This window comes from Brachionichthys hirsutus, chromosome 3 (genome assembly GCF_040956055.1).
Source record: "Brachionichthys hirsutus isolate HB-005 chromosome 3, CSIRO-AGI_Bhir_v1, whole genome shotgun sequence".
Lineage (NCBI taxonomy): Eukaryota > Metazoa > Chordata > Actinopteri > Lophiiformes > Brachionichthyidae > Brachionichthys > Brachionichthys hirsutus.
The window spans coordinates 12,563,263-12,707,441 of NC_090899.1; the positions used below are offsets into that span (position 1 = coordinate 12,563,263).

The 144,179-nt window shown below is 42.0% G+C and overlaps 5 protein-coding genes across 10 annotated transcripts; 2 read left to right on the top strand and 3 right to left on the bottom strand.

Annotated features, from left to right (window-relative positions):
* The first annotated feature begins 1,719 nt into the window (after window positions 1-1,719).
* Window positions 1,720-42,010, top strand: LOC137917769 (zinc finger protein 236-like). The gene is made up of 32 exons (XM_068760499.1): window positions 1,720-1,771; window positions 3,994-4,133; window positions 5,330-5,494; window positions 5,573-5,751; window positions 6,616-6,743; window positions 7,673-7,845; window positions 12,334-12,456; window positions 15,874-16,047; window positions 16,559-16,736; window positions 17,038-17,310; window positions 17,851-18,054; window positions 18,212-18,344; window positions 19,861-20,121; window positions 20,235-20,449; window positions 21,192-21,293; window positions 23,396-23,538; window positions 24,088-24,191; window positions 24,486-24,637; window positions 25,057-25,233; window positions 25,515-25,845; window positions 26,812-26,915; window positions 27,320-27,763; window positions 28,831-28,976; window positions 30,663-30,894; window positions 30,985-31,158; window positions 31,902-32,060; window positions 34,773-34,930; window positions 35,004-35,132; window positions 35,488-35,682; window positions 37,712-37,841; window positions 39,155-39,328; window positions 41,816-42,010. The coding sequence occupies exons 1-32, from the start codon at window positions 1,720-1,722 to the stop codon at window positions 41,935-41,937; spliced, it is 5,574 nt and encodes a 1,857-aa protein (XP_068616600.1). The 3' UTR covers window positions 41,938-42,010.
* A 1,240-nt stretch (window positions 42,011-43,250) lies between these two features.
* Window positions 43,251-56,116, bottom strand: LOC137917773 (myelin basic protein-like). Of its 6 annotated transcripts, none has more exons than XM_068760509.1 (6): window positions 55,884-56,116; window positions 49,827-49,931; window positions 49,669-49,695; window positions 47,376-47,450; window positions 47,248-47,266; window positions 43,251-44,598 (listed from the first exon to the last, which is right to left on the bottom strand). In XM_068760509.1, exons 1-5 carry the CDS (start codon window positions 56,001-56,003, stop codon window positions 47,264-47,266), a joined length of 330 nt encoding a protein of 109 aa, XP_068616610.1. In that variant the 5' UTR covers window positions 56,004-56,116; the 3' UTR covers window positions 43,251-44,598; window positions 47,248-47,263. The 6 variants fall into 6 exon arrangements, with proteins under 6 accessions (XP_068616610.1, XP_068616609.1, XP_068616607.1 ...); XM_068760508.1 differs by having other exon boundaries at window positions 47,376-47,459; XM_068760506.1 differs by lacking the exon at window positions 47,248-47,266 and adding an exon at window positions 48,560-48,589 and having other exon boundaries at window positions 47,376-47,459.
* On the bottom strand, window positions 56,010-73,553 carry LOC137915601 (myelin basic protein-like). Its single transcript, XM_068758799.1, has 2 exons — window positions 73,379-73,553; window positions 56,010-56,431 (listed from the first exon to the last, which is right to left on the bottom strand). The coding sequence occupies exons 1-2, from the start codon at window positions 73,551-73,553 to the stop codon at window positions 56,145-56,147; spliced, it is 462 nt and encodes a 153-aa protein (XP_068614900.1). The 3' UTR covers window positions 56,010-56,144.
* A 20,259-nt stretch (window positions 73,554-93,812) lies between these two features.
* Window positions 93,813-99,264, top strand: galr1a (galanin receptor 1a). Its single transcript, XM_068760503.1, has 3 exons — window positions 93,813-94,478; window positions 94,579-94,644; window positions 98,944-99,264. The coding sequence occupies exons 1-3, from the start codon at window positions 93,813-93,815 to the stop codon at window positions 99,262-99,264; spliced, it is 1,053 nt and encodes a 350-aa protein (XP_068616604.1).
* An 11,509-nt stretch (window positions 99,265-110,773) lies between these two features.
* depdc1b (DEP domain containing 1B) lies at window positions 110,774-119,937 on the bottom strand. The gene is made up of 11 exons (XM_068760502.1): window positions 119,890-119,937; window positions 118,338-118,603; window positions 118,070-118,214; window positions 116,742-116,869; window positions 115,943-116,073; window positions 115,798-115,845; window positions 115,330-115,470; window positions 115,034-115,200; window positions 113,518-113,694; window positions 111,028-111,210; window positions 110,774-110,938 (listed from the first exon to the last, which is right to left on the bottom strand). Exons 1-11 carry the CDS (start codon window positions 119,935-119,937, stop codon window positions 110,774-110,776), a joined length of 1,599 nt encoding a protein of 532 aa, XP_068616603.1.
* Window positions 119,938-144,179: the final 24,242 nt, after the last annotated feature.

Sequence of the window (144,179 nt, forward strand, 5' to 3'; positions counted from 1 at the left end):
GATCCAGGGTGAGGATGACTCTCACCTTTAAATACAATTCAATGGCTTTCCTTTAATCTAAAAAATTAACATTTTACAAATTGCAAACTTTTTTTTTGCAAATGTATGTGTTATGTTTGTAAGCATTTTGTTTGTCTTTACCAGACACAACCTGTGGGATTAATTTACTATGAAACTGTACTCCAAGATAATAGAATCAAAGCCCGTACCCTAATGCTCCTCTTTTACATAGATTATCTCCCCAACGGTGTCGAATCCACGTCCTTTTTGTGTCGACTGGAAGCGCAAACAGTTTCTTCACTTCCTGTCACTGCGCATGCATGAAGTAGATTTAAAAAAAGATACATATGTAAAAATGAGTCATGTATCGAGTCCTAACCATCGCCTCTGTCTTGCTGTGTGTATCTGTGAGCGGCATGTAAAGGACAGTTCCAAGTGTTTGCTGCAGATCCTAACAGAGCTGGTTGAAAGGCCCTCAGGCAGTGGAGAGCAAATCCTGAACAGGATCACCAGCACAATCTGTTTGGAAGCGTCGCCAGGATTATAAACCCATACCTGAACAGAGCCTTTCATAACCCATTGCCTCCCTCTGCTGGTGTTAATGGGCAATAAAAAAAATCATTTTACTGGCCACTTACCCTTATATCAGAATCAGAATCAGACAAATCAATATGATGTAATCTCTGGCACTCAAGCGTTAGTGGAATACATATAACACTGCATGATGCTTTTATTCCTGATACTCCAATAGGTCAAACACTGTGACACAGTGATGGGTGAGTTTATAGTTCCCTTAACATATTGTTTTGTGCTTTTATTTTCTATAGGTGTCAACAATGATGCTTTGCATCTCTACTTAATACGTTGGAGCCAATATGTACCTTAGCTCAAGTACTTTGGAGCGGTCTCTCTCCCCTAATATCACTACAACTTTACTATCCTAATACTTGTCCTCTTGGAAATGACAACATTGAGTACATTGTACTGATTAGTGTAATTTACGTTCCCTCCTATTAAATTAAAGCATTGTGGATAACATTTGGTTTCATTTCTTTATTTGCTTGCTACTGGAAAATCTATAATTTGCATGTATAGCATCCTTCTATAATCTTTTTTTCATCTTGGATAGTTACAATCGCTCTACTTGACATCATTGAGTATTTCTTCATGTACTTGTGTGATCATTCTCAATCATAGGTTCAATATCATCAGAGTATGTTGTACCAAACTGTCGAGTAAATACAAATCTTTAATTTCATATTTACTTCTGACAGCTTGTTTATTGTTGTATACTGTTCAACAAACAAACAAGAATTGTCTGCATTTATTAATGACTAAACAATCCCCCCCCCAGTTTTGCACACTTAGTAAATAAGCATGTTTTAACCCTATGCACAGTGTGCAAAACACTTATGACTTATAATACTTTAAATGTAGCATAATTTACAATGAATAAAGAAGGATGCAATGATTCATAATTGGCAATGCCGGTGTACTAATTTCATTATCTCTATATATTTACAGGAAACTAAGGGACAGAAGGTTCCCACATTGTCAGTCTGTCTGTGACTGAAGGTGAATGTACAATGGCACAGACGGTAGATGTCTCCCTAGTCCGTGCAGCTGGCTCTGCATCGCTGCGATGCAGTCTACAGAAGACCGGGTCGCCATTTTGAAAAGCAAATTGTTCACAGCACACCCACTCTGAGTACTGGAACTATGCCGCGGGGCCGGCCTCGCAAACAGAGAGTTAAAAGCAACGCCGAAACAGGTAACAAGTACCAAAATGCAACGAATAAAAAATACAGGTTGTCAGCTATCCAAATATCCTAATATTATTTGGACAAACAGCTCTGCGTCTTTTATAATAGCAATCCAATGTAGTGTATATAGTCCCCGGATATAGTATTGCGGGTGGGCTTTGCTTTGTGCGGCGAAGGAGTGACTGAGGCGGAATGATATTAATAACATCTCGGTGCCGCTTCTTATTGGCTTCCAGTCTAAATTGGTGCCGGTGGGGGAAAGAGCCGCTGCTGTGGCTCGTGCTAGTCAATATACGGGCTTTGAACTTTATCTTTGTTTAATAGTAGCTTGTTGTTAGCTTGTTGCTACCTAGCACACTTTGCTACAGTTAGCTTTGCGGCTAAGACGCCGAAATGTTGGCTATTGTTGTTGTTTTGGACGCTATCTCGTGAGGCGCTGTTGCAGGGATGTCAGCGACTGATGGGACACTTGTGTGTTCCGAATAAGAAACGATGTTACGGTTATGGTTTCATCAGCGGGTCGCGGTATGTAGATTAGCTTCGCTGTTATCACACTGTAGGGGGTTAGCTCGAGTGGTAAACAGGATTTCACTGTTGGATTTAGGTGAATTGACAGCGAACAGTGGTGACTTGGGTCATTTTATTTCAATCAACCCCAAACGTGTCAAAAGTAGAGTAATTGTGTGGAAACTAGGTAGAATACTAACATCCAAAAACCTCAGCAGCTTTGCAGTTGAGCATAAAACAGAAAGGATTTATTTGAAAGTAATCAGAAAGTATTTAACGTGCAATCTTCCAGTATGAACGCTTATGGAGGTGTTAAATCTAGACAAATATATTAGTAAAATACTTATTTCAGTGGGTATCCTAGTCTGAAGTTCCAGTTTCCCCATCTTTTCGAAATGTATCTATTGTTATTCATAAGTGACAGCTTAAATCTTTATTTTCAGTATGATGCTACAATATTATCAATGCATGACAAAATCTAATGAAAAAAAATTTAACTCAGAATTTGTGCATATATATTTTAATATTGTTATGTGACAATAAAGTACAAAAACATGATGTGTCAGTGTAAGCATGTTTGCATGGGTTTTTGAAATGTTTCATTTTTAGGGGGGAAAGTTGTATCTCGATTTCCAGGCATATTTAGCTTCAAATATTTGATTTGCCAATATTTGCATCTTAGTTTTAAAGTATATCTGCTTGTAGATGTACAGATGGTGTAGGATTCCAAGTGAATTCATCCACAAAAGTTTCAGGCTTCTTAACTTAGACTGGATCATCTGACCAATTCACAAAACATGAGGGCCCCTCCAGCTCCCGGTTCACGCAATACTGGAGTCCACACTGGACTAGAACCGGCAACCCTCCGGTTCCTAAGCCTAACGCTGTGGACTGAGCTACTGCCACCCCTAATGTTACTGGGGGGACGTATAAAAAAATAACACAGTCAGATCAAACACTTCTAATAAAGTCACATGTTAAACTACACGATGAACTCTGGATGACCTCCTGCTGCGCTTGGCTAATTGCCATGCAGCTCGGATTGGGCGAATAATTTCGCCATTCATCATAGTGCACACATTTTCTTGGCCTACTTCACAAAACTCTCTAACTTGTCTTTTTTTTAAATACGTTTTAAAGATTGATTTAACCGTAACCCAACAGCAGGGTCCCGATTCAATCATTCTAATCATACTAATGATCATAAAAACATAATATTAGGAAATTCGAGCAAAATATTTCCTAAAGTGTTACATAATGGGTTGTTTCCAAACCTGGGAAGTCTGTGTCGTGGAAATGGAAGACAAGAAAGCATGCAGTTCAAATATCGGCCATCCATCATTTCACTTCCCACATAAGTGTTTTGTCTTCATGCAGCATTGTTAAAAGCATGAACAACCATCGTGTCGAGGACCTCGATGACTACAGTATGACTTTTGTTCTGAAAAGTACTGGATTCACCTTTGTGCCATTTAATAATGTGTGTGTCCGTAATATGATACCATGTCAACATCTTACAGACTCTACATGAAAATACTATTTTCTGTTATTTTTTGACACAAAATTGCTTCACTGTACACTGATGCAACTGAAGAAGATAGTAGAACCCCCCCCCCCCCCCCACACACACACACACTATATATAATGTCTTCTTCAGATGTTCCTGTGAGGACCTCTAGAACCGCACTGAGATATTGAAATGTTCTCTGTTGTGCTTAATCAGATGTGGATCCTAGTGATGGTAAAGTGGAAAGTTTCAGTGAAGGAGAACTCCGAGATAAGAAGTGCAGAATCTGCTCCCAGATCTTCACCACTGAGAGCCAACTGCAGAAGCATCTCCGTCAACATGAAGACAATGACAAGGTAGGCTCAGCACCGAGCGGCGCAGTGGAACCACCTGCTAACGCAGGAATTTGGATGCAATATGTCAGCTGAAAATAAATAAATAAAACGTGCAGCTTTTTAACATTTGGTTTGCTTGAAAGTCTCACATTTGAGCTGTCTAGAAAAAACAGGAGGATGTTTTCATTCAAGACAGACAAAATAGTATTTAATGGAGGGATCAAGCCTTCCCTGAAGAAGTAGCCTTTTTCTGTGGAGATGCATTGAATTAAAATGCAATAAAAACTTTTGTGGGAGTGGGGACAGCGTGGGCAGCGCCGTCCACGCTGTCCCCACTGTCGCCTTAGTTTGATGTGTGTTACTTTGTGTTACTGAACTGCTGCACTGGATGTTGCAGCTACAGGTTCAATCTGAGTCAGACAGACAAAATTCCTCGAGTATTTAATTTATTGCCATCGGTCTTAAATCGCATAGCAAATATTAGAAAGGCTTCCACATTGATGTTGAATCACAGCTGCGGCATGTTCCCTTGCAGTACTGTATTCACTGGCGGTAACCGTGAATTGGTTTTATCATGTTGGAATTACCTCCAGCACAAAAGAGACAATAATAGGATTTCATTTTCATCTGCTCTGGCATCTTCACCTCTCCGTGCTGAAGAGTGGGAGCCTCTAGGTAATCTACTCTCAAGGAGAGAGAGAGAATCAGAGAGCGTTGTTGCCGTCCCCACATTCAGCACATACTACCTCTAATGGAATCAGAATTTAATATTTGGGACATGTCTGCCTCTTGGGAAATCACTTCATGTTGTGTGTTAATATTCTGTACTTGGACAACGCTGTGTTTTCTTTACTCTCTCACTTTTATCAAACTAAGGTACCCAAAAACTCTTATTATTACTATTATTACCTATTATTAACTCTAACCTTGTTCATGATGAAAAGATTAAGTGAGATACTGTATACAGTATATATTTATTTAGTAACACACCTGCGACTTTGCAGAAACAATTCTCAGGGTCACTTGTTGTGCAGTAGGATGGGCGGAAAATGAAAATACTTTCCAGGTTTATAGAAAGTGTGGCTTTTAGCTCAGGTAAAGTTGCATCCATCCGGCCGTCCGTTTTCACCCAGAATAAACAGCAAGAACTGAATCGTAGACGTCTCCCTCAGACGTACATTTGCTAGTTTCTTTAACTTGTCCTCTGTGCCGTGCAGCCTCATCGATGTGACCAGTGTCCACAGACTTTTAATATGGAGTTCAACCTCACACTCCACAAGTCCACACACAAGACCTCTGACTTCACCTGCCCCGTCTGTCACAAGAAGTTCTCCCGCATCGCCAGCCTCAAATCTCACATTATGCTGCATGAGAAGGAGGAGGTTAGTAGGCAAATGTAAAAGAACTGTTTGCTTTTATTCTGACTTCGTGGGCTCATGCATCTCTTTTGTTCCCGGCAGAATTTAATCTGCGTGGAGTGTGGCGATGAGTTCATTCTGCAGAGCCAGCTGTCCCTGCATTTAGAGGAGCACCGCAAAGAACTGTCGGGCATCAAAGTCTACACCTGCAAGACCTGCGACAAGGAGTTCAAAACATCCACACACCTCAAGGAGCACATGAAGAGCCATATCAAGATGAGGTTGGACAAGGCTGTGGATGATGTTGTATTTAAATAGACCGAGTCAGGAGGGAGATAAAAGGGAATACAAGAGCTATTCAAAATCAACCTTGAGGATAATATTTCAGGCCATTTATAGTCTAAATGATGTAGTGTATGTGAGTCACGGAGATGATGAAGATGCATCAACACTTCCAATAAAAGCCATTCCTGCCATTGCTGGATTTGTTCCATATTTTATAGAATTGGTGCTGAAGGTTTTAGCAAAATCCGTAAACACGCGTACGTCATGTGGTCAAACAGCTAAAATGATCAAATACATATTATATGAAATTCTGCGAAAAGACTAAAATGAACAAACAATCGTGTGGAAGTTGTGGATTTTGAAAGCACTGTTTTATATTTAATGGAGAACATGTTTAAAAAAACAACAACATACATTTTGTGATTTCATTCTAATTCCTTTAAAATATCTGGTTCAACTGCTGCGCAATTGTATGACTCCCTCTTGCTTAAATTATTATTATTATTATTATTATTATTATTATTATTTCCTCCAGTGAGAGACAACACACCGCCTTCGGAATTGTTATATTCCTATTGAATATATTCCTATTCCACATCATGTGAAAGGGGGGGTTGTAGATTATTTAAATAGTTCCAGTCAAACAACCAGCACAAGCAGAATTAAAAGGTCGGACTATGATCAGCATCATAGTCTTTATTTTGACCATCTCTTGTGATCACCTATTTTTTTTTAAATTGCCTTTAACTCTTTCAACCAGCACTTTGAATGACTTTGCTACTGAACGGTGCTCTACAGATAGACATGCCTGTTTTTCATTGAGCCTATTTTTTGTGTGTTTCGGTGTCCTCCCTCCGCAGGCTGCTCACCTCCTCCAGAAACTACAAGAAAAACATTGACCGCAGCGGATTCTCAAACAGTTGCCATCACTGTGGAAAGGCTTTCAAAAAGCCCAGCCAGCTTGTTAGGCACATACGAATACACACAGGTGAGTGTCCAGATTTGCACAGCTAATGCAACATGTCGCTCCAGGCTTTGCTGGCCGGGGATCTGATATCCTGCTGTTCCTCTGCTGTGAGTCACAGATGGGCTGGGATACTCGGAAGAAGTGGCACAAACTGCAGGGACAGCAGTTTTCTCTCAAGTTTTAAATGTCCCCTGCATCTGATACTCGGCTGTATTATTATTTATACTATATTATTTGTCTTTATTCAACGGAATTCAGATTTCCTTGATTAACGCCACAGCATAGCGGCACCAGATCAGAGAAGTTTGCAGCCTTTCCCTTCCAGCTCCAACGGACTGAACTCATTCGCCACCCAGCCGCAATCCGAGACTTATTGTGGGTAGAAGTCCAACATGCTGCTCCAATATGTTTGTGTGGATGTGGGCTTGTTATGCTGGTGTGGGTTGAGGTAATGTAGCCAGCAGCATCCACTTGCTTGCTTCCACTTCATCCACTTGCTAATTTGTTTTTTGGACTAGCGCTGGATGGAGCTGAGTGGAGGTGATTCATCTGTGCCTTGAATCTCAAACAGGCTTCAAGCTAATGGAGAAGAGTCACGTTGGGAGGCAGCATATACACACATATACACAAACCACTGACTCGTTGCACCTTATTGTCTACCTCTCTGTGGAGCACGGATGAGTGGGTAATTCTATTTGTGGCAATGTCATGGCAAATGTTATCATTATTTGTGAAAGATGAAGAAACATGGGGATTTTAGGAAATGCAATCCATGAAGTTGATGCTTCCATTTTGGAATTTACTGATTTTAAATATTCATTATTGCATCCAGCCATCTTAAAGTGGGACCCTTACAGTGCTTTGTGTTTTGAAGTTAAGGTTTTAGATTCTACACAATGTAAACGTTTCCAGCATCATAATCCAGCATCGATGTCGCCCCTTCTCTGAAGGCGAGAGACCCTACAAGTGCACGCATTGCTCCAAGGCCTTCAACCAGAAGGTGGTGCTGCAGACTCACATGGCAAGACACACCGGAGAGAAACCTCACATCTGCATCTTCTGCCCGGCTTCTTTCTCACAGAAGGGAAACCTGCACTCTCACGTCCAGCGAGTTCATTCTGAGGTGAGAGCTCAGGCTACAGCTCTGAACGTAAAGTACTTTAATCATGTCCTTCCCACCACGGATTCCAAACTGACAGGAAGAACACGATCAATTATCAAATCAACCCTTATTTTTTAATCGGTATTGATGAATTATAAGCGATAACGGTCATGTAGTCTGACATGTAGTGTCAGATCATATCAGGTATAGAAATGAGAATGAACATTGAGGTCCGGTTGCTCTATATTAAGTTGTTATTGACATGAGAATAAGCATATCTTAAGCAGTTGGGTTGGGCTGGTCTCGTACTACAATAATACCTCGACATGCGAGTACTTTGACATACGAGTGTTTTCCGAAATACGAGCAATCCTGCGATCAATATTTTGCTTTGAGATGCGAACAACTTGCAGATGCTGGCGCTAAATGGCCGAGCTCCGCGAGAGCTCCAAGCATGCTTCACTCGTTCAGTGATTTTCGCTGTATCTGTGAATATTCTTTATAATCAGTGATGAGTCCAAAGAAAGCGAGCGGTAAGGATGACAGTCACAAGAAAAGACGGATGATAACGATGGAGGTGAAGCATTAAAGGTCACATATTCTACCCTTTCTCCAGAAGTTAATGCAGTTCACGGACACTTGTATGAAATATATGTGACAGTCTTTGGTCAAAATAACAAGCAAATGCTCTCTCAAACAGCTCTGTCAGAAACGCCTCTGAAAATGAAACTAAAACTAAGTTCATTGCAATGAATGTGCATGCATGTGCACAAATACTTTGTGCACGTTCTAACAGTGTGACGTCACACTGACGAAGATTTCTGCCGGATGCGTTTCAGTAGGTGATGACTACTCAAACTACGCAGGATTGACTGGATGGTTTATTTAGCTGTTTATGGGCTGATAATGACCCAAACCTCCATAATAGTCGTGTAGAAACATGGGAAAAGTGAGTTTTTCATAATATGGGACATTTAAATTATCGATAAACGTGACCGTGGTGTCCGTAAGTGATTTGGCACACCAATACGAGGGGAGTACATTGGCGATATGTACAATCCTCAAACAGAAGGATGCCATCAAGAACACAAAGCCTTCCAAAGGCGTACATGTAAGGCACATTTACAGAACAGTGTCTACAGTACTGCCCGACTTTCCTCTCCTCCAATTCACCGCCATTAACCACATTTTATATTACAGTAATACTGTATATCATTTATTATATCATTGTGTGTGTGTGTGTGTATTGCAATAAAATGTTTTTTACATTGTTATTAGTTTTGATTTGAGTGTTTTTAGACGGATTAATTTTTTAAAAGTTGTTTTATATGGGAGAAATTGATTTGAGTTACGAGCTCGGTCCTGGAACGAATTATACTCGTATGTCAAAGTATTACTGTATATAAAAGCTACATGGTTTTATAACAGAGTATGGCGTGCATACAGTATGCTTTCAGTAAATGGAGGCAATGATTTTCCAAAGGTCATCATGCACCCTAACTCCATTGGCCAAGACAAGAGCAGGACAAACGGCACTTGGACCTTTAGTTAACCAAGAGTGGTTAATGGTTTTAAAGTGCATACTGACACCCCAATTCAGCAGCTCCTTTCCACCGAGCAAGGGGGGGGGGGGCTCATGATAGTGTAATGTGTGGCAGAGACGGATCGCTGCTCAGTGTAGCAGGAGCAACCAGCTGGTTTTAAGGTTTACCAGTCACGAGCAGCTGCTGTCAGACTGTGTTCCTGCTAGAGCAACATAAGGTCTGCCTCGTAGCTCTGATGGGCAGAAACATTTATTGCCCTTTGTAAAGGTTTCTGGGTGGTATCTATGTTGTAGTTGAGCTAGGACATCGTGTGTGTAGGTGTGTGTGTGTGTGTGTGGGGGGGGGGGGGGGGGGGTTGTATTTTCTTTCATCAAAGGATTGAACTCAAGATGTTTCTGGCTGCCGGCTAAATCTGTTTAATTTTTGATGGAAATGTTTGCTGCAGATTTGCACAATTTTAAAATGATGATTTTATTTTCCAATGTGAGTGTGGATTTGCAGGCTGATGCCTTTTACTTTTTATTTTCACATGTTTATTTGTATTTGGTTCAAACATTCAAACACAGGCCAAGTTCGTGCCGGTGTGTCCTCAGACCCCAAACGTCTGAATCGTTGGAACAAATGTGAAGCCAAGAATTAACCCAATACACAACCCCACTTTCAAAATGCTTTGTAAAATACCAATAGATACAGAAAGTTATGATTTGGCAAAAATTGAAACCCCATATTTAACTGGAAAAATAGCTCCCTGAAGTAAAAATGGGAAGGGGTTCACCCCTAGCTGTGAAAGACTGTACTGACAAATAGTGCAACAAATTATAGTTTATCAAACCTAGAGGGTTTTTTTCACTGTAACAGTATCATTTAAAGATTCAGATAATCTGTAGAATTCTCTGTCCACAAGGGGTTGGTGACTGTCAGACATCACTGCATTGAACTCAGACAGGATTCTCTAATTGCATGAAAGACTTCCATGCAAATAGGAAACCATGCATAAACCAGATCCAGAAAGGATGCGGTCTACACCAGGCTCCATCTCATTTATAATGGACTCACTCATCCATCCATTTATCTCTCTACAAGATTGATATTGATCTTTAATCTACTCTGATTGTGTCTGAATCTTCCACCCATCCATTTCCATCATGGACTGATGCCGCCAGCAGAGCCGCATGATCAGTGTAAATTAGACACCCTCTTCATTATGAGCACAACTGTGTCTCATTAAGCATATGCTTAAAATTGAGCGTGGCTCCACAGACTCCCACTCAGTTTTTCGGTATGAATTCTTTTCTTTGAGTTGTTGTTCTGCACCTCTTCCCTTCGCACACGTTGGTCTCAGCGTGTCGCATTCATTGCATCAGGACACCCTGACATACAATTATTTGTGAGGAATGGAGAGGTGAAATTTTACCTTTCATGCTCCATCTGTTTTTTTTTTATCAGAATGTCACATTGGCCAGTTTGACAGAGCCGTCCGGATTCATCCATTCTATTTTATTTTGGACTTGTATCTCTGGTGCTGCTCTGTAACTGCAGCCATTTCCACCTAGTGGTAAACTATGGCTGAGATTTCAAGAGTTACACACATCAGTGTTCTTTCCAAGTACCTCAATATCTAGTGGTGAAAGTAGCCTCTAGTCTTGTTGTTTCCAATAATGTGGCTACAGTTTGAATTAGGTTTCTGCCTTTCTAATTATGAAAGATTATTTATCCCTAACCCTATTCATTTTTATTTCTATAGCGCCAGATCATAACAGGAAGTTATCTCAAGACACTTTACAGGTGTAGCAGGGAAAGACCTGCAGAGAAAGACAGAACCCAACTTGACCCACAAGAGCACGCACTTTAGCGACGGAGGCAAGGAAACACTTCCCTTTAACAGGCAGAAACCTTGGACAGAACCTTAGGCTCATATTAAGCAGCCATCTGTCTTGATGGCTGGGTTGAGATGGAGAGAGAGACAAGGACAGAGATGGAGAGACAAGGAGAGGTAGAAGGAGAGCTTGCCAGAAAGGGCAAACTAAGAAAATGCATTAACACGTCGTGAACATCAGCGTAGTCACTGCAGCATTTAAGTCAATGTGTTGCTAATATATCTAAATGTAGTGTAAACACACAAAGAAAGGGTCTTTGTTGCAGTGCTGACGTTCACGTTCAACTGGATCCCTAAAAATCATCACAAACACATGTAAACTGCAGATTCATGATACCTCTCAAAAGAGAATGTAAAGTGTCTAATTTAAAACCTGCATACTTCCCTCAATCCATTGAGTATTCAGCTTGTATTGTGGCTTTTGATTCGTTATTGGTTGGCTGGTTTCGCTCAATCTAGTTCCAGTTCGCCTGGAAAGAAATGTTTACATGTAAGAGAAAAACAATCACGTGGTCATTTTGTTTCCAAGGTTACGGTAAATTGGTTGGATGATACCTTTTTGTTTGTGGGTTGTCTTCAAACCAAATACTGTATGAATGAAAAATTAGATATGGCATGGTACCTTCTCACATCATTTTAGACGTCCTACTAAAGATCTGTCGGGCTGGTGGATTGAATTACTCCTGGAAACCTGAGCAGATGGAGCATTTGAATAATAGATCTAATTTTCACAAGTGTACTTCAGCCCTGCTGTTGCGTGTAGCGGTTGATCATATGATTGATTATCTTTGTGAAATATTATGAACTCAAGCTTAATGGTAGAACAATAAAGGGTTAGGTCAAATAGGGTGTTGGCATGTTCAAATAACATTATTTACTCCAAAACGTGAATTTAAAACCTTTGATCGTCACTGACTGAGATGCTGAAGCTCAGAAATAATCAAAGTCAGACATTCCAAACACTGACAGAAAATCACAAACAAATTCAAAATCAAATCAAATCACGAAGTACAAAAACCAATTGGACTTGTTCAAGATGATTCAGTTCCTGAAGGGTTGGTAATGTCAAGGTTTTATGTTGTCTTACAGAGTAAAGGTGTCCAGCCATTCCCCTGTATGGACTGCAGCTGTGCATTCAAGAAGCTGGGCAGTCTGAATGCCCACATTAGCAAGATGCACATCTCCGTGATTGAGGTTCCCTCCAGCACTCCGGTAAGAGAGCCATATGCAGAGAGCACAAGGCATCGCTGCATTCCATCTGCCCAGCAACCACTTCTTTGTCTATGCAGTGGAACCTCAGTTGTCGAACACAATTTGTTCTGTAATACTGTTTGAAAACCGCTTTGTTCGAAAACGGAAACCAATAAACCTCGGCTCCACTCGTGTGCTCGAACTTGTTCGATTTCTGAGGCATTTTAAACTCAATTTCTTTGGTCGAAAACCAAGTTGTTTGACTACTGAGTCGTTCGAGAACCGACTTTCCACTGTACTGTGATTTTTCTTTTCTCTTGACCTTTTAATGGAAATAACATTTACTATAATTAATGCCACACAATTATAAATATTATATTGTGAGAAGGAGGTTGAGGATGGAACTGCCAGGGAACAGGGCTAGAGGCTGATCCAGGAGAAGAGACATGGACGTAGTGAGGGAGGACATGAGAGCGGCTGGTGTTGGGGAGGACGATGCAAAGGACAGGGTGAAGTGGAGAACGTTGATTTGCTTTGGTACCGATCAGTACTTTATGTTGAATTTTGAGTTAAAGCTTTTGTCTGAAAATGAAGGATAAATAATTGTGAATGTTTTACACGTACTACGGCCATTCTTGGGTCGGGGTCATGTTTGAAAAAAATATATATATATCAACTACAAGATGATTGAAGTAGAAGGTCCCAGGGGGGGCAGTGAGGTTACAAGGAATATATGTAAAGAAGGTCGAGGACTTCAAGTACCTCGGGTCAACAGTACAGAGTGATGGAGAGAATGTGGAAAGGAAGTGAAGAATCGTGTGCAGGCAGGCTGGAGCAGGTGGAGGAAAGTATCAGGTGTGCTCTGTGATAGAGTGTCAGCGAGGATGAAGGGAAAGGTCTACAAGATGGTGGTGAGGCCAGCCATGATGGACGGCTTAGAGACAGTGGCTCTGAGGAAAAGACAGGAGGCGGAGCTAAGAGTGGAGGAGATGAAGATGCTGAAGTTCTCCTCGGGAGACGATAAGAAATGAGACAATAAGAGGGACAGTGAAGGATGACAAATACAACAAGGATGGATGTCATTCAGGTATCTGAGTGTCCTGAACTCCATTATTAAGATACCCATGGAGGCTGCTGCAGATCCTCCAAGGTGGGATGCCGCTGAGGAAATGGATTTACACGCTTCCTAAAGGAATGCCGGCACCCTAAGTTTGAGAGATAACATAAAACAATTGATTAGGTTGGAAGCTTCAATAACCTGTAGCCCTTATTCACATGGTAAAGGTGGGAAGCTGAACTATTCAACTGTTGATTCCTTGACTTGATAAGGAATCAAGTCATCATCGATTCCCTGCTTGCCAATTGATCAGAAATTGGAGTCATCGAGAATATTGAAAATGGTGAAGGACAATGGAAGGTTTAAAGAAAGAAAGAAGGAAGGAAGGAAGGAAGCACATTTGATGATTCATTTGCAAATTTTAGCATTATTTTTTTCCTGAGCTACTCTTGTTATTTGGTTTAATTCTATCCAAGATGTTCCAAAAACTTGACACATCAGAATCAAACTACAACTTCATAGCTAGCGAGAATGTAAGCCGCCAGTCTTCCTCCCGATGAATGCTCACATTGACTGATTATCTTCTAATAGTTTATTGGTTAATTTTTTAATTTTTTTAACATTAAAAAAAGATAGTTGTTCCTTATTTTTAGTGCAAAATATTCTGAATTGCTTGCCTCAAAGTTGCTCGATTTTCGGCTTATCCCGTCAGGCGTTGCCACAGCAAATCAACCTTCTAGTCGATTTGCATGCTTAATTCTGGCAACGTCCATTCTTGCCGCAACCCTCTGGATTTATCCGTGCTCAAGGGAGAGCCGGTCTCAAGCCCAGATAAACTCATCAAACTGTAATCAGTGACATTAGATGAAAAAAAAAACATGACTTTGAACCAGTAATGCACGATCATAGCATTCAAGTTTTCCACAATGTGCATGATGTCATCATGATGTCATATAGGAAGGTTTAACGCTAGGCTCTATATTGGCAACAGCAATTTCTTACCTTGGGTCCTCGGAGACGTCATAAACATGTTGGTGAAGTGTCCTTGTCCAGCATGTAATGAAGGACCCTTCCCCACTGCCAGACTCTAGTGGGACCAGCCCCGTCTGTCACCACTTTGTCGAAATCTGGAGGAAAATGCATCGGGTTTTGCTAAGTACACAGATCGACAGATGGGCATGGACAAAAAAAAGATTTACATGAAAGTTGGATGAAGAGCAAGAGGAAAAAGCTGGATGATTTACCAGTTTGAATGCCTGGAAAAGGTGTCTTCGTCATAAAGGAGCTGCATCCGAAGTCGATGACTCTCATTCGAGGGACATTTATTTATTTATTTATTTGTTTGAGGCATAAACTCAAAATTAACAAAAATAAAATAAAAAAATAAACAAACACATTTTCAGAAACATATATACATGTTTAGGATGCTCAAACATCACAACCAAGTTCAACCCAGATGTTGTTTGATTTGATGTCCCCGTGGAAAACCTCCTATATGAGATCTTGGCAACGGATGCAGACAGACTTCATGATGTTCTGAGATGAGAGTTGAACAGAAAATTATAAGTGTGACAATATTAACATGAAAATTTACATTTTAAGATGTGCATTTCTGCCTCCCAGTCTCTGCATAATCAGCACCTCCATTGCTATCTAATATTTCTCATTGTTAATGATCTAGAGGAGAAAATATACTTGATACCATTATTTAATATAAGAATTTATGCGCTAAAAATCAAGTTTATCTGGAATTTCCGAATGACACAATGACTTGCTGTGCATTGAGGCGAACCCGAGTAAAAATGTTCGGCTAATGTCATCCAGAGAGTGAAGCTGTTATATCCAACAACTTAACCAAGTAGCGAGACATACATGATGACGCCTATGAGGTTATCAATGCATCACCAAGATATAGTGATGTTCTCCCTGAATAAATGGCGTGGCTGCTGCTACATGGGACGCCGTACACTCCTCAGGTTTAAGGTGCCGAAATAAGTTTTTAATTTAACATAAATAAGAACCAGGTCCCGTAGAGACGTGCGATTCGTCAGTGATCTTTGATCATCTGATCGCGAAGCTGTTGCAAGTAATAAATATTGCTTTATAACAATGCAATGGATGGATGTCTGTTTTAGTGGCATCAACATAAAGTTACATACCAAGTCATCCAAAAAGCCTGGGCATGATATGCCAGTGTCAACATTAATATGATATCAATGTTTTATTCATATGAAACTGCTCATATCAGAGATTCATCCTGATGTAGACAAATCAGTACTATGTTCATAAAAAGCTATTTTAATTCTATGGCCCTATTGGTTGTCTTCTTCTATCTTCCCTGTTTTTTCTGTTGGTCCTGCACCTCTGTTCTTCTTCTTTAGGAGACAGAGACGACGGGCCAGGCTGCTGGGGGGTCGGAGGGTGGCGAGGGGGTTACAGATGTCATCCAGCAACTTCTAGAGCTCTCTGAACAGGTCAGCGGGGAGACGGCCCAGCCTCAGCCTCCAGAGCCAGCCATTGCAATGGAAACTGTCATCAACTCGGACATCCTTCAGGTTAGTGCAGCAATGAGAGGAAGCATGTTTCTCACTACGCCTGGAATATATGAAAATGTCCAACTTCCTCTAAGACTGGAAAGTGGGTACCACTGCCTTGCCCTGTAATTTACCAGGGCAGTCATAATATCAGTCTTCCTCTCCATCGTCTGAAAACTGAGCACACAGTCTGGGTATTCATGATGGAATTTCCACTTTCAACCTTATGACACTCTACCCATATTAGGCACACCAGTGTCATAGAGAAGTTTCATTTAGTAATGTTTTAATTCACCGGACACAATTATGGACAATGGCTCATTAAAGATGACATCATGGCATTCTCAAAGTGACAGCCAACTACACTGAGGAGCTACAATATCATCTAATATATAGCATCCTTCACAAGTGAACCTGGTCCAGAGGCTGAGTCGACTAGAGCCGGTAGCATGGAGCCGCTTAGCAGCAGAAGACCCAGCATCACTGCTTAAGCATTTTCAAGCTGTGGCATTTTTCCTGTCTGTTTTTATAGCAAGCTCTGGAGAACAGTGGGCTGAGTGTGGTCCAGCCACAGGGTGAAGGCATGTCCAGAGAGTCACAGAACCAGAACACAGAGGCCGCTGCTGTAGAAAGCAGGAAGGTACAAGGTCCGGACAAACCGGTCCGAGAGAAGAAAAGGAGCATTTTCAAGAAGCCTATACAAATGCCAGGTAGGCTGTATTACAGAACGTAAACCATTGAACAAAAAAGATTGTTCAGTAAATGACAAAAAAAACTGCAAGTTATGATTCAAATAATATTAAATCAGTTGTAATATTCAGAAAGTACTGTAATTAAATGCACCAAATATTTGTATGTCTTTGTATGTGTCTGTATAAATGTAAAATGATGTGTGAAAAGGTGAATAAGATAACTTGTCATTTGTTTTAGTGATGTTCCATTATTCCGTAATACAAGCAGCGTCCAGTTATACCACAAAAAACAGCTGCTTCACTCGCCTTCCTTTTACAGGCTCCATCAGGGAGGAGGATGGCGTGCGCTGGCACGGCTGTCCATACTGCTCCAAGGAGTTCAAGAAGCCCAGCGATCTTGTTCGCCACATCCGCATCCATACCCACGAGAAGCCGTTCAAGTGCAAACAGTGCTTCAGAGCTTTTGCTGTCAAAAGTACCCTTACAGCGCACATGAAAACACACACGGGCATCAAAGCCTTTGAGTGCCAGTGCTGCCTGAAGTGCTTCTCCACATCTGGCAGCATGAAAGTCCACATGCGTCTGCATACAGGTGAGAAGCAGATCCGCGTTATGAGAGCAGTCACATGTTAGTGGCATTTTGCACTCATCTTATCATGCAGCAGTCAAAAGGTAGACAGGCTTATGAGGCATGTGAAATGTCAGACTGTATGTCAGCTGTATGTTGTGATGTTGCTAAAATTGTGCCTTCATGTATTTTCAGCCTTCCTGTTTTTTCTTCATTTTGAAATGACTGTAGAGAATCAACCCCTGATCATGAAATGTCGACATTATTGTGTGTATTGTGTAACGTTAATCAATATGTGGGACTGCGCTTTAATTAATTACAGTCTACAGTTTGTGCAAGCTGTGATTATGTCTTAGCTCCAAGCTAGATTTTTGATGAATATTTCTCAGTTGTATTTTCCACAGTGGTTATTCAGTCTTGTGGTGTAATTGGTTTCATAGAAAAGTAGTGCCCGCTGCTCACTGCCCACGGCTTCGGACATTTTGTTGATGAATTATAATATGCCAGTCTGATTTGCTAAATACAAATTCTCCAAACCAACTAAATTGTCCCTGCTTTTCTCAGGTGTCCGTCCTTTCCCCTGCCCTCACTGTGACAAGATCTTTCGTACATCAGGCCACCGGAAAACACACATTGCTTCTCACTTCAAAAGCTTACAGCAAAAGAAGCTCAAGTTCGCCCGAAAAACCAACAAGGCCAAGGTGTCCAAGAGTAACCTACCTCTGCCTGACATTCCCCTGCAGGAGCCCATTCTCATCACCGACTTTGGTGAGATCACATCTTGACAGTCGTATGTGTATGAGGGCTAGCGTTTGAAATCTACTTGGCTTTCTTTTCAATGCTTCTCTCTGTTTGTTTTATGTATTTCTATACAAAATGAAATGCCTGAAAACCACATTTTGACTGTTTACATGTTCCGTAACAGGCCTCCTCCCATCACATAACTCTCGATTGGCTTTCCAACAATACTTGGAGGTGGTGGGCAACGACCGGCCATACAAGTGCCAGTTCTGTAATAAGGCCTACAAGAAATCCAGCCATCTAAAACAGCATGTCAGGTAAAGCAGCGTCATCAATCATGGCTTGATCTAGAGAAAAACTAAAAGCCAAAAAATAATGTCGGAAAAGGGAACCGGTATGTTTAACTAATTTTTTAGCTCTGAATGCAACGGAAAAAAATAATGAATATATGGCAATAGAAAAAACATGTGTGACCCACGTAAGGAAATTACAAAAATATTTTTGTAGGAAGAGTTTTTGAAGGGTCACATGCAGGTATTTGTGGTTTTCACATCTGAAAAACATCCAACACTGCTTAGCAATGTAAACAAAGGTTGCAAGGTCAGTGATGTGAAATACTGGAGGGATTTATATAGCAAAAAGAAGGGAGCTATGGAGCCACGGGATGCACCTATAGATCCGTGGGAGTAATTCTGGTGTTCCCAGGAATTACTGCCTCTGTCTGACAAGTAGTACTTAAACCAGTCTAATCCAGTACACAGTCTGCTAACTGTTATTTCTAGCAGCAGCGGATGAACCCAACTTAATATGTTGACTCCTCGCCACCATTCTCAGGCCTAAAGATCCACCTGAGTATTTGGCCAAGAGTGAAAGGATTCACCTGCACCATTAGTGAATTATTGGGTGTACAAGAGGGATGAGCTGCAAATCTCCTTGAATCTGTCCTCAGGATCTCAGGCTAGATAATAAGCATGAAAACGTGTGTTCTGCATGACAAGTTTACTACAGCTTAAAACCTAAGGTCTCTGACAGATGATCTGCAGTTAATGGGGAGGCACAAACCAAGTGAGAGACGATATGTTGACAGTTAATGCATATGGCAGAGTGGCTCGGGAGAAAGAATAGTAGGCAAGTGGATAGAGGAGAGACGAGCAGGTGGTGCTCAGCATTTGCCAGGAAATAAAACACCCCCCAAAATGTGTAATTCCCAGCATAAATGAACAATGCAAGGATTTGTATTTATACAAACTTTGAAATGACCCTACCAGTCATGCATTTAGGATGATGGACAGTGTACGTACCCTGCACAGTTTATCTCTTTACCTTCAATCATTCTTCGAGATTTTCCTTAGTGCCACTATTCCAGCATCTCTCTTCATTTCAGTATTGAGAGAATTATTGAGATACTGCCGCTGTCATCCTAGCAGTATCATAAATTGTACCACTATAGTTGTCAGGTCAGATTAATGGTTCACAGCTCAGGGGCTCCATATCTAATGGTACTTACCGATGTTGGAATTCGCTTGATTCACAGATAAATATAAAATGGAGACGCTTCAAATCACCGGGGAATCTAAAAATTAAATGTACTAAATATACTCTTCAAAATTACCAACTGAGCATTTCATTTTTTTTCCACCTTGTTTTGAAGAAATGTACTTTTATTTTGATAATTTTGCTTATCTTCAGGAAATGTTTCAGTATAAACATGCCCACATTTCAAACTCTTAAATTTGAGATACCAGCAATTACCTCTTGATGTATTTAAACACATCACACTGTTGTATACTTAAATCGTACTTAAAGCAAAATGCATGATGCATGTGGTTTCAGGTCGCACACAGGAGAAAGACCCTTCAAGTGTTCGCAGTGCTGTCGGGGGTTTGCCTCCTCGGGTGTCCTCAAGGCTCACATCAGGACCCACTCTGGCCTAAAGGCATACAAGTGCCTGGTGTGTGACACCACATTCACCACCAGTGGGAGCCTGCGACGCCACATGACCACGCACAGCGACCTGCGACCCTACATGTGCCCCTACTGCCAGAAGACATTCAAGTCATCACCCAACTGCAGGAAGCACATGAAGACGCACAGGTTTGGGCTTTGCCATGGTGTTGAATATGAACCAGAAATGTTATGATGTGTTATGATATAAAAAACCACAGGCATAAATCACGATTTTAAATGTATCTTCCTTGTCAAACGAGGTATGAACTGGCCCAGCAGCTGCAGCCCCAGTCAGCAGACGACCCCTTAGATGGAAGCACTGTGGCACACGACATGCAGGTGGAGCTAGAGGGGGATTCTCTCCAGCAGCCTCCTGCAACAGAGCAGCAAAGCATGTTAGGACTGGGCCAATCAGAAGTAGTGAATGGAAGTCAGCAAGTTACACTAGAGGCCCCCCTGACAGACCAAGGAGAGGGTAAGTAACAGTGAGTTCAGAAGGGTGGGACATCTTGGGCATAGGTTGAAGTACATCAACCTGATCTCAAGGAAAACCAGTGTGTTTTCAACATTTCAATGCGAGCAATATTATACAGTTACCAATTTTGAAGTGCAACTGCAAAGACTATCTATCTACATCACATTGCACAAAGTCTGTTTTAAAACGCATGTCTGTAGTCAGATTACCTCTTGACCACAGCTAAATATATTTATTGACATTTTCCTAGTGCACAGACTGGATTTGACCCTTAACAAGCAACAAACAGAGTAATGAGTTTCAAAGTAAAAGGCCAGTATTTATATATACCTGTAACTCTTCTACTTTGACCAACCTTTATAATGCTTTCCATCATTCACCTGTTCACACACATTCACACACAATGATGCAGGAGCATCCACAACAATAACCGCTTCAAAGATCTGCTAACCATTTACACAGACACTATGTAACTGGGCCCAGTGGAGGAGATGCATTTGTATGGTTTATTGATTTTATCTCTGAGCTGTATAAATTCTTACCCCTTTTTTTTCTTACAATTATTGTTATTGCGATGCTATTGTCAGTATGATGATGTCTGGTCCACATCCATGGAGGAGCAGTGGCCAGTGTCAGCAGTACTAGAAATATAATGTCCCGTGCCTTTGCATACACATAACATGATGCGTATAATACGACTGAGCGTCACACTAACCTGCTGCGCTTCCCTCTGTGGTCACAGACTCCTACGTCACTGCCCAACATACGTTGCCTCAAAATATCAGCCAGTTTGAGACGCCAGTACTCCCTCAGCCTCCCTTTGACCAGCAAGCTCTGACACAAGGTATACACACACACACACACATACACACACGCAAATGTTTTTGTGTTTCTGTGTCTCCAGACATTCATTTATTTCTCTCAAAAGCAGTTTTATAGCCACTAAATCTACGATACACTCCTGAGTGTACTAGGAAGTCAGGCCGTCTTGCTTCTCTTATTCTGCCAGATACAGTATGTGATCAGATCAGGAGTTTGATCTCGTCACCTGCCACTCTCGTAATCACTCTACTTTTTTCTCTGTTACAATAGTTGGTGCAAATGTTATCCTAAAGACACCATGTTGATCCAGAAAGAGTTTTCCATCGATTTTTATTTGAAAAGAGTTATGATAGAATAAACTGCTCCATTAGAGACAGCCGCTTTCAGATGTGGAAAAAGCCACTGACTGAGTGCAAAGCAAACAGTTCATTGGTTCACATCTCATCTATAGGATAACTGAATCCAGGTTAGTGCTCTCAAATACAGCGCTGCCACGCTACTTGTAACAAATAAATCACGGTGTCAACATGCCAACAGATTTGTTGTTGGCGGCCCGGATCCAGTGCAGTCAGAATAGAGAACCCCGTGGCAGCGGCTGCAGGGAGCATCGTGAACCCAAGTGAACCCAGAACAGACCTGGAATCACATCAGAACCGAACACACAAACCAAGACATCTTCCGAGACTAGATTACAGGAGCTCAAGAGCCCACCTGCCTACTCGGTTTACAAAAAACACAAAATTTTGGTGTAGTCCACTAATAAAAAAAAAGACCACAAGTGAAGCACCGATAAAATTGGAAAAAAAAGAGTGGAAGACAAATTTTCTACATCTAGAAAATATGGATTACACGTCCTGTTTTTTCTTAACTACAATGATAAGATAGCAAGACAACAGCATGTCGTTAAGCACTAACCGTGAACAACTGAGCATGAAGTATGGGTGACTTAGACCTTGTTTGCACTGTGGACTCATTTGCCCATCTTTGGTTTTGATGTAGGTTTTATTAAAAGTTTCGGTCTCCTGTCACTCAACCTGCTCTTCTACTTGGTTTTGTGTGAAGCATGGATTAGCCATGATAGCAGAGCAGGTCAATGAAGCGCATTTAAAGACACTCAGGTTGTGCTGGAACGAAACAAATGCACCAAATGAATTTTGTGCCCATTGGGTTTGCTGTCCTGCCTCATCAGCTTTGTCACGGAGGAGCAGTGTGAGCGACCACGAGACCTGATAGATGGTGATCTATGTCTGGGTTAGGGTGAAGCCTCAGGAAACTCTGGGTCGGATTCTGATATTCCTTAATAATTAACATAATTGAAACAAAGTACCTTTGCATTTCAGAGCACTATCCACAAAACCGATAAGAACGATTATTTTGGAGATTCTAGTGCCTTTTAAAAGTAGAACGACATTTTTCTTTCCCACTTTGTGCCCCAGCCATTTTGTTTTCATCCCTTCTGTTATTAAATCAGGCCTTTCTGTTCATTTGTTTCACGTGCCAGAATGTATTTGCTATAAAGGAACACAATGAAAGGTCACTGCAGCCTCAGACGCAGAGAGATGCTATCTTCGATATATCGCCACGTCAGCAGTTTGTGGTGAAAATAAATTCCTTTTGTTTTTCCATCTAGCGCATTCCCCTTGCAGGCTGCAATCCCTGTGCTGTTCAGTAATAGTTGTTGACGCTCAGCAGTTTCACTGATTCAGCATATTTCACTCGAAGTTCAATCTTTAAAATCAATTTAAGGCCTTCTCCTTGTTGTTTATTAGATATTTTTGCTGCAATGTGCAGCTATTGGGCAGTCCCAAGTCATATTTTCTCTCACTAACGTTTTATTGCCTTATCAGCTGAATATCTGAATAATTACAGATCCAATGTTCCTGTGGCATTATGGAATGAACTCCTTGAATTAATAGTGCATCGATTGCTTCCAGAACTTTATAATAGCATGTTTAAAGGTGTAATAAAGAAAGAACATATTTTCAGTAAAATGCTGTTGAATGATTATTCAAGGGAAAATGTAAAATTTACTTTTAATTCCACATAGAGTCAAAACTGCAGTCCGCCAGTACCCGTAAATCGGGTAATTCCGGAGACTGTATGTGTTCTGTTTATTCTACTCAGGCTTCACCATCACTGAGACGAGTTACAACCAGCCCCAGTTCTCCACCGTCCAGCAGCTGCAGGATTCCAGCACCCTGGAGTCTCAGGCCCTGTCTTCCAGTTATCATCCCCCAAATCTGCTCCATGTCTCCGGTGATGAGGTGGTGAGTGATGCCCCTTCAGATTTCAGACACTCAGACATCATCTTTATAAAGTACAGATTGCAGTAATGCGTTAGATGATTCAACGATTAATGGCCTGGTGTAATAATTAATCGTGTCAGACTGAGTATCCTGGCTTGTGTGTTTGCTTTCAATTTAACTGTCCTAATAAATAAATACAAAAATATTCAGTTATTTGTTAGAATGTAAATAGCGCAACAGAATTAGTTCAGGGGATGGAATATTCAAATGCAAACATTTGATTAGATATGACAGGAAGGAAGGAGTGATTTTCAATCCTGAGTGAAATGGTGTGGAGCCACACTAAAACCACTGCTCAAGCTAAGCTAAGCTAAATGCCCTCTGACTGTACTGCCATCTTTAACACATGTGAATGAAATGTGTTGTCCTCAAAGACTAAGCTTATGTTTCTCACAATGTTAATCAATTATTTCAATATATTTAGACATCATTGTAAAGTTAAAAAAAAGTCGTTGATCTCTTTCCGTATCAATGATGTTTTATTAATTGGTCTTTTTTTCAAACCAACAGACCAATGGGCTTCTTCAGCAGACCAGTCAGGGTGAGCTTCAGCTGACTAGCGAAACACAGGACTACCATGATGACAGCGAGGATACCATCAAGAGAGCCTACAGGTGTGTGTGTGTTTAAATACCGCCAGTAAGCGCTATGGTTTCTTCCCGTATCTATCACGCAGATCCTCTCAAACGCTTTGTGTTTCTTGAGCCTCTGGTATGTCAGCGTTTGGCTGAACCTTTCAAGGACACGCTGACGCTTCCCACGTAATGCCATGATTCCTGTTGTTTCAGATGATTGATTGGGTTTCCACTGAAAAAGGAAAGCCAGTTCTGATGGGCTTTTTTTGTCCTCTTTTCATGAGTGGTATTGCAAATAGCAGTAATTATTATTATTACCACATTTGTTTCCAGGTGCAATTGGTGTAATAAGGGATTCAAAAAGTCAAGCCATCTGAAGCAGCATGTTCGCTCCCACACTGGAGAGAAACCATACAGGTGTCATCTCTGTTGGCGAGCCTTCGTATCGGCTGGAGTACTGAAGTCCCACCTCAACACACATACAGGTGAGCTCAGCTCATGCTGAGGAAAAACTCAGATTAAATCTCAGTGAATCACATTTTAAAATCTCAAATGTCATGGACACATTCATGAATACACATTCATTGTATTTACATTGAGATGTGTAAGTGACAAACTGAATCACCTCATCTCTTGAATGCGGGGGGTGTATTTATTCCATACTTCAATTTCCAAAATCAGTCATCACAGTATCCTGTGTTTCAAGAAATCAATATATAGAAGCAGAAAAACAAAACCCAATTTAAAAATGTTTGTTTTACAATGTATCTAAATGTCTGCCAGAAACATTGTGTCAATTTATCAGTTTTTAAATGAATTTTGTTTTTAGCAACTCGTTTGAGCAAAACTGTTATGAATTTTTGCTTCCAACGTCAAACCCTGCCTTTCTTTTCTTGCCTGGCAGGAGTGAAACCCTTCAAGTGTAACGTTTGTGAAGCCTCATTCACTACGAATGGAAGCCTGAACCGTCACATGATTATCCACATGAAGTCTTTCAAATGCTGCATGTGTGACGAGAGCTTCAGGACCAGCCTGCTGTGTAAGAAGCACATGAAGAAAGTGCATGCAGTTCAGCAGCAAAGTAAGGACGATGAGATAATGTACATATTCGCAATGACACTATGAATGCAAAGTACATGGAAATGTTTGCAATGAAAGGAGACAGGGCAACACTTCATCAGTTTGAAACCATCTGTAACATTTGTCTTCTTGAACTATAAGACAGGGATGAAGTTTTTGCAACACTATTAATCAAACCAGGGGTTTGAAGGAATGTTCCAGCCAATTTCAATTCAGCTTCAGCTGGCAAACATCAGAAGGACCCCAAACACAAGTAGCTGTAATTGACCACAAATCTCACAGTTATAGGCCTGGAAAGTCAAGATGTCCCAGAAGAAGACGAGGAAGAGGAAGATGAAGATGAAGATGAAGATGAAGATGAAGGAGGACAACACTATTTAAAGAGGAGGGGTTTGGAAATCATCACGTTCACCGAGGAGCAGGCGGCGGAACTGGCAAAGGATCCCGGCGAGGAGGCCTCCGTGTCGGAGCGGATCCTCTCCCAGTCAGCAGCCGAGAGGGATCGAATCAGCGAGATAAAGGATAAGGCAGTGGAACTGGAAACGGAACCCAAGTTTGCAAACTGCTGTAGTTTTTGCCCCAAGAGCTTCAAGAAGCCCAGCGACCTCGTCAGGTAAGATAAAAAGTCCTACCATGGCAGCTTCACTTAGATGTTTAGGAGGTTATGTTTGCACACAAGGATTAAACTATTATTTTAAACCCTTAAATTATCGGTTATGTCAATCTTTTTTTTTCATTGTTTTGCTATTGTGTATGTCAGTCAGGACAACGGCTAATACTCAACACAATGTGACTTCAGAATACTTTATTAATCCCAAAGGGATGTTGTCACCATAAGTGCCATCATTACCAGCCAAAGCCCTGTCAAACTGCTTAGTTACCAGTATCATGACCAGTGATGTGCAGGGGAGCTGGTCTAACTGTCACTGCTTTGTGAATAAGAGTCCAGGTTTGTCATTCTGCCCTAGAGGAAAGTCTAATTTCCTTCCAGCTTCTTCATTTTGTTTTTAAACTGTTCTTTGAAAGGCACGTTTAGGTAATCAGAAGCAGTTCGTATTGGTTTCAGAGAGAATCCTTGGTAAATTTTATTTTACTGCTGCACCTTCGAAATGAAATTCACACAGAAAGCAAATGAAAGGGTTGATGGGTCATCCCAAGCAATTTATAGAGGCAATTATGTGCCACCAGATGTCTGATTAAAGATAAGGGGAGGGGGGGGGGGGGGGGGCACTTCAGCCAGTGGAATGTCACAAAGGCATATTCCCCAGTTAACTGCTTTAACACTCATAAATAAGTGTGACAACAGTTTATTTTCAGAAGAGAATTGTTTTAGTTGTAGAAATAAATGGTTTGAATCTCATTAAGCTGGTCGATCATTTCTGGCTCTGTTCCAACCACTGACTCTTCAGCAGAGCTCTGACTTTGGACATGAATTATTCTGTTGTTTTCTTCACGCCTGAGGGCAATCCCGTGAAAGCTCATTTAGCAAACGCGTTTGGAACTAAAGGCATGAAATAGGAGGGGTGCTGATGAGTAATGACAGACAGTGTTGCAATCATTACTCTCTTTCAATTTCTAGGCACATTCGGATCCACACAGGAGAGAGACCTTACAAGTGCGACGACTGCGGGAAGAGCTTCACTGTGAAATCGACCTTAGACTGCCACGTGAAGACGCACACAGGTCAGGAGATTCATCACTGGGATTCGCTGCTCGGAGCCGAAGCTGTTTTATACGTATATGAACCCAAAGTCATGTATTACACAAGCGTGTCAACACAGGCAATATGGCAAAAAAGTTATAATTTAGACTACAAATTGTGCTTAGTGTTTATTTTTCATTTGATACATTTTTGGTTCAGACGGATCTAAAAAGGAATTACCGGTATTAAAGATGTGTGCTGCCACATTTATTGGTTTTATTATTACTGCATTGACCTGCTGCTAAGTTGCTTGGGAAAAAGAAGAAAAATGAAGTTGAATGAAAGCTCAAGTGTCTTACCAAAGGACTGGGTCTATGGCGCTGTCCTTTTTTTATGTAAAACTTATGTCTAACTTGCAGATTTAAAAATCTCCTTCTCTTTTCAGGACAGAAGCTGTTCAGCTGTCACATGTGCAACACCTCCTTCTCTACAAAGGGGAGCCTCAAGGTGCACATGCGCCTTCACACGGGATCCAAACCCTTCAAATGTCCCTTCTGTGATCTCCGCTTCAGAACTTCAGGCCACCGCAAAACCCATATCCTGTGTCACTTCCGGCCCATCAGTGCCCGGAGCAAATCCAAGCGGTCCACCTTGTCCACTTGTCACTCCGGTCAGGTTCAGGATCCAGGGCCTGGGCAGGCTCTTGCAGCGGGCCAGGGGCAGCAGCAAGCAGCTTCAGATCCTCTTCAAACTGTTGGTCTGCTACAAACGCCGAACTCCGACACCAACATTTACCTCCCAGCCAACCAAGTCCTGACAGGGCAGTTTGACCAGAATCTGCTGCAACCGGGACTGGTGGGACAGGCCATCCTGCCTGCCTCCATGTCAGGTAGGGATTGTGCAGCGGTTGGGACGTGTACGCCCAAAGAGAAAAATTGCCCTAAAATGACTCTCCAAATTACTATTATGCCCCCACAAACAACAACAACAACAACAAAAAACAAACAGTCTCGTAAATGGCCAGCTAACAGCAGATTTGCCACCGTTGAATGCCACAATGGGTGTGGATGTACGGTAAATAAAATGCTGCAGGAGACGGTTCCAGTGTTTGTTCCAACCGTAATGAGTTGGCAGTGTCAACGTCGTTGCCCGGGGAAAAAAGCTTTTCATCACATTGGACAATTATGGCCTTGCTGGGAAGAGGAACATGTCTTATCACCACAAGCTACTTCTTGTTTACTCCCTCTCCTCCAGTCCACCTTTTATTGGCACCGAAAGTCCTCTTAAGAACTCCAAATAGTTCTAAATGACGTTTGTCCTCAGCTAAACAGCAATTTTGGAAGCAGTTAGAAAATCCTGGTGTCAAAGAAGAACCGGCTCTTTTGGGCCTCCGTAAAAGGCTTTCGCACTTCAGCAGCAGACACAGACAGTTTTGCTATGCTCACGCTGATTAATGGATTTAGGGTGAAGGGAATGTTGCTCAACTTTGACACCCGAAGAAGGAGCATTCTAGCCAGTGGGTTCCGTAAACCCTGATAATTTAATTTAATTTGATATTACTTTTATTGTAATGATAATAACAGTAGTATATTTATTTTAATGATAATAAGTAAAATAATTCTGTCATTATTAGCCAATTGCGTAACTCTTACATAATGAAATGGGTATTAAAAAATGTGTTTGCAAAGTAATTTCTAAATAAATGAACAGACTACATTTTAAAGGAATTTCATATTTTAATTAGAAATGGAAAGCAATGAAGGGCGGCACGGTGGCGCAGTGAGTATCACTGTCACCTCACAGCATTTGGCACTTATCATTCTAGAAAAGTGTCCCTTTCTGGCCCACTACTCTTTGTAGCATGATATTTATAACGAGCTTTGATATACCTGTATCTAAAGATTTCTCTGTGTGCTTGTGCATTTGTGTTAATGTGTGTCTTTGTGTTTTTTGCAGCTACAGGAGACCTGACCGTCTCGCTCCCAGACAGCCTGACCACCCTGGATGGCATCCACCTGCAGCTGACCCCGGCGAACCTGGTTTGTCCCAATGTCCAAATCTCCGGAATCGATACCAACAACATCAACAACATCACGCTGCAGGTTGCTCTCTTGAATGACTATGTCAATATCCTCTTGTGATGTCCTTTTCTTGATGTTCATGAATCAAGTTGCTAGTGAAAGGTGTTGCCTTTTATTGAAGGGTTACTTGACAAAATTGAGCCACAGAGCAACATTATTATTAATTTTTTCATTTAAGCAAACCAAATTATTATAATAATTATATTTTTTGAGGAGTGATTAGGAGATGACTAAATATTGCTGGTCGGTGCAATGTTGCTAATGCTCATGCGATGTTCATGGTATTTCAGAGAATTAACATGAATGATATTATCAACATCATTTGGTAGTAGCCTAACAATTCCAAAGTATTTGCACAACAAAAATATTCTTGAATAGTTTTCTCTTTTAAAATTTAGAAAAGGTTTTTAAGTCACAAAGTCTTACTCTCCCTCTCAGCGCGAACCCTTTTGAAAAGCATTCCTGGCATCGCAGCATTTTAGTCTGCATTGTCGCCATTTGATTTAACAGAAGATGAATGAGTTTCTTGCCTGTCTTGATAGAATTACTTATTTAAGGTGTCTTTTATTTATAGGCTATTTAACGCAAAGTGTTTCATGCATTAGTTGTATCCTCAGCTTTGGTTACAGAATTTCTTACTGAAGGTCATCTGATGAATATTTCATGTGCACATCTATGAATACAAAAACCAATCTGCCGATATGATGTCATAATTAAGATATTTATCATTCACCATGAGCAAAAAAGCTCATGAAAATGTGTTTAATAAATATTCAGTAGTTCTGTAGTCCAGAGAAAGTCAAAAAGCTCTGAGTAATATTTTTTACTGTAGCTGCAGGACCACAATGGCTCCAGATTTGTGAGTATTCTTACAGGGCATCTCACAGCCTTTGTGCTACTAAGATAATGTGTGTTTTTATAGTGAGCACACCAAAATAATTAACACAGAGACGGCCTACAATCCTACCAGAGCTCCAGAAAGTAGTTGAGCAGAGCTGGAACCCATAATTTGCCCATTATTCATTCATTTTGACACTGCCGGTCCCCACACTGGGTTTTATATCTATTCTATTTGTTAATGAATCTCTGTAATTTGAATATTGTAATTTGTTGTGTTGCTCATATCCGCTGACTGATCTAATGAGAAGTAATAACCAAAGGATATTAATGACCTCTTCAGCGTCCCTAGAAACTGTATATGCCTGCAGGAATGAATGAGGAGCAGCCTTCAGGATCTTGTTGAGAAACTCATTTTTACAAAATGCAGGTATATCATTTAGGCTACGGTAATGGCTCCCATGAGCATCACAAATATGAGTTGCTGCTTACGTGTGGATTTCTATTCTTTTGGTTGGGGTTTCAGACAGAATCGTGTATTCTAAGCAGTTTGACAGAGCTTAGAGTGTCCTTACTTTACAACCATACACCAGGGACAGATAGTACAATTGTAAACAAAACTAGAGAATATGAAATATAAAGATATACTATATATATATATATATTAGGAGGACATTCAATCATGAAGAGCCATCTAACTTCTTAATATGCATTTATATCACTTTTCAACATTTTTTTTGTTGAAAATTGAAAGTATCCTAAATCACCATGAAGCTGGGCCAGAATTGTAGCCTCAGGCTGTTGCCTCCCTGCTTTCCATCTTCATCATCACTCTTCCTCTTTCATCTGAAGCTGTTCTTTCTCTTCCAGATTGACCCTGCCCTCCTTCAGCAGACGTTACAGCAAGGCGGTCTCCTCCCTCAACCACTAAGTGTTGAAACTGGCCTCGTGTCCCACTGCGGCAGTCAGCTCATGTCCTCCGCTGACCCTACGGTGTCCGCCAATGTAGTCATCCACCCGCTGACCACCCTGGCCCTGCAGCCATCTGCCATCACACCTGCTCAGGTCACAATAGCTGGCCTGTCTGAGCAGGACGCCACAGGTACCCACGGCTGCATTCGCCGAATGATGAAGTAGACTCTCTGTATCATGAGCTGAATGAATGTGTCATCCTTTCTTGTGAATTCTGCAGGTTCTCAGGATCTAAGCCACGTCATGGGCAGCTCTGGATTGATAGCCGGAAGCACCGGCAGTCAGGAGATAACGCTGACCATTAACAACCCCAGCCTCACCCAAGCCCTCGCCTCAGCTTCCTGCTCCAGCGCTGGTGCAGGAAACCCTCAGGAGATCACCCTCACCATATCAGGTAGGGACCATGCCCCCTACAAACAAGGTCCATGAAGAAATTAGGCATGCAAACACATAGCTATGCTTTTATGTAGCTTACTTTGTCTTTTAAGCGTTATCTCCTCTGTCAGCTGAACATCTTTGCAAGCAGAGAAAAAAAAACAGCAAATAATAACTCTCTTTTATTTTGAAACTGCCTCTCCTAACGCAGTCTTATTGTCCCATTGTGTTACCAATTATGTGTACCTGTAATACACCTTCACATAGCATTTATGTACACGCATCATCAGCTCAAAGCTCCCCAGATCATGGTGTATAGGCCGGGATGTAGCTGGTATCCACCTTGTAGAGCGTCTGGCTTTATTCAGTATTATAATGGTTTTACTCTATTCAGATCATTCAGATCCCTTAAAAGAACATTATTGTTATATATGGTGACATTTCTTTGATGTTCTCACTCTGAAGCCACACCAAGTATTTTTTCCATCTTCTCTTTCTCTTAAATCGATTCTTTCATTTGCCCGAGGCAGCAGAACAGAAAGATAAATCACAGTGCAAAGATGCCAAGCTAAATGTATGAAGTCATTTTCTCAGCCTTTGTTTATCCTAATTTTTGTAAATTTTATCATTCTGAGTACGTAATGACACTTTTCCTCCTCATTTAGGCCAGGCTATTCTACACTTTATTCTACTCTATGAGAAGCAAAAGAGACAAATGTAGGTAATGATGCTGGACGCTTAAAATTGCTTTTCTCTATGCAGGCCAGGATCTGATCGCCCAGCATACCAGTGCAAGCAGTGCAGAGATGAACAACAGCATCAGGGTGACATCACCGCTCAGTAGCCACCCCACCAGTACCACCTTGACCATCTCCAATGACCACCTCCTACCTCAGAGCCCTGCTAACACTGGAATGGCAGGCAAGTCCTGGTAGAGATAAGTGTGTTTCACACCTAGAGGGGTATCTGTATCACAGGTCTGTTAGAGTGAGGCAGCTGAAAGGTCACTTTGTAGCCTTGGATGCTCGCTCTGTGAGAATATCGTCCTTCATGAAATCATTTTACAGTCATGGATGAGATCCAAAGTGGCAGAGCAAGTTTTCTCACACACTTTGACAAAAACAAAAAAATATATGAGGTGCTTGAGAGATTATGAGTAAGACCAGCCAAGGTGAAAAAGGACACACTGTTTTATTTAAACCAATAAACAAAGCTTTTTTCTCAGTCATGTGACGCATGACCTTACACGAAGAAATGAATTAGGAGTGGAACACGACTCCTGGTGTCCCGGGAATCACTTCTCTGGCCTTTTAGTGTTTAATGTTAATCTCCTTTTCACAAAATAGATTTGAAAGGCCTTCAGGACATTCATGGTTACAAAGACACTGACCCTTCTCTCTGGGTCATCCTTGACACCCTCACAACATAGCATAACATTTACAATCAGTCATTCTGTGCATCATTAATAAAACAGGTTTTTAAAGCACAGGGCTTGAAACATTTTAAACACGTTCCCAAACCTTTTTTGCATCTTTTTCTATTATTATTATTTGTTGAGAGACTCAAATAATAATCTAGGTGATCAAAAGCATTAAAAACGTGCAACACTCAAAGCCTTAATGATGTTTTTGAGTAATAAAAAAAGCAATCAGCTCAACACTGATCAATAACATCACATCCTTGGCACAGTGAAATTGATGCCTTTGATCACGCGCTGGTCATAAATGTAGTCGACTAGAGGCGATAGCAACGTGAGAGAGAAGAGATTGGCACTGGCAGGCGTCCCGCTGTTCACAGCACGCACTGACGTCTGCAAACAGAATCACGAAATGTGCAAGCATTAGCTTGGTTCCACGGCAGAGCTGGCGAGGCTGCCCGAACAAGTCCTGCTGGCAGCTTCCTGAGCGTCGGCTGTTCTCAATTATCTAAAACAAACGTCAGACGTCAGCCAAAGTCATCGGCACACTGCTCAGCAAACATCACTTCAATCCTGTGAGTCTTATTAATGAAGACAAAATCCCGTCTTTGGCCTATATCAAGCTATCGTTTGTGCTGCCGCTCACTCATAACACCACTTGACGTAAAGGCCCCATATTATACGCAGTTTCCAGACACTTATATGAAATATCTGTGCCAGACTTTGGTCAAAATAGCAAACAGATGCTGCAGGACAGCGTCCCTCTTTTCTGTCTCAAACGGCTCTGAAAATGAAATCGAAACTAAATTAATAGCGGGCACGCGCGCAGCTGCACGCTACCATGGTAACACACACTAAAACATTTTTGCCAATTTTCGCCAAAACATTACCGCCAAAAATAAATTTTATCCCCTCTGTTCTTCTTCTTTTTCGACTCATGCACGCATGCACGAGTCCATTCACGAGTCCATGCACGAGTTCATGCACGAGTCCATGCACGAGCGTGGACGTGCAGAGCGTAGACACGGGGAGGGTGCACGCACATATCTTGTGAACGTCCCCCCCACCGTGACGTCCTAGACGAAAAGAGTGCTGCATGGAACCACACGTACTTGAGCTTAGCTTCCGTGAATCTTCTAAGAAGAGCAGCACTGATTGGTCCCAGCATTGATTGGACTGGAGGCTGGAGCAGTCTCTCAATCAACGGCCTTTTTAACGAAAGGCCACGATGAGGCAACCACCTCCACAACAAAGTCAACAAAGGGTGTGTATGAAGGCAAAATAGCTGTCAGGGCCGACATCTATGCACCCAGGATGGACTGTTCTCTGGGTGCCATTTGCTGTAGCTTACATGTCAAGGTTTGCAATGGTGGCAGATTTATAGTTCAATATTTGACGTAATGTTTTGAAACCGTGTGCTTTCGGCTTCGTGATTTGAAGTAAAGTGATGCAGCTTTCTCTACCTCTTTTCTAGCTCGTGCATTATCGTTTTTGCCAAGCAAGCATCAATTTCTGCTCGCTGGCTAAGTAAAAGTACTCATAGATTCATTAATAGCTGCACTTCTATACTTAATTAAGAACAGCAACGTCTTAAATATGCATGGACTGGCTGTGTGATATAAATAATACAAGTGTTTCAGTCAGACAACTAGTTTATTATTCCATTAGAACATACGTCTGTTTTAGCCTCGCGGCTCGGACTTTCATCATCATCCTCACAGCTGTTGACATAGAGGCAGTCTATCCTCACGCTGTCTGATTCATCCATCTTTCTTTCTTCTCCTTGTCTTTTGAAGAAAACGTAGGGTTTATTGTGTTGATTTGTCAATATTTAAAAATGTAATTGATTGTTTTTTAAATTGCAGTTAAAATTCACAATTCCTGAATATTAATTCCTGGCAAATATGGTTTAATGTTATAGCCGCAACAGTAAACACTAGTCCGGCTGCTCTACCACTATCTGCTCTATTTCTTTACATTGCAGCAAAATATGCTTCCAGCTTTAAGTCCGTCACCCAATGGCCTTTTTTATACCATGTAATATCAAAGTTATTTCCCCTGCAGTGAAAAGAGTATCCCACAAAGCAGGGGAAGGGTGTGCAGAATATCAATGCTTATAATGGCTGCATATTAAATCCAGCCATTATAAGCATTGGTATTCATTGGTATTCATATTTAAGTGTTGGTGACATTGCGCCCTGTTTCTCACCTGTCAGTCTCCAGCCTGCCTCGCAGCACCACCCTCTCACATACCATCGCCTCCCAGAGCCTGGTGATGTCACCGGGGGGCGTGGCCAACGATAGCAGCGTTACACTGACACTTGCAGATGCCCAGGGTATGCTGGATGGCGTCACCCTCAACCTTAATACACAGGTAAATAAAACTCGGTGTGGTTGATTTCTGATTTCTGAGTTCTACCTGACCAGAGCCTTCTTTTGATATTTAGGGTCAGACATTTCCTGCTGTGTTGAATGACTCTGGCCTATCAGCACAAGCAGCCAGCTCAAACCAGCAGGTCATACTGGTCAGCCACCATTCCCAACCCACAAACGGAGCGTCTGATAATGGATACACTGTGAGTTTGTCTGTGCGCTTCAAGATAACAGTGGATGGACTGTCAAACCAAGGAGGGCCTGTTTTGAATTGACTTATCTTGAGACAGAGAAAGACAGCAAAATAATTCACTGTGACGTTTTAATAATGGCAAGAAATAAACGTCTAATAGTGATTTGAATCACACATTGAATAACTCATTTGGTTTATACTGTTCTTTATCGCATTTCCATTTGAAAATCCACTCTCTGTCAACGACTATCATTCATTGCCAGCAGGAGTGTGAGAGAATCTAAACCGTTATCAGTCCTGACAATTCCAGCCCAGGCGGTTGCTTTTGTGAGGGATTATTAATCTATAATCTTTGTGTGATCCAGATTATAGACGGTGGGCTAAAAGGCGTGAAGGACGGCCAGGCGGAGACAGAAAGCCGGAACCAGTGTTACTACTGTAACCAGGTGTGCCAGAATGCCAACACGCTGCGACGCCACTGCAGACAAGCTCACGGAAAAGACCGCTGTCACGTCTGCTGTCTCTGCAACAAGGCCTTCAAGCGAGCGACGCACCTGAAGGTAACACGACTGACTCGGGTGTTTAACAAAGCTAATTATTGATGCTGGCGTCCATGCGGGTACAGCTTCTCTCTGTAACAACCGCTAACGTTTATATAATTACAAAAGTAACATTTAAGAAAACAAATAAATCCGCGCATTTTGTCTGATTAAAGGAAAATGGTTTTTCTAATCAGTGCCTCTTCATCAGGAAGAAAAACAACCCAAAGATCCAGTCATGAAATGATCCCATAAGCAAAGTGTTTCCCACGATATGAGGCATAAATAAGGGTCATTATTTAACCCTTTCCTCCCTCATCCAACCTGCAGGCATGATAATGCATGCCACTCTACAGGCGAGTTCTGACTACAGGATGTGCATGTAGGCGATTCCAGCAATGATTGTTGCACAGAATTTGAAGGTTTTACGACCAATTATTTGGAGATATTGCAAGCAAACTTGGATAGATTGTTAGAGAATGACAGATGTCCAGCCTCTGGCGGACAACATGCCGCCCGCCGCCAAGAGCCAGACCACCATTCTGGCTGCTGTCGCATGCCCCGTCAGACTCGGCCTCCATCCACCCCCAGTCTCCCTCTCTCTGCCAACAGAGGACCCGAACTGGACAAAAAAGTCCTAGCGTCTTTCAATATAAACGTTAGCTTTTTTTTAGATTTTCTGCTGATAAAATATTTTTATGTCAAGGAAAAAGAGCTTAATGATCAAATTTGTTGAGTTATTTTTTAATAATGATTACAGTTATGACCAATTATTCTGCAGCCAGATGGGTTCAGGGCACCTGGAGGAAAATCACGTATAGAAGCAGCAGAGCAGAATGACTGTCAGGGAGGAAAGAGTTAAGTGGCACTTCAGATAGAGTATGATGCACTCTCACTCAACACAACAACACTGAAGGAGCTCCGGTTCTTTCTTTACTTACAATCCTCTTCATGTGATTGAGGCGATTTTGCCTTTAAATGCCGGAGCTCTCATATTAGAGAGAAAGAAGATGATGTGACTTTATACACAGGCTCCATCTCTCCTCTTTGAAGTAAAGGCCATTGTGCCATCTGCTTCCACTTTTTCTTCCTTAAAAGCAATGGTAGAGATTAGTTCGGCATCACATTGAGAGTGGCTCAGCTTCATTTTCCACAGGTCCCCAGGGTGGGTCATTAGTCTGCAGGCAGACCTTGTTTTTACATTTTTAAAGGCCCACTGGTGAATGTTCTGCCCCTCTTTTTTTACTTGGTTGGCCGGTGAATAATAATTTTTGCCCTTTGATTATTGAAGGGCAACCAAAAAAACACGGCTTCAGAATTTTGGAATTCAGGACACACATATGGTAAAGGTTAGAGAAATAATGATTGGATTGGACATCAAAAGCCTCTCAGGGGCAGATAAATGAATCACACGGTGCAGAGGGTCATCAACACGGCCCAAAAAAATCATCGGCCGTCCTCTGCCCTCCGTGGAGGACATCGCAAAATCTCGCTGCCTCAACAGATCCAAGGCCATCACCGGAGACTCCTCACACCCCGCCCATCATCTCTTTGACCTGTTGCCCTCTGGACGGCGCTTCAGGACAATCAAATCCCGCACCATCAGACTGTCTCACAGCTTCTTCCCATGGGCCATACGGACGCTGAATAACAACTGAAATAATCGTCTTCACATGCATTAATTATCATAAACGCTGTGTGTCTACCGCAATAACTTCATCTGTCCTTTGTATTGTACTTTTGCACCTTTACTGTTTTTTGTACTGTGCAGAGCCTGCTTAATTTCGTTGCATCACCGTGTGTAATGACAATAAAGTGCTATTCTATTCTATTCTATTCTATTCTATTCTATTCTATTCTATTCTATCCTCTTCTATTCTATTCTATTCATCAATTCTTATCTCTCTTCTCTTCTTTTGTCCCTAACAAGTATGTCCAGGTCCTCATCAGGTTGTCTAAGCTCACACTGATGGACATCTCTGTTCCAGACATGTTCTCCTAGAGGGATTGTGTGTGCTGAACTGTAAGCAGGATCTATTTTTCCCTTTAGGAACATGAACGGGTCCACCAGCCGGGCCCTTCGCTCAGCTCCCAGAAACCCAGAGTCTTCAACTGTTCCTCCTGCGTGAAGGCCTTCGCCAAGCGCAGCCAGCTGGAGAGACACAACAGAACCCACACAGGTAAGCGGATGATGGAGAATCGCCTCACACCAGGGCGCCCCAGAGCCTTCAATGTTAAATAATGGTTTGTCATGAAACCACCATACAAATAAATCTAGCATAATCTATTAATTACCCAATAATCTGTTTAACATATTTCAAATGAGTTTTTCTGCTGATGACTTTGCAGAAAGTGAAGGCATCAATATTGCAGATTAAAGGAGAATTAGCAAAATAAATCAAATGGTAATGTAACTATGAGAAATCCACCCTCACTGGTTGTTAGACGGACAGACATATTTTATGTTTATACACATTGTTTCTCTGCTCTTCCCCAAGATGTGAATATAAAAATAATTGATGTCCTACATCACATTGTGTGATGCAAATAGAATTACTCATTGTTGTAATTGATGAATCCCTCAAGCAGCATGAAATGACGTGTGTCATCAGGAACATCCCAGAGATGCCTTTAGTATCAGCGCTCGGTAATTAATCGTTTTGGCAGGCTTTTTATCGGCACATCCTGTCGAAATAAAACTCACCAGTTCCAGCTCGAGAATTGTGAGTGCTTTCTCTTTCTTTTTTTTGTTCATTATAGTGAATTTATTTTGGTTTTGGATTAGTGGTGAGACCAAATATTTTTTAAACACTTTGCCTTTTTATCTCTTGGTAGTATTTTTCATCTGTCGATTAATTTATGATTGGAATAGTTATTTGCTGCAACGTCTAAAATAGAAACTCATGTTTCCATTCCCAACCAAAGGGGGGGGGTTACCTTGTCTGTCCGTCCATACATAGCGTCTCAAAAATGGCTGGAAGAGTTGAGTGACAGTTCAGACGTGCTTTGTCAGCGCCCTAAAGGTGTGGATCTTGTTATTATCTTATGATATTATGTTCCCAAAACTGGACACGTTCTGGAGACATGCAGTATGTTGGTCTGCACCGGGGATATGCAGTATCATCTGTCAGATATACTGTAGTTTTTTTTATTATCCACAGTACATAGGACCGTTTCTGCTTTTATATAGTCGTAAAAAGCACATTTAATGATGCTTGCATAAAAATTGGTTGATTTGATCGTAATTCTTGCAAAATAAGCAAAAAGCAGACAATCTTGAATCATTAAATATTTTTCAAAACATTTGCTTTAAATTCACTCTCTTTTAATTATACATCATCACAGTCTTAATCTCATTCACAAGGTAATGCATTAGCACTATTTAAACCAGAGACTAACAATGCACTTAATACATCATAATGAAAGCATCACTATAATGAAAATCACGCTGATTTATTAACTATCTGCTTGGCTCTTGTTTGTTGTCCTGCAGGCGAGCGGCCCTTCAAGTGCAGTCAGTGCGACAAGGCCTTCAACCAGAAGAGCGCTCTGCAGGTCCACATGGTCAAACACACCGGGAAGAAGCCTTTCAAGTGTGAGGTGTGCAGCATCAGGTTCACCCAGAAGAGCAACATGAAGCACCATATGAAGAGATCGCACGGCTATGGTGAGCAGCTGACTGGGGTGACACCAGTGAAGAGGGCTGGGTGGGAAACTTGCAAGACTTAAAAATGTTGTGGCTCACAGGATCTGAAAAAGAGTCAAACAACTGGTAGGCTAGTGACTTTATGGGAATTTGATGCGTTCATTACCTCTGCCAAGGAGGTTATGTTTTTGATGCCGTTTGTCTGTTTGTTAGTTTGTTAGCCGGATTACGGAAAAACTGCTGGATGGATCTTGATGATTTTTTTTTTCTTTGAAAATGTGTCTTGGTCTAACTTAGATCGCTGTAAATTGTGTCTGTCTATATACAAAAAAAAACAGGATTTTCCAATTTACTTATAATTGAAGCTGTTTAAAAGAATATATATATTAAAATATGCATTCAATTCACTCACTCAAAATCACAGTCATAAAGGTGTCTTATGCACTATCATGCAAAATGTATCCTGGATCTGATCCAGAATGAGATCAGGAAAAGAAATATACCGGTATTACATTTTAACATTAAAACCCATTTATGGATTCAAAAATCCTTTAAACATACACATCAACTCCGATTCACTTTTACTTTTCATGGTGTATAAAGATACCAAGAACAATCTAGAACCTTTTGATGATGATCCAGATCACCAGGTGGACGGTGAAAATCTAATTATGAGGGAAATGAGCTGCTTGGTGGAGGTCTGCACTCTCCGAGTGCTTTTCTCGTTATTATTTTTCGAGTGATTGACAGACTGGGGCCGTGTCTGCAGTGATATGGAAGATGCGACATTCTGCTGTGGTGAAAAGGAGCTAAGCCACTGAATTTTACCTACCTACATTTTTCTGGCCGGTCTTCGTTCCCACCCTCACCTCCACTCACAATCTTGTGATTGTAGGAAACTGGGAAGAGACCCAAGACATGCTGAAGGGATCACATCTCTCGGCTGGCTTGGAGAGCTGGAGGAGGTCGTTGGGAAAAGTGTTGAATAATTGACATTGTTTGCGAGACTTTGTCAGTGACGTCCATAAACACTTCAGAGTGCTGAGAGCCAACGCTGACCTTCCCCTGCGGAACATTCATGTCTCTCATGCTCAAGTTTTCTCTTTCTGTCATTTGATGATGCCTGTCATTATCTGTTGAGAAAGAGCCTCGTGGAAACACTCAATCCACCCACGCACTCACCACTCATGCACACACACACACACACACACACGCACACACACAAGGACAAACACTCCCCGTCATCTTGCGAACGCTGTGATATTGTAGAGGATGACGGCTCCGTCGACTTTGCCTGTCTGAAGCTCTTCCATATCATCTGGTGCACGTCTTCAGTGTTAAAGCGTTACTTCCTGATGTCTTGGTTAAGGCTTAGTCTTGTTTTACTTAATGCTCATTCAAATGTGAAATTGACCTGTGGAGAATAAGATTGCTTGTAGATCTTGTAGCTTGCAGACCCCCCCCCCCCCTATTCCTCTATAGCAGAGTCAATCGCATTTTCACCCTCAAATGGCTTCATGTAACCGTAAGAAAGTATAAATGTAACTAAATGCAATTACAAATATTACATAAGCATTTGCATGCATGGATATAAAATATATGTTTGCTCTTTGCTCTGTTATTATAACAAATCCTTTTAATTTGTCAGGGTAAGAAGCCCACATTATCAGAGGCCTGTGACAGGGACTTTTAATTTTTAATTTTCCCCTTCATTAGTCCAACCAAGCCTGCTTTTCCTTCACGCATTGCAGGTGGACAGTCTGTCGTTAATGCCTCCAGCTTTTCCAAGGGCAATGCCTTTTTTTACTTACGGACTTCTCCACCGAATCCAAAATGTCCCGTCTCGTCGCGGTCCCATGCATGGCAGCTTCATCCAGCAGCTCCTCAGTCACAGAGAGCTCTGAATTCATGCCTCTAGTTAAAATGGATGCTAATAAATGAAGCTAGCTTTCACGGCCGCATTGTTTTTTGTTCTGGCTTTCATGAACACATTCTGCTGCGATCTTAGTTAGCCTTGTAATTCTTGCACAGTTTTTTTTTTTTTTTGGAAGGATAATTTTGGGCATACTTGGCTCTGTGTTAAGTGTCAAAATGCCAAAGTAGATTATACTCTTTGCGAACCGACAGAACCTCATAACACAAAAGACATACCGATTTTTTTGGGAGATAATGAAATGACTCCTGCAGCCAGTAGATCCTCCGTGTGTCACTTATTCAAGCTATTCATGTGCTACGCCTTTTACTGTCTTTTAAAGTTTGTGCAACAGACGCTTGAGTATCCAGAAGCCCAACAGGGAGAATGTCTGAAACAAATGTTATATGAGTGTGCAAAAGAAAATAGCTTTTTGACTAATGGTCTCATTTCCATGACAGCCACTGGGAAACCAAATGCAGAATCAGAGCCGTTGCTCTGTAAACGCATGTTAATTTGCTTTTCAAAGTGCTGCTGTTATGAAACTGACTGAGCTAATCAGAGCCCTCTCCCCCCTATCATGTTTCTCCCTCCAGGTCAGATCCAGGATGTGTCCCTGAGCCAGGAAGAAGCAGCGCACCAGGTAGAGGTCACGCCTGAACTGGACCTGGAAGTGGTTCCTGAACCATCAGCAGACTGGCAACACGTCTTCCCCTGACCACCGACCACAGCACACCGAGCTCTGACTGGACAGCAAAGCGTCCTCACATGTTCTCCTCCTCTCTGAAGGGTTGTTTGGTTTGTATAAAAACATTAACGAAAGTATAGATTTATAGATCCAATGTATGTCAAGGGCTTTACCCCCAGTAGCAGCCCCCCTGCTGTTTATCCATATTAGCAGTGGAGGAAAGGAGTCTGGTTCCCTGTGATTGGCTTAATGACTTCTTTCTGTTTTGCTGCTGTCTGATTGTCATCAATATGATGACCTCCGGCGAGGTTCGGTTCAATAAACGCAGGCGTCCCAGAGAATTAACCGGGCCCCTCTCTCTCGCGACGACCCTTCATGAACGTCAGCTGACAGGGACATGTTTCATCTGGAGGCTAAATGCCATGCGTAGTTTGTTACATGTTTTTAGTGACCAAAAAAAAAGGTCTTGTGCGCTGATGAACAAAAGAACCACATCTGGATTTCATGCTGCATCAGCTAAAAGTTTCAGCATTCCGTTTTGTCTTGACGTAGCATTGAAATAATCGCAGCACCGTCGGCTTCTTTACTGTAGAGCGTTCTGTAAATAGTACAGGTAGATTGCATATATTTTCTGGTGAGCTCCTACAGTAAAGACTGGTTGGAAATACTGTTGAAATGTTAATGTACAAATTGTTTTCTTGTTTTTTTCCACTCGTATTTTCTATTGACTGTATAAATTAAGATTAAACTAATTTTTGATATTTATTTGCATTTCTTTTTTCTCATAATTACATATTTGAAAATGTGTTTCAGTTTATTTCTTTTTTTTGGCAGGGAGGTCGATGAATGTCACAGAGCTTCTCACGCTGTTAATGTTCTGAAAGTTCTGCCACAGCTTTGGAACAACAGTTAACGCGGGTCCCTGGTTGGTTTGCTATCGGGCACGCAAATGAGGACACACACTGTTGCACGTCCATGGGAGGTAAATTGTAATTCATTCAGTTTCAAATACCAAATACTTTTAAGAATACAAGAAGTCACTTTAAAAATATATTATATTTAGCAAGCACGTCAGTCTGCTTTAGCCAAGTGTAATTCAGTCAGTTGGTGCGTGGCAGTATTTTATGGGAATGAAACAGGCAGACCTTGTGGGCTAAAATAAAAGCTACCCTTGAGCCTGAATGAAGCTCCATCCTCTCCGTTCAGGAGCCGCAGAGAGACTTCTACATGAATAATGATTACCAAATGAATCCGAAAGGCCGGCTTAATGAAATAAACTGTCACTTCCTGCCACTCGGTTTCACCTCCATCAGTCTCTCTCTCCAGGAAGCAGACTGCACAGGTAGCTCACAATGCTTTATTCTTTTATTTGAAGTTTAGTGGCTGGTCATGTTTTATTACACATACAGTAATGAAGAGGAGCTTTACATTCATCCACATGATGCATTCAGAAAGAACAGCACACAACACTCCCAAAGTTTCACACACACACACACAGCGAGGCGAGATGACGGCTGCACATCACGCACACGCCTGCGTTTAACGTAGAGACATTCTGAACAGATCTTCACAGGGTTAGACACAGAGCACCTTTTGAAATTGTGTCGTACTTTTAAAGGATCTAGAAGTAGGATATGCTGTGTTGGTTTGGGAGTCAAGAGGACAGGTCCTCGGGGGGGGGGGGGGGGGGGGTCGAATACGACAGAAACGGTGAAGAAGAAACCCAAGAAATACAGTAAACTGAGTAAATATCTGAATCTAGCATCATGTTGCAGCACGAGCATCACATTCAGACTTGCAGTGCACTATGAAGTCATTTAGTTCTTTACAAGGACTAAGCCATTATCTGATATATGATGCATCACAGATGAATAATTTCGTTTTTTTCTCAATGACTACTGGTTGATTAAGACAGTTTAGAAATTATTATTTCACTACACTCTCCACATCGAGTCTCAGGCGCGAATGGCAAACACGGACTGACAGCACATTCAGAACACGAGGGTGGATGAAAACACACTAGAACCAAATGACTCACGATAAAGTTAGAAACGGACTCATTCACAGGTTTGTGTTGGGGTTTAAAAAAAAACAAAAAAGAAGGTTTGAGGTTCATGACAAAGACGGAGTGACGAGACAGAAAAAACGCTCTGTGCTTAACCAGAAAAGACCCGGCCAATCACAAATCGGCAATGACGGTCAAGTCGGACTTGCACCGGACGTAACGTTCGGCTGCTCCGGGTCCGCTTCGGTTTAACCGCCCTTTTGTTTAGAGAGAGAGAGAGAGACCGTGGAAGACGTCCAGAGAAAGAGCCACAGCGAGGGGTCAGGGGTCATTCAGGCTGCACATGTGAAAGGCTACAGGATCAAAAACTCACTTCACACCAATCATGACAACTGGAGAGACTCACAACAAAACATGCAAGCGAGGGGCAGGGGGGCAACGGATTGTATCTACCAGCCAAAGGCGTGGGGGCATTAATGGGCACATGAGTGATTTAGTGGGCATTAGAGTGTTATCAGAGATGGAGGGAAGCTGAGTTTAAGGGGTGGTGGTGAGATTCCCCCCTTCTTCTTTTCCTCTTTTCTCCTCATTTTAGTCCCTTGTTCTTGAACATCTGCCCTCATGCTGTTGGGAGGGGGTTGCAGAGAGGGACTTCAGCGTTTGCCTGGAGAAGAACTCCTGCTTCCCTGTAAGAGAAGAGACACGTCTGATGAATATGAGGAGGCGGAGGCAGCCGTCAGCACCAAAGGAAGCCTCTGATCTTTACATCCGGCCCGTTGGTCATTTCTTTCTGCGTTTGATCACAGGAGACGACTTTGTGATGGGGCATCACCAACACTTAAGTAAAGAGCGTGTTAAATAACAAGTTAAAATCCTCCAGCTACGGCCAAATGAATAATTGATGATGAACTCTCCAACTCGTTCTTTGTTAAAAAAAAAGAAATCCTCCAGGCTTTTCCTGATTAATGAGACCAGGGCTGGGCATTTAAAATCAGAGCTGTCCTTTAGTGTGAGAGATGAGCAGGTGAAGAGCAGTGGAGCCTCTGGAAGATGTTTGTTAAAATAAAAAAAATGGAAAAAAATAGATACAAACTAGAAAAGCAGACCTCCGCCAAGCAGAAAAGCAGATTGGACCCCTTTAGGACTGTGATTTTTGGTGAGTGAATTTAATGCATATTTTGCAAGATATTACTTTTTTTAAAGCCTCCATTATAAGTAAATGGAAAAATCCAGGTTATTTTTTTATATATATTTTTGTATCCAGACAGGTATCTGGATTTTATGGGATCTAAATTCGACCCATCTTCAGATTTGTTTTTCATCAAGATCCATACATCAGTTTTTCTGTAATCCTGCTAACAGACAAACAAATGAAGTGCTAATAGCTAACACTCATAGTCAGCAATGAGAAAGTAGCTTAATGAGCAAAACTTAGTCCAAGTCAAAACCAAAATCAAAACATCCATCCATCATACTTGTCGCTGGCGCATTATAATTCTTACTTTGTGGTTTATCACTTGAGTATTTTCATTTTATCCCTTTCTTTTTTTCTTGGGAGTGGGGGATTGTCTCCCGTGCATTGTCTCCCATGCATTGCTAATATAATAACAGAAAAATATTTTGCAAGCAACTCTCCAGTCTGTGATGGCAAGAGGTTCTTGTAGCCCTTAAGGTAAAGAGAAAGGACGTTTTGGTGTGAATGAGGCTGCATCTTATTCTTTGACATTAGGTAATAACACATCGCTCCTCAAGACTCGGTAAATTTGTTTTCTTTGTGGTTTTTCGGACATTTTGTCCCTACAAAATTAAAACTGCGCCGTTTCTATGGGTTTTTTTTTACTCTTTGGGTTTCGAATAAGAATCCTTTGTTTATCTCAGAGCCCTGTTTGAGACTGTGTTGCCCTTTTTCCATTCCCCTTTCTCATTTAGATCAGAAAGCAGCAGGAGGACTGTAAGGCAGAAAATGGGTTGTGAAAAGAAGATAATCCACGTTACGAGAAGTTTTTTTTGTATTCCCTGACATGATGGCTTCAGGCTGCAGCTTTTGTTCTTAGAGCTATTTCAGATTTAATTAATTATCTGTTATGAAAGGGGGGGAAGCATGGCCTTGAAATGTAAATGTTAAACGAGGGAATAAATGAAAAACTGTGACAATTTAATTAAAATTAAAAACATGTATTTATCCTCAGTTCCATCATGTGTGGAGGGAACACGCATGAATGTGTGAAGGACGTTAGCTCAACACCGATGAATCACTGTAAAAAGATGTGAAACATCCCAGACGTCCATCATCTATTGCGATTTACCAGCCTGGCTGAGAGACGGCAGCTCTGCCACCGCAGATACTCGGATTCCCAAACGACCTACTCTGTTGTAGGGATGAAAAGAGGCTGACGTGACGCACGAAAACCCTCTGTGCTCTGAAGCAAGCACCAATGAGCACGCTAAAGCTGATGAGTAGATGCAAAAGGCATCAGAATAACACACACGCTGGGCTATAACTTCTTCTGACGTTTCATTTCTTAGCTCGCTAAACAACATATCAATTTAAAATATATAATATGTTTGACATAGACCTTAATGACTGCCGAGTTAGCGTCTCGGACCCTAACCGATGAATCACTGGCATGGCTGACTAACCCTGTGCTCACATTATGACGAGCTACCATTTGATTTTCTGCCCTTTGGCGCTCAGCGACGTGCAGAAGCAGCATCGGTGACATCACAAGGTGGTTTCTGGATGGACACAACATTGAATCCACAAACCCAAAACAAATGAGATGAAAGGTGATAAAATGCTCGGAAGAATTAAGAGCAACTATCATTCACAGCACACGCTAGAAAGTGATTGATTATACCACATAGAATTGGGAAAAACCTGATTTCCAATTATTTATATTTAATCACATGCTATTAATTTAAAGTAACGACTATGACACTTTTTTTTCACATTTCCCAAATGCGAAATAAAACACGTCAGCCTTTGTATTTTCACTTTCTGGCTGAACCCCTGAGAAAACTAACAACACAGCAGTACAAAAAATAAAGAGGTTGACCTGAAGGAGTTATGTCTTGCATTATATTTAATATAGATGAGAAACGCCCCCCCTCTCATGTAAAGCAGGATCTGTATATTAGCTCCAGCCCCAGTGGACCTTTTAGAAGTGGATCCATGATTGATTATAATCAGCCCTGGAATAAAGCGTGTAGCATGAACAATGCTTGTCTTTTATTATTCTGCTGCTGTAATGGGATTAGGATGAAATCTAAGCATATGGAACACAGATGGAGCGAGTTAAGCTCAAGAACCCTTCCATCACGGATCAGACACTCACTCTGCTGCTGATATAATCACTGAGGCAGGAAAAAAACAAAAACAGGGGCGATTAGAGAGAGATTTCATTTCCTATGAGATTTCAATTCTAGCAATGAGAAACCACAACGACAAAAAACCTCAAGTTACCATTTTGAAGATCCTAGTCAGGGAGCCTTTGCCGTCCCCTCCACTGGCCTTCTTGGTTTTAGCAGACTGCGACTTCTGGTCGCCCTGGCAGGAGGAGAAAGAGGAGTCAGTACGTAAAGAGAGGAGGCAATTGTCGGAGGACATGGCTGACCTTTCCACTCAGAGTCCTTGATTCATTATCAATTCAATGGAGGAGAGAAACGTTTCAAAAAGAAGAGGCGAGCATATTATGGAGAGAGACGGATCAAATCTACACATGAAATACTGGAGGAGACTCAGCGTAGCTGTGCTTTTCCTCTACTTGATTTATACTGTACTATAATTTGTCATCTTCTCCCAAGGTTAGCATCTGAATTGTATTTTTTTATACGATTAGATGTTAATCACATCATGAAGAAATAGTTTACTCTTGTATCTTAGTGGCATTTATGGGGGTTCAATAAAACAAATGTATTTTACTTTGAAAGCCATTTGATAATTACCTTCCAACATGTCGGGATGACCGATTGGTTTAATTCTTCCTCTATTTGCCTTTTGTGTAACCAACCATGGTTGGAGAAAAACATTCTCAATGCATTTGTTACCCAATGTCCATATTTAAAAGGAAGGCTTTAGAAATTCAGTACAGTGTACGTATATTTCAAAAGTAAAAAGAGTAAACAATCTTCCATTCTCTATAAAATGTGAGGCTCTCCTGCTGTCAATCAGAAAACAAACTAATTTTACAATCTTTACAAAAAGTTTTTATAGTTATATTTATAGAAAAATTATCAGTTTTCCTTTCAAACACACACAATTAGACACAAATGCGCGAGGACCTCAAGCTGAGTGCTGACAATAAACAAAGGCAGCCTCATTAATGTCTGTCTCAGAGCCATTTCTGAAGTGAAATGAGGGTAATGAAGTGCAGCATCGCGCCTGTGCTATCATGAAAGCATAATATGTGCAGACATGGATGTGGAAATGATGCACTTGGAAATGGATTTATTTGAAAATGGAGATAAGTTGGAAGGAAATGAGGGCGCAATCACTGATGTGTGGGCAGATTACAGCTGCTGTGTTGATGGAGGATGAATGGAAGGAGCGGAACGCCAGCGCCACATTCAGCGGCTGTTTTAGACGATGACCTCGCTGGCTCGCCCCGTTCGATTAGACATCCTACCGATTTCTTTTACACCACCTACCAGGCCCATCCTGGCCGCAAGTCCTCTCCACTGGATAAGTAGAGAATCAAAGACAAACAAATAAAATAAAAAAGGGGAGTGGGGACAAGTAGAAATAAGATTCTTACTCAGCGCAAAGGCAGGATGGGAAGGAGAGGAGGCAGATAGGAGAGTCCATCCAGGGAGGGAAGTCACAGGGTCATGAGTGGGCAGGAGCAGATGGGGCAAGACGGTGGAGGAGCAGATAGATAGGGAGGAGGGAGAGGAGGGGCTCACATTGAAAGGAGCAGATACTTTAGCAGCAACAAATTAATAGACTAAAAATACAGGAAACAATGCAGGACAATATACAAAGAGTTGATTAGGTTGATTTATTCATCTTCCTGCACCGCTTAGTCCGTTACCGGGTCTTGCTGGGGCCTATCCCAGCAGTCAACGGGCGAGAGGCAGGGTTACACCCTGGACAAGTCACCAGTTCATTGCAGGGTCACGCATTTAGTGCAACCATATCACCTAATTTGCATGATTTTGTTGGTGGGAGGAAGCCGGAGAACCCAAGCAGACACGGGGAGAACATGCAAACTCCTCACAGAGTCTTGCTGTGAGGCAACAGCGCTTACCACTGCGCCACCGTGCTGCTGATAGATTAGATTTAAATCAGGTAAAATGTGTGTGATGTTACACTGCTGAGGACATAAAAAGGTTCTGGCTCTCGATCCCGATCCAAAACAAATTCAATGAGATGTTGTCTGGCACAAGCCCCGCCCTTCCACCACGCTTGGTGGGAAAGGTTTCAGCATTTCCTATTTATTTTTTAGTATCTAGGGAATATGATCCCAGTATGTTGAACGACCCTGGAACCTGATCTTCACCAAGGAGCTGACAACCAACCATCCAACCAACCAACCAAACAACCATCCACCCTCCTGTTTGGTCCAGGTAAATGAAGAAGGCTTTAATCATCATAAGCATCCTAAATTTAATTTACAAGTTACTGCCTCTCTTTTAGTTTATATCTAAAAATAATAGCAGCATTACATCCTTCTAAAAAATCAGTTTAACAATTGATTTCAAGATGATGTTGCATGCGTGAGAGTGTTAACGTCAGCAGCAGCTTAAAGCAGACTCACCCTAGACTTGGGAGGGGTGGGGGACACCTGAGGACGAGTTAATCACAACACAGGTGTGTTTGTGAGACAAAAGAGACAAACATGGAACTGGATGAAAAGCATGGCGTCCCCGCTGACTCCCGTCCCTCAACACAGGACGCACGGCGGGTTCTACTCACAATGGACCGGAAGAAGTGGGCCACGGCATTTTCTGCTCCACGCTTACGCTGGGCAGTCGCAGAAGGTTTCTGAGGGCCTGGAGAGAGAGCGCCTCGGAAAGATCCCTGGCAAGGAGACAAAGAGGAGGAGGAATAACAGACAGACATCTTCTATCAGTATCTGCTTCTGTGTCATCAAAACATTCTTGACCTAAAAGATTCTGGAGAATTCATCCAGAAATAATGTCTCATAAGCATTTTCTTTAATAATGATGATCAGATGAAGAGTTGATCTCTTAAAGACAGGCCATCAAGAAGACAGCACAGCCAGCGGTCTCTTTAGAACGAAAGGCAGCATTCCTATGGGATTTCAGGAATTCAATCTCACATAAAATACATACAAATAAAAAGCTGGACCCCTTATGTACACGAGAATTAAACCCAGGCACGCAACCGCATTCTCTTTCTGCAATTAGTCCTCCCACACTGGCTTGTTTGAGTCTGTGGAGACGCTCTTTTGATAAACCCGTTCCAGCTGGGGCTTTGCAGCGTTGGAAACCCTCCCGACTTGTTTTCCCCGTCCCAGTGGATCGCTGCCATCGCACTGAGAAGAGGCGTCTTTGAAAGAAAATCCTTTTTTTTTTTAGGTTCCAGAATCTTCTAGTTCTGAACAAAAGAAGATAAATCATGAATAATAATGAGTCATTTATTCATTAGTCAAATCTGTGCAGCCAGGTTCTTCAGAGTCAGACGTCACAAAGAGACTCTTTAATTGTGGTACTCTAGCTTTTGAATAAATGCAGCATAAACTCATGCGAAAAAAAGACCCATTAGAAGGTGAGAGGTGTAATTATTATTCCTATAAAGCCCCAACGACAACAACCTGCAGCCCACAAGGGGGGACATATTCCACCCACCCACTGTGCCAGTGACCGTTACCGCTTTCATCCCTGCCTCTGACCCCATTACCATGAGAGGACAGCAGACGTGTGATTTATGTTTGCGTGGGGCGGATTACTGTTGAGGATTCACAGCCATTACCTCACATCAAACAACTGCAAGGCAGCCGAGGTAGAGGGGGACTGGGGGGGGGGGGGGGGGGGGGTAAATGGACAGGGAAACAATGATATCAATGCGGTGTCAGAAACACAAAAGAAAAAGTAAACAGAACGGTTCCTGCTTAGATATCAAATGAATCCAGACGGACAATCACGAGTTGCGTAAGAGGAATTTTGTTTCCATGACAAAAACGACTACAAAAACACCTCCGTGGCTGCTCCAGCGCTTCAACACCGACCCCTTGCCTTCTTGCATATAAGTGTGTGTGTGTTGTAATGTGAATGATAAGCTATGGAGGCAGCGTTCACGTCTCTGGGGGAAGCAGAAGAGGAGAGAGACTGGAGAGAACATGGATCATTTATTGTTGTGTGAATTGTGCAGGTGACTCTTTATTTTTCACCTCATCGCTGCTTTTAAACACATTTTCTGTCATCATTATTATTTATTTTTTTACATTTTAAAAAGATAAAATGTGAGTTGACATCAATTGACCCCCAACTGCATTCAAATGTCAGATGAATGGTCGACCTGCTGAAGTGGGCAGGCGGCAGTAAAGCGGGCTTCCATTAGTGGCTGACATTCTGCTCGTGATGATGGAGGACCGTTATGCTGCGATGTGCTTAACGTATGCTTTTCAATCACTTTTGTCAGAATGAAAAGCTAAAAAGAATCCTTTTCCAGAGTCGACACCGACTGAGCTCAGCACGACCCAGTTCAAATACAGAACTTTGTATATTTAACTGTTGCTATGGGATGAATTATAGTCGGCTTGTTGTTGGATGCAAACAAAGGATTTAAAATGTCCTTAAATGAGTCTCACATATTTTGCAGGTTTGAGAGGATTAAAATCTATCTATCCAGCTGAAACGCAAAACCACAACTGTGTGTGTGTGTGGCTTCATCACACACACACACACACACACCTACACACACACAAACACACACACTCGACTGGTGAAATTATAATATATATGCAGTTTGTCACTTAACTTGCAGGAGTTACTGAGATTTATTGATCAATGTTACGCGAGGGTCAGGTCAACAGCATTAAAGCTGTTATATCCACTTTGTTGAATTCATTTACAAAGTGTTCATTAGTGATCTCTGTGCTACACGAAGCTAACATCCACCTAGAGTCTAACATGAACAGACTGGGTGTGACAATGATTGTAGTTTCATTATGTTGGAGTGGCCTCGCACCAAATGGGCTTAGAGTTCTGAGCAGCATATTCATTCACACCAAAGGCATCAGGATCTCATCTGCCTCCTCTGAGCCGGAACCATTACTGATGCCGTTTAATCCTGAGCCCGGGAGATCATTCTAAGTAACGTTCATCCAGAACGGCGTAGCGATCTCTGCAGATCTTCCTGGAATCAGGCACCTGCAACACTGAATGGGTGGAGATTACACCGTTTCAATATGCCTCCCGTCTCTCTGCAGCCTTCTTCAGGCAGAAGGAAGGAGTAAGATTTTTTTTTATCAGCACTGCAAACGCTTCAGATTAATAAACGGGTTGGGGGGGCTGACAAACACAGCAGGTGGTCGGCTGTTCAGATAAGCAAACATGGCAGCTCTAGCTCACCGCTCCCCTACTGAAGGCAATCAGGTCTTCTGGCTCACAAGGTCAAATGGAGGTGAATTACACAATTAACTGCACTGCCAGACAGAACTGATGGAGGACAACTGATTTTCTTCAGGACCGTGTGGTGGCTGCCAAAAAGAAGGGGGGGTTCTCTTATTGTTGGCATCAATTTGGCTAATTAGAGAGTCAAAAATTGTGTTTTGTTTTTAATTGACTGAAATGCAGAATACATTATTATAGTCTAATATTAAAGGCTGACAATTGTCTATTGAGAATAAAATAAGTTTGATCTTGACCATTCATTTGCAAACATCTGAAGGTGGATTCCAGAAGTTTTTTTTTTTAAATACAGTACCACCTTTCCATAATGTAAGTGAGCAAAACAAAAGCAACATTGGACTGTGTGGTTTGGTAGATTCTAGAGTTCAATAATGCTCGTCCAGTGCAGATCTGCTGAACAACCACTGTGATCTCATTCTGTTGTCAATTTCCAAAGGTTACACCACCCATCACTGCTTTAGGGTTGCATGCTAGCATTTCCAACCCTTGTTTGCAGATCTGTGTGTCTGGGAAGTGTCCTGAAAATGCAGAAGGGTCCAAAAGCTAAGGGGGAAAAAACCCCACCTCTTTTCAGCAGAAAGACGGAGTAAACAAGGCTCAAGCAGAATCACTTCAAACTGCAGTCATGACCAATTGGGTAGCCGTTTGCAGATGTTAGTGCAGAAGTGGCAAGAATTTATCCTCCTTGAACAACACAAGAATAGTCAAATGGGAGAAATCAAGCAATCAGATCAAAATAAATCAAAGACAGGGCCGAGGGTGTTGTTAAAGAGTTTTAATCAAGCAAGAATCCCAAAGAAGTTCAAACAGGATCATGTTAGGAACAGGTCAACAGTCACGAGATACAAACGCTTCCAAGTGCCACTGCTGGCTTCAGCGAACTCTCCAGCTGGGTCAAAGACCCGCGAACCTGAGCTGATGATGGGCTTCGCTCCAGACGCCGGGGTCGGACCACAGCATCGCATCGGTTTCCGTTTTGACCGCTGGAGCCGGACTCCTTTACAGCAACCCCTCCCGCTTTACACGATACAACTGATTCAGGCTACCATCCAATATGAATATGCAAAGTAGGCGTTAAATGCATTCTCCATTTCTTCTAAGAGTCTTCAATTTTTTTTTATCCTAGACCATCTGATTTCCATGCAAATGTAATTTCATCCCCTCTAGTTTAGATATAATTAATTATACCAAAAGCCCTGATATTCATGTCCTGAGTAATGGAGTAAGGTTTTTTTTGGGGGGGTGGGGGTCATCTCACAGCATATGTATATTGTTTAAATATCTTCTAAAAAGCTCAGACCTGGGTTTGGAATGAAAATAATACACATAACAAATGACATTAAATACAGGAGATCTGTTTTACTGGCTCTACACCTGCCAGACGGTAAAACAAGTCAGATGGGAATTCTTACCCGCCAATACAGCAGACTGAACATCTACGAGTGTCTGTGGAGAATCTGTGCACAAAGACTAGGAGGGACGAGAAAGGAATCCGTCATCAGGAGTGCTTCTCGCTGGTTAAACGAGCGTTTGCTGCAAAAAGCGAGTGCAGTTTTATTTTTCGCTGCAGGCAACGGGGGTGGGGCGTAAAAATCTGTCATTCATCGTTTGAAGGCAAACACTTGGTGAATAGATATATATATATATATATGTTTACAACTTTGCTTGAGGATGCTTGGACAGCATGAAGAGCACAAGAAGAAGACAAGAACTCGAATACAGCGGGGGAATTTGATGAAAATAGGTTTGTTCTGTCGAACGTTTCCATCCACGTTTCCACAATCTATACTGGAAAAACGAGTGACAAACATGCCAAAGCAAAAAACGTGCAGCGTACAGTACATATAAAACCACTCTCATCAGGAATTGTGGACTATTATTTTACAAATACCAGTTGTGTTAAAAGAGCAAACGGAGCAGAGCAGCAGCTTCTCTTTCTGAAAACGTCAACGGATTCCAGACGTGTGGCCGGGATAAGGGCTTTTACCAGGGCTGTTCAATGCTGCTGTGGAGCTCCAGTTTTACACCGCCTCCAGAGGACTGGAAAGGAACCGACAGAGCTCCGGTCTGGTTCTTATTAGTCGTGACGGCAGTACCGAGCAGCCAATTACATGGAAGTGGATCCAGTCTGTCTAAAGTAATGGCCCAAACTGGTGGCCGAAGCACACGTGGAACTGTCTGCCACAGAAAGGATGGACACTTCAGCAGCAGAGAGGAACATTGGGGGGGGGGTAATATGCCCCTTACTCAAATATATTCCATTATTAGTTCATATACATTTAATATCTCTTTCATCAGGTATAGCATAATGCAATCATGAAACCTGAACGGGACTCGACCGACTCTCAGCCACCAATGAGGCGAGAACCATTAAAGGAAAGAAGTGCATTCTGGGTAAACCCTCGGGAAGCGCACCGAACTCCGAAAGAACGTCAAGCGTCACCAAGATGCAACCTCAAACATTGCATGGAGGACAAAGATGAGATGACAACATTTGCTTCACAGCTGCTGCCGGTACTTTTTTTAATCTTTTTTCCTCGAGCCACAGCCATTCAGTTTATTATTCATCCCTCTGTGCCAAATATTCCACCTGTGTGCATTTCTAAACCGCTCTGAGCACGTCTCCGTGACATTCCTTCCGAGGTCATTAGATCTGAAGCCGATTTTCTCCGAAGCGTCTCGACTTCTGCCATTTTGACAGACGTTTGATGGTGCAATTCCTGACACTTTTCCAGAGACCTGATGCCTTTGATCCGATGTCTGTCTGTCCCGACTGACAGCTGAGGCTTTCCTAATGGTAACGGTCCTGCACGATGCAAACAGGAGTGAAGTCTGCGGCTGAATTATCACAGAAAGATCTACCAAACAATCCGCTTGAACCGTCTGCACGGTTCCTAACGGCTCCACAAAATCTAAAACAAATTGAAACGTCTCCCTCGTCCTCATCATTATTCAGTGGCGCACCCGATTTGAAACTCGACTGACGATGCGAGTGATCAACGACCAACAAATCGCATCTACAATGGATATGTTAGATTTAAGCGTAGAGAGAAATGCTACTATCGTCGGTACCATTCAAAGAAAAAAAAAACACATAATTGAATGAATCGTTTGAAGACACGGCCTCTTCCAAAAAAATAAACCTTAACCAAAAGACATTGTCCAGTGACGAGTCAGCACCTATACGGGCTTGTTAAATGTGAAACTTAGGACAACGTCAGACTTTGGGTCACCATTAAAACAACTGCAAATCAACATGATAAATATGTCCAACAAAAATCTTTAAAGACCAGTGAAGGTGGTTCTAGGACTGAATCAGCAGAACCAACTGAGATACAAGAGTCGGGTCAGGTCTTTCCCTCAACTCCCTCCTCACCTTGCTCTTCCTCTTCTTGTCCCCTCCGAAGAAGTTTCCAATCTGATCCAGGAGGCCGGGGTTCTTCTTCCTGCGGCCCATTCCAAAAGCGGCCTGTGCGGAGCTGCTTGCAGATGCCATGGTTTGTGAGAGAGGTTGGCAGGATACTTGTATTTGTCAAATGTTGGGTTCCTGTCACTCTCTTAAATGAGAGAACCGAAGAAAAAAAAAAACAGAGGAGGGAAAAGAGAAAAAAGAGGGAGGGAGGGGGAAAAAGCTAGCCTATTCTAGGTCCTGTTCGGGGCTCTCCGACCCGCACTCTGAAGCTGCCCCGCTGTGCTCCTGGATGGTCTGCAGCTCGTCCGATTCAGAGGGTCGCTCTTTGAAGGTGTTGTCTTCTCGGCCCGGGGCATCTCGGGAGAAGAGGCGGACCAGGTGGGGGCGTGGTATGGTGGCGTCAGGGTCGGCTGTGCTGGCAGGGATCCAAGGCTCAGCGCCCATGGAGTCAGTCACCGCCGGCTTCTGGGAGATGCAGCCATTGTTCTGGTTCGCATCTGCCTCACCGAGGCCTGTGTAGAAACAACAAGGGTCATCTATGGCCTGCATAACACGCAGCTAAACACGGGAACACAATGGGGCCTCTTGATGAGACGCTGCTCCTCCCTGCTGCAGCCAAGACCAGCAAATAACCATTGGAATAGCAAACCGAAACAGGAAAAGACTAATAAATTATATATATTGATTTTCCGGATTTGCTTATAATGGAGGCTTTTTCAAAAAATCATATCTTGTAAAATATGCATTCAATTCACTCACCAATAATCAGTCACAAATGGGTCCGATCTGCACTATCATGCAGAATGTCTTCTGGATCTGATCCAGAATGAGATCAGGAATAAATCTTACATTTTAACATTAAACTCCATTAGTCAGGGTTGCTATGGTGACTCTTGCTGCAGGTTGATTTCTGCTCCTGCACAGCTGCGGAGGCATCGTTGAACTGAACGAGACGCACCTGTTAAACATCTCACCTAATCAGCTCCTGCCTCTTTGGACCCGCCTCTCTGGACAGTTCTCTGGCAGAACATCCTCTCTCTTTCCTCAGTGTTTTCAGGCTCTCCCGTTCTATGTGTTGTCCCATATGCCCCAGTTCTGTCTTTACAATTTTGTTTTTGGACCTTTTCGATAATATCTCTCTTATTACGAGGTTCTGTTTTTGCTGCCTTCACCAAGACACTGTGGAATTAGTAGTGGACAAACATATTTGTTGTATCTTCTAAAGCTATGGATCTAGATCCAGAAGAATCCACCGTTACTGAAAGTGATGCTTTTTGTGATTAACTTCTAAACCAATAATGATATCAATGTGAATCCAATTACTAAAGGTTTGTTTTCATGGTTAAGGAATCTAAAAATATGGATAAAATAAATGCAGGGCCTTAATTTTTGGTGTACAGTAAATCACAACGTTGTGTGACTGAGGTGCTCGGCGGAGGCCGGCGCTTTAGTTACTACTCTAACCAATGGGCTCACCAAAGACAGCCTGCGGTAACAAAGGAAGACAAGCCTGATATTTTAGCTTCAAAACCGAGTCAACTCCCCGTCCAAAACAATGAGCCCTTCATTTCCTTAGTTCCTCCACTCTGACAGCTACCCATTAAGTTGGACAGCTCCCACAGCGGAGGACATCCAGTGCATTCCTGCCCCCCCCTCCCCAAACAATATCTGCACTGTCCCGGACGAAATGCTGTAGCACTACACCAGGGAATGTGCATGCTAATATTGGCTGAAACAGTAGCCTGTTGTCAGAGCTGTATAGTTATTACAGAGAAACAAAGAGGCCAGTGTCACAAAAATAACTCCTATAAGTACGGATGTTCGGAGCGATGCATGATGAGGGACACTCGTCTGATGTGGGGCTGCAGCTAGGAGACATCTCTCCGAGCGCAGAGCGAATGCTCGTACTTTTCTGGATGCAGGTTCAATTTGAATGATCCCTTTTACAATGCTCATGTAGCAAAAAAGGTTTGGAAGCAGCCCAACAAACGCAAAAGTAGTTTGTATAGTTTATTTCACCTCACTGCTGGAAATAGCAGATCAATAACTCCCCAGTAAACGATTTCTTACCACAGGTGAGCCAGTAGTGCGACGTGCATGCATTGTCAACATTCAAAACTGTATGTTTGCGGTTGGATCAGTAAACACAGACACACAAACTCGCTCCCACCTGATGCCATTTTCATTTGCTTCAACATAAACTGCTGCTTTCTCATTGGTGCAGCTCTCCAGAGAAGACAAAGTCTTTTTACCTCCCTCTGCAACAATGAATGGAAAAGGCTTTCATAAAATTGCTCCAATAATAAGAATATTCCATCATCCCTATGAAGAAGACTGAATCAGCCACGCTCAACCCGAGACAGCGAAAGTCGTCTCGCTCTGCGTGTCGCGTTTGCTCCTAATGGCGTTCTTGAGAACAAGCCGTTTTAGATTTAAAGGCAGGAAAAGCCATTGCAAAGAAAACAGCTACAGTCATTAATGCAGATGACAGATCCTCTTCAAAGGCTTTCAAAAGAGAAAAGAAAAACATTCTAAAAAGCCGAGGTACAATGCAACACCTGGGAAACAGGAGATCTAAAAGTTTTCACAGAGAGGGAAGCGGAGACCGGAGCCTCTGAAAAATGTCAGAATTATCCTGATGGGGGGGGGGGGGGGGGAATGAAGCTTCCGAGTTCTGAAGAGCTGAGCTGTAATAACAACATGGCGCGTTTCCTTCCACACTTCTGCAGTTTGTTTCGACTGTTGGAGTTTTTTTTGCTTCTTTGACTGGTTTGAATATTATCTGAGTGGGTTCAACAAATCCAAAGAACATACATGGACAGCATGACAGCGGCTTCCTTCTGATCTCGACAACCAACAGGGACGCTCCGTAGCGCCTCTCTGCATATTAAGAGTGTGTTCATGGTTAATAAAATAAGGATGTTTATGTGGAATTTAATGTAAAGCTGACGATTCACAAACAGTAAATATGTCACATCACCAAGTTCCCTCTCAGAAGAGCATCAGGAGCCGTTACATTAGAATCATTCAAGCCGCTACTGATTTCCTGCCCGTGACTCCTCTGATGCAACGTCTATCATCCATCACTTATTGATCCAGTTTCTAATCTAAGCAGAGAGAAAAGCATCCTGCAAAGGCTTTCTGTGCCCTGCTGTTCGGTGGTTTTAGCATCCTTAGCACACAATAACGGTGGATTGATAGGATCATCCATCAGCACCAATGACTTGGTGATTATTAAGTCTGGTGCTGATGGTTCTGCCTAATCAGAACTCTGCAGCCCGTACGGTTTGCACAAAAATAAAAAATAAATCCTTCCACACACATTAGAAGCAAACAAAAGAAGATAAGTCGATGAGCGCGAGACTCAGACTAGATCGTTTCAAAGTCTAAATCACTTTGCGATGCTATTGAAGTTCCACGGCTTATCGTGTAGCAATTTCATTGGACCTCTGAACACTCGGCTCAGATTAGGCAGCCTATTCATCTGTACGTTGAAGATAAGACTGTTTTTAATCCTTCATTCTTTACATTCCGATTCACCGTACACGGCATCGCATAAGGATCGGTGCCGACGATGTTTCATTGGATGCTGACAGAGGTCTATTAAAGAGTCCGTAATGATCCTTTAATGGCAGCTCGTGATTGGTTCAGCTGTTTTCAGCACATGGAAATCAAAACCTCCATTATGAAAATATACAGTTATTGAACTGAATGAAACAACATGGGGTTTGTGAAAGATTACTAAGATGCTTCAGTTTCAGCTAAAACTAATCGACGTTCCAGTCAAAGCTATTACAGTTTAAAAGTTAGCGCTGTTGCTTCACAGCAAGAAGGTTCCGGGTTCGAATCCCATCTCTGCGGAGTTTGTATGTTCTCCCCTTTTAAATGTGGGATTCCTCCAGGTTCTCCAGTTTCCTTCCACCTCCAAAAATATGCAATCCAGGTCAATTGATCTCTCCAAACTGTGTGTGTTTGTGTCAGTGGTTGTCTGTCTCCGTGTGGCCCTGCCATGAACTGCTGGCGACGCGTCCGAGGTGTGCCCCGCCTCTCACACACAGCAAGGTGGGATAAGCTCCAGCCAGTCCCGTTCTTCAAATAAAACAGAGAATATTCCGTGTGCTTGTTTTATCGAGAGGCAGGAAACTGGGAATGCATCCTGGTGCACGACTTGGATAATGCAGCTGGAGGTCAAGGAGATCGAGCCTGTTTGGTTTGGGTGAGTTCTTTGGGATTTTGGTGATGGTATGCTCTCATAGAGCTGCTTTTTTTTTTTTAAACCTATTTTTACCCTCGGCGAAGGGGAGGCCAGGGTATTGCAATTGGGTCTGTTTGTCTGTCTGTCCGAGCGCATAACTCAAAAACTAGTAACCCAATCGACTTGAAAGTCTTACACAAGCAAGGTGCTGTCCGTGGCTCGGTCCTCCCCGAGAATGGCGTTGATCCGGATCTGGATCCAGATTCTAGAATTATTTTTACATCTGGAATTGTGCCTGTGCTGTAAACTGCCACTTTAAGAGGGAGGGAACGAATGGCATGATGGGAAAAAGAGTCCAGAAGATGGCTTGTAGTACTTGTAGTACTCTAGCAGCAAGCTAGAGCAGGTTTGGCCCATCTGATCCGGAAGCCCTGTTTACTGTCTCACAAGATCGAATAGTCTTTTGGAGGCGAGGGTCTGCAATCTCTGATTACAGGAACTGTACACCGTTACAGGAAGCCAGAGATACATGAAAACAAGTTCTTTCAGACTGTCTGATGGTTGATCTGCCACGATTTGATACACACCTCAGATTTTCAAATTATTGTGCCCAAAAACAATCCATCATCTTCATCTCCTGCCCTCTCTCAGTTAAAAATCAGACAAACACATCTAAACAGTCTGTCCAATCAGTCCAGCAGGGCGGTTCAGCGTCCTGTAAGTATAGAACAGATCAGAATCAGGGAAGAGGTATGCAGGCCGTGGGCCTCAATCTCCTCATTTTTCCTCCTCTTCCTCATTGTGAAGAGGATCTGTGGCTGAGCTTCTGGGACAACAGCAAGGGCTGGAGTGGGACTGAAGCACAGAAAGCATTCCTCTGATAAAAAACACCCATCGCTATGTGGAGCCGAACCAAACCTCCCACCCGGGGGGCGAAAATCCCACTGCCGCTGCATTCATGCCGGAGACCAAGCACCCACGAGCCCCGAGAACCAAGCCTCTCTCTGTCTCAGACACGTCCAGTGGAATTCAGGAGGTCAGTCCTCCGGAGATTTTTCTGGACAAGAGCCACAGTAGGACCGCACCCTTCATGTAGCCTGGGCCTCGACCTTTAACCTGCATAAGTAATGACTTTTAAATGTGATTTTAAAGATTAAATCCGCACCTCTATAGCAGACGAGACGGTGCTTTATTTTAGAATATCGAATAAACACTTTTTTATTTGCCCCAAACTGCAATATTCTAATTTTGGCATCAGGCATGCTCTATTGTTTATTTCACAGGAAATAATGCATTCATTATAACATTTAAAACAAGCCCCACACATTTATGATGCTGATATATCGGTGTTTACACTGTGCTGCACATAAACAGATAGCAATCTGAATAAAAACACACATTTCACAGGGGATGATTGTTTCCCACTCCTCGGTAAGAAGATTGGTCTAGAAACAAGCAACTGTAATCGGAGTTCATGGGTTTTGTTTCATTTTCCACAGTTTTAGTAATATGCCAATTTACCTACGATGCATTCATGATTTCTGCGAGGATTCAGATGTGGTGTATTTACGCTGCACCACCGTCACGACAGATGTGAGAGGAGATGAATGGGTGATTCTAGTGGGACAGCAGAAACAAACAGGGTTTCTACAGAGACACACACACACCAGCAGGGCACTGGACAGGACTACGGAGGTGACGCTTCACCTGAGACACGAAACTTGGACATCATCTGTAGTCGGGAACATCGTGCTCCACGTAACACACAAACACACCCCTTCAACCTTGACACCAAAATCCAAAGGGCAAACACTGTAAATATGAAATATGAAGCCTGGATAGCGGTGGATTGTTTTTTTGTTTTTTTTATGTTGCACCAAAACACATCAATAAAGCACTGAGCTGCGACAGTTTCATTTAGCTGTTGGAGGACGCAGAGAGGTATCCTGATACCGAAGGCAATCTGAGCACAAGCTGGCAGCTTTATAAAAAGTGCACATAAAAAAAACACACCAAGGAAGTGTCAGTCCCATTTAAAAAGCCATTCACCATGACTCTGATTGTGCTGCTTGGTCTTTGTCCCTTGAAGGTGCATCCTTACTAGAACTGAAGGATCATTTGGACAACAGTGCATGTAAATCTGCCTTACCCAGGGTATTTTAATTTGGAGCCCAGACGAGGTACCAAACGCACTGAGCGATCCCAACCAGCTGTGGTGGGTAAGCATGACTCTTCTGTTCCGTGCATGGATGTGGGACTACTCACAGATACAAGGAGTGGGTTGTGTAAAAATGTAATTTGTGTCGACTGGAAAGAATCTGGATGTTTCAGTTTACTTGTTGCTCATCCAGACAAGCTTCCACTGTAAGATACGTTTGTTTTTCTCCTCAGGAGTATTAAAGTACTCCAGCTCATCTTTTCAGACATATGGGATGCAGTAGCCCGAGCAGTACTTTCGTACCCTCTTGGTTACTCATCATCCCCTCCTGTTGGACTCTTGAAGCCACAGACCCAGCTGCCAAACACGCATACGCCATCCAGTGATTGTCCTGCCTGCCAGATGGCTGAGGACAGATGACACGGTCTCCAGAACGCAGCGAGACGGAGGCACAATCTCTAGGAACACGATGACACAGAAGATGCACAGATAAACGGTGTGTGTCTTCATGAAATCAATCAGGAAAGCCTACAGACATAAGAAACTGTATAAATAGGAACGCATTTGGCAGACGGTTGGGGAAATATTTGCCTGCGGCCCACGCTGAGGGTGAATCCATCCATCTGAGAGACACATAAAAGCCCTCAACGAACGAGAGATCAGGGTGAGAAACAGAGGTGAGAGGGGACACAGAGCGAGAATCTGAACAATGGTGTCGAACCGAGGAACACTGACCCAGTGATGGATGCTGTCCCTTAACAATCAGAGCTTTTGAGGGAGGAGAGGAGGAGGCGGCGCTTCAGGTTTGGCCGTGCTAGGGCCTGAACCAGTTAGTGTCAGCCACTGCCACGGAGACAATTGACTGAGCCGCTGGGCTTTATACGGCTGACAACACACACAGAGGCACACACTCACACCCAAGTTCAAAGTCCTCTCCGTCGAGGTAATCTACATTTTGCATGGACGAAACATTGATTGGTACACATCTGTGTAACCACTGTATGGTTTTTGTATTTTGTCATTAATGTTAGATGTAGCACGACTTCACCGAGAAACGTTCCTAGTCTGTGAACCCTCACTGACAATGGCAATAAACCACTTCTGATTCTGATTCTGATCTGATAAATGCACAAGAAACCCAACTCCAGTTATTTTTTAGCTTTATGGTGCATTTTAGTGTCTTTGCAAAACCGTGCTCCTCTGGTTCAGTCTCACCGCTCTCTGAAGCATTATGTACAGTAATAGGCAGGTAGTTTCCTCAGAAACCCGACTTCCCAACGTCGGATAGCGGAAAGGTGAAGCATTCAAAGACCATTTGGGAAAACAACCAGATAGTTCCATTAGGAGATGGGATTTGTGTAAAAAAAATACGAAAACACGAAAATAACAGTTACGAAAGTAAATACAAAGTCATTGCTTGAAGTGCAGATTTTAGAGATAGGCGAGGAAAGAGAAAAGCTTTTCTTTGCATGGTAAGAACCACCATGAAGTGTTTGCCCTCTGTCTGGGGACTGTCCAAGCTAAGAGGCTGTTAGAGCCCAATACCGGTACTACATGAAGATGTGTCATCGACGTGGAGAAGGTTCTGGGTAGAACGACAGTTGGACAATGTCTAGGGTAGCCGTGACAACCCAAACCAGCTTAAATGTTCTTTTAACCTAACCTTTCACGACTGTTTGTTCTTCGCTGAGTTTAATTTTAAAGTCTCAGACCTGCTTCGTAAATTAAATATTCTGACACGACTTTGTTTCACCTGAAATGTCGGCACTCGTCTAAATGTTGTTAAAGGAGTGTGGAAACAAGCTCCAGGCCGGCTCCATCGGTTTTTAAAATGATACGAATTCATTTGCTTTTCTAAAAGTCCAACTGTTCTCGCTGCAACGAACAGGATTATCCGTCTGTGGGACAAAGCAAATATTAAGAGTGAGCAGCGAGTGCCAGAGGAAGGTTAATAAAAACAAGAAACACTGCACTAAATCCATCATCCTGCTTACAAACTAAAACCAGACATTAAATATTCAGACTTCAAAAAGGCAAACATCTAATTTCTAAAGGAGTATGTTCTGAATCTATTTTCATTACAAGTGGATCTGTGTTTCCAGATGTGTGTGTGCATGTGTGTGTGTGTGTGTGTGTGTACAGAGTTAGGAATGAGCCAACAGACACGCTGGGAGCAAGTTCGACTCTTCACATTTCAACACCGAGACATAAATCCTTAAACAAAAGTACAGGGGAAGTATTACACATATGAAGAGTGACAACTGCCTCGCACCAATATTGCTCATATTCCACGTTGGAAGCCGACGTTTTCGGCTTCTAACGTTTTCTCCATACAATGCTGTCGTTTTGAAATGTTGAATCTCTTGAAGAGCATCAATTATCTTTGCTACAAGGAGGTTGTGAGTAACTTTATGCAGTAAATGTTCGGCAGTGCAATAAAACTCTGGATTTAACCGGTGTTGTTACTGGATGCTGTAGACAGGGAATCTATTTGATGCACATTTGTCTGCATTTTCCCCCCCCGTCTATATTTTTCCTCACAACTGGCAGAGCCTGCCTTTCCCTTGCATGATGCAAATTAGGTTTGATAGGAAATTACATTTTTGCATGGAAGATATTTTTAAGCCTTTTAACTTGCTATAGGGCACAATTATATTTAGAGCCAAAAAGTAAAAGTTAGTGTAACCCACGTGAAAGATATGGTTTCCAAAACATTGGTGACTTTTGTTCAAGTATCTTTGAAAATGTTCTGAAAGTTAAGCACTTTAAACAAACATCACTATTATGTTATTAATACAAGATGACATCACTATGATCTACACAATCATTAGTTTCTGAGCAGAGCACCTCATCACACAAAATGTAAGTAACGTCTTCGTCAGGAAACAATTATTTCTTCAGACAGCTGCAGTTTATTTGCGTGGGCGACATAACACGAGGACCAAGAAGAAGCTGAGCGAGTATTCTGATCTCTACCTCCTCCCTGTCGTCCTCCTCTACATTTATTTTTTCACCAATGTTGCCACGACTCCTCCAGTACCCCATTCTGAAACATAAAAACATTCCGTTTGCTAGAGAACTCGTGAGAACATATTGTCCTTCAATGCAAGAGCTTAGGAAAGCCATATTGATTCATTCATTCAAGTCCTCTTGCGTGGGTGCAGAAGAAAAACAAATGGATTACAAGGAAAATATGCGTCTGGAGACAAAGTGATGAAATCGTGTTTTTACACCTGCAGCCTTTTTCTCTATGTATGAGCAGGACAGACGACTTCAAGATGGTGAGTGTCTGTCCTTGAAGGTTTTGGTCAATTTTAACTGATGTCCAACAACTCGGAAATGCTTCACATTCTACTCTCACAGACTTCTAGCTCCATCTCTGCCCTAAACTGAATTTAAATGTATTTAAGTTACTATATCAAAAAAAAAAAAAGGTACTATGCATACGTTTACTATTGCGTATTGGGTGTGAACCCAGCAATAACAACTTTGTACCAACCAAGAATCTGGGCGCATGTTGACTGTTCGCTCCGTGGGTTACCATCTAACAGCTGATTTCATTTCTCCTTTCTTAACCCCGTGAAGACAGAGAGACACTGACCCAGACCGAGTCGGGATGAAACGGGCAGATAGAGGGGGGTCTGCTGCAGACCGGTTCAGGTAATGGAGCCATAATGGGCTTTTAACAGCCGTACAGCTGATGGTGGTGTTTACCCTTCAGTGGAAAAGCACTGCAAACAGGAACTGCTGCATGGAGACATCCCCACACGCTGGACAGGCTGGGGATGCGTCATGACGCCTGCTGATGACAGCTGCACCAAAACAGGCTGCAACGAAGCCAACGCTGGTCATCATAAACCCCTCGCAGCATGACAATTTGAAAGAAATGCCTTTTATTCTGTTAGCAACAACCTAAAGGTGTTAAATTAGTCCAGGGAAGAGGGAGGATTTAAATCTGCCCTCAGTGAGTCAGTAACTGATAAGAAAATGGGATTTATTTTTACACACCTTACATCAGAACGCAGCGCTGACAGCGCAAAGATGCTGGTTACCCATTAACTAGTGGAATCCATGCTGCACTGGGCCAAAGCAGCTTTTGCTAATACCAATCAGATATAACACAAGCTATGCTAGAACTTTATATTTCACCTGAGAGACAAAGTGCTCTTCAAGGGACAGATTTTTAGTGAGCTCCTTGCACATGGTCATTAGTCATCAGACCTCTCAACCTAAAACCAAGCTGCATTTTTCTTGCTGTACCGGAGCTTCAGTTCAACAATGATCACTTTGAAAAGCAGCACCAAGAATCAATGTGACAAGACGCTGCATTCATGTCACGGCTCAGTCCCGGAGCAGCACAACACCTGTAATCTACAATCAAACCCGGTTCAGTCCTCATCAGGAGCAGACATGGCAGTATTCCAACCCTTTGACCAATCCCGGCTTCACTCCAAATGTTCCCTCTGGGTGATGTCATCGATGATGACACACAGCTACACCTGTTAAGACCAGTGACCTCAGTGTGTAGAATCCGTCTTAAAAGCCGGATGACATTAAGTTTCCTCCAAGTTAACTCAAATTATCATGATTAAAGAAACACCACCCTTCACTTTTACTTGACGTCCTTTTATCGAGCCATTTAGATTTTGAGCAGCATAATTAATCTCTGTTCAAATAAAGTCTTGACAAAATCCTAAAAACTGCTGAAAAGAGACTAACTTTATATTTCAGGGTTGCTAAACTGCCTTTTGTGCTTCCATTTATTTTGGCCTTGACTATTACAATGACATCTTCTCTCGTCCAAACCTGAACTATTCCAACTTTTAAACAGAACTAAACAAACTTGAACTTTGACCCTATTATACCCGTTTGAACGTCTTTACTTTGGCTCCCCGTTTCATTCACTATCAATTTCAAGATCTTATTTTTCAGCTTTAAGGCTCTTCATGACCCCGACTCCTGAATCCTGACCTTTTAATCCCGTATGAACTTCTGGAGATCCCTCTGTCTGTTCCTAAATGTGGGATGAAAACCAGGAAGGACAGCATGTTCCTTGTGGGGTCTTAGACACAAGGGGAAAACCTGTGTGAGGCGATAAGGTCATCTCATCTTTAACATAATATGGTTTTCACTTATTTTATTTAATTACATTTATGCTTAAATAAATCAAAATAAAGCTTATAACAGGGGACACCTTTAAAGCGCCTATGTACAAAGCAGGCTTGAAGAGATTCTCTCATTCCCGAGTAAAAATAATGAAACTTGGTTATCTGCAGCGATTCAAGCTGCTCAAGGAGGAATGATTTCACTTTCAATCAAGCTGCCATGACATGACATCAACATAGATAATTTAATCACACACACACACACACACACACACACACACACACACACCAGTGACGTGCAGTCAGTGGAGGCAGGTGAGGCACAGCCTCACCTGTCATCATACAAAACCATATAAAAATCCTGTATTTGTATTATTAAAAATAATATAAAAATCATATAAGACATAATATAACATCAGTGATATTATATTATATATTTTATGCTTTTTTCATTTTTAATAATACAATTAGTGCATCACGTATTCTTGTGCTCAGCGGCATTAAAATACTGCAGAATGAGGCCGCATGTAATACGGCCTCCAGCCCATAGGAGACCCGTGAGTGATTCAGCGCATTCATCAGCTGATCCGCTCGTTCGAGACGGGCTTGTAAACACGGAAGCGCTGGCTGTCTGGATGTCTGGACATCAAGCAAGAACCCGTGTTTTCTGCTTTTCTTGCCTTCTTTTCTCAACTTCTGACAATGTCTGGACTCGGATGGGATATTGCGACATGAAGAATTTACCGAGAAGCCTCGTCAAACACGAGCAGAACCGCGGCGCGCACGCCCCGGCTGGAGACACACACACACATCTCAGAGTCAGAACATATGTTTAACAGTTATACCGTTGTGGACGGGTGCGAGGGGTGCGAGGGGACCCCAGGGAACAGAGGACGGAGATGTCGCGATCGTGGACTTTACATTTTACTGATATGTCCATCAGGAAACACAATATCCTGGAGCCGCACACAGGATTGCGGGGTGACTGGAGCCCAATGAAAATATCTATATAACAAAAAACACAGCCGAGAAAGAAAAACCAAAAAGCCAGCTCTAATAAAAACCGGTCACAAAAAAAAGAAAACGCTACGCAGGACCCGGGCGCACTGATCAGCTGCGGTCGGCAAGGACGAGGCGAGACCCGGGGACGGGGAGCGGGGACGGGGAGCGGGGACGGGGAGCGGCAGAAAGACGTGCCGCACGTAGAGACGAGAACCAAAGGGTAGTCCGACGGGGAACAGCGGGCGGAGCAGGGCTTATGAGGGCTGGTGGCGATTTGGCTCAATCTGCCTCAGGTGCGCCCGGGGTGACCGCAGCCAATCCCCACGCCGCAGGTCCAGGAGCGAGAGGCAGAAACAGGTGCGCGTAATAAGGCACATTAACGAGTGCAGCAACATGACCCTCACATAAACATCAGTTAAACTTTAACTGATCAACACACGCACCCACACACATTCAACGCACACTGATACGCAGAGTTGAATAATTTCACGTTATATAATTTCATTAAATCTTTTGTAGATACGCAGATTATGTGTGGTCTCCCCTTTTTGTCATAAACTGATGAGCCAGGTTTGTGACAATATGTAAAAAATGCTGGTACGAATTTTTAAACAAAACACGTTAAATGTTGCCAATCAAATGATGAACAAGCTGTAGGTTCATTTATTTGTGAATCTGACTGTGCCTCACCAGACATGAACCCCACCGCACGTCACTGACACACGCACACACTGCAACTAAGCTGGGAAATTGGATTTGCATAATATTAGGTCAATATTGGCCTTTCCGTGAAAGGCAGTTGTTCATACATCCATTTATTGTGGGGTTGGTTTTCCAGTCGCTCTGTAATGTTGCTCATGAACACGGAACAGAAATAGTCCGGCGCATGCACACACACACCAGAGCACTACTTACCCAGAGTTACGTTACACGTTAGGGTTTAATTTCTGGGTCATACCTCGGAATCCTGAATCTGACAGATTAGCAGTGGATTAAAAAAATTGCCATGAAGGATTTACAGGGGGAGTGTGTGCTGGTGGCTGGAGAGGGGCCAGTTTTACCTTCAGAGCACTGCTGAGGTGCCCTTGAGCAAGGCACCGCCCCCCAACTGCTCCATGTGCGCCGATCATGGCTGCGCCTTCACCCTATGTCCTCTCCGCATGCTCTTTGGCCCATACGCATATATATATATATGCATGATGTGTGTGGTTTTTTCAAGCGGCCCTCGTACTAGGGTGAAAATGTAATTTTGTTGTGTGTTTGCAGTGTAAAAAGTGTGAAACAAGTAATGACAATAAAAGCTCATATTAATCACAATCATACAGGTCGAAAGGTAAATGCATAAAGCTGCAATACACACTTATATTAGTCAGGACACCTTCTGATCTCTTCTATTTCACCTCAGTTAACTAACATGCTGCCCTCACCCAATCCATCATTTGCAACCTTTTGAGGGTTTTAATCTATTGCAGAATGAACAAACACAACTTCAAAACTCACACCTCTCTTCATTCTTTTGGCAAAAAAGTCTCAACATCCTATTAAAAGAATGCAACATGTTTTGTCCCATCAAAAGGAGTGAAATAAGTTGTTGATACACGTCTAGAGGCAGCATCATCACTTTGGTCCGATCATTAAAGTTGAAAATAACCTCAAACTTGCATCTAAATGTCAGTTTTAGTCCTGATTCTTGAAGCTAAGCCTCGATTGAGCTGTTATTTAATACAGCTTGATCTATTATGCATGCAGTGTGCTTGAGTTACAATATATACCCCAGCAGAAAATCTGATTTGCGTGTGTCGATTAATTGAAATCGGCTGTCTCAATTATAAAGAACAATTCTGCATATTTGCACCAGCAATTATAAATTTGGACTCCAAATACGTACTGAGCATTAGAATAAATTAGCTTTGTGCTAACCATCAGGCGGTCTCTTTGTTTCGCACAAAACGCTACCTCCATCTGCTGAGCTGCAGAATTATCAAATAAATACACTGAACTATGGAAACACACTATGGGCTGCACGGAACATTGATTTCTGAGGTTTTCACATTATGATGAAAAACATCAATAATAATTAATAAGTTTAATTTTTTTCCCCCGCCATGATTGCCTTCTAACCTCATCAGCAAAAAGACTCACTGCAAACAAATACCACAAAGCAGGATCAGTTGATTCTGAGCACAAAACTCTGAAGCAGGAGCTTTTCATTGTTGGGAAAAAAAAAACAGACACTTTGAGTCAATCTGGATTTAAAGTTGACATGTTTTAACCAGACTTCCGTGCTAATAAGAGCAACTCGGCAGGAACAACTGTGGTTTATTCAGTGAAACGTCCACAGCTGAATATCTATCACATCTCCAGTTTAGAAGGTAGCATCTTAAAAACTAAATAATCATTATTTTACTGTTAATTTCATTACGAACAAATACAATAAACCTATGATTTGCTGATCAGAGTGCATATACCTGCCCTAAAAGTAGGATTGCAGATTCACAATATGAGAACAGTATACAGTTTTTCCCTGTGAATATCAGTAGTAGTGTTTGTCATATTTACGACTCATAAAGGAATCACAACAGAAGTGTTTTAAGGTTGAACAACTGCATTATAAAAGAAATTATAAACTAGTGAAATTAGACAAAAAAAGACATAATTTTGTGGAAATGGAAATAAAAAGTCTCATTTCCAGGTCGCCCCAATACCGAGAGCTCAGAGCAACATTAATATGCATTTAATTTACATTTTTAGATGTGGTTTGACTCCTTACCAAAGACCTCATCTTGTGATTCAGGTTCTGTTGCTGCTCCAGCCGTCTGCGCCTCTTTGAGTTCAGGTGACGAAGCCTTTAATGGGAACACAAAAACAGACTGAGGTGAGATGCTGTGGCGCCATGGCAACAAAGCAAAGACAGAAAACAGAGAGGACAACAGAGAGACATTAGATGCTATTCCTCTTTTTTTTGGTTTAATAAATACAGTAGAATTTAACTCAGATCTATTTAAGATTCAAAGGTGCGGAATCTTTTTATTCATGTACTCACACAGATTTACACATTTTGATGCCAAATATCAGCACATCTCAGCTGAATCTCTTCTTCAGGGACTACTATCATACAGACTTCTGGATTTAATCGAAATGGTTCTAGATCATGATCAGATCAGCTGGAAAATCCCATTAAACTGCTCGAAAATGAGAATTATTGAACATGAGGAATAATGCGTTAAATGACAGCTGAGTATTATAATGGAGAGCTCATACACTCATCAGGCCTTTATTGACTCAGCTGCAGCTCCCAGTTCAGTTCGATACGTGAAGTCATGATTTAAACACCATGCAAGCTGAGCTGTTATACCCACCAGGGCTGCATTACAGTCTCCGAGACCCCCCTCCCCCCCGTTGATGAACGGCAAGGAGGTGATTCTGGTTGTGTTTCTGTTTCTTGGCTCTAAGGAAACTAAATAAGAGCTTGTGAATCCTCAACTCTTTAATGTATTCTAACTAATTGATTCCTCCTCCATCCCGATGGAAATGTTTTCACCTCTGATTGTGTTTGCTGATGTGTGGAACCAACACAGTTATTCATATCCAGAAGTCACAGGCTTTTCAAATCTTTTTTTTTTGTGTGCGTGTTCATCATGCATGCAAATTCAACAAATATGAAGAGACGCAGTAATTCAGAGTAAAACACAAAGAAACAGCAACGCAATCCATCTCTAAAGAGATGTAGTACATTTAGACTCATATTTCTGCTGTTGGTTGTGGCTTTACAAATATTGTGTACATTTTTTAAATGTGAACATTTTAAATATGTAAAAATTATAAACACGTTTTTATTTCTCATTATATTTAAATTACACAGACAAAATCTTGTGCCAAAACGGAACATTGAATTTCAGAATAGATATTACAAAATTCCCACGTTCTTGAAGGCAGCCTTTTTGATGGTGTGTCTTGTTGGAATTTGGACTGGGATTTAATAAGCAGATGGCTTCTAGCCGGCACTGGGACTAGCCAGCCCCGCTGGCATTTTTAATGTTTTACTTAAAAACAATTATGGCATAAGAAATTAAAAGGTGAACAATAATTACATCTGATTTAATATATATATATATATTAAATCAGATGTAATTATTGTTCACCTATATATATATATATATATATATATATATATATGATCGGTGACTGCGTTTGTCCTGTGAACAAATTATTGTTCACCTATATATATATATATATATATATATATATATATATATATGCACACACACACACAAGAGACACAGAAAGTATCTTCTTTCATCAGGAAAGAAAGGTATGTTCCTACCAGTTTTCGTTCTGGAGTAATTGGCCGTTGAAGAGAGGCAGATTTGAATTTCAAACCTAATTGATGTTAATGTTTGGATTTAGACCGACGTCTTTCGAAGTCAATGGCATTGAATGTGTAAAAACAAAAGCACACAGTATTTAACCCTAACCCTGATGGACGACACATTTAGAGCATACTACTCCATCAGCTCATCCCAGCTTCCTGTCATCACTCAAAGCAGACAGAAGCCAATAAGCAGCAGGATTTCTATGCATTGTTACTGCATTCCATATTCCCCCCCCCCCCCATTGTTGAAACAGTCATTACTTAACCTGTGATGGATTTGATCCCAGCAAACCCTCAGGGACAGACACAGCTGTCTTTCCTCGCCCCTTCAGCTTTGGACTTTCTTTTGTGCATGTGTAGCAAATTAGCAATGCAAACAACAAACGCACGTTCCTGGAGCTGAATTGTTCCATATCATTAGAGCTGCCATCTTGGATGCTAAGAAAACTCATGGGACCGAATCTGCAAGTATAATGGATGCTTGGGGTTGTTTCAACGCAACAAATGAAAGCAATCGTACCCCCCCCCCGATCATTATAACCTGTCTGAGATAACAATACACGACTGACAGTGCTCTGTTCAGACTCCTGTCATTCAAGATGTGTGTGATAAAACACAGACGTCTACCTGGGTTCATCCCGGAGTCCATGAGACAGTCGTGAAGCTCATGAGGATCGGACAGACGGACACGCCGTACCTCCTCCAGCTGCTTCTGTTGCTGAAGCTTTACTTCACTGAGCTCCAGTGTCTCTCCCTTTAGGACAGAGGCTAATAACTGAGCTGGTCTGGCTAATTGCTGCATGTCTGATTCAGGTACGCTGAGCCGTGGTGGTTGCTGCTGCAGCGCCACGCAGCCTCTGATCTCCAGTCAGCACTATAGGCTGCTGCTGGATAGTGTGCAACTGGTCTGAGTGCTCCTTGCCTTTGAGCTAAGAAAGGGGGGGGGGGGTCAGCCATTTGAGCACCTTTCAAGGTTTGGCTGATTTGAGAGACTATCAAAAGGAATCCTAGCTCCCATTGTTCCCACGAGCGCCGTGCCCTTCAGTGTCTTCAGACAGAAAACAAATGGAGCCTACGAATTAAATCCAACCTTTCAGCCAAGATATAGAAACAGAGGCCTTGACCTTCAAATTCATACTGTAAAAAATGTTCATTAAATGTCAAGAGAACAATTTCATATCTGTTGTATATGCCTGTTCGTCTTATTGGGAAATTATTCTGTTGACATAAATGCTAGATAAATGCACTGCACTTATTTACACCTCCGCGGCGCCCGAGGTGCCTCACAATTACACCTCACATTCACCCACTCGTTCACACTCCAGTGGGCGGCTGCTGCTAATGCAAGGCGCTGCCAATGCCCACTGGGAGCAATTTGGGGTTCAGTGTCTTGCCCAAGGACACTTCAACATGCTGGGATTCGAATCGCTGACCTATCACCGGTCAACATGCGCAACAAACTGAGTCACAGCCAACCCCATAAGGAGGTTTTTTCCCCATCGGGGTCCCATAAATGGTTTCATTATGAGGAATAAAATAGAAAAGGCAATAATCTTACTGCGATGCAATCAAAAGCAGCACATCTATTCAGCCACTTAGCCTTTGCAGCTTTGTGGGGGCTGGAGCTTATTCTTATTTTATTCTAGCCGACACTGGGTGAGAGGCGGGATTCACCCTGGATGGGTCGCTGGTTCATCACAGGACAAACGCAGTCACCGATCATACTCACATTTAAAATATGGGGGGGGGAGTAATGCTCATCAGTCTTTGGACTCTGGGAGGAACCCATGAAGCAAGCCCAGGGCAAGCACGCCACCGCCACACAGAATGGTCAAAGGCAGAGATTCAAGCCAGAACTTTGTTGAGGTGATGGATCAGTGCTAAGGAAAGCATCACTGTGTTTCACTGAGGCACAGCGATGCCGAGAAATCACTACAGCGTACAATTCAGAGCAGGCTGCGGGAGGGGAAAAGTGCTATAATGGTTGAGCCATGGACAGAAGAGATAAAACAAGCATGCTGCTCTGGCCACAGTACAAAAAGGTCTCCCGGTCTACTAGCTGTGTCTCAAGCTCCCTCATCTGGAGGCTTTACACTTCTATTCTGTCGTTTCAACACAGCAGTGTTCACCACGATCAGTAACAAGTGAGATCACTGGGTAAACTATTCATTGATGCATGGCCGACTGCAAAAGGGAAACAATTTTTTGTTCCATAGTACAGGTGAAATAAAATATGCAAAGACTGAACTTCAGTTGAAACAAACTAGGTGAGGCCTGCCTCAGGAACTGCTGTGATTTATAATGCAGAGACTTAAATCTAGCAAAGAGCTGCGTATTTTGCACTCAGTGTGTTTGTAATTTAATGTTGATGACAAACCTAGAGAAAAACATGCTACAGTGAAAAGGCTCCACTTACCGGATCATCTGAATCAAATCCTAGCGCTGATTTCAAGTGTGTCAAAATCCACTTATTCCATGAAAATCTTACATATATTTACTAACATAAATACCGTAGATACACCTGAGCAAACAGTTTCTGCTATCAAAAACATGCAAAAAAAAAAGAAATTATAGGCAGGTGGTTTCATCCCGTAAATCCAAGTGAAGGGAAGGGAAACGTTTTGTAAGAGCTGCTGCTGTCGGGTTTGGCCACAGGAGGTACAGGAACATTTCACCCTTCCAGAAAATGACAAGGTCTTGGGAGAGGGATCACGACTTCACCATGACAACAGCACCAAAACACAACCTTGTATTTTTGTCATGCTCTCTTCCAGCCTGTCAGTAGGACAGCTGTCTGTTATTTGAAAGATGCTCAGCATGAACCCATTATGACAATAGACCTAAAAGGGATATACGGTGTAATATTAAAGATTAAAAAACGGCCAGCTGGCGAGCAACGTGCTGCTTTGCCACCTCTCTTGGCAGCTTCGCGTTTGACAAATTAATCCACTTGGCTTGCCTCTCCCGTGTGTGCTTTGCAGGCAGAGGAAACAAATCATCTGCGAGCTGAGCTCTCAGTCTTCCTGCTGATTCGGGCTCCCATCCTTCCCAGAAAGTTGACATGATTACTGCGTCCATTACAGGCGCAGGCAAAGACCACACAGGCGGGGCCTCAGGTTTTTGCACCTTAAATGATGACACTGAACAGAGCTTTTATCTTCCAGATATTTTTCTTTCCTCACCATCGGCCTCATACCTGAAGTGGTGGCTGTTGATGGGCTTTTAACTGGAAAGGAGGAGGTTCAACATTTTATTCTGGAATTTAATGGGAAGTCAATAGTGAATATTATCTCATACATCTTTCATCGCAATAATCTGATCCTGTAATTGTAGTATTGATAATATTTCTGCGTGGAATGGATGTTATAGGAGAATAAAGCTTGCACCTGTTTGTTTATTTTGGATCAACTCTCTTTGTTCTTGTCGGCTCCGACATAAAAGGGTTTACTTTTTTTCAGATCCAAACACACCAAGCTGTTCCGATGTTTTCAGGGGCAATAAGTGTTTCAACAGATCAGTTGGGAGGGTAAAGTGGTACAACAGCAGCCAGCAGAATCCATTTCGCTCTACCTTTTAACCAAACAACACTAATACAAGATACAAAAGTTGAAAAGTCTCACTTTAAATTGGAGAAGAAAAAAAAACTTCTTCTGCATGATAGAACTAATGATTTAGTAGAATATGGACAAATGATCAGTGTCTGAACTTAATTAACTTGATTAAGCATATAGAGCTGGAGAGGCTTTAGTCTGAGCCTCGATGCACATAGTGTGAATGTGCCCTGCAGCAATTACGTGTTGCCGTGCAATAAATCAGCACACTTTGGTTTTGAAGCTTTATTTATAAAGGTCACGCAAGAACCCCAGCAACTTGTGCTTGGGATATCTCCATGGCAACACAACTGAATTAAGAGTGGAATCGGGCTGCTTGAGAGAAATGACTTTTTGAATTCAGTGAGTAAAATAGAATCAGTATTCCGTCTGCAGAAGCACTTTAAACTTTAAACTCCTTAACTTGGAAAAAAAAAACAATAGAAATGTGCATCTTTCAGCATTAATATAGAACAGAATATTACTTTTTTTACTCACTCAAATGGGAAATTCACTTTGTTTCAGCAGCAGCACAAAATAGCAGACAACACACACTTGGCTAGGAAATAAGAATAATAACAATGAAGAAAGAAAGTATTTAATACTTTATTAATACTTGTTTATTTATTAAGTATTAACCCTAAGCTGCAGCCTATTAAGACAAAATAATGGATAATTGTAAACCTATAAAACACAGCCAAGTCAATATTTGCAAAGTCATCTCCTCATTCCTCCTCACTTGATTCTTCAAAGCAAAACTCAATATCCACTATGGACCACTATTGATTGCTCCTCCTCTCCACCTGTGACAGATGAGCGTTGCCTACGGTAAAGTTATGTTCATGAAACCTGGATTTGATCCAAGCGCCAGCGGTAAGACAGGAAGCAGTAATAATCAGACATTGGGGATACGAGGAGATATATTATATCTACCGCATATAAAATGTACACAACCCTCAGCCAGCTGTAAACTCCACGTTGGGTTAGTTAGACTGAAACGTGTTTAACGGTCTGATCCTGTGACTGAAGGAGTCCAAAGTCCTGCTGATTAAGGCCAGTTTTCACACTGATAATGTGAACCCAAACATTTTGTTGTTAAAATGATGACACAGATGTGTACCGGTACTCATGTTTCAACGTTTCATATGTCCCACATGCACAAGACATGAACACACCTTAGATGTGCAGTCTTACCTTGCTGTCTGCAGGCGACTCTCTCTTTGCTAGATGCTGGCCCATGCTGCCGACAGAGACCGACTGGAACAACAGCAGAGAAGGAGTTAACAGCAGGAGAAGACAGAGTGTAAGCAGTATTTATCTGATTAACTAATCTGCTAAACTGAACTTGATCCTGGTGCTGCTCAAAACCTGGCTGGTCTGGTTCCTGATGATGCACCTCGGCTCTCAACACGCCCTCTAAACCCGGCAGAAAAATGAAGGTGCAACATTTTCACATCACTCATTCTGCTTGCCTTTAGCTCCTTCCACGCAGGCAAACACTGACGAAACCACAAGAAAATAATGCTTTACAATGCTTTGTTGATTTTTCAACAAAAAACTGCATGCTTTATCAAATAATAGCCTCCGGAGTCATTTACAATCAGTAGATGAATGGTGGCTTATTTAAAAACACACTTTTTATAAAATCCTGTTGTTTGCGGCAGGCAAAATCATTTTAGTAGTTTTCAACCAGCAACTCCATTGCTTAGTGTGCTACACGTCCAACACCTACATCCATACATAAAAATACAACAACAGAGGATTTCTTCTGTCCTTAGCGCTGCACGCCACCTGCTGTGATCAGTGTCACCATCTTTGACTCTGATACAATTCTCCACGGATGATGGACCATGTTTTGTAACTTATGCAGTAAATGAGTCTCGTCTCCAGCCAACAAACGATAGGATATACATTTTTAAAATGCTAATTAACTCTGGATTCCAATGAGCAAAACGATTTGCCGTATCCAAGGTTACACCACAGCAGTGAAAGATGGCAGTTCCTCTCACACGGTGCAGCAGAAGGCAGAACAACTCCACCAAGGAGGCGGGACCAACCGAAAAGCACGACACGTAAAACGTAAAAGTCTCTGTGTTGAGGAAGTAAGAAAAGTATGTGGTTTGTAAAACGGCCGTCACATGAAATACAACTAATTTAAGAGTCAACAGATCTCTTATCAGTTTTCAAAATGAGACTGCGCAATATGTTTTTTTTTTTGCATCAACATATGTAGTTTGATAAATAATATATATATTGTGTGCCTCCTAGATTCGTATGGAGGTATAGAAAAAGGTGCGATGCATCTTTTGCCCCCAGATATAACTTTTAAAATGTGGTACCGAGTGAAAAGGGTATAACAGGTGAAGTAGAGATAAATCACAAACTCCGGCTGCTCCCACCACTCAAATAATCACCGCAGCCATTTATGGCTTTCTTTTTTCCAGTCATCAAAAAATGTTTTTCGTCATATTTCATCGTTGGCACCAGCTAGCAGTTTCCTTTTGTGGACATAGAATGCTCATTTCCCTTTCCGAGACCAGCTACAGTAGAATTTATGCTAAAACATGCTTGAACATGCGGTTTTACTGACGGTCTGCCGGTTGGTCGGTCCAACACTGTTGTTGGAGCGGGTTTGACATATTACATGTATGAAGTCAGTAAAAGTTGAAAAATGATCTCAATCAACTCGAGAATGCTGTACATGCAAACTTTATTCTTCAGATTTGATATGAACCGTAGCTCTCACATTCCCTCCTCCAAAGGGGTTCCTAAATATCCAGATAAAAGGCTTTTCTAAAAACGTGGCCTAAATATGATGCCAATAGCAAGTATGAACATCTTACTTTGGCGAGGCCGACAGTTTACTGATTCTGAGACGTGTGATTACTTCAGCGCTCTCTAATAGCACGTACAGCACGTTGTGATTTTAAACAATCAGACTGAAAGGTTAACCATTTTTATAGCGCAATGAAAGCGCTCGAGGTAAATAGCTCGTCTACTTTATCTGGCTATCCAGACATCCACCCAACCCCCCTGCTGCTCCATCACGCCAGGGGGCGCCGACAGATAGTTCGCAGCACTCACTGATGCCAAGGACCAGGAGGACTTCCCAACATCAAAAGCAAAACGGCCTTCTAGGCAACATCACCCTTAACCCCGGCTGAAAGTCCAATGATGGAGCAAATCTTAAAGAAGCCCCCCCCTGGAGCAACGACAACCCTGGGACGAGATACATCCCCATGAGGATGTGTCTGGATGTCCATTGTTACAATCCCAACTCACATTTGCATGAGAACATTTCTTGGATAATATTGGGCCAATTAAACTCAGATGGAGACGGCTGCTGCGGCGCTAAAGTGCTTTATAATGAAATTATACGCTAACAGATGCCGGTGAAACCATAAACTTTGTGGAGAAAAGGAAAACACACACGTCTAGACAGGTGCTTGCACTACAATTATGCAAAAACAAAGGAATAACAGGATGTTATGGAATTTCTGTGGCATTCTACAGCCAATTTAATATCAGAACTACAGTAAGTTTGGCACACCGTTAGAATTAATTAGTATTCAACAACAACAACAAAAATGGTCATCATGAATTTCAGTTGCCATCCTGCACAACTGAAACGTGAGGCCTTGCACCCTGCTTCACGTTAGAACATCACTGCAGAGCGAGCAGCGAGTTCCTGTATAGGCGTGCAAACACAACCTGTTGCATAATGACATGTGAGGCGGCAGAAAGAAGTGAAGGCGGCGGTGGAAACGCCTCATCGACAGCGCTTTACTGAGCCACACACAGTATAACCAAAATAGCCTGGTATTTATCCCTTCACAAATCCACCAATGACTTCCCTAGAAAGCAGGAAAACATGCAGTGATATAAACAGAAGGGACATTCACTGATTTGAACTCAAACAAACTGCTGTTAATTGGCGGCAGGTCGGTCTGAGGACGCCTCTTCGGCTTGACTTTTAAATAAATGATCGGGAAAAAGACGCTATAATAGTGCAGATCCGATACAGGCCCGCACCTGGAAGAAGCCATTACCACTCACAGCAGAGCCTGCAGCACTCTGAGCCGGACATTCACTACAGCCGCTCCACATCCACATCATGAGCCGCTAATGTCTTTACGTGGCTGACAGGGACGAGGAAGGGCTTATTACGTCATAGAATATGTCTGTTTGTCGACATAAACCGGATTACTTTTGTTCAATTTTCTCTTATTTGTGACTTTTCCCAGAAGGCGGCTATGGACTTGATTGATTTTTTTTCAGAGAGGATAACAATCCTGCAGAAATATTAACATACACAGCAGGGGGTCTCCTCAGTTGGACAGTCTACAAAGCAGCCGGAGGATTCGTGCCTGTGCAGAACATTTGCTCTGCGCTTCCCCATTGTAAACTTGGCTCAGGTAAAGGTTTTAGCTTACAAAATAAAATCTATGGTGCAGTTAGTTACTAAAACTGGCTGCAGGCCGAAGGAGATGAAAGGGATTCTACCTTATACAGCAACATAAATCTCCCCCCTCAGGATCCGGTCAGAGTTTTAGAATGCTGACAAAAGGGGGAATGGATTACCCGTTGAACAAACACTGCACGAAAACTTGTGGGACCGAGCAGATTGGCTCTTGCTTCAACGATTAGGAGGCTGTATGTGGCTCCGACTTCACAGAAACAATCAGAGTCACATCACCGGGCCTCCAAGGGCGATGCTTCATCAAAAGGGCCAGCTGGAACGAAAGAGACTTTTAGAGAACCGTGACTCTGACCGAGGATGGGAACCGTCATGTAAACAATGTGCTACTTTTTTTTTTTTTTTTATCTGAACAGCGTGTTCATCAATATTTTCTCACTCATTCAGTACAAGCATTCAAGTCAAGTTTTCCCACAACGGCAGAGAAGATGAAAACGCTTTGGACTTAATGGTGATGACATCTTGTTCTTTGGGGACTCAGGAGGGTTTCGGGTCAGCGCTTCCGCCCAGATGAGGGTCGCTAATGTGTCAAACACAGAGGAGATGAAGCAGATAAAACACGGCCGGAGTCAAACGCGCACCGTCAGAGATTTATACGGCCTGTGGTAACCAAGGCGAGGATGGACTGCGGCTGTGGTGGCGTCCCAAACACAGGCCTGTGTCAGGCCTCTTTCTGCACCGCTTGTGATTGATCAGCATTAAATGCTTATAACTTCTTAGTAAAGTCACATTTCAGATATCAGGAAACACAAAATGTAACTTTTCTTTCTGTCATACTTAAAAAAACTTAAAGATTTAAAGCAAGTATCATTTGATCCTATATCAAACATGTTAAAATAAAACATTAAGCGATACTATTTTACAGGTCATCTTTAATTAATCCGCCGTATAGCTGTCAGCCCACTGGTCTGTGGTGACGGATGAAAGATCTGGCACAACATTCATACTGAGAGGGGGGGGGGGCTCTCTGAGGGAACGTGTGTGTTTGTTGTCTTGTTCTTCTGTTTTCATTTAAAGCTGTTCCTGCGCGGGATAGACCGACAGCTTCTTTAAACCATCACATCACCACAATAGGAAATGAGTGTCAGAGCGTTGTGAGAAACAGAGACGCGTCACCCCTCCACCAGCAAAGACGCTCCACCACAGCGCTTCTGCATGCAGCCTGTTTGTTCACTTCCTGCCAGCTTATCGCTCCAACAGTACCTTTCACCAAGCGAGCTCGAGCTCCACACCTTTCTTCACGCTTTTGATAAATATAATATTGATCATATAAAGCAGAAGTGAAATGAAACATTGACGTTCATGGAATTAATTCCACGTTGCCCACGGGCATTCTGCTAATAAACGCTGACTGGACAGAACAGGATAATTCACATGTAAAGCCACAGAGTTATGTAATGCATCATCTCTAAGATCTGAGGTCAAAAGTTCAACAAGTGTGGCTGAGGGAGGGGGGGCGTCTGCTTCTACAGTGCTTTGCCTACGGTGCAGGACGGCCGACATCCAGCCGCCCGCTCGTTGAAACCATCGCAGTTCCGTCATCTTTCTGTGAGATGTTTCAGTATCAGTCCTCCTTCCTGAGCCTGTCAGCCTACATAGAGAACCTATCTGATGTAGCCATGGTAAAAACAACAACAACAGAAACAAACAAACAGAATACACAAAGGATTTAACCCGCTGCACCTTCCCGACACTTTATGGATCTGGAGTTACTGCTAGCAGCGGCCCAGGCGTGTAAATTATTAACAAACGCATGGTCAGCAATAAAAAGACTCTCCTACGCTGGAAGCTTGCTGACGGGTGCGTGGAGTTAGAAGTTGCACTACTAAGTGTATCCGATCCTAAACGCGCCGCCGTCATGCTAATACATCAGTTTCCTTTTTGGGATCCTGCAGTCTTCCGCTCTGCCTTGCCCTCTTAATGCGAGAGCATCAGTCTTCAGGTGGAAGACGAGGGGACAGACAAATATGCAGCCGCTATTTTGCACAATTTTTTTTTCAATTCACCAGAATACTGCTGCTGGAATATGGCTTTGAAGACAGATTGGAAACAGGCAGAAAAACAACACTCCCTGGGGACCAATGATGTGCAAAGCTGCTGCTTTTTTTAATTCAACCATATGCTTGCCTTGTTATGTATGGGCACCTTCTGTTACTTGCTTGGGTGTCCCCTACTGATAATAAAGTCCTGGCCATGAAAGCATTGAAGTTAATAAAACTGGCACCTGGGATTAGAAATGTCACAATCAGAGGTACTTGGAGGCAAAGTATTGTGGCATTTATGCAACACTTGCTCTCGTGTGATTTGGATATTACACTTCATAATATTTCTTTTAACTATCCAGCCCTACATCGGAGGTTGTGTCTTCTGTCGGCGTCCGTTCCCTGAGACAACAGGCAGCACCACACCTCAAGACACGACTTTGGTTTGTTCACAGATACTGTGACTCAACCCGTCCGCCAACAACAGGTGTCGACAGGAGGGGAAGCAAAAAAAAAACACACAGGAAGCCTGCAAGGGGCGGAAGTTGACTGACTACACAGAGATAAGCATCGAGAGGACGGAAAACGTAACTTTATATGGACAAAACAAGCACAACGCTGCATGTAAAACTTACACTCAGGGACCTGCTGGTATCAGCCCGTCTCCTTCACGGCAACTGAGGAATGTCAGCAGACACGTGACGCCGGCGCCAACCCCCGGGCCGAGCCGAGGCAAAGCCTGCGTAAATGCACAGGGAGGCATTCCTGAGGCCGTCTCTGCTCAGGTAGCCGCAAGCGCACAGAAGCGTCTCTCCCGGAGACGGAGCGCAGAGTTGCATCAATACGCATTCTGACTGTGCCACTGATCTGCTTTGTCTTTATGAAGCAACGCAGTTTGGGATTAAAGCTGCGCTCAGTTCGACTCAGAGCCGGCGGCTGTTGCACCGTGTCCCCGGGCTAGAGGTCATTCAAGGATGGAGGCTTTACAAAAATCAGTCCAACAAGAGCCACTCGTGTGTGAGTACTTGTTATTTTTTATGGACATGGTCTTTTTCCACATAAAACCAGCAGACAGTAAAACTAAGAGGCCCGATCCTTTGCCGTATATGTGTCACCACGCAGCCGAGATTATGGCGGCTCTTCTTCTCAATCGACTAAAAGCGGATAAACATCTTGTCTGCTCGTTGGTCATGGCCACGTCATCAACATCACACGAAGTTGGGCAACAAGTGGAGACCAGACCCCCTCCCCCCCCCACACACACAAAGGATGCAGGGAGATGCATGACTTCCTCTGCGTTATACGTTCCAGGCCCTCAGGGACCCGTCTAACCACATGGTAAATAAAAAACTTTTAACTTGACAAGATGGTCGACATTCCTCACTTTCACACGTACAACACTCTTCCGATATTCCCCTCTGATACGTAGCCTTCTATTCTGACTTTACTCATAATATTATGGCTGTTTTAGCGTAGAGATCACAGCTTCATTCCAGTAATATCTTGACTCCCCCTATTAGACCTTTTCTAATAAATGTTTGAGACAATTCTCAGAATTCTTTGGATCTCTTCTGAAAGTCTCTGATTTGGATTTGTTTATGTCTCCATATGGTATTATACTCCTTTGGGCTCTCTTTCCCAAAATCCTGCTGACAAACACAACCTGACTGAAAACACGAGCTCCTTGGTGGAGGTAAAAGGACAAACACTTCCTGCATCCTTAACATTGGCTCGGAAAAGCCTTAATAGCAAAGAGAGTTCCGTCGGCATTTACAATTCCATGATAAAAGCCGCTTTATTTGTACGTTACGGGAATTGTTAAGTGTAATGACCAACAAATGTGTGTCTATGAATATGAGGTTACAGATTACAATGCACAGTTCTGTGCAAAGGCTATGTCTGGCATATGAAACTACAAATAAGGAAACTACAACCCATAGTTTACCCTTCACCACTGCTAACAGTTAGCATTGCTAATGTTGTTTTGAGAGGGATGTCACTGAGATGTTCCCCTTTCTGCACATACAGCCTGGAGTAAAGGCGAAACTCAGTTTACATTTTTCCAAATGTAGAGTGAAACGCGTTGGTTTCGGTGTTGGCGTACCTTTGCAATGAACGTCATACATTTGGAAGACGTAAATGTGCCTTCCAGTAAATTCGGCTCCGACATGAACGATACTTTAACACACAAAGTGACATAAATCGATTGTAAACAACGGTTTCCTCCCCCCACCCCGTTGGGCCACCGCAAGCCAAACACATCGAGCCTACGGTAGCAACCACTGCGGAGCGAATACAAAATGTGGGGCTTTTATACGATTTAAATCCCTTTTGGCTTCGCATATGAATGCCGAATTTAAGATAAATAACCACTGGTTGATATTAACATTTACATTTAACTTAACAATGCATCATGCGTCACCAGTTACCAGAAAGGCGTTAAATCGTTCCGCATGCTAACCGTGCTTGGTTCGTCGTGGAGAGAAGGAAACAGGGTGTGTGTTAGTTGTAGTAGTGGCGGGGGGGGGGGGGGGGGGGAGAGAGACACCGTCAAAGCACATGACAGTGACAGTGGCGGGGGGGGGGTGTTTTTAAAACAACACTCAACGCGTGGTTCGGTAAAGCTGGACGCACGAAAATGACAATCTTTGCGTAATTTCCTCGGCGGCTTCGCCTCGGCTGTTGCGCACCGTAAACAAGCCGACGTGGATGTTTACTATCTTCACTGCGGTGGAAACGAACCAGCAGGGAGGCAGCAGCATCTGTATTTACGCCGATTCCTCGCCCTGACTGAGTTTAGCCTCTTGGGCTGCGCACATACCCTTTTCTCCCGGTCAGTCTGTGCCAATCGCATCCACAGCTGCGCCTCGAACCAGCCTCGGACCAGCCTGGAACCAGCCTCGGACCAGCTGTCACGCTTCTGTCGGCGTCGGAGTCAACCAGAAAATAAAGCCGATCTTCTTCACAGTTCGTCGTTGATGTATTATTATTGTTATTGTTATTATTATTTTAAATGCCTCCGTACAAAACACACAACAAATAAAGGACAGCGTGCCGCGCTCGCTTCCTGATTTACGCACGGCGGTGATGTTTGTGAGGGGTGGGGCGGTATGCAGCCTCAGTCCGCCAAGAAATGTAGGCTAAAACGCACCGCCGGTGCAACACGTTGGCGCACGTCTGTGCACGATTAGTGCTCGTCACGGGGAGGGTTAATACGCACGCCGGAAGAGCCGTGATTTTCACATGCCAGGCGCATGGAACACCTGCAGGATGCGCCCACCCACTCCACAGCTGCTGTGGGGGGGGGCACGGATCCACGCAGACATTATGTAACCGACTCCGTCGCTGCTCGGACGGAACTGCACGCTCATGACGACCCCCCCCCCCCCCCCCTCGCAATGAAGACGCGTCCAGCGGGTTCCATGGTGTAATGGTTAGCGCTCTGGACTCTGAATCCAGCGATCCGAGTTCAAATCTCGGTGGAGCCTCTTAGTTCTTGCTTTTTAACTCTTTAACACTTTTATTGTGTGTTGTGAACCAGGAGTGAAATGTTCTTCTACCTGATGAGCATTTTCACACTTTGAGGAAGAACCACAAAAATGTGAGTCTCTAAGGACCCGGGATAGAACTAACCTTCATCATAGCAGAACAACAACGAGTACGCCATTAAATCCACTTCAGTTAAATAAAAATAGAAACTCATTATGCGACGCACGCTTCCAGAGTCCCGAGATAATGGAACGTTTAGCTCAACAAACCTGTTGCAGACTGGATGAAATGGTAACTTGCATTACTTAGCTGAGGTTTAAGCTCTGGACATATATTGGGGAAATCACATAAAAATGTCCAAAGGACACCTTTTCATCCTGAGATGATTTGGCCTCTCAGAGAATAAACCTTCTGCTTTCGTCTCCTACAATCTCCTCTCTGATATTTTTCACTATTTTTCGATAATGTTTCATTCCAATTAGTTTAAGCACTTACGGTGGCCATCATGTTCACCATCATCTTTCAATGTGCTGGTTTGCATGCGCAAAGTGGATCTGGGGTCATGGGGTCATGGGAATGTCTCTCTCCTTGTGGAAGTGTTCGGTCCTAAACCAAAGGATGAGACATGTGGAAACTTTGTCTTAATAATGGTGCTACTCTTGTGTCTGGAAATGCTTTTGCCACATTTCAAAAATGTTGCTTAAATATTCATTTAAACTTCAAAGGAGCTGTGACACAATGCTGCAGCAGCCTCCAGCGCAGGACGATGGCAACGTGTGATGCATTTATCCAGTTTTAAATGGTTACATTTATCAAACTAGCTCAGTCCAACTTGAAGACAATCAGATTTAGATGTAATACGATGATGGATCGTAGAACAGAGCGATATAAATGCCTTTGTGATGCATCCAGATGCGTCCTGACTCAAAGCTGCTTGCAGCCTTTTTGACTTCAGGGTTTTGGGGAGAGAGAGAAGGGAAAGAGGTGTGTGTGTGTGTGTAGGGGCGTGTGCGTGTGTGTGTGTGTGAGTGTGTGTGTGTGTGTGTGCTGGCAGAATCAATGGAGAGCATCCCAGTTCAGAGAAAATGACTCAACATCATCAGTCATATAATAATAACCCATTAGCTTAGAGCCTGGACTGATTTGGACAGAGATACAGTCAGTTGTCATGGAAACGGTCAAGCTGCACTTCAGGTAATGGGCCTTAAACGGCATGGATTATCCATCACCATTCCTCAGACAAACAGGTGTGGGGGGGGGGGGGGGGGGGTGTTTGCTTTCTATGTTGCTGTGTTGCTGGAAACTTGTTCCTACTGTTGAACAAGATGTATATATTTTTTCTCTATTGTCGGAACTCTACAATTCGTACCGTCAGGTATTGAGGGGGAAACCAAAACTCCACAGGCATCAGGATCGTTTTAATTTTCATCAGATGCAAACATGGGCAGATGTTGAGTCACTGGTGCAAAACAGAAACAGCCTCATCATTTCATGTTTTATAAATCGATTGATGATTTGCTGAAAAAAGAAATCCAGATGTCATGCTCTCATGTCATCAGTATTTTATATCTTCTGAGATGTAATTATCTTGATGGAAATGATTCATGCAAGCAGGCTCAAGATGGATTTCCTCTCATCCTTAACTAAAGGGTCATTTAGCTGCAGTTTAAGGGTGTATGCTGGTCTGCAGGTGTACAGAGGTAATGACTTCACTGGGTGGTGATGATGAAAATGCCACATGGATGATTGGTTTTAATATTTTGAGACAAGGAACGGGGGCAGCTGGGGACGAAGCTGGAAACATTTCAGTCCGTTTCCATTTCTCCATTCTTGACTAAAGGAAGGAACACACACACATTCGTTTCATGTGTCATTGTAATTGAGCAGTCTGCTTGTCTTACTCAAAGTGGTGACCGCTAACACCAATTTGAAATGCTGCTGTGAGAAAATGGTGTGTTTCCACTTTTGTGGGAACACACAGTGTTGTGTAGACATAAATGGTGTGTAATGATATCTGAAGCAAACAGGGGGATACGAAAAGGAAGTTGTATGAGCTCTTCTTGATTCACAGTGCCGTTTTGGGTTTTCCACTCGGTAAAAAGTACCTTGTACCTGCTGCTACTTCTTAAGTACCAATTTTGCTGCGTTTCCAAAAAAGGCTGAGCAGGAACTAAGAAGCTTTGTAAAACATTGGAGGCCACTGGTCAGAGAAAAGCATTTCTGCATCACTGCAGTGCCTGATATGATTGGACTGTCCTGCACAGATCAATCCATTTTTAAACAGCCACATAACATTGATGGCTGTTTTTATTTTATTGCACGCGATTAGATGCATCAGGACTTTGGAAAGATTGTGTCAGAAGCTGGGTCTGCTGGGAATGGTCTCCTTTGTGGAGCAGATGGCTGATATTCAAAGGGGTTCATAGTATCAAAAGAAAAAATGTGACAGATAAAAGATTTTGGAATGATACATAATATGATTACGTTTTTATTAAACATGTCTTCAGCCTAATAACATCCTAATGTCATTTTGCAATACCTAATACCTAAGCCTACACGTGTGTGCAGTTTTTCATACTGAGATATATGAAAGCATTAAGCTGATATTGATAATATGGTTGATTGGAAACATGCTAATGGTGTCACCGGTTTGTAATTTGAGGTTGGCCTATATTTTAATGTATTTAAAATTGTATTTTTTATAATTACAACATTTCAATCAAGCATTTAAAAAAAAGAAATCTTTGATCTTATTCAAGCCTAACAAGCTAACACTAGTAATTCAGTCAGCTGCAACGTCTCCGGTTAGTTAATTGAATTCATCTCAATGAAATATCGTTTGGGTGCAAAATTAATTTGGTGACACGTATGTGAAGACAACTACGATAAGGGAATATCATTGTGAACCTTTTGCAGTTTGTAAGCGAATTAATGGAATGAATAAACACAAAAGACGCTCAGAAAGACGACGATACAGTGCTCTGATGTGTCTGCACAAAACACACTTGATTAAATGCAGCAGGGCAGAGTGATGCTGACCAAGAGAGGTGGCAGGAAGCATCAAACCGTCAAATTGGGGTGCCAACCTCGATATTCATCTGAGAGATCTCGGCACTTGTGACCTGTTGAGATGTTAACCTGACAGAGATTTATTCTGAATGATGCTGAAGATTGATTTATTATTTTTATTGAAAGATAAAGATCCACACGTCTGAACATATTTTGTTGTTCTCGCATAAGCTTCACAAATGAGAATGTTTCCCATGAATGAAATGAGCAGTTGTTCTTTATCTCCCGACATTTGGCTGATGACTATCAAGAAGCCTGATGGATATGAAACAGCCCACATTTAGCTTTAATCTCAAAGAGGAGAGGAAAAGCAGAGATAGCATCTCTCATGCAGAGCAAAGCGGCGATCACTGCCAGGCAATAAATACAAATCATTCCCTCAAACAGCCTCACCTCACTCAGGGATTGACCGGCAGGCTGAGAGCTATGCTTGCTCAGGTTTGGCTATTAGGATGTTTGGTGCTGATATCCAAAATCCATCCCCAAAAGCTCACAAGGGTTTTGGTCTTCCTGGAGAAAAAAATAAAAAATGAAAGTGTTTCTTTTGTGGTTTTAAAACTGGGAGCCCGAAGCTATTAGACAATTGAATTCAAGGCTATGTTGCGACCACATTTGTACTGTTTTCTGTTCCGACAGATGGAGGTGAGAAAAAGGCTTAATTTCAGTTTCATAAAGCCACTCGCAATGCCTCATTAAACGCCGACGCTTTTATTTCAGCATTAACACGACCAATCGGCACACTAATGCTCACGAATGTACCTGCTTCATCTTGACGACAGGAGACTTGCAGTGTGGCACAAATCCCTCGAGGGATGCTCTTAAACACAAGGCACTGGCAGCCTTGCTGAAAAGAAGCTCATGCAATCTGCCGCAGCAGAACGCGGGCGGAAACAGAAGGGCGGCTGCATTCACAGCTTGAGTTGTGGTGGCTCTTGACAGTATGGGAGACATTCCTGGAGAAATAATGTGTCCAGAACTCTGGGGACGATCCATCAGAGAGGCAGCAACAGCTAAGGAGCAAAGCTAAAATATCATAATTCAAATGAAGCTATCGATCGCAAACCTAGCTTTAGATGTCAATAAAATATTCTGTGGTAGTTTGTGCCACTCGGGGTTTCTTCCATCCGCTTACTGCTGCTGCCAATGGAAGTCTGACTGCATCCCTTTACAGAGTTTTATTGGCCTGACTTTTAATCACGAGTTTCTGTCTTTACAATCTGTCCATGCAACTGAATAAATCAAGTGCACTATTTACGTAAATAAAAAACAAAACATAAAGTTCAGGGTTTGAAATGACCCAACAAATGTGAGGTGGATGTTGATGGTGTTCGCTGTGAATTTGAACACATCAATACATTAACAGAGAGAACAAAGTGTGTCCTCTGTTTCCTCGGGAGGGAGTGTTTTTATGGAATTAGCTTTACTTTCACTTACAAACTTGCTTATTTTCAAAGGACTGCCAGTTTTACAAACCTGAGGACAGACTTTGAAGGACACTGGTTAATGTTTAATGTAATAGTAATATCAGTACGTTGATGTATTTTCAGGCAGGAAGCAAAGCAGAATCATAGCATAGAATATGACAGTTATTTCTTTTAACAAATGTAATTTAAAGGACATACAACATGTCACTGTTACACACAAAACGTTATGTTTGCGTACATAAGCTTTTTCTGATTACTTTTAAATTGATTGTTCTTGTGTGTCTGACCTCTGAACAACAATCTTGCTATGACTGTCCTGAGGTTTTATACAATCCAATAATGTCCATACGAATGGACGGCTGCTGTGTGCTCTCTCTCTCTCTCTCTCTCTCTCTCTCTCTCTCTTCCGTGTGCCATGTCCTCCTGTCGGGATGGCGGGGGAGCTGAACTCAAGGCCTTTGAAGCGTGACTGGGGCAGAAACCTCAGACAAACTCCGACCCGCCCCGACCTGAGCGCTTCAGGTCATTGAACAGGCATCACTTTTAATCATGCGCCTAACGTGCCGAGCGAAAGGGACGACATGACAACATGAAAGATCAGCATCATCAGCAGTGATAAGCATCTTCGCTGTTCCTCAATGCATTTCAATGAGCTCTTATCACCGCTGGCAACGCAGCTTGTTGTTGAATAGGAAAACTCCTAAATTAGATTGACTAGCAATAAACTGTCCTGCGCTTCAAACCACTGCATTCAGTGATATGTTCATATCTGTGTCCTCGACAAAGAATACATTTGCTTATTATATAATTTAACACAACAGTATATTAACTCCACAATAACTTACATATTTGCTCTTATACACTGTGTCTTTGTATTAGGTTCAAAATTGGTTATTATCAAAGTTCTCACATACCAAAAAAATGATTTTTTTTTTGGTCTATAAAGATCACAATAAATAAAAAATGAAAATAATACACAATCTAAAATATAGATTTTATTTTTCTGATTGTGTGCTCCTATTGTCTTGTGTTTTACTAAGAAACAGTGAAAAAAGTACCGTAGAAATATAAATAGATACACATATTCCATCAGACACTTAAAGCAGCCGTAATCAATATTTTAAATAGAACGAACGCACCAAATGATACTGTGCAAGCACTGCGACTTGTGACGACCTTCACTAGAATTTAAAGAATTCAGAAATGAAAGATTCAGAGCCAGAAATATAACTGCAAATAAACTCAAAGTCCTTTTCTGATATGACGACAATCAACTTGTGTATCACCGTATTGTGTCACTCTGCGACTGAAACATCTCAGGATATATCAATATGATGAGAAGAGACGCGGCATCGTTTCCATAGCAGCAACTCTGTGTCCTCACGTTCAAACGACCTCTCTTTCCTTCCCCTCACAGCTGCTGTTCCACGCGTCCAGCTGAGATGGCCCGGATCATGCTGGTCCAACAGTACCCTGAAGCAGTTTGGACTGCGTTTGTCTCATTGTGAATGTTATTTTCATGCATTCATTTTCCCATAACTTTTTATTTTGTGTATCATAAATACTGCTCTTTGTTAACAATGCAAAAATAGTGCAAGTTGGAGCTGTTTACCTGAAAACAACAAAAACAACAACAACTATAAGCGAGCTCCCCAAAGGCCTGCTGCTGGAAGCATCACTGTTTATTAGTTATCAGCTTATTAGCAGGTTATGGTTTTTAATAAATGGCCGCTGACGCATATCGTAGCCCACGATTGTCGTTCAAAAAGATATCTCACTGCAGTTAGACACCAGAGTGTTTGCATATGCTATTATTTGGATAATTAATGATCATGAGTTAAGTTATTTCGAGGTTCTAAACTTGTTCCATCTTCTTGTTTAAGATGCGTGAGGGTGAACTGCTCATCTTTGGGACTCAAGTTGTTAAAACTATCTCGAGCAGTGAGCTGGATAATAAATGTGCCCGACAGGCTGACCTTGTCATAAGTCTGCATTTCTACGTCTTGCTGTCAGATTGCTTAAACTGGGGTTGCAGCAGGGACAGGTCTTTCACGACGAGGGATATTATAGCTATTGCGTGTTTTCAGAGAAGCCTGGCGTGATGAGCTCGGCTCAGACGGTTTGTATTCAGAGAGCAGAATAAGGCAGTCATTTGCACATGAGAATGTTCTCAGCAGTTTTTCCTCTTGAACATCAAAATGACCTTTTTCAGCCCTCTGGTGATTCATGCTGAAGGACAGCGCCCTCCGCTCCAGAATTGCTCTCTGAATCTCATCAACCCAAAAGATGCCCGGAATATGCGTCGTGTATTTCATCCAGAAAAATGTTTTGTTTCAGTTCTTTTAGAAAATAGAATTATTTCAAATATGCACTTACATTTTGTTTGATACGATGGACTTCTTAAATGTTGATGCTGTTCCGAGTTTTACAGTATTTTGCTGTTGTTGTTGTTGTTATATCTATTTATTCCTTTTGGTGTGAAAGCACGCCACAGCTAAAAGAACTGACATTATCAATTGCTTTTTTTTTCACCCCCCCCCCCCCCCCCCCCCCCATCCTTATCAGTTCTTTAGGGGTGGTAGAGTGACGGCTGACGTGAACAGTAAAGCCCAGCCCCTTTCATAAAGTAAGGTTCCTTACTTTATAAGAGGGGCTGGCTCAGAGAGATAAGCAAAAAGTGGATCAGCTGCCTCGATGCGCGCAGACGCTCCGGGTGCGCGCACGGAGAGACTCCAAGACGCACAGCGAGAATGGTGAATGGACAGCTTTGGAAGATTTCTGAAATACATCAGTCGTGTGAAGGACGACAATAAAGCTAGGGGTTTACTAGAAGGAAGAAAGAAAGGTGAAAGCAAGTAAAAAAAAATAAAATAGTGTCTAGAGGAGCGAAAATGGAGACGTCTCCGCGCAACAGCCGCTCCTCGACCGTCATGAAGCAGCAGATGGACAAAGACCTCCCGCGGGTCACTTTGGCTCATTAAATTGTGCACCTTTTCATATAAAGGGTTAGACAAAAACAAAAAAGGAAACATGAATCTATCGGAGCCCGTCTGGCTTTGGGACGAGGCGTCCAACCTCAGCAGAGCGAAAGAAGAAGACCAGAAACTTTTATTCGGCATCGGCACGGATAATTTCATCACGCTGCTGGTCTTCGGGCTCATCTTTGCGCTCGGCGTGCTCGGCAACTCCATGGTGATCACCGTGCTGGCGCGCAGCAAGCCGGGGAAGCCGAGGAGCACCACCAACATCTTCATCCTCAACCTGAGCATCGCGGACCTCTCCTACCTGCTCTCCTGCGTGCCCTTCCAGTCCACCATCTACATGATGCCGACGTGGGTCCTGGGCGCGTTCATCTGCAAATTCATCCACTATTTCTTCACCGTGTCCATGCTGGTGAGCATCTTCACGCTGTCCGCCATGTCCGTGGACCGATACGTCGCCATCGTGCATTCCAGAAAGTCCTCCTCCATCCGGGTGGCCAAACACGCGCTGGCCGGGGTGCTGGTGATCTGGATGCTCTCTCTGGCCATGGCTGCGCCCATCATGTACTACCAGAACATCTTCCACAGAGGAGAGAATCACACCTTCTGTTGGGAAGTGTGGCCGGATCAGAGCCAGAAGAAAATCTACGTGGTTTGCACGTTTGTTTTCGGCTACGTGCTGCCTCTTCTGCTGATTACCTTCTGTTATACAAAGGTGAGAGGAGCGCTCTCTCCTAAATGTCATCATTTGTCATTGTCCAAAGTGTGTGTATATGTAAAACACTCAAAATGTTCCCTGTTTCCTGACTTTGCAGGTTTTAAATCATTTGCACAAAAAACTAAGAAATATGTCCAAAAAGTCAGAGGCTTCAAAGAAAAAGGTACGTAAGCTCTCTCTCTGGATCGCATCTGGATGTTAGAAAATGTCTGTTGGATAACAGACAGAAATGACTTGGAATCATGATAAAATAACGGTGAAATGTGTCCAATTAAAATATATAGATATATACTCATTGTGTAAAATATCGTGAAAAATGCACATCCACCCAGTTTTATCTGCGATGCCTTCAGCTGGAACGGAATGTTACTGTCTGCTGTGATAATGATAATGTTCCTGATGATGGTGATTATGATGGGGAATGAAGCCATCCTTTATTTAAGAAAAGGTGCACAGTATTTTTTTTCTTTCTTTTTTACAGGAAATACTCACTGTCTCACTGAATCAGTACATTTCATACCTCCTGCAGCCTTTTGTTGTCACGCAGTTTAGTTCAAAGTGGATGTCGCTGACCTGCAGTCCTGCACACACTAATCACTGAGAGATGATCTAACATTCTATCTAATGAATATATTCATTCATTCATTCATGAGTTTAAGCCACAAATGCTGCACCATTTCCTGCGGCTGGTGAAAAAGCATTTGGTCTCTGTTTTTCCTCTGGGCTAAGATGATAAATATTAATGTTATGTTCCTCGCCAACCGTCATAATCCAGCAACGCAACCAAAAGGCAATAAATCACGCTGTTTAGGTCACTTAGCTTCCAGGAAAACCAGTTATCGACTCCCACCGGCTTGATTGCCAGTCTGTCTGTCTGTCCTTTGTTCATCACAGCTGGTCAGTTTGCTCTTTTGGTAATTGGCTCATGATTTGGGACCAGGACCTCCGACCCGCTGAATGGGGCGCAGAAAAGAGAAGGTGAACTTGTTTGGAAGTCTGCCCGCCTGCATATCGCTATATTGCATAAAGGCTTTAAACAAATATGAGAGGCAAAAGAGGAATTTCATGTCACCAGATTTATAATCTCACTGATGGTGAATGCACAGAGGAAATGTTAAACTGACAGATTTGTGATTAACTATAAGATGGCATTAAAGTTTGTGATACATAAATTATCTCAGCCTGGCAGCAACTGTTAAACTATAACTAGTGTCTGTCTACACAGACTGTTGGGGCACATAAATCAGATCTGAAATATATCCCAGCAGATTCAGGTTTAAGAATTGGGTGCATCGCTGCCAAACAGCATCAGCTCTACATTTTATAGCTGCTCTTTGCAGTTGTTTCGTGTGTTTTAATACAATTATGGTGCCGGCACCAAAATCAGTGTTTCCTTGGGAGCATTTCTGTTCTGTACAGAAAATATTTAAAGGTATAAGTGTGAAGTGCAGTCTAACATTTAATGTTCCTTATGAAGCATGCACACGCTTTAGAAAGCCAAGAGATCAGCCACCTTATTGTTAGTTCTCCGTTTATTATTCATCCTTGACAATCAGCTTGCTGTGAGGGCATGCTGTTCAAAGAAAAAAAGTAATTCCCCCTAAAAATACAAAATGAAACAGCAGAAAACTGAGTAAGTTTAAATATTAAAATATTATTCTACAGTATTGGGTTTAGAAAATGTCAGAAATAAAAGGTTGTTTGAAGAAATGATAGACAGGAATCTCTGAATGAGGCATGACTGCAGATGTTTGAAAATGACTCTCTCTCTCTCTCTATCTCATTTAAAGTCAATCTAGCTCACCCAACCATAGATGTCCCTCTCTCTCTCCCTCAAACAAAATGATCGGAACAGTTCTCTTTCTTTAAGCGTGAGCAGATACGTCCTACAAGCAAAGGGCACATTCGACAACAAGAGATGGAAACAAAAGCGACAACTAACTGCATTTGACAATCGTTGTCCTTGACACAAAACAGCGTGGGTCAGCAGGCCTGTTGATGTATAACTGGAGTCAGCTGGAAGGACCGAGGTTACTCCCAGCGCTGTTGGGAAACACATCTAAGCAAGCTCTTTATCACCTCCAGGCAAATGCAGCAGTAAGCTGCAGTCTCCAAAAGTCAAACGAACAAGTGCACAAACGACAGTTCGTCTTCCTGAGCCCATCTAGAAGGAGTTTGTGCAAAGATGTGACAAACCCATATGGATTTTATTTTGTTTGATTAAATTAAAAGCGACATGTTACGTTCTTGGATTTATGGCCGCTTGACGCTTATTGTTTGGAAGTGCCAGAGTTCCATTTTTCCTTAGAAAACAATAATGTTTTTAACTCTTTTTTAGTTGTGAACCAGAGGTTAAACAGCCGGTAATTAGCACTGTAGGGTGATGAACTCATCTATCAGTGATAGATATCAGACAGGCCTCCAGACGGGCCACACAGATGGGTTTGGGTAATTTGGCCCAGTCCTGAAATTGTTAGTAGCATCCATAAACCACAATGAGGACACTTGTTATGACGCTAAAGTCGCACTGACATCCTAAAATCCAGCTCTGACTCTCATCAATTTTACATCCGTGAGCTATCAGACACAAAAATGGAATCCTGTTAGTTTGTAATCAATCATTTAATGAACAGCTAACTGCGTTCAACAAGTAGAGGCAGTGTGGCTGACAGGCAGGATCATTATTTTTTCTGTCTTCCGGTGGCAATCCTGCTGTTTATATTGGTGTATAAAAATATGAAAGCGTTATGGAGACTATCCAAACAAAGCATGGTTAAAATACTTCTCCACTTTTACTGTGGGAAACTCTCCCTGGCTACTGTGTGTGTGTTTTAGTCAAGCCAATATTGACCTTTCATAAGAAACAGGATATGTTCCAGTCTGATGTCTGATATGAGCAATAACCAGATTACACCCCTGTCACTAATTCAAATCCCGCCATTGCCAGTAATCAGATGACTACCATTGTTACTTGCTTGTATCTCAACAAACTGACATCATTGTTTTGTTCACCCTATTAAGTCACTTGTTTAAGTTTTTTATTTTTTGTACTTTTTCTCTGTCTCCATCTACTCCCGAAATTCCGATGATATAAGAATGAAAAAGGGAAGTGGTTTCACAACAGGACATTTATTTGTCATAAAAAGTAGTTAAAAATAGCAGACATGTAGTTTCATGCAACTACACTGTACATCTGTTAGGCTTTTGTTTAACACAAATGCTTTGTTCCATCAGATCTTTATTATTTTCCGGACTCATGCATATTAAAACAATAAATGTGTTCTTATAATCACAAATAATAAGATTAGATAAGACCATTTCCCGACAAACTGGGGGAAGGATGTTTCCTCTTGTGTCCACACTTCAATCTGCCTTTGTTTTCTAAACATACTCTGTAATGGAGCTCACCTGGTGGTTGAGCTGCAGATGCTGCTCTGTTTCACTCATCTACTTCTTGAGCACCTTATACGGGCGGCCAATCAAGAACATTTACATTTTTTGGCCTGTTATAATCCAGATTTTAAGTACCGGTAAAATCAGACTTTAGAGCTTTTTGAAAAATACTTCAAGACAACGCTGGCAAAAAAAGTAATTTTTCACATTACGCAATGTCAGATTAGTTTTATATGATTTATAAAGTTGCACTTTTTGCTGTTATAACTAATTTTTTTTTTACAAAGCAACTCAGCTCAGTTTTCAGTTAATTTCATTTTCTTTTCTAATTGTATTTTCTATGGTGAGAACCAGGTAGCTCGGCGTTAAATCCACTTGCAGTGGTGATGGGGCTCAGCAGATCAGGCACCATGTAATTAAGTGTTGTGATGACATTTTCCAGCTGGAGCCATGGCTTTATTGAGTCGAACCCAATGTGATCCACTGATTTCCCCTCAGACGTCCCATAAAATTCAAAATGTATTTTCGCACATTAGTTTAATTTCGTGGAGTCTTTTTAAGTACATTTGAAAATCTCAAGGTTCACTTAAAAAAAATGATCTGAGCTGCTGGGAATGTAAGCTCAGCAGAACAGATATCCCTGCACACACACACGCACACACACACACACACACACACACGTGTCGCGAGCAGGGCTTGATGGGCTTGTCGTCTGCCTCATCATTCAGATTTCTCTTTGTGAATAATAAATATTGGATTAGAACATGAAAAAAACCCTTCTTCTTCTTCTTCCCTAAGACTTTGGTAGACCTGTCCCATGCATCAAAACACTTTATATACAGCTGTGTTGTAAGAGGAATTTCTCAAACTCCGTTTCAAGTTTTAAAATGACCTCATTTAGACGTGGGTGTGAGACAAAAAGAATCTCATACAAAGATAAGATCGGGTCATAAATGTTAATATTGACACTTGGGATTGGTTTTGTATGCTGAGTTTAGGATCCGGAGCGATCATGTTTTGGATGCTCACTAAATGCTGTCCCCTCTCTGCTCCCTCTCTGTGGCTCCAGACTGCTCAGACCGTCCTGGTGGTGGTGGTGGTCTTCTGCCTTTCCTGGCTCCCTCATCACATCGTCCACCTGTGGGTGGAGTTTGGGACCTTCCCGCTGAACCAGGCTTCCTTTTTGCTCCGGGTGGCTGCCCACTGCCTGGCGTACAGCAACTCATCCGTCAACCCGGTTATCTACGCCTTCCTGTCGGAGAACTTCAGGAAGGCGTACAAACAAGTGTTCAAATGTCAGATCGCAACCGACGGCTACCCGCTCAATGACATCAAGGAGATTCGCAGCAAAGCGGACGCGCCGCCCTCCACTAACTGCACCAACGTTTGATTGCCAGTATGTGGAAGGTGACATGAAAAGTAACTATGGCAACTGTCATTGAGACTGTAAAGCTATGGCGGCAGAGCCATCACACGTGAGTGGGTGTGTGGACATTTGGGTGCTGGTGAGTGTGGTTGCTTTGATAAGCGCTGTTCGTTATATTCAGACTAGAGGACACAAAGGAATTCATGGCTGCCTGATATTATTGCTTCATCTCTTATTCGCGCTCTTCTTTTTTTTTTATAATTAAAACCTGTGGTTTCTCAAAATCAGGAAGGAACTTCTGCCTGAAGCGATCTCATTTATTTGATCAATGTTATTTTTGCACGTCAATGTTTATTTACAACCAATAGGAGCAGGAATATGATGAAGATGAGGATCAATAAAACTCAGCATAGAGCAGCATCGACCACATCTTTCCAGGAATTTCTTCATGCATTTATATTTCTAGCGTTTTCTTATTTTCTCTCTGTAAAGTAGGCCGATCACTATGGCAACCTTGTCAGTCCTTTTTGTTAAAGTTACACAGCTGCTTCTCCAGCGATCACAGGAGGCGCTGCATTAATTGATTCCGCTGACCCAAGCATTTTAATGAAATCCTGTGACGTGGGAGGCCCCATTATCTTTCTCCTTGCATTGTGTGCACGATTCGGATTCTAGAGCAGGTCTTCAGTCTGTGGGGACTCCTGTTCCAGTGTGAGGACATCAACAATCATTCAGGATTATAACCCCCCCCCGGTGTGTTAATCCGAGCCCAGTTCTACATATGTAGTGGATTTATTTGATATGTATTCTGTCTGTAGTATCCGAGGTTGTTGTTACCATGGAGAAAAACCCTGCAGCGGCTGTGTTCTTCTGTTTGGCTGTCAGACTGTGCTGCCCTTAGAATCCACTGTATCTATTCACCAGGTGATCCTCAGGCAGTGGCAACTTTTGTACAGACCAGTTCAGAAAACATAGTGGCAAATTTGACTTGCTTCTGCGTTTTTTGCTTTTGTTTTTTACTTAAAATGAGCTCTCCTTTAATTTAATGGAAACTGTCGAAGAGCAGAATTAATGCTGGCCTTACTCACGGACGGATCTCAGTGAAACTGCCCCATGATGTGCAACATGATGTGCAGCATGCGTAATCACATGTGCATGTCGAAGCCTGACTTTATTTGGCTGGCTATATGTTAAGATGTCTCAGCTGTTGCGTTGTGCTGAATGATTTAGCCAGGCTGTTGGACATATGAAACTTTACTTTTCATCCTTTCTAGCAGCGATTCTTCTCAGCACCAAAACAGTCTGCCATGAAAAAAAGGACCATGATGTTGCATGTTGCACGTGTGTGATGTACCAAGCCTCCACACAGCAGCTTATCACGGTATGAAGAAGGAAACCATTCCAATAACTAAAGAATAACAGACTTTTACCTCTTCCAAAACTATGAAGGCCACATCTTTATGCGGGACTTGGAGGAATCTCTTGCATCCTTCGCTCCGTTTATATCTGTAAAGGGCCACAAGTTAAGTCCAGCGTGGACTTGCAGTTTGACAGAGGAGAGCGAGCCGGCAGGATTGTGCTGCAAGCAGCGGAGGAAATAATCAGCATCATCAGCACACTGGTGATGCTCCCTGTCAGCGAGGATTATTTCCAGCGATCAGAAGCGGTGCAGCTGATTACTCTGCTCGCTATAGCACCGACTCCACAGACGGTGATATTCCTTCCTGTCTGCAGAGCTGGGTTTTTTTCATTCCGCAGGCGTCTGAATCAGGAGACAGAATGAACTTCGGATGCCGATGTGAAAACACCAACGCGAAGAGCACATCAACAAATTATTTTTTTGAATATCCTGCTAGAATACAGCTTATGAATTACAGTGTACTATTATTTTGTTCTCACATAATTAATTAATTACAGTATGCCTATGTAAATGCAAAAAACAGAAACAACAAAAACAATAAATGACCTACACAAAAGGAAGGATTTAAAGTCATGCACTTGTCAGCTTGAAGACTGAATTGAATGTGGATCCATGCTTTGGTGTTTTGGAGATTTATTTTTATACTCTAATTTCCTGTTCTCAAGTTTTCCCTATGGTTCTGTACATTAACAAAAAAATTGGAATGCAAAGGTAAGCATACACCAAGCATGGCGTTGGGCGACACAGCTTATTGCTAGAGAAAAACATTGATATTCTTACTGGTCCTCCTCTCCATAATCTGTTACAACAGACATAACATTGAAAGACGCTAAAAGAATTCAACAGTTTAAGCGGTTAAATGGCCGAGATTGTCTCCAAAGCATAAGCAATAAAAAACTACTTACCGGTATCTAGTCTACCTTATCGACTTCTCTTGTTTCACCGCTACTCACTATTAGTTCATACAGTGGTTTCATTTGTACCAGGGGTAACCATTCTGACCATCACTCACACATCAGCAGCACAGCATTTACCAACAATTCATTGCTGGTTTGTTGTGATACTCAAAAATAGAAAAATACTGTTCAGTTCTTGAGAGACTTCATTTGCCTGATACTGTTTATGCAGCTCTTCAGCGCTTCGTGTTTTGCTTCAGTTTTCTCTGAGTGTGTTTCAGCAATTGCTTCCTGCACTTCTAGCTGCGCTGTTTAAATCAAAACACTTCAATGGAGAACATAAAGGAGAAGAAAAAAAAAGATCAATGTCTTGTCTGTTTAATGTTTCTGTGCTTGAAATGAAAATACGAGCCCAGCGACTCCTCTCTGAAGAGCTCGATATGTGGATGCGATTTTGAAATATGTGTTCTTGCATTTGATTATGTCTTTGTGCATATATTATAACGATATTAAATTTTGTGGCAATTCCTTGCAGAAAACCTTTTTTTTTCCCCTACCATACACAAAACCCAATTTTCATTGTTTAAATTCTTTCTCAGATCTGAAAGTCATCTAAAAACGTATTCTTTGTATTTCCTGGATGCCTTCATGTCTATAAAAGAGTTATATGAACAAAACACTTCATATAACTCTCACCATAACAGTGAGTTGTGACTAAAAGACAGGCTCCCATTAGGTTGTTGTCAGAGATTAGTTTTGTCGATGGAGCACATTTCCTGGCATACAGTCATCTCAGTGGTCCTTGAGAGGTCTTTGGAAACAGCCTGTATTCCCATTATGTCCTGTGCTGTAAATATCTAGTAAGAAGGGCCATTTTCCATCTCAGCTATATTTAATAAAGGGACATATCAGATGCAGCAAATTGCTTTAGAAGGAGAAACAGTAGTTGTGCCCAGCTCTGCTGAAGTTACTCAAGGGATATGTAGGTAGTGACATAAACCGGGTCCAGGGGAATAAAGGAATCTGTTGCTCAAACCTTTAAAATTGGAAATGAGTTTCCAGGAAGCGTCAAAACAAAATCTTGCAACTATTCTCACGATCCGTTTTTTATCACTGTGAGAAAGTCAGAGATGGCTGTGCCGTTTAACCGCAGGGCATGTCGGCAAAAAACATTATGCCGCTGTTTTCGGATCTGCCTTGGACCAAATCAAGTAAAGATCATGTGGTTCCTCGACCCTTGACTGCGCTGCTGTATCCGGAATCATGCTTTTGTCATCAACAGTCTGAACAAAAATATACATTTCCCACAATAGTGGCTCTGGAGCTATTTTTCATGTGGGTAGAACACCTTATCGTCCATAGGTAAAATAAATTCATGAATGATTAAATGCTGTGTTGTATGTGGTGAGCCAATAGATATCCCTCCCTTCATTATATACAGTTTTAATCTGATCAGATCCAGATCCAATTATACACAGTTAAAGATCCCATATTATACTCTTTTCACCTGGATCTCAGGTATTAAAGACAGAACTAGGGAATGCAGGGCGACACATAGAACAGGAGAGCCGGAAATCACTGAGGAAACAGAGAGGATGTTCTGGCAGAGAACTGTCCAGAGAGGCGGGTCCAAAGAGGCAGGAGCTGATTGGGTGAGATGTGGAACAGGTTCAGTTCAACGATGCCGCCGCAGCTGTGCAGGGGCAGAAATCAACCTGCAGCAAAGGTCACCATAGCAACCCTGACTAATGGAGTTTAATGTTAAAATGTAAGATTTATTCCTGATCTCATTCTGGATCAGACCCAGAAGACATTTTGCGTGATAGTGCAGATCGGACCCATTTATGACTGTGATTTTTGGAGAGTGAATTGAATGTATATTTTCCAAGATATGATTTTTTGAAAAGTCCTCCATTATAAGTACAGTAAATGGGAATTTTTGTTTTCCGACAGTATCCGCAATCCAGATCCGATCCATATGAAATTTGGTGGTGAGATAGAGGGCCCCACCCTACATGACTGTATCAAATTCCATAAACATTGGTCAATAATCATCCATTGATTGCAATTGTACTGAAAATTGCAATGTGATCCAGAATCCAGGGTCTCTTGTGGATCATCATCGAAATGTAATCATATGTTCCTGGTAAGATTCCAAACTATTTCTGAAAATTTCATCTAGATCCATCCAGAACGTTTTGCGTTATCTTGCTAACAGACAGACAAACAAAAAGTCAAAACAACACCGGCAAAAGCGTTTTACCCCCTCCTTGGTAGAGGTCAAAAGCTTGATTAGAGGTGTGGATTCAAAAAAGTAGAGGAAGATTGTCCCTAAAAGGCCTGTGATTTGATTTATTTATTGAGCTTGTTTGCCTCTTGACTGCATCTCTGTCCTCAGAAGGATGCAAAAGCAAGTTAAAGGTACACCGGGATATATTTGATGGGTCACGCTCTTCTGCTGCCTTCCATTTGTGTGCACTCAGAAAAACTGATGAAATCAATAGTTTGATGTAAAACGCAGTTCTGAGAGGCGTTTCTCAATCATCTCGGGCATCAGTCAGGAAAACATTTTCTTCTCTTCTCAATGCACATTTAGAACTCAGTGAGGCGAGTAGCGGTCTGACATCTGCACAGTGGGTAATCAAGCATGGGAACTAGTGAACGTGAGAGAAATGTAATCAAACCAATGCAAGGTGCATCTCTGTTGACCGAGCCTGAGTTATATCTGGACACATCCCTTTCATCATTAGTCACTGTGCTTGTCTCAGGTTGTAGACTGGCTCACACTGACCCGGTTCTAAGACCAAACAGCAACATAGGAAAATACTATTTGTTTTTCTTCTATTTATTTCAGGTTTTATGAATGACCTCCTGTAGTCACACGATTGATGTTGAATTACTTGCCTAGGATCTGTGTGACTGCAATCACTTATTCTATTATTGCTATTTCTCCAGTAACCTAAAAACAACAGAGCTGGTAGCGGCTGCAGCTGCAGACTCCTATTTGCATGATTTGTGTCTATTCAGATGTTAAAACAACAACAACAACCTTCAACGATGTTCAGACATGACTGTCTCTCGAGGTTGGGACACATGATTTAGATTTCACCTGGAGGTATTACAGCTTTGGTGAATATAGACAAGACAATTTCCTCTACCAATTAGATCAGGGGTGTCAAACTCATTTTCTCCGAGGGCCACATCAGCATTATGGTTGCCCTCAAAGGGCCAGTTGTAAATGTAACTAAATGTAATGTAATGTAAATAAAATGTAACTACTCCTTAACATGCTGCTAAATAACTGTATTTACTACTACATACTTAATTAAATTATAAATATTACATATGCAATTGCATAGTTCTAAAAATATATCGATACCTTACTGCTGTAAAAATATCCACCGAGGTTATGTAATCGCCGGCGTCTGTCTGTAATTTGTTCTTCAATATCTCCATTGATTATTGACCGATATTTAGGGAATTTAACACAGTCATGTAGGGTGGAGGTCTCTATCTTACCACTGAATATCATCTGGGTCGGATCCAGAATGGAGTCAGCAACAAATATTTAATTTTAACATTAAAACCCCATTTACAGATTAAAAATCAGTTACAAATACACATAAACTCTGATTCACTTTTCAGCATTTTACAAAAACAAATGTCTGCACAAAGCTCTTGCGGGCCACAAAAAATGACGTGGCGGGCCACATTGGCCCCCAGACCTTGAGTTTGACACATATGAATTAGATGGTGGTTGGTTTGCTTCATTTTTCTCACGGGATCATACAAAAAAAAAATAAAGTTTGTTGAGACTCTCTCTGTGAGTAACCCAGTAAGGAACAGGTCCAGGACTTTTAAAAATGTTCTTAAAGGTCCTATACAGGGGGTCGTCGACTTACAATCACAATTGGTTCCAAGGGATCGATCGTAAGATGATTTGGATGTAAGTCGGCCCATGTTAAATTACCGTAAGTATATTATGCTGCATCATGATTCTGTAAATGAGGAATAGAAAGAAACAATTTCCTCTCGGTAGACATCGTGGGTGAGACCGCAGAAACTATCGTACACTAGAGTCGCTCGCTCGCTTTCCCGCATGTCGTAAAAACACCTCATAGACAGACAAAAAAACAACAGACAAGTACAGTCAAATAGACAAACAGTCACCAGTCGCATTGGTTGTAAGTGGACGACCCCTGAAATGCAATATATATTATGGCTTTCCAACTAAAACACATGTATCTGGCCCATCTTAATACATAAAAAAACAGCTAGAAGGAAATGCTACAGGCGAGTTTGTCCCCACAGACCAACATACAGAATGGAGCAAAGTGCTGCAAGTCCAAGCCACACCCATTAACAGTAAGGGGCGTGTCTCGTCTGAACTCATTTACACTTTAAGGCACACAAAGATCAAACAGCTCACTGAGAGCTGAGCTATGATCCAGGTGGAGCTTCAGGTAAGCAACAACAGACATATTTTGGGGACTTCGGGGCCTTAAATAAAACTTAATAAGGCAATAATAATGGACAGTTTTCACAAATCTTTATGAACCTTGGTATAAGGGTTAGACGTGTAGATGAACTTTAAAATCGACTGTAGATAAATGAGCAGATTCTGAATTATGTTTTCTATTTTTTTGACCACAAAATCTTGAAGGAAGACAAATGGGCAAAAGTGGAATTTTAAACATGATTTTCACTTTCTTTCACATTCCTGGTCCAATTATTTTGATGGAGCAGAGGTCTATGCTGCAGGGCCATGGCAGAGATATGCACATTGCAGATCCTACTGAATGAAGCCACTTTAAACACAGCATGTGTTTGCATCTTATTGTCTGCTGCGTTCTTTGCTCATGCCTAACAGCTCTGCTGTCTCTCTACAGAGCAGATGGCCAGATTGTGAAGTTTGTGTTCAAGCAACCGTTTCTCACAGTTATTATAGTTGTAGTTAGTGCAAACCGTGCAGGTTGGCAGGACCCGCAACCATATACAGGATAATCCACATTAAAGGCAAAATGCCAACTTATATTTGATTATTTTCATACTTCTGCAAACCAGAATGGGAAAATTTGAAATAGCATTTTCTACCTATAACGCATTGCTGTCCGGAACAAAGTGGAAAACCAGTGACCATAGCTGCACGCACATTCCCAAAAAAGTATTATGCAAACATCGTGCTTCTCCATCAGGAGAGCAGAGGCCGACTCGCTTATGCCAAAAAAGACCAACTATGTTCCATGGCGAAAGATGACCATGCATGACAGCCTGAGGGGTGAAGATACATTTGTGGTGAAGCAGTTACCTTTAAATTCCTCTCTTCACAGTATGAAGACTGATGCTACTTGTAACCTAGAGTGTATCTATGAGAGCAGGCTGCAGCCACAAAGACAACAATCAGGCAGAGTAAATTTCACAGACGAAGGACCAGAACTATTATTAAAAATAAGATAAGTTGTTAAATCCGCTGTTTGAGATGATGTCACGATAGCAATGCAATGCTGATGTGTGAAAGCACATTAACTTCTTTATATTCAAGTCAGTTTTCTCACTCGTTTTATGGGCTCCTGATGATTGGCTCAATCCCCCCCCCCCCCCCCCCCCCCCCCCCACTGCTTACACATCAATGATGTTCCTGAGTGGGTTCAGCCACTGTAGCATCTACAGGCCCTCAGGCAGGAATATTAAATAACTGTTAATGCCTGAACCAAGAGCAAATACCTTTCATCACGTCTTCACCAATGTGATGACTTTCACAGACGCCTTAATCTGCTACTAAGACCTCAGCAGTCGTTCAGTGATGCTTATATCTAAAGGTTCTATGGGCTAACCTTTAGAACTATGTGTCTGGTATAGCAGCTCTTCTCAAGTTGCCCGAGGCATGTTTGGATTTCACCACAGGGTGTCTGACTGCCGTTTCACTTCAGTGCCTCCATCTGTTTGCATCTGTGTAGCCAATGCTAATAATGCCTCTGGAGGACAATACTCAAGACGACCGGCGATCAAACCACTATGACATGCTCAGTGTGAGCCACCCACAAAAAAAGACGCCTACCTCATCTATCGAGACTGATTGTAATTCATTCATTCCTACGTGAAACAAAGGCATCCTAAATCCATATTTGAGCACAGCGGTGAATGGCAGACTGTGGCTATGCTTTCCCCTCATCGCTGTGCTGGAGCTTCCCCTGTGAAACCACACAGGTGTCAGCTGCTGACTTCCCGTCACCGTTTCACATTCAAGCATTGCTCTCTCGAACTGCAGCTGAATATCTTGCTGTCACCGCGCAGATTCACACTCGTTATGATATGATGAACACCAAATGTCATGTGTGCAAACAAGCAAGACAAAACAAACAACTCAACGTCTCCGACGGTGAGTGCACTTCAGCAAAGACCGAGTTCGTCTAAGTTGTTCATGTTAATTATAATTCTTTTTAATTGCACATCTGAGAAGCTCTCGAAAGCTTGATTATTTAAATATGCAAAACACCCCAAATGTCAAAGAGCAGCTCCCCTTTGCATGGAAGGCTGTAACCATGGAAATGAAAGTGAAAAATATAAAAGGATGGAATTTCTTAAGCAGGAATTTGCACCATTTCAGTGCTTGGCTGATGCAGTAGAGTGTTTTATACAAATATATACAATATGAGATGTGTTCCGGAAACAAAATCCACCCTCAGAACGGGCCTAAGTTCACTCTTTTGATAAGGAAACAATGGAAAAATAAGAACAAAGCCCATGAATTGCAAAAGGTGCATCCTCATCTCATCTGTGGAGGAGATAGAGTAGGGAAATAAACAGGTCAGACAAGGTTACTGCTTTCCTTTGCTAAAAAATAAAATTGATTTTAACAATGGGAAACTGGTGCTTTTATTAGAAGAATAAACGTATAGCAAGTATATACATGCAACATTCAGGTTCTTCTACATAATACTGATGTTTTCCCTTTTGAATTTCCTCACCATATTAGAAATTAAACTATGAAAACAACATTACAACTATAAAAGCAATCAGAGTGCGCGAACCTCCGCCTAGCAGCTCATTCCCCTCCGAGTTGGATTTACACCGTCCACATCTGGTTCATCATCAAAAAGGTTCTAAATTCTTCTTGGTATTTGATTCATACACCAAACATGGAAAGTAAAATTGAATTGGACTTGATGTGTATTTTTTAATATTTTGGTGATGATCCAGATCACCATGTGGATGTGTAGATCCAATTACGAGTGGAATGAGCTGCTCTCAGAGTGCTTTTCTTTTTGTTTTTTGGAATCCAGACGGGTATCTGGATCACTCTCAAAATTTAATGGGCTCTAAGTTAGACCAATACCCATCTTCAGATCCGTTTTCATCAAGATCCACACAGACGTTTTTTTTGTAACCCTGCTATTAGTCAGACAAACACCGTCGAAAACATAACCTCCTTGGCAGAGGTAATTATACAATAACACAAGAACTGAAAGAGTTACAGGATCAACACATGCATGAAAATTTAATCAGGAATAATTAACTCAACTAATGATTAATTGGGTCTGAACCTAAATAAATTCAGACTAATCAACAATCTAGATCTTCGTATGTTGCAGTCTTTCAGTGTTAATTTTCTACTGTAGGAACAAACATGAACCTAATTCAGTTCGTGTTGTTCCTGTGATAGACGATGCACTGCATTGTTCATGGTTGGCTTACATCAAAACAATATCACATAATATAACCTTAGAATGCAGGAAAAGAAAGACAATACAGTAGTCACAGAAAAATCAGCAGGATTTTTATCCTGTCATTTTCTTTTCCAGCACAGAGCAGCACTTCAGATGTAACAGTTATTCCAGCATTATTCCATTTGTTCAAGAGCATTTAGGAAACGAATTTCTTACAAAAACACAAAACATTTTAGTTCTCAATTTAAGTCGGAAAAACTATCTGATACCATCACGAATCAACAGGTAACAAAAAATGTACAAATCAATAAAGTAGATCTGATATACAGAATAAAACAGTGAAATGAGATATTTCAAGAGTGCACATACTGCAGGAAGTCCAGCATACCAGTAAAATACATGCAGTCGTACATTTTTACAGCATATTTGATCTTTGTTCAATTACAGTTTATCTGTACCGGTAGTTACGGTACTAGTTAGGATCTGAAGTTCATCTAGAGCGTTTTAGTTACACATCACATCCGTATTCACAAGTCTCTGACAAATGTGCATTGCCTAGAATCAACGTCACAATGACCATACACACTATATAAAAAATAATCATGAAAATGAAATGCATCCCTGCATGGCAAGACTAGGAAGTTATATCACTTTGAAGAAATGTATCTCAACATATAAAACTATACAAGTATAAACAGTTTTCCAATGTCAGTCAAGTACTGTCGGTGTTATTTAAATGTTTCTAAAATGGCATTGCAAAATTAGCATTACCTCCATTCTAGCTCTTCTTTATGTACCTGAACGTTAAGACAGTGTGTGTGTGTGAAACAAACACAAACATGATTCAAGTAAATCTAAAAACTACGGTTTGCCTTCACCCACAAAAGTACACTGGACTGGTGAGGAGCGTCGGTGTTCGTTCATGATGCAAAGTCTAATGCTGATGTGAGTTGACGGAGAGATACAAAAACAAATACCTTGTATGTGTTCAGATGCTTCACACACATCCACAGCTACACAACTAATCATTCAAACAATCAACACACCATCTAAAGGGGAACCCAGGACGGGAGTCACCGTCAGAAACCGGGGGAACGTTCCTGAGTTCGTGTTGAACAGTGAAACTTGAAGAACCTTCCTCAAAGCTTACGTGATGTACGGGACGGACAATCCAAAGACATAAAGCCTTTGACCACAGAGGCATTGAAATGTAGCAACACACAACTTTATCCTATCAGAGCTCATTGAACAAACATGAGTGGTTCTCTCTGTGTTAGTGTGTCATCATTTCTACACATATTATTCAAGTTTTTTAAGTACAATAATACATAGAAATGTATTTCTTAAAGGGTCAGCCATTACCAATGTTCAGTGTCATTATTATTATAAATTCAAATAATTCTGAATTAACTGACCGTTCGAATTAAGATCTTAGCTTACCATTACTACAAGCAGCACTACTGGTTTCATTATTAATATGTTTTTAATCATTAATTAGTGCTAGGACACACGTGACCAAAGGTTTAGTGAGATCATTGTTGCAGTCATGATCACGCTCTAAAACTCCAGCTCCTCTGAAAGGGCTGGAGGGGTTTCTTGAAACTGAAGAACATGAGAGAAGGTTTGAGTCGTTGAGTTTTCTCAGGTTTGACAGCAGCTTTACTTTCCTCAGTGGGGAAACGTTTGTGATAGACTTCTGGGTACGACCTCTGGAACTGAAAGAAGGGAAAGCAAAAGGATGTAGACATGAGCCACTGTCTCCCTGACCGACTATATTGATGCTTCTCATTAGAATGCGTCGCACCTGTTTAAGTCTTTTCCTCTTGTCTTTAGCGGGGAGCTCTTTGTCTGCGATCAGACCTTCCAGCAGCTCATTCAGGGGGATCTGGGTTCCAATCACCTTCTGCTCCTCACATTCCACCCTGTAGATCTGTTTGCAAACAACTGGAGATGCACTGAAGTCTGCATCTGATCCTGCATATTTGATCTGACAGAAGACACAAAGGACATGCTGGTTTAACGCATATAATATCTGACCTGACAATTAAACAATGAATGGATTAGACAATTAAAAATAGGAAAACCAACATTGATTTATTGTTTGTGGTTGGGAACTGTAACTATGGGTAAAACAACAATGTGTGTGTGTTGACAAGGTTTGGTTTAGGCTCAGTGTCAGATGAGAGAGAGTGTGTACAAAGTGTTCATTGTGTGTTTGTGTTGCAGTCATGTGCCGTGCCTAAAGAGAGAGCTGAGGAAAACGGCTACAAGCTGGAAAACCTGCGTGCACCGAATGAGCAGAAAAGACACATGGATGTCAAAATCAAGTTTCGTGTCAAATCCAAATCAATCATGGTCATCGGAGTGAGAGAACCCACTGTTGTAGCAGTGCCCCCCCCCCCCCCCCCAGACGGATGGACACACAGGCGGACATTCTGATCCACTGTTATCTTTATATAAAAATAGAGTGTAGGACATTATCATGTACAAACAATGTCCCTTACTTATGTGTCTTACTGCCAAAGTCACAGTGTCTGATCACAGTACAGCAGAATTCTACAGGTGCCTGAAGGGTTTTGTTTTAAAAGTTAGAAATATAATCCATCTCTCAGGGGCATTAGGTTGTCAAGGAGGGTTACTGTTTTAAAATCATGTTTTCAGACCCCCTCACAGCGAGGGATGTGGAAGCTTTCATGTCTGCTGATAAGACTGAACAATGAAATCAATCAGGTCTGCGTCTCCAGGACAAACAACGTAGATCAGAGATTGTCAGCAGAGATTTATGTTGGGTAGCAGAAAGTGTATTCTATGATAACAAAGTCCCTGTCAAACAGTGTGTGAGTTTAACACACTTGCAGGAATATTCATGCAGAATAAAAATAAAGTTATTCAAATATGGCAGCGAAGCTTATCGTAATGAAAAAGCTTGTGGTAGACATAAAGACACTCCGAGTCCGCTGTCTGTGTCCACTGTTGTCATCTTAAATGCGCAGTTTTTCACTTCTGCAGCCTTTACAGCTCGTTGTACAACTCCCTACAGCTTTAATTCAAGATTCAAGAAGCTTATTATATCATATACACAGAAACCTGAGCAATGAAAATCTTCCTTTGTGAGTTCCCTATGCAAACTATTTACACTGCAAACAAAGATAGTAATTTAATATTGCACCAAAATAAGTAAACAATGACGGAACTAAATTGTACCTGGATTAAATATTAACGTTGTGCAAGTGTGCATGGATGTGTACATCAGTGAGAGTCAGTGGTTCAGGAGCCTGATGCGTGAGGATGAAAACTCTTCCTGAGTCTGGTTGTTTTTGTCCTCCTGCTCCTGTAGCGCCTCCATGACGGCAGGGCCGTGAGCAATGTGTGTTGTGGGTGTGTCCTTGATGATATTGTGTGCCCTCTTTGTGACCCGGGTGTATTTCTGTTGTTTCCCATCAGGCAGATGTGACATGGAGGCATTCACTCCACACACAGTCTGCGCAGATTAATTATTATCCGCTGAGCTGGAGTTGATTGCATTTTGTTGCTGAAAGGTTACACTGAATAAAGAAGCTGACCCTGAAGCAGAAAGTACTAAAAGTGCAAGGGGATAAAATCTCTGGACTGGATGAGACGCCAGCTCATCGCAGGGCCATGTGAAAAACAAGCACACACACACACACACACACACACACACTTACGGACAATTTGGTGTGACCAATTCACCTAAGCTGCATGTTTTTGGTGGTGGGAGGAAGCAGGAGAATCTGGAGAGAACCCAAGCAGACACGGGGAGAACATGCAAACTCTGCACAGAACGGAATCGAATCTGGAACCTTCTTGCTGTTAGGCAACAGCGCCACCCACTGCCCTCAACAAAAACACATTAACATTGACGTTTTAACTAATTTCGTGTAATTGCTGTCACCAGCTAGAGCTTCTCATATAATAGTGCTCTGTCCTTGTTCCTGGCTTCAATCACACATCTCTTTTTTTAAATGGGGCAAATACCAAGAGCTAACTTTGCCAGATGTGACTTCAACTAATCTGCAGGCTCTGAGAGCCTCAAACTACTGCAATGACTGATTCCCACTGAAATAATAAAGCTTGCATCATCTTGATTTTCTTGTGGATCTATTTGAAACTACCACATTTTTGCAATTTGTGCTGGGCAGGAGGCAGCAGATGTGGCAGATAATGGGTCCATGGGAGTGTGAGGCACAAAGAAGCGCCTGCACAAACCTGGTAAGAGACCCTCTCCAAGCTCACCAGTTCATACCTCTATGATTTACAACAGAAAACGTGCTACCTGAACTCTTTTTAGGTGGGATAGGTGTTCATCAACCTGACGGCGCAGCTTGGAAGGAACTTGGAGGATGGTGTTGTGGTGCTCCATCATGAAGGTCACGAGTTTGGTGGCAAGCAGCTCATCCAATTCCATCTCATCCACTGATCCCAGGACACAGTGGGAGAACATCTGCACCATCTGGACAGAGGCCATGACGACATTAATTAGAACTATAGTCTATACAGCACATGTGTGTAGGCGAGATGATGAACATCAGAAAATGTAAAAGCAAGTATCTGTAATGCACAAATATCATGAACAACCCATAGAATAAATGTGCTGCCCATCTTTCAGTTACTTTACTGGACAGCAATTTCTGTTAATGTACTTTAACGAAGGCTCTGTGTGTGTCCCTGCAATAATAGTTAGTGTATATTCTTCTACCCATTCATGAGTTTGTGCTTAATGTGAGGTGTTTATCTATAATATGTCAAATGTGTTGAGACTGGATCAGAGGCACATTAAACTACTTGTAGACAGAAGAACACAAACATAAAATGACACAAAGGACACTACAAGCCATCCATCTAATATGTAGGCGGGCTACAATTTCCCCTCCAACATGATCGCTGTTAACTGGTATTGGCCTCTGATCATAGGGCACAAGTTAATTAAACAAATCAAAGACATTAATTCTCTTCAGTGCAGTAAAGATCATCACACCGTCAAATTGGGGTTTTTTCTTTCTGGAGAAAACCGCTTATATTTAAAGACAACCCTTTTTTCAGAACTTTTTTGGGAGTTCTATCTCCCAAAACAGGGCTTTATCTAATCAGAAGAGAAATGCAGCAGAAACCATAGGCGCTGCTAGCCGAGGCGGAATTAGCCTCAATAAATAACATGAAGCAGCCAGGGCATGGTGTACCAAGTAAAATATTTTGATGTCAAATTCACATAGTAATGTTTGCAATGCTATTTACATATCATTACTCTAGTACTACCATTACTACAGTGCTACTCAATTAATTTTGAGTGAGGATGTGGAGGAGGAAGAGTCTCCATTAGACAAAGAGTCAGTGGTTAAATGAAACCGGTACTTCCAAATTCAGTGTTCTATATCTGTATATAATTAATTGCCAATAGAGAAAGCAGCAATTATATTTAAATTTACAATATCGTTTGTCTTTATATACTTTTGTGCAGCTCATTGTGTGGCTGTCAGTGGGTGGGAAGGACAGAGAACAGATGAGTGAAGTAGAAATGTGGAAACATCCCAAAAATAGTAAATTAATAGGCGGTGAAAATACCACAAAATAAATTAATGTGGGCAACTTTCCATCCCTGTAAATGTTACCCTGCAATCCTTTCATTTTTTATAGGCAAGATTTTCTGTAACAATATTTTCAACCAGCTTCTCTCTGCCCTGAGGCAAACATCTGTTTTTGTCGCCCTCCAAAAAGAATATAAAAACAGATAACAAAACATATCAAACAAAATGCAATTCTTTCCAGTTTTGTCATCTGTTAGGGAAGTGTACCAGTGTGCGGGTTGAAATGGAGTCATTGAGAGCAGGAAGGTGCGGGTTCTGGCAGACGCGGGCCATCAGACGCAGTAAAAGCTGGAGGCGTCTCCGGTTGGGCGGCGGCAGTAACAGACAACTGACTTGAAGCGCCTCGGTGGCTACCTCCTGCTCCTGCAGCAAACCTGCAGAGATGGGAAGAGAAAGCCGTCCTGCTCCTCAGGGAACACATACCACACCAATCTAAATGAACGGCAGCAGCTGTTTATCTGTAGCAGCGCAGGCGCAGTGGATCCATATGGCGAAGCACTCACTGAGGATGTTGACAAAGACCTCATATAGCTGGAAAGTCAGCAGGGGCTCCTTGAGTTTCTGAAAGTAATCTCCTACTGTCCTCAGAACATCCCTCTCGAAGCCCGGGTACACTGCCTGTTTGCTTTCATTGCCATTAGGCCCTGAGAAACAATGTATAAGACACATACGAATAACTCTGGTTAATTGTGGAGAAAAGCACCTTTAGCCCAACCTGGCACGTTTATGATTTATGTATATGCATGCACACACACACACACACACACTGTTTTCACGATGCTAAACAAAGTGAATTATTAACTGCCTGAGAAATGTGGCACCCACTCACAACATTATCATTAGAGAAATATGGTATATATATCTGCAGTTGGCAGTTGGAATCGTTTCATTAATGTCCGTCGGGCACTCGACTACTCGTACACATTGCAGCCCAAAAACAGAGTAACCAAAACCATAAGATGTGAACTTACAATTGGCGAGGCATTTCATAGCCGACACCACCCAATGCGGCATGTCCTCTGGAGATACAAAAGCAGACACTGTGGCTGAGTCATTATGTTCTTTCCAGCTGCAGCCAAACAATTTTCCTTCTTCTAATTGTGAGTCGCAGCACACCTGCTTTATGCTCCAAGATGACGACGCCCGTCTTATTGACGCTGAACACATTGTGAACAATGTGTTTGCCGTTCACGTGGGTTGGATTTAAGACTCCGTCCAGTGAAGCCAGGCCCAGGACTCTCTGCAAACTGAAACAACAGAGTAGGCATCAAACTATCAGTGGTTCTCCATGTGGGGGCGGCAGGGAGGGTGTGCCAAAAGATGGATTGTTGTTTTCACAACATTTCACCACATACAGAACATTATGTAAATTTCATGTTACATTTATTGCACATTAAAAAACACAGTTAATATCCAAAGCCACAGTGTTAAGAACCGTGTTACACCACAGTACATGATGTGACTACTCATAACTACCCGTTGCCATAGCGACACAAGTTTTCCATCGCAGGGCTTTCAATGATTAGGAAAAATAGCAACTGTCAGAGCAGTAATGGAATGGTAAGAGTTTGCCGGGACTAAAATGTTAGAGATGAAAACAAGAATGGAATCCATCTGTCAGGGAAGTCAGACCCAATCAGCCCACATCATGCTGGATACATTCTTTTGTTTTGGCTCATTGTCCTCGTGTACTATAATTTAGAGCTTGTTACTCAACCATGGTTTCTGCAGTGTGACTACTGCCTTCATGAAGCCTATGTGATGTAATAAAACAACCTGGTACATGTAAATATAGCTATATTGGGAGTCTGTGTATTGATGCAGTGGTCAGGGGAGGACCCACCAGAATTATTGATCTAGAGGATTCCTCACAACAATAAAGGTGTTTGGTAAGATATACAAAGGGGATACATACTGTGTAACTGTCATTGATTTCCAGATGTGGTCCACTTGCTTTGCTGTTATTTCCTTCCTCCGTATAAGTTTGCATTCATGCACATCACCAATAGCAACACTGTGCCTTTTATTCCACAGATCTGAGGTCTGTTCAAAGGAATGGAGACATGAGCAAACAACACATTAAAAAGGTTGAATCCAAAGAAACAAATAAAGCATTTAAATAAGCAATCCATCAGCAAAACCTTATCATGACAAAAACAAAGAGATTTGTTTTCGGCAGTGGCTGACGGAGTACAAAAGATGTGTTCAAGCTGTTTTTCGAGTGCAGTCACAGAGATAAGGATCATCAGGTTTCCCACATTTCCAAATAAAGCTTTGTTTCAAGTCAATGTCTGTGTGAATGGAGTGACAACAAAACCCATCAGGCCATGAGGAGCAGGGAAAATACCAGTACACAAAGTGGGACGCCATCTTTTCTGATGAAAAGAACATTTACTGTCATGGCTGCCTGATTGTTGCAGGATAACTTGATTTACGACACCTATTGAAGTTGTATTTTTCTTCCAGGAGTGACCTGAGTAACCTTCTGCTTTGAATCTATGAAAGATTTTTAAACACAAATCTTCTTTACCTCTGGGTAAAGCCCCGCCGACCTTAACACAGCTCATGAAACATATTTCTCAGATGACTGATTTCCTGTGTGGCTGTTGCTCTGTTATTTATCCTCCCTCCCAATGTGCTTACATGTCAGCATGAGCCAGATATCTCTCATTTACCATCATTTCCTCATCTTCTGGCCTCGCCAGGTTTGTCAGCACACCACCTGCTGATGATTGGCCAGAACATGGAGCTGCTCTATGTTTGTTTCACATTGACAAACACTGGCAGTCTACAAACAATGATTCTTTTCCACTAATAAGCAACAGAATATCAAATGGCCCGATAAGGAAATACTCATTATCTCAGTGTTTGGTATGGTAGCTGTAATCTAAATGAATGTATAAGACGGTGAGCTCTCTACAGCCGTTGTTCTTCCAGGTAACAATAATGAGATTTTAGAAAACAACAACATCAGCAGTCTGGAGGAAACTGAAAGCCATTCTGTGTGTGTTAGCAGGGTTATTATGCTGCATTTCATTACACCTGAACTTCCTAAACTGTGTTTTGTATAAACTCGAGTGCAGCGGGAACCCGCAGCAATGACTCAAACGGAAAAAGACAATGAGCCGTCTTAAAATGGTTCCATCATGTCAGTTGGTTTCTATTCACTGTGCGTACAACTACATATCTTCAAGCATGAGTCCCAGGAAGCTACAGCGCAGCAGAGGCTGGCTTCGTTCTCACCATGGCAGCTGACTTTAGAGGAGCAATGTTCTCGGGCTGAGGCAATTCTTCATAGTCATCCCAGCGAATGAGTCTGGGCAGGTCGCTCCCATCTCTCAGGAGAGGCCTTGTTGGAAAAGACTTCAGCGGCGACAGCATAGGGAACCTGGGGTGGAAGACAGCAGCAGTGATCTCAGCCAAAATGGGAAAGGGAAAACTGTCGAGACACAGCAAACTTCCTGCTTTTCATTCCAACACAACTGACAGGAAAGATAGACTTAAATGCTACCTGTAGAGATGACCATTGTCTTCAAAATCCTCCGTCCCATGGCGTCCTTTAATGTCTTCAATGACATGGGCCTTGAGGAACTTCCTGAGCAGCTGCAGAGTCTGGTAGCGCGTCACCTCGGGCCCAAAGTTGTCGTTGTGCATCAGCAGCTCATGCAGATAATCTACCGCTTCAGATCCCGTGAAACTCAGGTCATAGTAACGGAAGTGCATCCAGTGTCTTCTCAGAGGCATGCCTCCACGGAAGAGTTTAATGGTTTCATTCCACTGCAGTTAAAAGATTAGCATAAATTAAGTTAGGAAAGACAGTTCGAGTATAAATACAGCCCACTGCACATATTTATGCATGCAAAAAGTGCGTTGATTCAATGTTGTGGAGGATGAGAAGATATTTCACAAGGAATGATGCAAAGAAAATATTACAAAGAGAATGACAGATAAAAGTATAGAGAAAGTCCATCACAATACTAGATTACTTTTATTATAACGCCACAACAAAAATGAGATTACTGGGTACTCAAAATACAACAATTATAAATAACAACCTGCACACCCAGAACTGCATTTAGCAGCACATTTTTAAAAGTGTTGATACTTGTGTTGTGTTGAAAATATGGTGGAGAATCCCGTTTTGCTTCAGTACATGGTTTTGAAATCAACAGGAACTCAAATACGCAGCAATCTCGAATGAATACACGATGCGTGTTTTTCTTTTCACAGCCCGTCCTGAACTGAAAACATTCTCTATAGTAACAAGAAGGACGATTGGTATTGTGATGAATAAAAAAAGCAGAGTGGGAGTGAAAGGCAACACAAGGTCATTACAACCCAGAGTATCAAACTATATGAGTACTGGAGACCTGATGTTTAATTAAAGGGGTGTGAGTCTCCAATCAAATATACAAATACAGAAAAGGTTAGAACATGATAAGCTTTGTGGAATGTGAGGCCATAATAGCGTCTACACTGTTGTGTAGCAGAAACTTCGTACAGGAGAAATAATGATGCCGAGATGTCATGAATGAAGCACATAAAAGCCAGGGAAACAATCACGCAACAGGTTTCTCAGGAAAGCATCGTGAAAAGCTCGTCTTTACCTTGTTAAGACCAGCATGTTTTCACACAAAGGATATTTGACATATTGCAGCAGGAAAGTTAACAGTAAATGTACAATTAACGATGGCTGAATTTCATTCAGATGCCTCCTTTTCCATTTCATTCTCATACTAGCCTGACAGAGAGCATTACGGCAAATGTAACAGAGCCATCAGGGTCCTTTCCAGCAACAGCAGGAGTTTATTTTAACCACTGTAAGTAAAACATATCCACTGTGAAAACTAAAATAAATGAATAAATAAGCATAGTTTAATGGTATTAGAACGCTTGAACTAAAGGAGGAAGTAAAACACTTGAACGTGTTCGCTAACTGTTTATATCATTAATCATCATTAAACTCAACACAATGACTTCTATTCCGGTGTGAATATCACACATAGCTGCGTTATAACGCACATTTTACTCAGCTTTACAAACATAACCAGCAGATTACTAACCAGTTTGGTCGCCCTGTATGGACCCGGTCCGATGACGTCACCCTCCATTCTGGTTCTGAACACCGCGTCACGCGTATGAAACCATGGACGAACAAAAGTTTGAAACGCTTTTCAACTATTTAAACTGTGGATGAAAACAAGTCGTTTCAGGAATGCGCTGCTGCCAACTTTGAATCTCCTGCGTCATACAATTTGGACGATGTGATTGGACGGCGAGCTGGCCACGTGATCATTACGCACCGTCGGCATTCGAGGCGTAGTGACGTGTGAGTTTGGAACGCTCCTTTATTACGCATGCAACAACATAATAATTAAAATGAAGAAAAACACGTTACATCTAAGGAACTATTTAAATAATATAAAATAAAAATTATGTACCATTTATATGCAATTAAAAAAATATTACTATTAAACTAGAATGATACTCAGGAATTGCACCTTCGTCAGGACCACATTAGTTCAACCATGTTTTATCCGAATTCAAACTCATAACAATGCAAATTGTTTTATAATGGAAGAGATGGAAAGAGGAATGGAGTAGGGGTGAAGGAAGAGTTTGTGCAGAGTGTTCCAGAGGTGAATTGAGTGTCGGATAGACTGACGAGTTTGAAGCTGGAGATTGAGCGTGTCATGTTGAATATTGTTAGTGGGTTTGCTCCACAGGTAGGATGTGGGTTAGAACACAAGGAGAAGTTCTGGAGTGACTTACGGTCGATGAAGTGGTTCAGTATAGCAGAGAGAGAGCCGTGATTGGAGCAGACCTCCATGGGCATGCCGGTGAAGGAAATAGAGGAGATGAAGAAGTGATGGGCAAGTTTGGTATTCAGGACAAGAACCTATCACCTGTCACTCCTACCGCGCATGTTCTGAAATACTCTGACCTGCTTCTCTGCCATTCCGGACTTCCTCATGCAGTACCACAGTTCCTCATGCAGCACCTCGGTTCCTCTCTGGGCACCCTGTCATGGCCTTTCTCTAGATCTACAAAGACACAAAGCAGCTCCTTCTGACCTTCCCTGTACTTCTCCATTGCTAGCCTCAACGCAAACACAGCTTCTGTGGTACTCTTCCTCGGCATAAAGCCATACTGCTGCTCACAAATACTTACTTCTGTCCTTAGTCCAGCCTCAACTATACTTTTTTCCATAACTTCATCGTATGACTCATTAGCTTTATCCCTTATAAACTCTATATGTCTCCCTTCTTGAAAATGGGCACCGGCACACTTCTTCTCCATTCCTCTGGCATCTTCTTCCCCGTTAGAAACTCTACAGCTACCTCTCCTGGACACCTCTATACCTCCACAGGCATGTCATCCGGGCAAACTGCCTTCCCATTCTTCATCCTCTTCATTGCCTTTCTAGCACCTCGTCAGCACCTTGCAATCTCTATCCTTAATCACTCGAACATGCTGAACATCCCTCCCATCTCTCTGTCTGGCCAGCCTGTACAGATCCTTCTCTCCCTCTTTACTATGTAAAGTGGCATAGAGATCATCATATGCCTGCTGTTTGGCCTTTGCCACCGCTCAAGGTCTTAGAATATATGCATTGATAAAAAGTGTCCCCCCAGCCATTAGCTGCTGTAAAGGGGGAGAGACAGATGGCAAATCAGTCAGTTCAAGACAGAACTGCTGAACCACCCCAAATTTAAGATGAGCTGAAGAAGAAATTGTAGTAACACCATAAAATGAACTCAGACAGTAAGAACCTTCCATTAAAATTCATGAGAAACAATACAAAGGTAGCTTCTGACTCTCAAAGGCTTATAAAACCTCTAGTTTAATCTAACCTCGGATAAAAATGCTACTATAGGCCTGTAATCATCCATAGAAAAGCAATTAAAACATTTTATTATATTCCTCTTTGTAATTCTTAGTGTATGGAAAACATTTACGTTGAATATATGTGAGTAAAATAAACGCACACTTCTGGAAACACTGGACGGCTAAAAGGCCAGGAAGCAGCAGTCGCAGAGCGATGGAGTTTAGTTTGTTGCACCATACTCTTTTGGATTTGTAACACTGTCTGACTTCTTCTTTCTCTTTCGACTCATCCCGTTCGGGGTCGTCACAGCAAACCAATCTTCTCCACTTCGCCCTTTCCTTTGCATCCAACCTTCTCCCCCTTTGAATTGCTGACTGCAGGTCAGATTGGTTCTGGTGAATGCTTGAGTCCGGTGCTGGTCATCATGGAGATGAAACTTTCTGGACTAGAAACAGCTCAGTCCTTTTTGGACTGGGGTGAATAAAGCGTTTGACTGGTGTATGCCATGAATGAATAATCCATGACTTTCACTGAATCTAAATCTCCAATGCTCTGATGAACAAACGGTGCATGTTAATGGTATGGGGTTACCGTGATACACGGTGCTGCACAAAAACGAAGTGTATTTATCTATTGGTTGTTTCTATATTCTATTTCCATGTATATATAAATGGCATGTGTGTCATATGGCTGCAGTCGTCTCACCCACCATTGTGAATTGTACATGAAATCAAACTTGCTTTCTCTGAGTGCTCGCAGATATGCGCATTGGCTGACTCTCATTTATTACACTCTTACAGGCTTGACTTCCCCTTACTTGTGCACTTTATTGCAGAAAACAAGCCGTTGCTATGCCTTGCGTTCTTGCATTTCACTAGTTTCATCTCTTCCTAGGCCCTAGGGTAAGGACAGACTTTTTCGGAAAAGGAGCTTTCAGCTTTGCTGCCCCCCTCTGCATGGAATACTTCACACAGGCTGAATTGAAACTCTCTGAACCGATTCCACTTGGAGCCTTTTCGATCTATCCTGAGGGATAGACAGCGTGAGATTACTAAACAGTGCCTGCAGGTTTTTGAAGTCTTAAATTGTTTGTTGTTGTGTCACAGCGCCCGTATTTAAATGCACGACTGCACCTTCCAATTTGTATGTTTTATTTAATACCATCATCTCTATGTAACTGTTCTTATGACATGTGCCGCTGACCTCTTGGCCAGGTCACCCATGTAAAAGAGATCCTGATCTCAATGTTTTTTTTTTTTAATCTGGTTAAATAAAAGTGATCAGAATCAGAATCAGAAGGTGTTTATTGCCATTGTCAGTGAGGGTTCACAGACTAGAATTTTTTCTCGGTGAAGTCGTGCTACATGTAACAGTAATGACAAAATACAAAAAACATACAAGTACAGACACATCACAAAACAGCAGCAGCAGGAGTGGATACACAGATGTGTATTAGCAGCATTAAAACTAGTGTAATCATGCAGTGCAAATAGAACAGTGCAAGTTATGAGTTATATTAATAATATTAATAATAATAATAATAATAATATGGAGGCAGGGGTGAAGCCACAGCATACGGGACAGAAGGTACAGGCTGTGCAAAGATGTCCCTCCGACTGTCCAGCACAAACAGGGTGGAAGAGGCTACATGCAGACAGCATACTCTGACAGTGTACTGCTGAGTGTGGATTGGAAGTCCTCAAGGGAGGCAACATTGAAAAGTGGTTGAGTGCAATTTAGCCAAGATCTGGTGGAACTTTAGGTTCCAGAGTGAAGCTAACATGATTCTAAGCACGGACTAAACTCATTTAAGCATTTAGCAATCTCTCTCTGCTTAGAGTTTGAATGGACTGTCATGTTGTAGCTCATGCCCCCTCCCCTCCATGGTTTAATACTGGCTGATGTGAGTATAATAGTGTTGTGAGATAGCATTTATCTCAAACTAATGACACAGGAAAGACAAGTCAAAGAAGCTATACCGGTATGTCTGGGATGACTGTATTGAGAACCACTTCAGCTTTAAGGAGGGCTTTTTCATGTTAAAGCTTCAAATGAAGCATTTCCTAATAGTCTCTCTAAATATTATTCAGAATCAATTAGCCCTAGATGCGTCGCACAATGTGCTCAACTTTGTGGATTAAAGCCTGTTTGCATTTTAACAGTATAGTATCAGCTGCTGCAATCAGGATGTTTGATGGGAAATTAGTATTCAAGCTAGGCAGACTAAATTTGTTCATCACAAACACGGAGGAGTTGCAAAACGCTGCTGCTGTTTGAACATGCACATTTTCACTATTGAGTTTCCAGCCACATGGTTCTCTTTACTGAGCTCTAAACTCAAACCTACTCACATCTGCGTTTCACCACTATAACTAATTGAGATACAGTATATCTTTATTCACAAGAAAAAGCAATTGAGGCTGAAGATGATGATAGGGCGTTTTTGAAGCTGTTGCACGGTGCAGTTCAGTCCCATCAAACCCCTTTTTGTACATATCTTTGAAGCCCAAACAAAACATGCTTTACATACTTTTCCCTGGTTGTAAAGCTGATTATTTAAAGAGGTTTAAGCTCTGGTTGCATGCCTCATTCCTTAGAGGCAGATTTTTCTTCCCTGCCTGGTACAGTGTCACTAATTATGAATATACATGGCTTGCCCCTTCACTCCACCATCGTCTCTCTCATGCACATGTGTGTGGTGTTGTATAATGATAAGGTAATTATTATTATTTTTATTTTTTTTACCATCTGTAATCCTCTGTGAATAGTAGCTCTGTGCATCTTCAGATCTCATCTGAATGTATCTATTCTGCACCTTTCTTGAAGCGGGGATTTGAAGTGTCATTTCCACTCCATCTGCAAAATCCTTCAATTGGAATTGGGGAAATCTCAATTGAAATCCTGCCCTTTTTCTCATGACTGCTTGTTGGCATGGAGACAGGGAATAAACATCTCTTTCAAAGTCAAATTAGGTCTAATCAGGTTGACGGTCTCTTTGTGTACTACTGTGCCGCTCTGGATTGTAAACGTAACAGCTCCTATTCATCTCCCTCTCCTCTAAAGAATCAGACACAAGAAGGAGCTAATGGATGCTGTAGCGATGAGCACTAATAGATGCTTTTGTGTTTGCATGGGGGATTAGTTTAGATTCAAGTTTATTATTATGCCATCTAATGTTGCAAATAATGCTTGTCTCCTAGCCCTTTGGTTCATGTGACTTATCAGTAAGTAAGAGTGGCCTCCCGGACGCCTCCTTGGGGAGATGTTTTTGGCATGACCATTCGGGAGGCCTGAAGGCCTATCTGGGACATGTTGAAGGGATTGTACATCTTGGCTGGCCTGAGAACGCCTCAGGATTTCCCCGGAAGAGCTAGTGGAAATGGCTGGGCTTTTCAATGTTAAAGTTTTGAAAGTTTTGCACAATTGCATCAGTAAAAAGGTAATAAAGGTGTAATATTACAAACAATCCAAACAACATAACATAACTATATATAGCAATAAATACAACAATGTAAAAAAATGAAAATAAAACTCAACACAGGCAAAAAGAATGCACCAAAGCTTTAAATATATTGAATCAGCGAACTTGACTTATAAACAGTGCTTTGGTGACTCCCGCAGGACAGACTCATTTTTCTGCTGCCAGTCCAAAAGGACGCCTGCTTCAGCAACACGAGACCGATTTCCATTGTGATGAGCCCCTGAAGCCCATTCCCTCGAGTCTTCTTCACAAATCTCTAATTGGTTAGGAAAGAGTTTGGATTGATTCTCACATCTGTTGTAACCTTTAACAGAGAGAGCTACGGAGAAGGGAAAACAAATCATGCTGTGAAAAGGTTCTAAAAGTAGTTCAGTTTTAAGTCTGCAGTGCATTTGTTCCACTTTGTCATGTTGAGTTTTTGAATGTGATATACCGGTAGTTTCGAGAGTCACATGTTGGAGGTGGTTGATTGTTTGACAATGGATTGTATGGGAATAAATACAGATCAGTGAGTTATTCCCTTCTGATCGCAGAGCACACCTGATACTTTCCTCCACCCGTTCCAGCCTACCTGCACACGATTCTTCACTTCCTTTCCACATTCTCCATCACTGCACTGTTGACCCGAGGTACCTGAAATCCTTGACCTTCTTTACATCTATTCCTTGCTTCCTTTCATCTAGTCTCCTGGACACACAGCACATCCACCTCTCCTCCTCATCATCATGTCCACCATTTTTTTCCCGTCATTGTCCCACCATTCAAAGTCCCTCCTCTCAATACTAAACTCTTCCATTCCTTCTCTCGCTGCTGATGCAGCCATTTTCATCCTCTTCTTTGTCTCTGTCTTCGGCCCACAGTAATCCAATTGCCAGCAGCGTCCCATGGGTTAAAAACACTGCTGCCGGTCTTTATTAACCCGGGCCTCGACCAATCCTGTATGACTTTCTTATTTATCATTGATCTGCATAATGTGTCGTGGCAACATTTTACACCGGATGCCATTCCTGAAGCAATTCTCTGCATTTTTCCGGTTTCCTTTTGGAACTAATCAGTGGTGTTATCGGGTAACATCATTCTCACAAAGAGCAGACAGGAAATGACAAACTGAAATATTTTAATGTAAAGTACTCAAAGAAAATGGATGAATATTAGATAAAATTTTATTTTATGTCTTAGCGACACACAAAATTAGTCTATAAATCTATTCAGTAATGTCAACATTCCTCCAGTAGATGGCAGCATTGTCTCTTTATTCCTCCGCATGTGAGAGTCAAAGAAATTCTGAAGACCATCAATAAAGATTTGACAAGATCACAGTACTGACTATGTTGTTTGGTTAACAATGTCTTTGTTACTTTGATTTGGACCATAATGCACGACCCACAAAAGAAAGTTTACAGACTGTTTCCAATTCCTTCCGAGTGGTCATTTATTTGTTTCTTGTTGATTTGTTTTTGAAGAGTGGCCTTTATTTATTTAAGATTAAAATACTAAATGAGTAAAAACCCAATGGAGTGTAAAAAGAAAAACAAAAATAGCCCAGCGTAGCCAGCCAGAAGGTATAGAACGCCATTTGTGTTTCATTATTTATGGTGAGGCAGTACACTTTCCTCCCTTTTTTAAAGACATGTCCTTAATGCTGCTGCAAATTATGCACCGCCTGTAGTAGAGTTGTCACGCTTCACTGGTTACTAAATTGACAATCCTCCCATAGCATCATTCTCGAGCCATTTTGATGACATCATCTCTGCTGTCACTCTCATTGTGGGCCGAGCCCTCTGGATAAAAAGGTGTCATGGACTGCTGCCCAGCCATGTCTGCTCGTTCGTTGTCTGACACAGCAGTATCATCTTATCTGACATCCCTGCAGTGTTGCTTTGCAGCAGCAGCAGATTATACTTGAAGACTTCATCTTAATCACATTCCGTTTAATTTTCTTTTATCTCCACGGAGCCATGCCACACTGGCTTGGAAACATTCCACAAGTGGGTGCACAAAAGCCCCTTTGAGATTGTGCATTAACGCAGGGACACACACATGTGTTGATGCATAAAAAGACTTTTGTTACATCTGAAGGAAAACTTCCTGAACTAGAACGCTGCATTGCTCAAGCTGCTGTCAAAGACTTCTATAATAATAATAATAATAATACATTTTATTTATATAGCGCTTTTCTTAGAACTCAAAGACGCTTTACAGTGTACATAATAAAAACAATAAAGTAAAACAAACTTCTGACCCAACCAGTCCAACCTCTATTGGCATTACGCTCCATTGTGCTGCATGGATGTGTACATCTTATCTTCCTGACCGCTTTTGTCCGTTACCGGGTCATGCCGGAACCTATCCCAGCAGTCAGCGGGCGAGAGGCGGTGACACCCGGGACAAGTCGCCAGTTGTTGCGTGGCCCCAGCAGGGCCACACAACGATATGTGGCTGTATTAGCACAAATTACATATTACTTTTGTACTTGATTGAGGTGGTTATTTTAAATGTTTTCATAATTGATTGGGCAGTTAATTAAAATGTTGCATATGCTATGAATTCATATAATTTGTATGAAATAGAAATATTTACATGAAGTTAGGTTAAGCCAATTTCTTATCCTTTTTGTGCTGGTGGTGTGTGATCTGGGAACCTATACTGTATAAAGAACATATCTTTAATAGACTACATATATATATATATTGCTTTAAATGTTTTATAGCATGCATATACATGCTCATGACGTCACAAAATGCAACATCCAAATAATTCTGAAATGTAGCGGAAAAGTACTTTCGATGCATATTCTGACCACTGTGGGAACCAAAGCGGTGAAAGTATAGCGGCTTATCGTCTGTTAAAGTGCGCCGGGTTGCTCTTTGAACACTTTGACCTTGCTCTGTGACTCCAGACACACACACACTCTGAGAAACATGGTTTTCCCAGACAGGGCAGTGAGCCAAAATAAATAACCTGCCCTCAGAGTGTCGGCAGAACCGCAAGAAACACAAAACCCAAGACCCGACCCAGCAGCACTCACCCACAGGGCTATCAACGAATGACTTGTTGAAATTTTAATTGTCCGAATGCATCATGTGGTTTGGAAACAAAATCAAATCAGGACGGATCATCCTTCCTCTTTGACACCGATCCAAAGGAGAGCGGCATTTTTGATTAGGGTTTCATTTATTTATTTTAGGTGGCTCTGATTTCAAGGTCGGGTTACACCAACTTGGGGGACAAACCGATGACATTGTATGGATAGGTAATTCAAGAGTCTGCATGCTTCGATCCTCGCCGATAACAGACAGATAAGAGACAGGTGTCTTGTAGAATAGAGGACATCCATCCAGAAATTCAATCGCCAATGCTCAGTCAAAAAACAGCATCCATGAAATAAAGGGCTTGCTATCAATTCAGGAGATCAGAATTTATATGTCCAGACCCATCTTGAATAAAAAGCTTTTTTCTAGTTCTGTGCCGCTTTTTTTTTATTTAACATGACTTCATGCGATATGTGACAACAACTTCAGGGAACATTGTACAGATTCTTCACTTGACTTATGAATGTGGTTGGCAGGAAGTGAACGTGTGTGAGCGATTGTTTTACTGTCCTGCTACACAGACAGACGTTTCCCGCTTCTCTTCAGTATCACTTGTCTGATGTCACCACACAGGTCGGGTATTACAGCTGTAAATGTGATTGGAGAAATGCTAGACAGTACACAGTGCAGCCCTCGTAAGCCGGATGTCTGCACATCCAGGAACTATCAGGTACTCGGCAGTATGAATCCAATTAAAGATTGAAGGTGCAGTTTAGAAAACACAAAGTTTTACCTTTGTTGCTTAAAGTGCATTTAATTGTTTTTTTTGCAGGTCTGCGTGAGTGATTGGACAGCATAATGGTGAGCAAATATTGTGTGTGTGTGTGAGAGGGGGGGGGGGGGGGGGGGGGAGGTAACCAACATCTCTGACATTAAAGGTAAGGACATATTATCAGGATTAAAAAAAAAAAATCAATGATACCCTACTCAGCAACCAGCGAGGGACAAATGGCGCGAGGCATTATGCATCGTCACTTGTTCCTTCTAGAGCTGATCTCCCTACAGCAGTTTGAATACTAACAGACAAAAATTTTACATTCATTAAATGAAGGTCAAAGAATCAAGAATGATCTCGACCAGAAATATTCTACTCTGTATTCATCATTATTACACATATAAATCAAATGTAAAACACGGATGAATTGTGTGGTTTGATATGGCAACCCATTCGGGTTATTATTAATTGCCCTGGCCATTAATAATTGGACAGTCTTCAGTATTCAATATTAATTACAAGCCTCCATATCTTGACATAAAGGGTATACGTCTGGCCAATTAAAAATGCATAAGGAGTAATGGTGCTTTATGAATAACTTAGCAGATGCCCTCTTGAAAGCTGGAGCGCGAGGAGGGCAATGATGACTTACACAATATAACAGTTTTCCATACACTGAAAATAGAATGTAAATGTACACAAATCTAAGAAATTTAACAATAAAAGAAGATAAAACATCAATACAAAAATCACGCAATGATGATAAATCCTCAATATATGCTTCATTACCTGAGATACAAAATGCTGTTCTGTAATAAATATATTTTTTATGGCGTGATATTTTGATCCATGTTTCATTCCGCCTGATTTTTAACCCTCCTGTACTGCTGTTGTCCAGTAGATGTCAGGTTTGCATAAGAGAATGTGGCAGTGAGGCCTGTTTTTCCTGAGACGTCCAGTCACTCTCATCCTGTGCGGATGCGCCACGAGCGCTGGAATGGACTCGGCTGTATGCAGATGGACATGAAGGAGTTAATGACTGTATTCTGAAGATCTTCTACCGTTTTCATTTAGATTACTGTCTAAGTCATCCCATCGTGATTAGAGCATTTGTCAGTGGAATAATTGACCAGGTCTGTGCTTGATCTAATCAAAAATCTAATCACCCTACGTTATGTAGATGTAGGAGGTCGCTGTAAAAGGATCTACTGGCTTGTGTGCCAATTTTCAAATGGATGGAACGTTGCCTCAAAAGAAAGGTTCATGCCTGCATGGGGGAGTTTTAGTTCTGACGCCAGTTGTGCTGATGATCAGCTGAGGTGACGAGAGGACTAGATATGGCTGCTCCACCACCACACATGTGAAGGTGATGGCGCTCCACCACCACCTTTTAGGGCAAGAGTGCATTGTCTTTGTCATTTTTAGTACTTTGTTCTTGTTTGACAACAGAAATTTCAGGAAGTCAAACCCCCGATCAGGCTGTTTATTTCATGTTGCATTCATGAACTCAGCTAACCTCTCTGATCACCTCCAAAGGCCGCATGTGTGGATAAAAAAATGTTACTGGTGTTAACCGTTTCATCAATCATCTCTGAAGCAGAGCTTACCAAGTCAAGCCTGTGTACCCGGGTTTTTAATTTAGATGTGTTAATTACCTAATTAAATTTGTTGCATTTATCTCTGGAACATGTGGCTTTTCCTCCCCACCAACAGGTTGTTTTGGCAGGGGTTTGCTTATTTGCAGAGCACTCGGCTGTCAGTTGCACATGTCCCCTCGCATTATTTTGAAAAGGCTCCCGACTTCCCTTGAGAAGCGGCCTCCTTGATGTCTGTCAGTTTTTTTGCTTTTCTTTTGAGTCTTTTTCTTGCTTACTAAGAAATGGAACACACACTAAAAGTTAACAGCATAATTTCCTCTTTACAGGGAAACAAACAAACATACAAAAATCGAACAGAGGAAAAGCAACAGTCAAACATCGAATAGCGAGCAGCTAAGGACCAAAATAAAATAAAAGAAATCAGATTTTCAGGTAAAGGTAAAAAAACGGTCTGGTGTTATAATGCATGAATGAAGGCCAACATCTTTTAACATTTTTATCTAACTAGCTGGTACCATTCATAGGCTGGAGTTACAATTCATCCCAGTAGAATCTGTCCAGTTCACCATGCTGCTTTGGATCGGAGCCATTAAGCAGCTTGAATTGAGCTAATGCAGCATTTTTTTCCTTCCATTGCCATGTTGCTGTTTGTCAGCATTTTCACCTCTCAGTTAAGGCTACACCTCATTCATCTCTTGGGATATCATATGTCTCTGGATGCGTGGCGGTCCAGAGATTTTACGTCCATGTGAGCGTTTCCCAGTCCAAACGAGGACACTCACAAGCAGCCCAAATATGGATTCAATACTGGGGCTGTTTGTATGTCAGTGAGGACTGATTTAAGTGTCCATGTTTCACATAAAAAGTAATGCAGTCCAACACAACATTATAAGCAGCTGTGTCAAAACGGACCCTTAAGGCTGTGCACGTCAACATAGAGTGAAAGTATTGAGTGAATGAACCGGATGAAGGTCGAGAGTCAGCAGGAGCCAAAGGAACAGTGCTGGATGAGACGCTTCCAAACCATCGTGTGACCCAAACACCATTGGCTGCATTATCTGTTAACATAGCTGTATTACGTGTTTGTTCGTATCCTAGGAAACGGAAGTGGATGGGACTAACCAAAATATTATCAACTCAAACATGAAAATAATGAAAATTTCTATGTATATAAATGAAAAAAACTATTCACAGAATGGTTTGAATGTGTGCCAACACTGATCATAAAATTTTGGAATCATGAAAACAATAAAGTAGATGCAATTTTGTATTTTTTTTTGCTGGCCCAATATGAGGCGGGAAAATATTAGGCAACACTTTGAAAGCCAATCGCCATTGAGATCCTCTCAAATTCCATACATCTGAAAATTGTAGTAAACTCAAATGGTGTAGTATTTGTGCAAGTCAAACTGGATGATACTTTGCTTCACGTTTGGTGTCATTAACACATTTCACTTACTTCTTACTTTGCTCAGATGACAGTATTTGTACTGACTATTCATCCCAGCGGAGTACTCGTTCCCCGTTACTTTGGAAAGGGTAGCACGTCTGGCTTTATTTGTGAACACTGACTTATCCAGAGACTTATCTCCTGCATGCATCAGCTTCTTCTGTCTTTTACTTTTCATCTTTTTCTGCTGCTAGATGCTAGCCGGGCTCAGCTGAGTGGTTATAACAGGGCTGTGGACAGTCACCGAACCCACGAGCAAAAGAGCGGATATATATCACTTGACTGTGTGTCAGGACGATTACGGGATAAAGATCACAATATGACACTTTTCCTTTCTGCGCTGGCTCAGTGAACAGAGGGATAACTCCTGCAGCCCAGCATGCCCCTGTCCAGTTTATTGATCACAGATCTCACACGTTGCAGCCGTTAGGAAAGATCGTTCCTCCTTTTTTCATTGAGCATCACAATGATTCTCATTTTGGGGAAGCATAGATTTTACAAATCATTATCTATATCTAATGATCTAAGAGGATCGGTGCTCCATTTCTCATCCATCCATCTTCCTGTAGTATATTTTAACGACACATTACCAGCGAAACAGCAGCTTTAAAATGATTTTTTTTCAGAAGAATAAAATAAAAGCTATGAAAATCAAGTTGAACAGATCTATAAATCAAATACTTAAACCCAAGGCCTGACACACAATAAATATTAGAACCAATTTGCTTTTTCAATACAATTTTTATTTTTATTTTTTGTTAAAAATGCAAACTAAAAAACTGCCTATTTTGTCAGCCTAAAGGTTATTCCATCAAATAAAAAAATACTCATGACCAAATCAGCTAAAACCTTGTTCTTCTGAGATATTTTCAAAACCTTTGTTGGAGGTGGTTGATTGTTTGACAATGACAGATTGTATAGAAATAAAATCCCTTCTGATTAGGCCACTTATCTGCAGGGTCTCATTCATTTCATTCTGGAATAGATACTTGAGAATAATATAGTGAAAATATGCAAACAATGGGATTTCTCAGTCTATCTTTAGTCGAGTTGTCTGTGGTGTAATTAAGTTGACATGCACGTGCAGCAGAAAGTGACCCGTGGTTCCTCCTGGACAGAAAACATTTTGGATTTATTTCTCTAGATTTCTTTGAGAGAAAAAAGTTATTAGATTACAAGGGTGGCCAACAAAATCATAGCTTTGTTGTCCTTGTGGGTCAAATTGGGTTCTGTCTTTCCCTGCAGGTCTTTCCTTGCTACACCTGTAAAGTGCCTTGAGATGACTTTCTGTTGTGATCTGGTGCTATATAAATAAAACTGAATTGAAATTGAATTGAATCAACCAAATCATGACTTCAGCATGTGTGTTCATGTCAATAAAGAAACACATAAACCGACAGCGGCGCTCATTTATGAGTTCCTAATAGTTTTGCAACACAATGCTACTCTCTGACTTTAAGGATTCTGCAAGTTGGACCATTTAAAGCCCAATACTGTCCATAGTCTGTTTTTATTTCTTGCTACAGATGAATATTTGACATTTGACTCAGACATTATGAATGTTTTCATAGTAAGGACCCAAAGCGTGATATTCTCTCTGCTCATCTAATATCTGACTTTGAGTGCTGCAGATCTTTTTGCATCACAAACCATTTGCCAGCCAAACCTCATCCAATATTCAGCATGCACTGCTTTGTTGTAGCAATGTGGACTCGTAGGAAACATCTCGTGTTCACTTACTAATCGAATCCAACTATTTCAAATGGATGCATCTATAAAGATGGAGAAGGACAAGTGCCATTATAAACATGCTATTTACGCAGTTCTCCTGCAGGAAACATGACAGACACACAGAATCTGTATGCTTTAGTATAAGTGCGATGGACTTTTCTTTTTGCACTTTCTTTTTACTGTTTGTGTGTAAAGATTTTTCTAAACCTTTGGTTAAAAATACAATCTTTCCATTGTCCAATGCATATATTTACATGGCAGTTATAGCAATAAGTGCACCTCCTCTGTGCTAATGTACCTGAATCACTCACACACTTTATGATTTTCTTTTAGTAAACACATCATTTACACCCTGCAGAGGTGCAATATTTTTCACTTCTCTCAATGCCCTGTTTCTTGCGGTTGAAGTTGGAAATTAGCACCCTCAATCTTTTCTGTTTTCTAGAGTGAACAGAAACAAATCAATACTGCAAACAAAATCATTTTTATAAATGCAGTTATGAGGTCATGAGCTACAGTACAGCACACTTCATTTCTGCCCCAGCTGAGGCCTCCAGCCGGGGGGTAGCTCCCCCCCTCAGTCCCGTCCCCTCGGGGACAATATGAGAATCATAAATAATACGTGCTAATGAGATATGAATTGATTACGTGGGGGGGTAAAAGCTTGACATTTCCGATCCATCACCCTAAAAGATGTTTAACAATAGATTACCAGCCAATAATTCCTCCACGAGATTAAATAAAATAGCAGGGCAGTTTTCAGCGGACTCGCCGCCTCCCTCTACGTCTCATTCTCCAAAGGGTGGATATAAATCTGCTCAATTACTGTACCATCAATCCGTTTTTCACCGCTAAGGACATTATTATTTCATTTAGAGCTTGTTCATGCATCATAGATTATTTCATTTTACTCAGTCAATACGGAGAAGTGCAGTATTTTATGTTACCCACTGGGGCTTGTGGTGAAGTGGGGTTTTGATGAAGTGGACATGGCTCTGGAAGAGAGGGGCTGCTATAAACGGGAGAAACATGGTTATCACCTGGATGCAGTTAGAAAAAGCCCAGATGTATATATTCATGCTCACATATTCAGTTCTGAGGGGGGTATATACCGGTACATTGGCTTTGTGCTATCCTCAGGCACAGACTATGGGGAAATGGTTCTCCTCCAAACATGTGATCAATTGAAACTGCATTAGCTGTGCCTATAAGATGATTTGGAACATCACTCCAATCCGGAAGAACAATGAAAATTGGATAACACACATGCTCACTGGGCTCTAACTTAGCTCCAAATCATGTTAAGGTTTTCAGTGAAGATAAAGTTGGGATTGGTTATTTCTCCTTTAACTGCATCAAGCCATAGCTCTGAGGGGTTAGCTGTGATGATCTGTGTTAATGTGGGCTCTTATCGCTTTTCTGTGGCTTAAAGACACCGACCTCGAAGCAAAAAGAAAATAAGAAAAAGAAACTATTTTGATTATTGGTTGAGGTCTTGAAAATGAGACACAAGACATGTTCCCCCGGTGACTTCTAACATTCTAAAGGAGCTACAGAATAACTACATTCACAATGCAGGGAGCGGTTTGAGCGAGAACGGTGGTAGCTAACGCACTGGTGCAGGCCAGGAATGGTTCTTCTCTATCGCTACACCTGCTGCTGTCCCATCATGCAACAGACCGATGAGCTGCAGTGCAACTCTGAAATGAGCTTTTAGAAATCCTGCATTGTAAAGCATGTCCTGATGGCTTAGCTCTTTGATTCTGGAAACAGATCTTCAGGGATCTTCTTTTAGTTGGTTGGTGAGTCCTTATCTCCAGATTGAAATACTTTTTAAACTCTCTCACTTACACACACACACACACACAGCCTGACACGTGTGATTCTTGTGATGTTTTAAAATTTGGCGTAGACATTTAAAAGCCCCATAAGATGAATAATTATGAGCGGACCTCGGCTGGGCCTGACAATATTTGTATTTATTTATATATATTTATCTAGCAAATACTAAACTAAATTAAGAATATGAAAACTGAAATTATGAAATATGAATATGAAATAAATAATGCAGTTTTATTAATGTGTAGTTGTCACGGACCAAGGCAGGTAAGAACCCAAATGTCCAACAGTAGAAGAAGAATCCAGCAACTGAGCTTTATTGTTCTTTACCAGCTAGTCACTCCAAAGTAGCAGGCAAATCAGGGCAGGGGCAGACAATGAGGTAGTTCCAAATATCAGGCAGAGGTCACACCCCGAGTAATCAGAATAGGCAGGCAGGCAGATCCCAAGGGGCAGGAAAAGAGAAGGAACCCAGCAGGGTCAAAACATAGGAGAGCAACTTGGAACGCTTGCAAGTAGGAAACATCACTAACAATCTGGCAAGGGTGTGGTGCCTGAGCTGAGTATATGTAGAGTCAGGGCTGATGAGAGATTAGCTGCAGGTGAACATGGGAGCACAGGTGACCGGAATCGGTTGATTGCAGGAGGAGGATCTGGAAGAAGTATGCAATTCAATTCGTATGCAATAAAGTATGTGCACTTTATTGCATATTAATTTTAGACATATGCCAGTTTGAGACCATTTAAAAACTAATAGTGAATTAATGAAGCACATGATGCAGCAACAATTATGTTAGCTAAAGTGTGCTCCCTGCAGAAACCTGTGCACCAGCTGCACTGTGGGCCACAGACAGACAGGGGAGGTGGACACTAAATGAACAATGTCATAATCTGCTCAGTGAAAAGGGTGGAAAACCATCAATATGTATTTTCCTACATCTTTAAAATAATGTTGGTGGATATTGGAGCGTTATGGAAGGATGCCAAAAATGAGCTCGAGTTTACGAGAAAATTCATCGCCAGCGGCCACATGACTGCGACACACCGGTGTGTTATACAGGATTCAGCCCAGCGTGAGAAGCAACAGGCTTTAGTGTTGTTCAAATCTGGTGCAGAATAATGATGTGTACGCATAAGTAAGTGTCTCATACATCAGTTTATGATCCTTCCATTATGGTCTTTAGAGAAGAAGTTTAGCTCCAACTCTTCTTTGATTCTTACGTCCTTCATCTGTAAGTCTTCCCTGCTATGCCAGTCCCTTTACGCCTCGGTAGGATCCCTCGTCATCCCTCTCTATCCTGTCTTTCCAATGTGGATTCAATCCTCTTCTCCCTCTGTCTCTGTGTTCCCTACTTGGCCTCCTCTGGGCGGGGAGTTGAGTGGGCTTGTCTAGGGGCTGAAGTCAGGGCTGGATAGGGAAGAAGTGGCTGTCACAGTGTCTGATTAATGACCCGTCGGTGGCATGTCCAGCCACATTAGGGCTCCATGTATCTACCAGCGTCCACATGGGGCGAGGGGGCTTTGTTCTTGGAGGAAATGGTGTCAGCTGCCCACAGTCGTTTGCCTGTAAAAAAAAAAAGATTTACCATCATAAAAGGGCAGATTAAAGGCCACAATGGCAATATTGATTTTTTTTTTCTAAACCAAAAATTCACATTTTGGGAAAAGCCATTTCAGAAAGAGAGAGCGATATGATCAGCTTATTTAGAAAGGATAACATGGAGTCCTCCCCTAGAATGAACTTTGAAAGAAGTAAATTGTAAATATTGATTTCTGAAATGAAGTGTCAATCTCGGTTGGGCCGAGATTATTCCTATCATCTGGTTGAACCCCCAGCACACGATGAAATCAAAACAGCTGACAAAGTGGTGTATAGGATTTCTGTTACGAGCAGTCGGCAGCGCTTTACCGCTTGGCCGGCCTGAGCCCTTGCCGGTAATGGCTGTTCAATTTTATCAGATAACGGAGGAGATCTCATCAGAGGCGAAAAATGAAATGAACTGTGACTCTGAATCAGGATCCCTGCTCTTATCCCAGCAAAAATCATCCGCACAGGGCCCAGGGCTTTCCATTATTTCAGGTCACTTCATTACGGCCCTGCACACAGGACGCAATTGCTACAAACAAAGCAGGCCCTTCCTGTCTCACCCAGGGGTCGAATGTGAGGGGCAGTTTGATAGGCTCTTGACGTGTCCAGGGTTATCCCATTACCACTTAAGAGGGTTGCTGAAAGGCAGCAAATCTAGCTTACTTGTTTGTTATCCTTTCTCACCCTTTTGTATCATGAGAGGTTTTATTCCTCACCATTGTTCTCATGGTGGAAAATAATTCATCTTTTCCATTTGTGGTTCAGCATTTACTTTTTTTTTTCTGTCCCTCATATAGCTAATGAAGATACGGTGAATTAGGGAGTGTCAATATACCATTAAGTTATAATTTTAGATGTACGATTACATGTATGAATTCAGATTGAGGTTTTGTTGAATAAACTCTGCATGCTTGTCACTGCTTTCTGAAACGTGCCCCCGCATATTGTGCACGTGTGTACTTTTTCTCACTTGCAGTAATGAATGAAATAAGATGTTATCGCCAAGGAATTTGTAGCTTTGTGAGTAATTACAGTTTTTGTTGCAGCGTCCGAAGGCTCAGCATTGATCTCCGGGAGGAGGGTGGTCGATACACACGGGGCAGGGGCATTTGATAGCTACGCGGGAGAAAAATGACGTTGGTCCATGCAGGGCGATTTGTAACAGAGTGATAAGACAAGCTAAAAGGAGGGAAACAAAGACTGAGGCTTCTCTGGATTTCTTTGACTAGTTCCATCAAATTCTTCATTCTGAAAAGTGGCTTTCATGTCTTTCTCTTATTATTTTTATTTTTTTTGGGGGGGGGGGGGGGGGGGATTTGCATTTGGTTTTAAATAGGCCCGGTAAAGGAGTAGAAAATCAATGTCTCCTATAATTGTAAATGAATTATTCAGTGATGTGATGACATACTTAAACAATTTCTTAGAAAACTAATCTAACGCTCAAATTCTTTCCTGTGGTTCTCTGTATGTCTGCTCCTTTCCGAACATCTCAGTTTTTTCCACTGCTTGAGACATGTCCGTTCTACTATGAGCTGTGGACCCCTGGATCTAAACTCTAACCTATGCAGAAGTGATTCACACCATCCTGGACCTGCTTTGTTATGTTACTGATACGTAGAGTCTCATCTTTTCTCCCAGTTCTTATTAATATAAGTGCAGACATAGGCAAACTATGGCGTGCGGGCCACATGCGGCCCATTGGGTTCTTTAATCCGGCCCACCAAACTTGTCCAAATTATATCATTAACTTAAATTGTCGCTGTATTGCTAACTGTAAAGGACCAAATGCCTTCATGGCTTTTACATGTCATTTATATTAATTCACACAAATGCTCCATCCATCTGTTCCTGGCCCGGCCCCTCTGTCAAATTTTAGAACCCATTGTGTCCCGTGAGTCAAAAAGTTTGCCCGCCTCTGATATACCGGTAGTGTGTACGATATGCAGTATAGAATGCTGCTAGAGATGATGAAAGTGACAGCCTGTGTGTATGAAATAAATAAAAGTGTCACAGTCAAAACACTGAATGTTTGTGATGTCCAATGACTTGTGATCAGATATATCCATAACATGCAGCATGAGAAACAGTCAGAGATTGTCTCATAAATATGATGCTATTTTACACACACACACACACACGCACACACACACACACAACATACTGGATTGTGCATTGCTGTGGGACGGACGCTACCAGAGCCAGATAAAATTAGTTTGCTCCATTTCTAACATCCATCAGGTTTGGTTATCGTGATGGTTCAAAGAGGCTTGCAATGTTAACGTAGAAACACTAAGACATAGTACTCGCTAAGGTGAGACAGGTTGGTGGACTGTCCATGTCGTTCACAATGGTTCCACCTAGAGAAGAACGTCCGGAGAGACTCCTCTGTTTGAGAGACACATGCCATGTAGAAGTCCCTGAAGAGGTCAGCTTTCACTTCTTAAAATTGCCCTGCGTTGTAAATCCTCTGGTGTTCTGTCTTGTTGGGCGCTCCAGTGTGGCAGCGCAGAGGACACTTACAACAAAGGAAGAAAATGGCCCTATTCCCTTTCTTTATCTCCTCCTCTTGAGTAACACAAAGTTTACAATAATAGAAAATAAAAGGGGGGAAAGTCTTGAAACAAAGTTGAAGCCTCTGGTTACGTTTCAGAGCACAGGGCAATTTAAAAGCCTGAAATGTGGAATTAGAGAGGATTTGATGCGTTTCAAATGGAACAGAGGGGGACACCGTCAGTGGCGTTTGCACCTTCAGGCATTATTTAAGTAATGTCTTGTGGCACGTTTGATGCATTGGAAGCAAGGGCATAGAAATGAGGGATTTATGCAGATGCCGCTGCAGCTTTATCTCACGTCTTCAGTCTGAGTGCACGTTCCGCCGAGTTACGAAACAAGCAGACATGCAAGCAGATTCAGATCATACAGAGTATGTGTGTTTGAGCTATCTGGATGTTCACTTTAAACATCTAAATCAAGCTGTTCTCAATAGACCTCATCCTCTCCTTATCGAAACGCAGGCAGTGCCAGATAACTTGATTTGCTTAAGGAATGGAGGCGATATTAACAGCACTTGACTACGGCAGTGGCCCCTTCTGTTGTGGGTATTAAACCTATCCAGCACTTCATTATACCTTCACTCTCTGGAGAGTCTCTGCGTACAGTCCCCTCTTTATCTCCTCTTTTCTCCTGTGTTTTGCTCCCTCCTTCTCTCTCTCTCTCTCTCCCTCCTCATGATACAAGCATCCCCGTAGCAGACAAGAGCATCATCAACATGCACGGTGTGCCGGTGTCATGCAGATAGCCCCTGTGTTGGTAATGGAGGGAACAGCGATCGATAGGGAGCAGGAGATGGCTGCAGCTGAGGAGCCTCGGTTTGGCTATGCCTAATCCTGATGAGTAATGTCGCTGTCATAATAGCGGGGATAATTCAATGCTGACACTTAGCTGCGTGATGGATGACCCATCACAGACAGGAGTCAAGCAGCCCCACTGCATGTTCACTGGATGAAATATTATTTTATTACACATTTATAGATGCTATGGTGGAGTGAGAATTAAGGAAAAGTCTGAAATGGTCAGCCAAATTGAGCAAAAAACAAACAAACAAGGATTTGTTTTATTTTAGGATGTTTTAGATTCCAAGAAGTTGGAAAGAAATTCTTGTTGAGTGACGACAAAACGTTAATACCTTTGATACCATTGGCCTTTTATTCATTGGGACAGCAGGAAACCCTTCTGAAATGCATTGTAATGTAATGTTGTTGTTTTTAATTAATATGCATATCAAACATCCCGTATGAGTCGCTTCTATTGCGTTTGCCTTCAAATGCAAAGAATCAACTTTAAAGCAGAGAGGAATGTCGCTTTATGACAAACAGGCCTGCGGCGATGTGATCCTGCGTTTAAGACCCAGTCGCAGCTGTGCATTTGATTGTTGTTGGAAGGTAACTTTAACTACATTTATAATCCACCCCGGTGTTTTCACTTATTGTGGCCAAATCATACATTACTACCCGTATGCTGCTGAGGCTGCAGGCTGGGGTCAGATGTATAATACGGTACCTGTCTACATTTGTGGGGAAAAAATTCACACATTGCGACTTTCCCAATCTTAATTTTCTCTGTATGATTAAAAACAAGGACTGGCAATATCTCTTTTCAATGTTTTTTCCATTACTGCAGGTTGAGGGCAGCTCAGCTCAGCCCTAGCCGTTGTCACAGATCCCTCTGCATGCTGTAGCATCTTCCTCCAAAGCTGCATGAGCATCACTCACATGCTCACAAATACATAAAACCACAGAAGGAAGCAAACCCGACATTTAAATTCCCATATACAGGACCTTCAAAGGAAGTTTTGTCAAAACAGTTTTTATGTGTCAAAAGTATTTCCCCCCCCCACCCTCATATAAGCTTAATTACTGCGTCATGTAAATAAATGAAAATGATGATGGAAAGTTTCTGAGAAACAGCAACTACACCATTTAAGAGACAGTTTGTGAAATTTTATGTCTTCCTCTGGGGAAAATAGTAAAAGATTAGTCAGGCAGCTGGAGACAATGAGTGCTGCAGAGTTTTTTCCTCTTCTCATATAAATTCCTTTTTATGCTTTGGGAATGAATGTCTCGAGGGAAACTTAATGCCATATACTGAAAAAGTACACTATTTCCTTGCAATAATAATGATTGAGTCGCAAATACCGAACTCTTTCTGCCTCAGTACCTAGTCATTAAAGGAGGATTTTTTTTTTCTTGCGGCCCCTGGGAATGTTTGCGCCATATCTTTACAGTTGATTGCTCTCATAATTTTTGACAGAAGAAAGCGCAAGCGTTTCGCATTGTTTAGATGAAATGATTTTAGCGTAATGGCCCTGGAAATCTCAAGTGCCTCGTGTTATTTCCATCGCATGAGATGATTTAAGACAGCTGCAGTCACGTTGAGTTTGTTTGATTTTGTCTGAAGGGGCGTTGTGACCCCGTGTGATCCGTCTGCACTCATACTGTAGGGTGGTTCGGAGGATGACGCCCCCGCCATCAATTTACAGTACTTTCACGTTGCTATGGTGTTGATACTCAAACTGCTCTCAGGCCACACTGGGATGTTGCGTACAAAAAGTTAAATTGATTTGATTCTTAACTCCCTTATCTATAAATGTTTAGGAACAGAGTAGGTTTTTTTTTATGATTTATTACTTCAAAGCCATAAAGCCTCTTGTTGACACAATAGCAAAGAACTCACTCACTCCTTATCCAGCGCGCTCTATCTCTGAGGCCACCGAGGCTCGGCCTAGAGCTGCACTTCCTCAACGCGGCTCAAAAAAGGCATTTTGACGCTGTTGACAGAGGTTGTGGAGGGAAATAATGGAAAAGATAAAAACTCCAATTATGATTTTTTTTTTTTACTTCCCTAGCAATACATTGCCTCCATATGACAGATTGTATGATAAATGACACATTTGGAAGTCTGTTGTTGTTGGAGATGTGATGCGAAGATTCCTTGAGCGGCAAATAGGTTAACTTGACCGTTTTATTTTATTTTTTCCCATGATGCCATTGTTTGGTTGTCCGATGCAGTTTTTGATGCAGAGAGCGACATAAAGTGATGGTGAAAAATTTTCACTCCAGATAATTTCTTTATCTTAATATTCTAAACGTTACCTTATCTCACATGCATCGTGCTGTGGAGTCAACATTTTCCTGAGCCAAAAAACTGTCTTCTGCGCTGCTTTGGATTTGTGGACATAATTTCTGCTGAGACCCAAAGACTAATGTAGCTTAGCTGGAATGGACTAACGCAGCCATTTGACCTTGGGTGGCTTATTTGCTCCAGTGAGACAGCCTAAATATTTACCTGTCATTGTTGATGATACTCCAGGCTTCAATGCCCTTAATGGTTTTGATGGAGAGGCAGGGCTTTGCGGCACCAGGGTGATGGAATTGCGAAATTAAGAGCAGTGAATTGGGCTATATATTTAGGACACTGCAGCCTTAATTCTGTGCCTTATAATACAACTGCCTTAATCTGTAAAAGTCTGCAGCAAGATGGAAGAGTAGCAGAGAATTGCAATAGAAAACAATGGCGTTTAACCTTGACAAGGTCTGTGCAGAGAGTAGTGTGGGAACGTGAGGGTGAGCAGCAACCAACTACAGCCCATGTGCAGCATTATTATGGCAAGTAAATGATAAATGGCAGAAAAGTGCTCACAAATTGTAATTGTAGATGTGGAAGGAGCTGATTTGAGGATATGTCTGGAACTCTGACTAACCTGCCACCTCATAAGAACGTCAACTTCAGATGAGTCTGAAAAACACTGGAATGTATTCAACAGCAACCTCCAGTTAATTTGTTAAAATATGTGTGTGTGTGTGTGTGTGTGTGTGTGGCGAGGGTTAGATACATATCACTCCTTTATTTTATTCAAATGTCCTCTGATATATTTGTTTTATACCATCAATGGTCAGCAATATAGAAGCAAATCAATGTACCGGTATTTAAAATCTGTCCTTTCTAAGGTAGACTTTTCCTGATTATAAAATGTCACTCCTTCACACAAGATTCAGACTGAACAGTGTAACACAGTACCGGAAACTCATTCACAGATAACTCCTATCAAATATATTCTTTGAGAGTCAGACCTAAATCTAAAGTATAAATATAAACACCCTAAATATTGTAGGTATAGTAAAATGAACAGGAGCAGCCACAGCGAGCCGTTACATGGAGTGCACTGTGTCATGAAGTCTGGTTGAGTTTCCAATTATATTTGAGTCATTTCCTCATTAAATATTGTTTAACTGTGCTGTAATAACACACCAGTTGCTCTTTTATTATATTATGTCATTCCAGGAGTGATAATAGTGCCATTAAAATAACTGTTCACCCAAAATGAAAGAGAATAAAACGAGGCTTGTTCTAAAATGGAAAGGGAAGGGTTTTCATCTACACCCCGTACGAAGGTGAAATCTGTGCTGCAGCTCCTAAGAAAAGGTGTCAGAGTGCACCTTGCTTGACGTGGCTGTACGAGCATGAATGTGTT

Coding starts and splice junctions, on each gene's coding strand:
- LOC137915601 (XM_068758799.1), bottom strand. CDS start 73,553: ATGCAGCAATTAGCCAGACCAGCTCAGTTATTAGCCTCTGTCCTAAAG. Junction 56,432..73,378: donor GGACTCCGGGATGAACCCAG/GTAGACGTCTGT, acceptor GTTTCTACACAG/GCCTCGGTGAGGCAGATGCG.
- galr1a (XM_068760503.1), top strand. CDS start 93,813: ATGAATCTATCGGAGCCCGTCTGGCTTTGGGACGAGGCGTCCAACCTC. Junction 94,479..94,578: donor TTACCTTCTGTTATACAAAG/GTGAGAGGAGCG, acceptor CTGACTTTGCAG/GTTTTAAATCATTTGCACAA. Junction 94,645..98,943: donor CAGAGGCTTCAAAGAAAAAG/GTACGTAAGCTC, acceptor CTGTGGCTCCAG/ACTGCTCAGACCGTCCTGGT.
- LOC137917773 (XM_068760506.1), bottom strand. CDS start 56,003: ATGGCATCTGCAAGCAGCTCCGCACAGGCCGCTTTTGGAATGGGCCGC. Junction 49,932..55,883: donor ACAAGAAGAGGAAGAGCAAG/GTGAGGAGGGAG, acceptor TCTCCTTGCCAG/GGATCTTTCCGAGGCGCTCT. Junction 47,460..48,559: donor TTGCGGCCAGGATGGGCCTG/GTAGGTGGTGTA, acceptor TCCTCCTGCCAG/GGCGACCAGAAGTCGCAGTC.
- LOC137917769 (XM_068760499.1), top strand. CDS start 1,720: ATGCCGCGGGGCCGGCCTCGCAAACAGAGAGTTAAAAGCAACGCCGAA. Junction 1,772..3,993: donor TAAAAGCAACGCCGAAACAG/GTAACAAGTACC, acceptor GTGCTTAATCAG/ATGTGGATCCTAGTGATGGT. Junction 32,061..34,772: donor TGCTAACACTGGAATGGCAG/GCAAGTCCTGGT, acceptor CTCACCTGTCAG/TCTCCAGCCTGCCTCGCAGC.
- depdc1b (XM_068760502.1), bottom strand. CDS start 119,937: ATGGAGGGTGACGTCATCGGACCGGGTCCATACAGGGCGACCAAACTG. Junction 116,870..118,069: donor CTCTAAAGTCAGCTGCCATG/GTGAGAACGAAG, acceptor TCCTTTGAACAG/ACCTCAGATCTGTGGAATAA. Junction 115,471..115,797: donor TATGAAATGCCTCGCCAATT/GTAAGTTCACAT, acceptor ATTGTTTCTCAG/GGCCTAATGGCAATGAAAGC.